At 40.4% G+C, this 116,012-nt stretch overlaps 1 protein-coding gene, 1 non-coding gene and 1 pseudogene across 7 annotated transcripts; all 3 read right to left on the bottom strand.

Annotated features, from left to right (window-relative positions):
• Positions 1-1,018: 1,018 nt before the first annotated feature.
• KDM2A (lysine demethylase 2A) lies at positions 1,019-96,899 on the bottom strand. 6 transcript variants are annotated; one of them, XM_031448524.2, is made up of 22 exons: positions 94,817-94,938; positions 63,325-63,461; positions 62,425-62,782; positions 41,266-41,404; positions 40,454-40,532; positions 39,974-40,020; positions 35,389-35,567; positions 31,382-31,488; positions 30,915-31,008; positions 29,583-29,736; positions 28,607-28,722; positions 24,638-24,764; positions 22,670-23,064; positions 14,348-14,431; positions 12,586-12,855; positions 11,906-12,037; positions 10,530-10,619; positions 7,871-8,583; positions 5,793-5,956; positions 5,055-5,213; positions 4,254-4,469; positions 1,019-3,818 (listed from the first exon to the last, which is right to left on the bottom strand). In XM_031448524.2, the coding sequence occupies exons 3-22, from the start codon at positions 62,431-62,433 to the stop codon at positions 3,637-3,639; spliced, it is 3,456 nt and encodes a 1,151-aa protein (XP_031304384.1). In that variant the 5' UTR covers positions 62,434-62,782; positions 63,325-63,461; positions 94,817-94,938; the 3' UTR covers positions 1,019-3,636. The 6 variants fall into 6 exon arrangements, with proteins under 6 accessions (XP_031304384.1, XP_010996449.1, XP_031304385.1 ...); XM_010998147.3 differs by lacking the exons at positions 62,425-62,782; positions 63,325-63,461 and adding an exon at positions 96,161-96,899 and having other exon boundaries at positions 94,817-94,940; XM_031448525.2 differs by lacking the exon at positions 63,325-63,461 and having other exon boundaries at positions 94,817-94,940.
• Positions 44,474-44,549, bottom strand: TRNAV-AAC (transfer RNA valine (anticodon AAC)). The gene has a single exon. It is a non-coding gene; the product is annotated as a tRNA-Val (tRNA).
• On the bottom strand, positions 52,007-61,401 carry LOC116152106 (large ribosomal subunit protein eL43-like; annotated as a pseudogene).
• Positions 96,900-116,012: the final 19,113 nt, after the last annotated feature.

The following is a 116,012-nucleotide window of genomic DNA, read 5'->3' on the forward strand; positions in this document are numbered from 1 at the left end:
TCAGGACCTCCCAGCTGGGAATTCAGCTCTCCCAAGACGCCGCAGCTGGGGCTGAGGAAGCCGTCTGCAGCCAGCACGTAAGGACACTCCTCTAAAGGCTGGAAGCTTGTCCTCTATAAGCCGAGTGATGAGCAGCAGCAGGGACAAATGCCGAATGGAGCCTTTCTGGTACAGACCTTGCTCGGTGACCTCGAGCAGGCACTGTCCTTGAGGGGCCTGTTCTGCAGCTGTAGTGGATGGAGGCTGGCCTTGGCTGATGGCTCTCCAGGGATGGCAAGCTTAGAACTAACCAGGCCTGAGCTCAGGAGAGCACCACAGGGGTCCTTTCCAGCTGACTCTGCAGGACCACTCCAAGCACTGCTTTGTGCGGAAGGGGCGTGTCAGGTAATTTTATACTTAAAACATTCTATTAAAAATTTCACCTTGATGAAGTAAGATGTTGTACTGATCTTATAAACAAGTGCTGCTTTTTGATGTTAAAAAAAAGAGAGAGACAAGTAGTACAGGCACATGGCAGTTCTGCTACTGAGAAGCTAGCAGCCCTTGGCCTTGGGGACAGGAGCCTGCACGGCCTTCTGACACATTCTCTTTCTCTCATGCGCACACACATATCAAGGCAGAAAAGGTGGTTGTTGTTTTTGTTCTGCTTTTTAAAGCCTTTTTATTTAAAAAAAAAAAAACCGAATCAAAATATTTCCCATTGAGGCTATTTCTTTTTTTGTCTTTTAAAAATTTTATTACACAAATATCTCCCATTCCCACATGTCAGAGGAAAGATGTCCTTGCTCTTTCTAAAACCAATAGTGGAGAACGTTTAGAAAACAAAAGTCCAGCTAGCTTCCCTCCTTCCCTGGCCCCAAATAACCCCAATGTGTCAACTGAGACAGCATGACTTTTCCCGTTAATGCTTACATTTAATTTAATTTTTTTAACACAACATTGGAGATTGACTCTAAATCAGCAACGAAAAATATATATTTACAATATTTCTCCGAAAACAAAAAACACAACCAAACCCTTTAAACATAGTGACTTTAGGAGTTTTATTTATGGAGCAGTTATTTTTTAATCACCAAGTGATTTTATATTATATATATATTTATATATATATATATAAATTTTCTTCCTTTCCTTTGTGGTTTTTCGCCCCGGTGCTTGGAAAGATGGAGGCAGGGCGTCTGGTCCTGCGGTCCGAGGAGGGCAGGCTCTCCTGGCAAGGCCGTGTCTAAGAGCAGATTGCAGGAAATTCGATGGAACTTCCGGGTTCCTCTGTCCCCAAACAGAAGACATTTCTCTCTTCCACATGGACCAACCCTCACCTCTAAAAACGATTTCCCCCTCACAGTCCCAGAGAAAAGGAAAACCCAGTAAGGGCATAGGTCCATCGGCTGCCACTCCAGGGCTCCCTTTTCTGCTGACCAATTTACGTGCACGGTAAAAATGCTTGTTTTTCCAAACCAAAACCAAACAACAAAAATAAAAACCGAAACCCAAAACAAACCATCAGCTTGGAAATTTCTGTAGATGAAATGTCCCAAAGTCAGAGGCACTCTCCCGGCACAATCCCTGCTCTGAAGGGGTCTCTCCACCTCCCCTTTTATAAAAAGACAACAAAACAAAAGTAATCTTCTCAGTATTTTCCACAGGAGCAACCAAAAAAAGGCAGGAAGCTTCCAATTATAGGTCATTAACAATAATATTAATAAGGTTTTTGCTCAATACCCAGGGTTCTTTACAGAGAAGTTCCCCTAACTGAGGCACTCTGGAATAAGTCACTGGCATTTCTTCAAAGTTTCAGCCCCAGGTGGCTGGGGCCCGGAGACCAATGGAAGGGGCAGAGGGTCATGGGAGCAGACAGCTGCTTTTAAGGTGCAGCCAAGAGAATCAGCAGATTGGAAGAAACAGACACAAAGCCACCCCCTACGAAGACCCAGTTTTCTTTTAGGAGGCCAGTCAATGCCAGGGTCAAAGCTGGGCTAGGTGGCAAAGAGGGAGCCCCTCTGCCTCTATTGCTTTGGAAGTGGCAAGGGTGCAGGTGGCATCTCTCCTCGGGGTGGCTCACACTTCAGATCCCTGGTGCCTGGGTTCCTTCCCCTCCCCCGAAGGGCTTCAGGAGGAGGAGAGCCTGAGACTGGGCTGCAGGAAAGGGGCCAGGAAGGGATGGGCAGGAGGACGAGAAGGTTGGGCAAGGTTGTGCTATCGCTATCCTTACAGATGGGGAGCAGAGTGCAAATCCGCGTCTAAATCATTTATAAGCTCTTGCCACAGGCTGCTGCTACTAAGCATCTCCTCACACACTTAAATATTGACCCAAAAGAAATTCCGACCTTTCTTTCCATTTTTTTTTTTTAAAGTGCAAAAAGCTCTCTGCTGCCCTAGAGAGAGGATCTTTGGACAGGCCGTTCAATGCAAAGTAAGAGGGGGCAGCTGATGGGGCTCAACACAGGGCGGTGGAGTGGGAGACATCACGCTCCCCTCCCTCCCTCCACACACACGCTTAATACACTCAGCCACACACACAGAGGCACATGCACACCCCCTTCCACGGCTGCAGGCAGAGAGGGCAGGTGACTGGCTTCTAAGCAGGACTCCCCTCCCCACCCCACAAGGTGCCAGATCAGTGAGCCACTGGGGCTAAACACAGGCCTGGGGCTATATTGCACCCGAGGCCTGGAGCCTGCTGGGAGGCAGGTAGGGACTTGGCCCAGTTCTCAGATCTCCCCAGCTGGGGGAGATAGGCTGCTCCCTCTGAGGACACACATCCTGGGAAAGCCCTACTCAGGCAGGAATAAGGAAGTGTGGAAAAGGGCAGGGAAGTCTGAAGAGGAAAGGGATCAAGGAAATGGTGCCTGTCTCAGAATTTGCCTGGGAAGCAATAAAATGGGGGTGTCCCTGGGGTAGACAGTTCTGGCTCCTCTGAAGAGCCTCAACCCCAATAAGTGCAATAAGGACTTCATAGAGACTAGCAAGAAAGTCTGGGGTGGGTGAACCTCATTATGTGAACTACCACAAGCATCAGACGGGATCAAGCTAAGAGGAGAGGAGGGAGAGCACAGACACGGACAAGAGGTTTTAGACACCTCAACAGCACCAGTGTGATCTGCATGGGGCTGGCATTCCTGGGGCTGCTGGCCCCTCCTGCATAAGCCGGGAGAGTGTGACGGAGGAGAGACACGCACTGGACACCACAAGGAGAACCTCGCCACGGAGACAGGGCCGCTTTCTTCCCTGGGAGTTTGCTCAGAACCAGGCACTGCTGGGGACCATGGATGGGGAGGGCCCAGTGCAGATGATGGTTGCACAGACACCCCAAACTGAGAGCCCGGCCTCCTGGCAGGCGAGCGAGTGAGCGGGCAGGCGAGCAAGCGAGCAGGCACCGTGACAGCACACAGCCTGTGCTTTCCCCTCAGATCAATTTGCTACTCCTTCCTCCTTAGGAGGGAGGGGAGCAGGCAGGTAAGCCTGGTGCCCACCACCCTCTCTGCCCCGCCTGTAAGGGAAGGGCTCAAGGGACAGGAGAGCAGAAAGGGAGTGTGACGCTGGCCTCAGAGCCCGTGCAGGGTCGGGAAGAGAGGCTCTCCTGGCTGGGGAGTCAGGGGAAGATCAGTTTCCTGTTCTGTCTGGGCTGGGTGTGTCTTAGCTGATCTTCTGTATCAGCTTCTCGTCAGACAGGCAGTAGAGACTGTTGATGGACAGGTCTGAGATGAAGTGCTCGCAGGCTTTTCGAGTGATCTGCTTGCATCCTCGAAGGTCAATCAAGGTGACATTGGCGATGCGCCGTAGGTAGATCAGGGTCTGGTCTGTCAATTTATTGCAACCTGTCGGGAGAGTGACCACAAGGACAATGCTATGTACACACAGCCACAGGAGCCTGCTCCTTACATACAATTTCCCAGCTCTTTTCCTCAAAATGCTACTAAACAAAAGTCCCACTTTCCTTATAATTTCCTGGCTCAGAGACAAGAAGTGCCATCAGTACCGTGGCCTCTGAAGGTCCCCTGCCACAGCACTCCCTGCACTGTAAGCTGGGTGGTGGCTGTGCTTAGGCACCTGACAACTGCTCAAGGCCTTGGTCCCCATCAGCAAAAAAGGGACAGAATTCCAAGTCCTTGTTCAGATGTGAAGAAACATGATTAACACGGTTTAGTCAACAGACCCAAGGTCTCTTTGTGCTACTTGGTCAAGCTCTAAGGAGGGCTCAGCTTCGGGGAGGCAGGGGACACCATTTGTCACAAAACATCGCAGTTGCATACCTGCCATGTTGAGCTCTGTGAGGGAGTAACGAGTGGAAGACCCGACAGCAGTGAGCAGATTGGAGGACTGATCTGTCAGGTGACTGCAGTGACTGAGGTCGAGTCGAGACAGGAGGGGCATGTGGCGAATGATGAGGCGAAGCGTGGCATCTGTGATGTCAAGTCCTGCCAGCCGGAAGTCGGTCATGTTCCGGAGCTTGCTGCGATTGTCCTGACCTGCACAAGCAAAAAAAGAGCCTAGATCAAAACTCTTAACTCTAGTCCAGCTCCAAAGCTGCAGGCAGCTTCAGCTACTTGCTGGCCAGGCCCCCTTGCAGAGGTTAATAAGCAGAACTGCCCACACCCAGCCCTGCCTGCAGGGAGTGAGCAGCGTGTGGGGGCAGTTTCTAGGAAACCAGACATGTTTTCTTTCTTCTCAGCTGCTAGATTGTGCCTCACTCACATGGCAAAGGGGTATGTGTGGAATGCTCCTCTCCTTCCCACACTCTCACACTTTTCTAGACAATCATGCAAACAGCTTTCAATGTTCCACTTCAACCATGAAGCCTTCCCAGACTTCCTCAGGCTTATACTCTCTGGGCCCCAAACTCTACTGACCCACGAAATGGACATACTCCTGTGTAGTTATCTGGCTGTAAATGGTTAACCTGTCCTTGTACACTGTCCGTCATTCTGGTTCCAGCTGGCACTCTGTTATCCTTCAGCAGCAGCATTTCTGAGACTACCTTAGCTTCTGGGGACGAAGTCTGTTGAAAGACAAAGTGACCCAAGAGGAGCAGAGAAGTCAGGCCCAAAGCATACCCGGTTTATCAGCTGGTGGAGTCAGCAAGTCCCGAATTTGAGGGTCTTTGATTCCTACTGCCCACCGAAGATCAAGGGTCCTGAGAAGGGGGCAGCTGGAGGTGCTGAGGGCAGAGACTGCAGACCACGAACAGCCTGCTAGGAGGAGATCTTTCAGTCCTGCAATGGAAGGAAACAGACACACAATCATACACTCTTTCAGCCCATCCAAAGCCTCAATTACCAGCTGACCTGACAAAGGTAAATAAACTCCAAGTTTAATGGAGAGAGGGACTGCATCCTAATCTTATTCTAGTAACCCAGCTCAAAGATTCCTATGACCTCCTATATTATATCCAACTCTGGTGGTAAAACTGACTGCTTAGGTCCAGTGTAAGTGACTTCCGCTCTAAGACCTCAAAATGCTTCGGGGAACAAGGCCTTACAAGGGGCTGGTCAAAGTAACACCCCACTCAAATCTCCTCTTCAGCGGCTCTGCTGAGAAGACCTGCAGAACTAGCAGCAGCACCTGCTCCCATTCTTCCTTGTCCAGTGCAGTGAGTAGCCTTGCCAGTCCGGAGTGGCACCTTGGGAACCAGCAGTTAAAGTGCCCTGGGTAAATCTCCTGCTAAGCCAAAAGGCAACCATGGCACAGACTGCTGCTCTAAATGCCCTACAGCAATTTTAAGAAGCACTGGCAACAACGCAGTTTTCCCTGCCTGCCCCTGTCCTCCTGAAGGGCAGTGCAGGGCTGCTCACCTGGCAGCCTATTGACGAGCCACGTCAGTTGTTTTTTGGAGATGTTGGTCCAACTGAGGTCGAGGCTAACTGGCTGCCTCTTGATGATGCCACTGAGAGCCTGGGGTACAATTGCCTTACACCTACTCAAGTCAATTTTTGTCCAAAGTCTCTTGTCGCAGCACCTGTGACAGAAGGAAAGAGAACTAGCTGTCAATACCTGACATCCCTTGTCAGAGGAACTCCCATCACAGGCTTCTCGGGGCTTCTGGGGAAAGCTGAACTCCTGGAGGGTCACCCTCCCTAGACTTTTCTACATGCATACAAGGATCATGCCCTATCATTTTTTTCGCCTCAGAGAATCAGGATTAGTTGACCAGTTCATCCTGATTTACAATGGATGGGCCGAGAACACAGCACAGTTGTTATGGACACACAGCAAATAATATAATATAATCTCCCATTTGCATTAAAATGGTATGGCTCCCGCCAAAATGTATATAAGGGAACATTAAAAAAATTTCTTGACTTCTTACTGCTGGAAGCTACTAGGCTTCCCTCTACTTTTTCCCTTGTCAGTCACTCCCAGCTGCCTGAGACACAGGGTGCTACCTGGCAGGTCCACAGTTCACTGTGCCTTGAGCTCTAGAAAGGAGCCCATTACTGTATCAGGTTGAAAAAAAATCTCTTTATTATCATGCCTGGAGAATCCTCTCCCACCCTGGGGTTTCTGCCTCAGGGCTATCTTTATATTTTCTAACCAGTCCAGACCAGAACTAAAAGGGAGAAGCCTGCCTTTCCACTGCAATCTACAAGTCCACAGGCCACAAATAGTACCGCAACATGCAGGCTTCTGTTTAATATTTTACAGTCCCTGCTCCTCAGCCTGGCTCAGAGTCTGGCTGGCAAGGGAAGGGGAGACAGCACATAATGGGAGTCTTATGTGGCTCGGCCTGGAAACTGAGGGATAGAGCCAGGCAGGCCCACTAGCCCTACAAAGAAAAATATTTGGAGGATTTGGGTAGATCACATATTAATTCAGATTTGGGAAAACTCGTATTTGCAAAGAATGGAGTCTTTATTTAAAGACTGAAAAAGTTTCACCAATGGCACATGAAACTTCAATGGCAGAAACAGAGCAGTGGATCTCAAACTTTAATGTGTACCAGAATCCCCTGAGGCAGAATTTATTAAAAAAAACAGATTGCCCAGTCCAACTGCCAGAGGTTCTGATCCAGCAGGTCTGAGATGGGCCCCGAGAACCTGCATTTCTAACAAGGTTCCACTGTGATGTCACTAGGCATCACATGTTGAGAACTACCATAACAGGGTTTGATCCAGATATAAAGGATAAATCCTAGGGTCCAGGAACTTAAGGAAAAACAATGCTCTATGGAAATCTGTTCATTACCTCTAGAGATCCTCCCCCTGCCCCCCACCCCATGTCTTAATGTTTAACTTGAGAAGAAACGGCAAGTCTCATTAAGAAGGACAACTAAGTCTCAGGAAGTTTCAAAACTGGACCCTGCCTGCTGGAGAAAGAATTTCTGGTCCAGGTAGAGGATGAGAATTAAAACTGTGGAAAACTGTCAGCCTCTGAGCACCTTCAAATTTTCTGGAAAGCCTGTTTACCTCTCTTGTTAGATGGAGACATAACATGAGGCAGGGCCTTAACAGTAGTCATCTGTGTCACCAGGAGACTGACTGGCATATCACAGGCTCTCAACAAATGCATGACGAGTTCAGTTGACTGGCGGGAGGATATTTATGACTCTGAAGTCTTGAAGTTTTAGCACAAACTGTACAATAATCCAGCCCCCAAGCCCCAACATACAAATCCATTCCTAAGCCCAGTAAAGAGAAATGGAATAGTATAGAGCAGGGGGTGGAGGCAAGGGGCCGAAGTTCCCTGATGACACCTGCAGGCACAGCTGGCCACCTCCTCTTTAACAGGACCCACTGTCTGGGGAACAGAATGGGCTGATTTAATCCTTTAGGACCCAACAAGCCTCCAGATGCCAAGACGCATGCTGTTCTCATACGGAAATCCTGCCACCTACTCCCATACCCCTATTCCTGATCCCTGTATCCCTGCTCACCATTTATACCACGTCTTGCACACTCGCATACATTCACAAAGTTCTCTGCGGCTGAGGTAGCGGAAGACAGACATCCAGACCTCCCGCTGCATCCAGCTTTCGTCTCCATCCTGAGCCCAACTGCCCCGGCCATTCAGCCTGGCTGCACCCCCCTCCTCTGCACTGTCATCTTCCTCCTCCTCCTCCTCCTCTTCCTCCTCCTCTCCCCCCAGCCCCTCCTCATCCCCACGCTGGGGGGTTCGGGCTGGGCAGTGCTGCACTAGCACACGGGGGGAATGGCGAAGGTTGGCAGAGGAGGCCGTGATGGCCTGCAGCTTGGGCACAATGGATGTCCCGTGGAGCTCTTTGGTGGGCCTCTGCAGCGTGACAGTGAGGTACGATCCCCGGATCTTGGCTTTCTCAACTTCAGACAGCTCCTTTTTGCCGCTGGGATTGTTCTCCTTTTCCCGTACCATGGTGCGCTCTGTGGCCTGCAGCCGCAGCAACTGCCGCCGTTTGAAGCGCTCATCGCGGCTGGCACTGTGGTGGTCGCTGGGGCCGGCCCCAGGGGATGACCGAGTCACCACGCCCCGGGGGGAGGCCGGGTCATGGATGAGCTGCAGCATGGAGGTGGGCGAGTGAGGCGGGGGCGTGAGGGGCTCATCGCAGCTCCGCAGGGGCCGCAGGACTTTGGCTTGCACGGCTTCTTCATCACTCTCTTCCATTTTCCGCTTCTGCAAAACAGGCCCCCCAATGCCACATCAGTGCCACTCTCCACATTTATAGGGTCAACCTCACTGCTGCTTTCCGGGGCCTAGAGAAGGCAGGTCACTGCTTTTCCATGGGGAAAGGGCTACCCCGCATGCTGCAGGGTGGTCATCTCCTCAGTGTCTGCAATCTAGACTCTGCCATGTTCAGCAACTGAGCTCATGTCTGTGCTGGAGAAAGCTAATTACAGAGCAAAACTGTTAAAAATAGGTCACCTGGGAAATCTACCTGTGACAGAAAGATCTGTGCCCAAGTATAGAGGAGTGGGATCCAAATTTGGGCTGCATGATTCCATAGCCTGCCCTATTCATCTCTTGTCCCAATTTTTTGGTTATAATTCCCTGGGTAGAGAAATTCTTTAAAGAGGCCATAACTCTACCCCTATGCAATCTGACCATTTAAAATTGTCTCTAATTCAGCTTTTCACTCAAGAGATGCTTCTGTCAGAAGAAAAGCAGCCTATATATGTTGTCTGAACTAGGATGAGGATTCTGACAGCAGTGCACACCACTGACACAGTCCTACCAGGGTCTGAGCTTGACTCTACCAGGCTGCTTCTTCCACTCAGCATCCCGCTCTGTCCCCAAAGACATACCACAGGTGAGAGATTAAGCTGAGAATGAGAACATCTCTGAGAAGCGGCAATGCTTCCAGAGGAATCTCTGTAGGAGGAAATGAGGAATTCAAGTTTGGTGAAGCCAACATTCCACAAAAACCCACAACCTCATCCTCTGCCACTCGTGTTCTCCAGTCACTTGTCCCTTCCTGGAGCCCACACTGGCTACGCTGCAATAAAGCCTAATCAACACTAGGTTGTTCAGACTTCCAATAAAGAAGATGTTTTATGTCCCTAAGCAACAATTCTGCTCCCTCTTCTTACATTCTTAGATCACAATGGTTGGAAGAGAACAACCACCTTTTGGATGCTGGCTTTCATAATGCATTAGAAGGTAACAGTCCACATGCTACGTACAGCATCTGCCCATCCATCTGCTACAGCAAGGAAGCAAGCGCCCACCATCACCAGTGAAGACAGCTACCACCAGAACTCGCGCTAGCTTAAGAACTTGGAAAAGGAGAACTTTAGCACTCAACTCCAGAAATTTTTGCCTTCAAAGATATTTAGACTGAAAATTCAAAGACTTCAGTGCCCAAGTGGGAAGAAACAGAAAGGAAACAAGGAAACTTGGCCCTACTCCTGTGCAGGGTACTTGGAGAACACCAGGGCATGGATGACCGACACAACGCCAGTGGCCTCCTCTGTATGTGCTCTTAGCAGGTCTTGTCTTGCTGGCCTGAGTAACCAGAATCTTTCTGGCCCTTTGACATTACTGGTGACCATAGGGCCAGCAACATTAGCAGCTTGGGGCCAAGGTCACAGCATTGGTCCCCTCTGGGGAAGGGACTGCCTCTGTAGGACACAATTGGGCACAATGGCAGGGCTTTCTGCCACAAAGGTGAAGATGACAAAAAATGTGAACCTGCTTAACTGGAAACTCCAGTATACCACTGTATTTACCAGCTGCCTGAGGTCACTGCCTCCCCTCAAGTTTCATTCCTCAGGAACAACCTGGCTCACCACATTTTCCTCCTCAAACAGCCCAGCCGTGGTTCCTCTTTTTCTAGGGCCCCAGAGTATAAAATAACTTCAGGAATTTGCAGACACCCAAGGGGAACAAGGTTCAGTAATATAAAAAAACAAGAAACCCCAAAACAAACTCACAAAATTTAAAACTCAAACACAAGGAAAAAAAAAAAACAAAGGGGAAAAAAGAAAACAAACAAAACAGAATAAAAAATAATCTTCCTGGGTCAGAAAAAATGCAAGTAAAGATGCAATGGCAAATGTTATCTCCAAAGCTTGATGCTTCCTTCCTTTTTACAGTGCCAAGTTTGGAGAAAGTTTGCTTACCTGGGCTTTCTCTGAGTTGTCTTCCTGGTAGCACTTTGGACACTCCCAGCAATTTGGCAATTCCTCGTTAAGCAATCCCTCTCCATCCATCTATAGGCAGATAGAGATGTCAAAAATCTCTCTTAAGCTTCCTTTATCAAACAGTAACACAGCCACATGGATGGGAAGAGCTACCTGCTCCTAAACACACTGGTCCACAGGGAAGAAAAACCAAGAGCCATTTGGCCTCACTCCCAGCCAGTGGGAAACTGGCCACCCTCACTCTAGGTTACTTGATCAAAGTTAGGCTCCATAAGAAGATTCCCAAGAGTCTGGGTCAACCTGGGATCTCCTCCCCTGATGTATACATTCTCTTGAGGGTCTCATGCCATTTTGCCAAAGGAACTGAACACAAAGGAACGGTGTCAGAATTGATCTTGATAGTGGGGCACAGTACTTATGACTTGGGTTCAGAAACTAGTGACCTAGTGTCTGTGACTCAGTGTTCCCAACTGTTAAGTGGGGATAAATAACAACACCCATTTTATAGGGCAGTGGTGAGGATTAAATGAATTACATACTATATAAAATGTTAAGAAAAATGCCTGGGATATAGTAAACACTTTGTATTGTTATCATCATCATAAGCTAATACTCTATTTTATCTAATTTGGGGGGGGGCGGCAGGGGAGGTAATTAGGTTTATTTATTTTTAGAGGAGGTACTAGGGATTGAACCCAGGACCCTGTATATGCTAAGCATGCACTCTATCACTTGAGCTGTATCCTCCCACTTTATCAAATTTAAACAAGGAGGTGCATGTAAAAGAGTGCTTCTCCACCCTGGCTGCACATAAGAATCACTGGAGGAGCTTCTGAACACACCTGGGTCCAGGGTCCATGATAGAGGGGTTGACTCAACTTCTAGGGTTAATGTCTGAACCTCCTTATTACCTATTTTAAAGTTCCCCGGGTGTGCACTGAGCCTGATACTGACTGAGCACACATTAAATGTTAGCTGATAGTATTAGTCCCACCATTTTTTAGGAATTAATATCCAGAGATACAATGAAGTATATTACAGAGGTGCTTAAAGGCATGAGGCGTTCCAAAACAGATCAGGCAGTTTCATGATGGCCTGGGGACTCCAAACATACCCACCAGAGGCCAGATTATAAGATCTGTGAGGGCAGGAGCTGGGACTATTCTGTGTACTGGTTTATCCTCAGTGTCTAGTACAGTGCCTGTCATTAGACCACGATATGACCCACAGCTGATGGCCTACAGCAGGGATGCTTGCAGCGTCTCATGACAGATGTCCGACTCTCCTCTGCTCCACTCAGTACCTTAAGACACTCTATCAGCGGAGACCTCAGGGGACCCTAGGCCTCTCCTTACCTGGAGGCAGCCAGGATGAACAATCTCATTGCAGATACAGCATTCCATGAGTTTCTTCTCAAAGTCCTGTGTCTCCTCATTTTGATCTACCTCTCCACAGAGGGAACACGTGACTGAGTGAGGCAGTCTAGGCTACAAGAGGACAAAGACAGAAACCAAGAAAAGAGCAGGTTGAGATCCTTATAGTTTCAGCTTCCCTTTGACTGAAGATGGGCAATTTGGTTCCTGTAATTCTCTAGGAAACACTTAGGGAGCAAGGAGACCAGGTGGAGAGAAAAGAGGTTTTGGCAGGAAAAATGGCTAAGAAGAAGATGGGGAGAATCAACTAGCTGGGAACTAGAGACCAACAGAGACGAGTTCATTTTCAGTTGGCCTGTCCTTCCTCTCAGGTCCTTCTTTTTTAATCCAGTCAAAGAGGGGACAGATGGCAGTGATTTGCCCTTCAAATGCTGCTCTCATCTGAAAACCAGGTAGGGCCAAAAGATTAAATTAGATTCATTTTAGTACTATATACCTTCCTTCTAAACCCAGGAAGAAAAGGGACAAAATGAGGAAAGCCAGAAAGAGAGCATAACTTTTTCTTTTCAACTCTGAAGCCTCTTAAGTTTATACTGTATGCATTTTGGTCCCCCTGGCACCACCAGCCCACCCCTAAATTCTTTACCCAGCAGATCACTCACTGCCAAGCACTGTCGGAGGACACAGGACTGCTTCATGCGACCAGGCCCCCCGAACTTCTTCATGTCCCTGCAGTAGTGGCAAACACCGCACTCTCCCTGCACACAGGCTTTGCATTTTCGGCATCGCACTCGTCTCCGCCTGGCTCCAGACACTATGGGGGAGGCAGCCGCTGGCCTCACAGGTGTTAGCCGTGGAGCTGGTTTCATAGTGTGAGGCTTTGTGATGGGGATGGTAGGAACCCGCACCTTTGGCCGGGCTGGGAATTTAAGCTGGAAAGAAAAAGCAGTGAGGTCAAATATATCAGGTAGCTTTAAGGACTGGAGATGGCAGAAGGTTACAAAGCTTGGCAAACTATGGCCTGAGGGCAAATCGCCCACTGCCTGTTTTTGTAAATAAAATTCTATTGGAACACAACCATGCTCATTTGTTTATGTATTGTCCATGGATGCTTTTAAGTGCAGTGGCAGAACTGAGAAGCTGCAACAGACTGAATTGGCCTGCAAAATCTAAAACGTTTATTATTATCTTATATTTATTACTTACATATTATCTTTACAGAAGAAGCCTGCCGACCCCTTCAGACTACTCCAACCACATCCCTCGCACTCTGCTGAGCCGCCCCTCCTTGAAGCTTCCTATGTACACAATCACTACGGGGGCCCTCCAGTTATTTCCTTATCCTGAATATTACTACTCAGAATATACTCCTGAAGAAGACAGTAAGCTACTTGAAGGTGAGATGAGTCTTCTTTTTTATTACTCCAAATCCAAGCCTACAACCTGGTCCATAGCAGACACTCCAATAATAGTTAAGTGTGAAATAAATATCTCTGGTATATGTTTAGAATTTTAGCACTCATATTTATCCTGCTGGTGGTGATCTTTTCAGGAACAAGGACTATGTCTTCTACTTCTTTAATTTCCCACTGTGCCTTAAACACTTTTCTGACACAGAACACTCAACAGTCAGGGCTAGAAATGACTAAATTGTTCTGAGGCAGTCCCACGTGGCCAGCAGAAGCCAAGTGGGACAACTCCACCTAGAAAGGAGGAGGTGGTTCTTCAAAGTCATCCTTTAGATACACACCTTTATATTCTGCCTAAACATTCCTGGAGTGTGATGGCTCTGCAAGTTTCAGCTGGGGAACACCCAAGAAGGAGCTAATTTATTTGCCGGGTTCATGGCCAGGATCAGAATACTATCACTTACTTTGACAAAGGACAATATGAGAAATAATTATATAGAACCTGACTGCGAGGCATGAACATTCATAACTGACAATTTATTAACTAATGGGTAACTCTTTTTTTTTCCTCTCTTTTCAATTCAATACTTAAAAGTCCAAATTAAGGGGAATCTTGAGTGTGGTCTCACTCCAATGTAGAAATACTCTAGCCTTTCAAATGTATATGTAATTAGTTTTAACTAGTTTTAAATCAGATCTATGAAAACAACTGAGTTTATGGGCCAGAAGGGTAAGAACTGATTGATTCTGGTGAACAAATGCGCACCTTGGCATCTGAACCTGGAGGTAGGTCTCCTAGTTTGACAGTTCTGTTAAGAGAGTCACCTCCAAAGATAGCCAATTATCCTGACCTAAGAGTCCAAACAGAACTGAGTAATAATTTTCTGTCAGTTTATATTAATGCATCAAAAGCTGTCTGTCTCTAGTTTTTCTTTTTCTTCTTCTTCCTGGAATGGTAATGGTCAGCCAGTAAAGTGTTTCAGCAGCCTGAAGATGAAGAAGAATAGTTTCTTACCTTATCCCTTTTTGGCCACTGTACTATAGGGACTCCAGTGAGGGCTAACTTGGGATCACTGTTGGCAAGCTCCTCGAGCAAAATCTAAGAGTCAGACAGGAGAGAAGAGGGGAAAAATGGACACAGTGAACAAAGAGCCAACTACTCCCAAAGGCATTCAGCTTAGCCTCAGTCCTCCACAAGCACCAAGGGGAAGGGCAGGCTGGCAACTGTCTGCACTCTCCTTTCATATAGAGACTCACTGCAAAACAAGTAAATTGAAGATGAAAGACAACTCAAACTAGTGCAGTGCTGTAAGACCTCAAACTTACCTTCGCTTCCAACCCCATATATGTGTACTCATTGTACTCTAACATTTATGCTGAAGCATTAAGCTACCATCATGACACACACAGTGCTGTCACAAAGTTCTATATATGCCAGTAAAACTTTACACCACCGCTCTACTTTTCTGTACCAGTTAATATTATCATGTATTTAAATATTGCCTTCATTTTGCAGATGTTATTAGTAAAGTGGCAAAAAAAGGGGGCAGAATTGGCTAATTAATAATATGAACAGCAGAGTCGATGTTTTTTTTTTTGTTGTTGTTAAAATCATGAATTAGCTTTTTCTTAAATTCCAAATTGGGACACAGTTTCTGCCTCAAAAAGTATCCTAATGAAGTGAGAATTAGAAAAAGACATAAATAATGTCACCGTGACCAATTATAAAGTCTGTAAAAACAGCAGCAGTAAAAATAAAAATCTGAACTTGGTAGCTCAGAGACACTACTCCCTTCAACAATGTTTGTTACAGCATAGGTATAATTTTATGTTTACTTTCTAATGTGTTTCATGATAAGTTCTTCCTCAGCTGAGGGGTTAATGCCTTGTTTCAATCCAGGGCTCTCTGTTCTTCCAAAGCTGATTACAGAAATCTCAATTTCAACCTACTCCTCCCACCACACACACAGTCAATAGCCTTTATTCCTATAAATGGGGACAGGAACAATCTTAGGGGTAATAGTTCTCATGACTTTAACCAATCTAGTTAGAATAACTTGAGAACAATTCTACAGTAAGAAACTGCCACTCAAGTGAATCACACTGGTTGAGAGTTATTTTGAAACAAATCTTTTATGTTTTTGACAGAAATTTCTGAGTCTCAATCTTTCTAGCAGAATGAAATCCCTCTTTGCCTCTTCCCAGAATCCCTTCTCTGACCTCAAAAGCCCTAAAGTAATGGCAACAGCAAAAGAACACAAATCCAGGAAGACAAGTTATACGATTTCTTTCTGGTTCTTTAGGTGTGTACAGGATATTAACTGTTTCAGAGAAAAACTAAACTTTGATCCTGGAAAGGTCAGCATGCGTGGGCCATTTTTAATAATCATTCTCATAATCCTTTGGGGTCTGCATCTAGAGACCAGGACTTTTTGAAGCATGCCACATTCCTCTACCGCGCATTTTCATCCTTAACCTAAGGATCACGCTCCGCCTCCAGAGCTGGGACTCCAAGACCCTTAACTCAAACTCACAAAGCTCCTCCACGGATGATCCCCTCTGCTAAGTCTCCAGATGCCTCTCACCCTCCCCCAAACTGATTTCATTTGCAGCCGTTTTATTTACTTCGAGTTGCTATGGCATCCTATTCCGGAGCCTCCTGCTAGCACCACACTGCGTGGGGGTGAGGAGGCGGGGTGCAGTGCCACGTGGGATGGGGCTCTGGTATGGGCTCCTAATCTCCCCAGGGTGACAAATTCAGGTCCATTCAAAATGGGTGCAAGGAGTGCACAGCTGCCCTCCCCCACTCCGCAGAGCCGAGGAGTAGGACTCTGCCCATTTCCTCTGCCTGAGAGCACTGAGCTGTCCACAGACAGGGACTTTCCACTTTCAGCAAAACAGACTGCACAGAAAGATCCACGATTGTTCAAGAGTAGAAAAGGAACCTAACTACTCACCAAAAGCAGTCTACCTGCAAGATATTTGTGGGGGACAGGGAAGGGTAGGTGGAGAAACTGTGTCTGCGTTGTGGGGGGTGGGGGGAAGCTGTTCACACATACACGACTCAGTTACTAGGGTCTGTGTGGGTGTGGAGGGAAATGCAGATTTCCTTCCAAGCCCTATTTCACTGGGGCCATACACCCAAGCAGCCCTGCTTCGTCAAAAAAGGCAGATTGCAGCTGAGGCCCTTCAAGAAACCATATAAAGAAGCCACCACCCTTCACCAGACGGGGTTTGGGACGGGGAGCGGGGGTGGAGTGCGGGAAGGCTAACGCCCATCTAGGCTCCTGGCACTCAGGAGAACATTCAAACACAAGCCCACACCCCACACATCCCAAGGAGGGGAAGAGAACGGCGGGCACCTGGGTAGAGAAGGCGGAAAGATTCCCAAAAGCCAAGCGACCCAATTCGAAAGCACATCCCACCAGGAGACGGAACAAGTGCAGTGATAGCTCAACCGACAAGAAGTAACCTAAGCGTTGTCCTGGACTCGCCCGGCAGGCAGTTCCTCTGCTTCTTCGCCGAGACAAAAGTCCCTACAGTTACACACACCCCGAACCAGAAAGGGTTTGCTGCCCGCCTGCCTGACCTTGTGTTTCTCGTCGCTCTGGAGCTGCCGAGGCGCTTGGTTGAAGTTTCCCCAGCGTCTTTGTTTTGCTTTCTGTGTTGGAAGTTGTGCTGAAGGAGTTAGGTTTTCTGCCTCTAGGAAAAATCCCGATTTACTTGAAAATTCTGAAATCTCCCAGAGTGAAAGGCAGGACGGTCCGGCTATAACCCTTCAGGCTACCCAGAGCGGCGTGCAGTGCTCTGAGCTCCTTCTCCAGCCCTTCAGCTCAGCCGCGGCTTCCTGTGCCTGCGAACAATGCTGCTGCGTCACCCACATGCAGCTCCCAGAAATGCTTTGCAACGGAAGATGGCAGGAGGGGAGCCGAGCGCGAGTGAGCGAGCCAGCAGACGGCCCAGCGTCCTGCTGCAGAGTCAGGAGGGGGTGTGCTGGGCAACCGCTCTCTCCTCGGCGATTGGAGGAGAGCCTGCCCGGGGAGGGGACCCGGGCCGTGCTCCCGCCCTCTCCCTCCCACCAGCGCTGCAATAGGAGAACCCAGGGCCGCCCCGAGGGCTCTCGCTGGCCGACTTCTGAAGGCGCCAGCGAAAGGGAAGGCTTTAACCCATTCTGTGTCCGGTCTGCCCTTGTCTCAATCCACACCCTTCCCCTCAGGGTCACCTCTGGTCGTTACAGCCAGGGCTCTCTGGCTGACCGCGCGCGCGCGTGCGCGCGCACGCACCCCCCCCCCCCCACTTCCCACTCTTAGGCAGACCGGTGAGTCGCCCGAAGTTCCGCCTGGGTGGATGAGCCAGGCCCAGAGCTGAGCTCTTCTGGAGTTACCTTCTCTCCCTGCCTCACCTGCCCTCACTGCCCCTCTCTCCCAGCCCAGAAGCTAGAACCAGCACAAGTTTCCAGACAAACCTTCAGGAATGACACAGTTCAACCAATACTGAGATATTCTACACAATATGTCTGTTTAACATTAACTACTTCCACAACACATGACTGCCTTGGGTCCCCACGAGGAGGTCCACCACTAATAGAGACACCGAGGCAGCAATTCTAGCAATTCCATCTAACCAGCTAAGGTGCAACCTCAGGTCAAGGAGCTTTATTCTCCTGCCTCAGAAGCAGGCATAGGGAACTGCTGAAAGTGCATCTGCCAACTCCACATCTGCCAGTCTTCTGGGACCACAATTTGTTATACTGACTCTGCCCCTCGGATTACCCCACCCTCAGGACACTTTTCTAGTGGTTTGTTTGGCCTGCCTCATTTTTGATATTCCCTGAATAAAAGCAGCCAACTCTGCATCCTGTCGGACACCTTGATGCCACCCCAACAGCCACTCAAGTGACATGTCACCCACTCTCCATGCACCAATCCACAGCCAGAGTTAAGCTCCGACTGAACAAGCACTCTCTCAGGCTATAGTATCTCATGTTTTGAATCCAGAATTATGTAATTTTCAGACTCTCACAAATGTAACTTGGCTTTTCTGGAAATTACAGAAGTTGCTTTAAAATAAACATCTCAGGCCACTGAGAATCTAGCGCTTACAATTGGAAACATGCCTATTTTATTCCAGCTTATTCCAGGACAGTTGTTTTGGTGAGTTTCTGGTATAGAGTCAGTGGCCTAAAAAACTCTCTGGGGCCTGGGGCCTGAGGCTTTAGATGCCAGGGGCTGCATATTTTAATTTTTACAGTAGTTTACCAAGGAAAGGAGGGAATTTTGTGTTCTTCTGTGGAGCTCTTCTTGGAAATGTTTATATGGTCATTCTAATCCTAAACCCTTGTTTGCACTTTATCTTAAGACTCAAAGACCCTGTGCAATCAGCCTATTATGTTAGAAAAACTTTCCTTAACAATGTGAGATGTCTTCTGGAAAATGCTTATTTTGGTCTTAGTACTATCTAACCTAGAGGAATGAAAAGTACGCACAAATACTTAAGAGAAACATGTTACTCCAAAACAAAATACAAGTTCAAGATGTAGCCAGCACAAAATCCAGAGGTCACCAAGGACAAAAACTAGACAGGGTACTAGGAAACTCATTCAGAAGTTTCCAAATCACAAGTTAAATAAAGCCTAATTTTTTCTCTATTAATTCAGAATAAAAGGCAACAAAGATGGGAATCAGCAAGAACATGACAATTACATTACATAATACAGGAATATAATGAAAACATTTTTAAAGAATTGTATTTATTCTAACCTAAACTTATATGCCTTGTAGCTGAATTAAATTATTTAAAACCTTTTACTCAGTCAGAATGTGTTAATTACTATAAAATATCTTGTTAGTAAAAACTGCAAGTGAAGTTTTATTTATATATGTTTTTTCCCTCCTAATCTGACTTAATGGATTAAAGTCTAATTAAACTCGGTCCTCTTATCGGTTCTTCTCTTTATTAGTGTCAGAATCACCCTTGAAGTGTCAGATGAAGAAAATTTCTGATTAATGTTTTTGTATTTATTCACAACCAACACTCTCTGCTTTAGACCCATCACACTCCTGAGATGGAGCCTCATGTAAACTTTTAGATCATAGCTACAAAATAAAATGTTAAAATCTTAGATCAGGGCAGCAATAACCTACTGTACCACAAAGAAAAAAATTTCAAATTTCAGTGTTCACACAATGCCTTATGTCATGCCCAGCACCTGTAAATCTAGAATGCACTTTCTTTCTTAGCCCACTTAAAATGCCTGCTCTACCAGTGGACTGTAAGCCCCCTGAGGGTTGGGTCCACAGCATGTTTGCATATTTGTACCAACACTAAGCCTGTTCCTGGCAGAGCATAGGCAGGAACTATTCACAGCAGTGGAATAAGTGAATTTTTCACCGATTTGTAACAGCTATTTTTTTTTCTGTAATAATGATGCTGTTCATTAAGTACTAGTTACTAACATTAACATTAATTTTCATAACACCCCCAAATAAGGTGGATGTTATTTACAGAGGAGAAACTAGGCCTTTATAGATCTAGTACCCTGCCCAAAGTCACATCTTTGCTAAGCTATCAAAATGTTTCAGAGAAAACAGAAAAGTGGAAAAATATTCAGTAACATTGAAATTGTTTCATTAAATGAGCTGGGCAGCCAAATATATCAATATATTAAAAAGGTTCTTTTTATATATGTACATACATTAAGAGCTCCTTTATTACCAAAATAAACACAAACAAAACAATAAAGTCTGATTAAAACTTCAGAGTCTTCGCGGTCCCACTGCCTTGCTGTGACCCACTGGCAGCATCTGCTATGCCCCCTCCAGCCCTACTGCAGTGCACATACACAGAGACTTTCTTACATCAAAGGGATTGCACTGTACATACTGCTCTAGGTTCTACCTCTTTATTCAACATTTCCTAAGGACATGGCTTCTCAATTTTTGATTAGGAGTCAAGGCCACTTGCACCCCTCCCAAATAGAACTTTATACATACAGCACCTTCCCCTGAACTTTACCAATAAATCAGCACTTTTAAATGACCCACTTTTTATCTAATCCCCTTCCAACTCTACACCCTGTGATTCTTTCTTCAACACTCTAGAACAGTTTAGAAGCTTCAAAGCCCTCTTATCACGTCACTAAAATGGACTTTTCTTCCAGGGAATATGGAATTAAGGATATCTCACCTTACCACTTTTCCTCTCATCTCTTTTGCTAGTTATTTGTAAGAGCCATATAGGCTACAACAAGAAAGAATTCCTCCTCTACAGGAAGGGTAAACTCTGGACTTGCCTCTGCCCTGCACTGCAGTGTAGCCTTCTGTGCTACAGACAGCAAGTTCTGGAGCACTGCAGTCTCCAGCTGCGCCGTGATTCGACACCCACCCCATCCTGTGCCTTTTCCCTCTGGTAATGCGCAGACAGATTCTCAAAGTGTTCAAGCCCTAAACTCACTATATCTGAAGCTCAGATTAAACACAACTGGTCAAATGTAGGAATAATTAATCCATCTTGTCTTAAGAGAAACTACCTGCAGAGCTGGGGTCTAAATATTTTGCTTTGCTATCAGCTGCATTTTGATCATGGTACTGAGTAAATGAGCAAAGGGAGAACTTAAACGCGGTCAGTCCACGCACTCCTCCTACTGGGCCGCTCATTTCTCATGCTCTGCTCTCTATGCCACTGTCTTACCAGCAACGGCAGCCATGTTTTTCATGATTCCTGATAAACAGAAGGAAGCTCTCTCTAGACACTTTCCATAAATGCTGAGATCTCTTTAGATGGCTTTTCTTAACTTATTCCCCTTCTTGCTACCTCCTACTCTGCTTAATATTTGACCCAAATCTTTCTACATTTCCCCGCAACAACTATCCTTCCACAAATATCCTTATTTAACTACATTAGTTAAGTTAAGGGAGTTTGTGTATTTCTATTATGACACTTTACCTTGTACAACTGATTAGTGAATTATAATATGACTTCCTACAACTGGATTCAATGAAATCAAATCTATCTAAAGACATCCCTTAGGACTGAAAAGATATTTTTTCTTTCTCATGAATTAGAAATACAGATACCCAGGCCAAAAGAATTTTAGTGAGATATAAACTTACAAATCTTTCTTCTTAGGGTTCCTAAAGGCAATTACACAAGTTAGTAAGTTGCCAAAGTCACAATTTAATGTTTCCCACATATATCCATGGTGAAATAGTTACATTAAAAAAAGAAACTTCTGTAGAAACAAAGAAAGACGCTACACTCAACTCTTAGGAAAATGTAATTATGTATGTCCCACCACAAAGGAAAACAATAAATTTGTGCCCTCTGCTCACTCAGGGGTGGGAAATGAGTCTGGGATCTGGTTTATGAGTCTGGAAAAGTATGGCTAAGTTTGTTTTGCTGCACATTAATCAGTACAGATAGAGGACCACACTCACCGAGAACTTTGTCACTTCCTCTCATAAATACAAGCCACAGTGATACCACCTGCCTTGTCTAGAATAAACTTAATAAAACCAAACTATAAAACCAACTGTCCAGCTTCTGTCACTATGGAGAGGACCAACCTCACTAGGTTACCATCCCTTTTAGTCTCTTAAAAGTTTTCAGCATTTCACTGATGCATAAACAATAAGATACAATTAAAATGTCAATCAAAGAAAGAAAAAATTAAAAAAAATAGGAAGTCCAGGTTCTATCCCAGTCTTTGGAATTCTTTCTTGAGGTAGCTATATCAAGTTTCTTTATGTTATATTATATATTTGTCTTCTTTCTAAAGAAGTCTCCCAGCATTAGTAATCTTCAAAACTAGGATAAGTATGCTTAAAATGACACTTTTCTCAGAAGCTGCCCCAACATATTTAATTCTTAATATTAGATCAATTTGAAGCTAAATATGCTTAACCTGTTCAATATAACCCAACATAGAACAATTTCTTTCCTCTAAATCTGCTTAGGGTGAGACTGGTAGATTGTTACTGGCCACTTTTATTCTGAAAGAGGCCTCTTTATCTGAGGATAATTTAAGATTGAAGTAGCATTTCTTAATACAAACATTTTTTCAGGTTCTCCTTTATTTTTAAGGTCAGCCTGAAATCTGCGTTTTTAAGACTAGATTTAAGTCCTAACTGAACATACAAGTGTTAGTATTTTCATAACAGGGAACTAATTTCATTCTAAGAATTGAAACACTGTATGGTACAAACACACCCATATACATATTAACTTCTTGCTGGTTGAACCAAGTTTATCCAAAATCCCTGTATTTTCTCTTTTAGCACCCAGAAACTGACTGCCCTAGCTAGATCAACAGCTGTCACGCAATATGACCAACCCTTACCTTTACATCAGCAATGAGAGCATCTTCATCTTCTATCCCTGTGGGGACACATTTCTTGTGCAGCGGCAGAGATTCCAATTTATCTACAAGGCAACGAAGGCCTTCAAGCTCAAAGTGGGTCAGATGCACCTGCCTATCCTTTCGGGGGCTACACTGGGGATCCCACACTTGGCCATTGTGGGAACCCCGGCTAGAGTCAGAGGACGAGTCCCCAGACAAAGTTTTCTTCAGACTTGGAAGACTTCGGCAGGTTTTGCCTAGTCCATCATAATCCAGGTTGACCCCATTGGCTACAGGGCTAGTGAGGACAGAACGTCTACTGCTCAAGCGCCGGGGTTCTCGATCCACTGCTTCCTCATCCACATTTCCGGACTCCAACCCATTTAACTCCAAATCTGCCAGCATGAAGGAAAAAAAATGTAGTAAGAACATGCCACTTGGCCATGTGACCAATGAGAGAAATAGGTAGCACGGGAGAGGCCCTGAGGTTATAAATGACAAAGCTGTCACGTTTTAATAATGGTCTTTCTTACCCCAACCCATTTGTCCACTATTGAAAATCACAGTTACAGGTAAAAACAGGATCCTGAGCTGGTAGGACAACTGAGGTAACAGTCAATTGGATTTTTAAAAAGATTGGGAAGAGCGCAGTCCTTAAACTGTGTGCTGTAAATAAGCTACCTATGAAAATGGCTGTAAATTAGTTGCAAGTTCAAACTTGGCATTATGATTTCATTACCTTTTTAAAAAGCAGACAGTATGAAACACATATTTAAAAAATAGTTTTGTTCACATTTTGGTCGTAAAATTAAGCTTTGGAATTGAAATCCTAGCAACATGGCTAACATAACAAAACAAAGTGAATATTTTTTAAAAGAAAGATTTTGACAGTCAAAATAAAGTGAAAATAAAAGTTTTAATGAAAAGAATTTTTAAATGTTAACTGATCTTTTATTATGAAAGTAATACACACTGAGTATTAGTAATTTAGAAAACACAGGAAGGTGCAAATAAGTAAGTCATCCCATAAGCTTCCACCTTTGGAAAACAACTCAACAGCGTGATGTATTTTCTTTCCACCTTTTTCTATACATATGTGTAAGACTATGCTTTGATGTATTTTTAAACGAAATTGGGATTGTGCTGTATATACAATTCTATATCCTGCTTTCACATATTGGTGAGCATGGTTTATTTTCAAATGACAATATAAACTATCTTCACAGGAAAATGCTAAGGCAAAAAGTATCTTGCTTAGACTGAAGATTCCATGAAATATGTGACCCCTCAGGATATTACAGTGTTACCTCCTTTTTTATTTTTAAGGCATGAAGTAGCCTAAAAATGTGTAACTGAAACTATCTTGACATCCAATAAAATATTTCTCTTGATAGAAGCAGGGGAAACATTAAAGCACAGAGATTAAGAAGATACATTTTAGACTTACCAACCTCAGTTAAGCTGTAGTTTTCCCACTAATTAACTCTCAAATCATGGACATGTTTTTTAATTTCCTTGAACCTTAATGTCCCCATTTATAAAATAAGGATAATAATACCTATCTCACAGGTAATAATAAGAACTTCATGTATGTAAACTTCTTAGTTTGGTGCCTGGAATATAGTAAGAGTAATTTTGATGATATATTCCTAGTTTTTATTGTGCCAAAGACCATTCTTTATACAATAAAACATGTTAGACAACTGATCACTTTTTTGAGGAGCTAAGTACTAACAACTCAGACAAAGATGAGATCCAGAATATTTCATTTAGCCTAGTAATTCAGATCAGGGTAAAAGGATCAGCTGTAATCAGTATTCAGCTTTAATGAATGCATTTGGTACTTCTAAGTAAATAAGTAAAAAAGACAAAATAAAAAAACTACTGAGCAACAGTCTACATAATATTCCTGGTCCCACCCTCAGTCCTGCAGGGTGTTTTGAAAGTTTGTGTAGGCAGGACACTTACCCATGCTCAGGGACTCTTTCTGAAATTCCTTAGTTAGGTGGGAGCGGTTGGTTATGCAGTACACGTAGCGCTCCAACACGTACCAACACATCTCATAGTAGAATGGATAGCGGAACTTATTTGGAACCTATACAGGAACAAAATAATGAGAAAATCAAGCTGATAACAATTTTCAAGGAAAGAGATTAACAAACAGGATCACTGGAACCACCAAGAAGCTGTCCTGGTTGGGAAAGCATCGAAAAGAAGTTCTGAGATGGAGAATAGAATGTTAGGAGTAAGACACAATATACTTAAGAAAATTGCTTTAGGTTCTTAGGCTACAAAAGCATACCATCCACTCCTGCCCTTACTATAGTTTTACCCTGAATCAGAAGGCCATGAAACAGAACATACTGAAAAACAGGACATGAGATAAAGTTGTATGTTCTTATTATGTCTTTACATATACAGAAGTATGATTAGAGACTCATTCTCAAGCTATATCCAGTCTAGGACACGAGACTGAGTATTTTCCCCACCATTAATTCTCAGCTTACCTATACCATACTTTGCAGTCTGTCAAGATGGCATGTCTACAAATCAGATTACTATTCTGCCTGACCTAATAGCCACTATCCTTAGTTTTCTTTCCATTCTCCCCCAAAGTAGCATGAAGTTATTCCAACTGAATAATAATAAAAAGAATTGCCTTTTAGATCTATTCATAGTCAACGAAATGGCAAATCAGCAAGGATTAACCAGTGAGGAAGATCAATGATGGGGACTATCCTAAATACAGGCATGCCTCATTTTATTGTGCTTTGCTTTACTGTGTTCCGTAGATACTGTATCTTTTACAGATTGAAGGTCTGTGGCAACCCTGCAGTGTCAGATGGTGCTTAGCATTTTTTTAGCAATAAAGTAATTTAAAAGTAATGTATGTACTTTTCTTTTATACGGCACTCACTGGGAAACCAAAAAATTCCTGACTCAATTTTATCACAATATTCACTTTGTCGAGTGGAATCGAACCTGCAATATCTGAGGGAGGCCTATATAGTTTGCCCATTTTCTTTTAGACAAGCCATCTTTCAAAACAAGAAGGCAAACAATACTTTTAGGACTGTTTTGAATATGTAACTCCTGAGAATGTTCCCATCCCTTTCAAAGCTCCATGTAAGGTAGTCTTCCTGATTCAAGGAGACACAGAAGTCCCTTTTCAAAACCCTTTGCTAGGTCACAGGGCATCATTGTGGCATGAGAAGATCATTTTCTTCATTGCAAGGCAGAGACATACTTTTCATTAGCCTTCCAATGCAGGAGCCAGGCCCTGCATCTGGGTCTCTTATGTGACTATAGCTTTAACAACCAGAAGTTTTCTCATCCCTTATTTGAAAATCAAATTAATTTACTTCTGTTAAAGTAGACAGGAACACAAGAATTAAGAGATACTTGGTCCCCCCAAATTAAATATAATACACTGGGTTTCTCTGCTCGCCTTTCAGGTGTATTACCACTTTTCTGGAAAGGTCTTTATTAGAAAGTTCAGGACAACCCAAACCCTCTGGGACTCTATGGAGAGCTAAGTAATACTGACAGTAAAAGAAAAAAAAAAAAAGAAAAAGAAAGTATTAAAAGGGCATTAAACTTCTGGAAGTCATCAGACAATGTTAGTAACAGCCGAGACATCACGCACCCAACCTGCCCTATTACATTTTACCTATGCTGCCACATCCTGCAGAGCACACAATTTCTAAGACTCGGTTAAAATTTTTTAAAAATTGTATTTAATCCTCATTATAAAATTATTGAGCCTTTAAGCCCCATTAGTAGAATAATTACCAACACTCAAGTTTAAATAGTGTATTTTTTTTTTTTACTGGCATGGCAAAAATAACCAAAACATTGCATGCTTTAAATTTACAATACAATTTATATTTCTTTTGTAAAGCATTCTCTGTACATTCTCTTGTAAGTTAAACTCTAAGTTTATAGAAGTTAGTAACATAATGAGCAGATGTCAGGTTGGTTTTAGAATGTAAAAGGTTGGTGTAGAAAGCAATAAAAAAAAAATCACTCTGTATGTACATATGTAGAGGACTCAATGAAATAAGGGTTCCTTATTGGAATGAAAGAATTAAGCCATACTTAGGGAAAATGGAATACGACAGATGCTGAAATTTGACATTTTCTAATAAAGTGTAAAAAAATTAGATAGGTAAATCAACATCAGTTATTACCAGTTTAACAGTCTGCAGGAAACTTTTCATGCAGAGATAAGGTGCTCATTTTAACTATGCTATTGAATATACATTCTCCCTTTCTTCCCTCAAACTGAGCAAACAATTAAGTTATGGGTATAACAGCAATTTTTAGCCAAAAAAATGGAATGCTTTTTAAAAACTAATTTTCAGATTGAATTTTATAGCAGGGTAGGTGGTATTACTTCTTAGAATGATTTTGAGTTCAATAAGAGTATTTTACCATGAAAATATATAATTTTTCTTTTTTGAAACATTTAGACTATTTTTACTGTTATTGTAACTTCAAACTACTAAACTACATACTATCTTTTGTAGTTTCAGTACTCTTAACAAATGAGCAGAAGTTTTCTCATAAAGTTGATTTAAAAGCATTGCATTCTCTCTTAATTCTAACAGGGCAATCTCTGTTAACTCCAATAATACCAACCTTGTGTATAACAGGCAGCTCCTAACCAAAATAAATGTTTCAAAATAGGCACCAAAATGGCTCACTGACCATTCCTTCTAAAAGTTGTGAATTCTTCCTTAATTGTTACTTAAAAAATTTTTTTTAGTCAAAGTATAGTTGATTTACAATGTGCTGGTTTCAGGTGTACAGCAAAGTGATTCAGATACACACACACACAAGTTCTTTTTCAGGTTCTTTTCCATTATAAGTTATTACAAAATATTGAAGATAGCTCCCTATAGTAGTGTGTATCACTGTTATTTTTTGACATTTAGTTTTGAAAACTTTCCAATTCACCAAAAACCTCAAGAGCAGTACCACTGAGACTGCTACAGCTTCTCCAAGATTCACCAACTGTTAACACTGCCCCACATTTGCTACTCTCTATTCGTTTACACTGTTACTATTTTGCTGAACTACTTGTGAACATCACATCCCCGAAATACTTTGTACTTTAATTTCTGCTTAATGTCAATACCATTTACACTTTAATCATATATGATTCAGCCCTCACCAACTAGGCGTCTTCTAAAGAATTAAGCCCTATTTCCCTAAGGCATGGGTTGGCAAACAGCAGCTAGTAGATTTGGTCTGCTGCCTCTGTTAAGACCTGTGAGCTAAGAAGTTGTTTTTGTTCGCATTTTTAAAAGGCTGAAAAAAAGAGAGAAAAAACCTAGAAGCTCATTTTATGACATGGGAAAATTGTATGAAATACAAATTTCAGTGTCTATAAATAAAATTTTATTTTATTTCAGCCATGCTGAATGGTTTATCAGCTATGTGATACCCTATGGAAGACTGAGAAAATTAGATACAAACTATTTTCTACAGGGCTTAATTCTCTCATGGAACCCCAGCTGAGAAAGGCAGTATACATACACATTTATGGATTGAAGTACAACAGTTTGAGTGTTATGTAGTAAGCTAAGAGAGATACATGAATTTACAGCTGTGAATCTTGAGTTGATAAATCCTGTTACACCAAATTATTCTAAAAGAGAATGAAAAAGAAAAACATGGCTCAAGAAATCACTAAATGTCCCTCTCTAGCCCTATAAAAATCCAAGATATAAAAACCCTCAAAGAATTGGTAGTCCCCAATACCAAACATGTAGATCTTGTTAAAACCCTTTTCTCAGTCTTCCTAAAATGTGAACACTACATTTTAAGTCAAAGAAAAATTAAAGTTTTGAAACAAAGTGTCAGTGAATCTTCTGTAAAATCAGGCTTAAATGGAGTGAACCTTCTCACATCCATTATTGCACAGTTACGTACCCGTGTCCGATCTTCAATGTTGTATATTTTTAACTGCATGGGGATATTGAAGCTATGCAAAAAATTGCCTCCAAACACTAACGTGTCTGTAGGAGTATACACAGCATGAATCCAGCCTAGAAGAAAGGGAACGGAGGGCAGTGGCTGTAAGTACATGTTACAATTCGGCTCTCTCAGAGAATTAGTACAAGACTGTCAGATCACACTTTTTACTCTGATTCTGCCTCTTTGTGGTTGGGCAAGTTATTGAACCTCTTGCAGCCTCAATATCCTCTATAAAACCAGGATAAATTTTATGTAGTTGTTGGTAAGCATTAAATGAGAAAATGCATGTGAAGTGTTCAGCATATAACAAACTTTTAAGAAATGCTGCTTCCATTTATTGGCGTACCTAACATGAACCAGGTCAAGTACAAGAGAATTTACATGCATTGTCATTTACTCCTCACAGTATGAGACAGGGATTCAGATATTTGACCAAATTAGTGTCAGCTGGTAAATGCATACTCAGAATTCTAATACAGGTCTGTGACTCCTAAATCTATGCTTCCTCTAAGTACTTATTTTGGAATTAGTGATTTGATAAAAATTACTACTGATTCAGCACTCTAGCCTTCACACTCACCCCTTAGCAGAGTAGATAGTTCTCAATCAGGGGTGTTTATCATCTGTATAACAGGTCATACCCCTAGACCCTGAATATCTAGGGCTAATGTGGGGCCCAAACTTGTAGATCTGAAAAGCCTCCTGGCAATTCTGATATACACTTTCAGTGGAAAAATCATAGCCTTTAAAAAAAAAAAAGACAAATTCTCAGCATCTATTCCATAAGGATAGGAAGAGAGGCCATTGTTTTCTGCCCACTCCAGCATCATAAGCGTCATAACCATTCTTAGCGGTAATCCATCAATTTCTTTTCCTGCAAGAAAAAAAAAGCGGCTAGAGTAGACACTCCACTTTTTCCCATCTTGCTTACCTGAAGGAATGACGAATGTATAGCCCTGCTTGAGCTCTATGCGCTGGCAATCTGACACCCGGTCACCCAGAAAGATGTCTCCCTGTTTCCCTGACAGCAGCCAATTCTCGTACAGCTCCAGGTTGTGGGCTGTAGGGGGGATGAGCCAGAAGACCTGTGAGTTAAAAAACTTCAGTCCGTTAACAGCCATTGACATGACCCAGTCGGCTCCCTCAACTAATCAACAGGTAACAAAGTTAAGACCAACAGGTAGAAGAGAAGCAGGTAATTCTCCCAGCCTACAGAACTTGACCATTTGGGAAATTCTAGAGGCCATCAAGGAGTAGATATTTTCTGACCTCCACTTGATCAAATGGCATTAGAGCTTCCCTGGGAGTTGACTGTAGAACCCATAACCTACCCAGGACTCAGAGAGAAGGATGGCATTTGGCTTGTCACCTAGATAGCCCCTTATTTGCCCTTGGCCTTCATAGTCCTAAGAAGTACAATTAGTTAGGTACAATACCTTCAAGAGACAGGCCTGGGTTGCTTTGTTCCAAGGTAATAACCAAGACCAAAAAGACAAAATTTAATAACACTTAAATGAATCCGAAGTAAATAAAATGACTTTGGATTTGGAGGTACAGTTGTTCTAGATGAGGTCCTCACACTTTAAAAGCATCATCTGCTTTCAACCCAGTTCTAGTTTTCTCTCATAAATGCATTCACTTCTTAAGCGAGAGAAGGGAAACAATAAGAGTTTAATACTATAAACCTCTGATATTAATTCTACATTTCCATTCTCACATAGCATTCAGAAGCACTCTGACAAGCTAGAATATATGTCTTTATGAATGAGGATAATCTTTCAAAATCTATTTATATCCTCAGACAGGACTTAAAGGCTTCCTTTGGCTACATTTCAGACCAATGTCTCCACATAGGGAAAAGTACTTTGGATCTCAATTTGTTGATTTAATTGGAATCTATCCAAAATTTGTGTTCCCTTGTACTACTTCATTACACTTCCACACAGAGAAATTATCTCGTACTCTTAAAACCACTTCTTTGCCTTCGTTTGGAGAATTCTGCTTTGGAAATCTAGAAACAGGACTGCTGAAGTTTACTAAGTACTGGTGCCAATTATTGGTATAAGGAGAGTGGACTAGATGATTACTAATTCCTACTGGACTCTAGGTAAGAAGGTCAACTTAATCTATGATTCTCTCCAGATTCAAGTAGGAATAATCTCCTAATAGACTCGTTTCCAGAGTATACTTAAGCATGCAGGAACTGCAGCAAAGTCACATAACCCGCTTCAGATTCCAAACCCCATCACAACTATGACCGTACCTTTCCCCCTTGATGGATGTGATACCACACAGAGGTACCACCAAAGTCCACATGGAAGTCGGTATAGCAGCCTCGAACACTCATCAGACAGTACCTGACCCAAGAAAAGCAGCAGCATTAGAGCACTGACAAGAAAAAGAGGACTTTCCCCACCACAATGCCATACTCTCCCCTTATGTACTCTGCTCCCCAGCCCCCATCATCCACCCAATAAACTCTCAGTTGGTGAGAGGAACGCAATCTCAAGTCATCATATTATCAGAAGGATACACTTCTTTTTTCATGTGATCATGGGCTATGGTAATCTTACATACACTCTTCCCTTTGGAACTAGAGTCTACCCTTTAAATAACTCATGTTTTCGATCACTTAGGACATGGAGCAAATTTCCCAAGAAAGGAACCACTCCTTGCTATCACTTTGGTCTCCCACAGCACACTGAAGAAAATGCAAGGTAAGCCACATACTTCTGCACTTTAGGGTACTGCATCTCCAGGATGGCATTTGTTGATTCGGTCTGACTTTCCTTCAAATGCCTTGGCCACATGTTGTCTACCCAGTCAATAAAATCCACCTTTAAAAAGAAGGAGAAAACGTTTAGACTTCAAAGGAAGGGTTGAGATTAAAGAGAATTTTTAAAGAAATTAGAAATACAGAAATAGAAATTAAGAAAAATAGAAATTCTCAAAATACACACTACAATTTAATGATAAGCAAACAATCTGTTGGTGAATCTTAGGGTCAACAGGCAAACATTCTAGAAATAATTATTAAGTGAGAATAAAGACTAATGGTTCCATCAGCATGAGTGTAAAGATAGCACTAATCAAGATGAAATCATTACATGATGCAGCAGTATCCAACCAAACCCTCTCTTCTATGTCAGTACTCCTATGATCAGCTGTTTGTTTTTGTTTTTGTTTGTTCCAGTAAAAGAACTGTCTGGAAGGTACTTGCAAACTTACTTAAAGATATAACACTGTTAGAGGAGCTAAGATATCAAATATTTTAAAAGCGGAGGGGACGGAAGGGGAGAGGAGGAGAAAGGAACCCAGTAGGGATTTGTAGCCTTGCATGAGCAATGTGCTATAGAATTCATTAGGTTAGCAATCAGAAGTTCCAGGTCTATTGTGTTTTCTCAGGATCATATGTGAGCCCCTGGAACTTACCTGTAAAATGAAGAAAATTACCTCAAAGGGATATTGTGAGGATTACATGTAAATATATGTTAAATTTTTTTGAAATAATGTTAACAGAGTTTAGGAATCTGTTTTAAATAGTATATGCTTAAAATAATGAGACATGAAAACAGCATCATTTGAACACTTTACACTGAATTGTAACCTTCCTATACCTTCAAATGTCTGTACCCAACCACTGAACTCCAAGAAATAGTCTTAGGTAGACAAAGTGTGAGTCAAACAACCAAGACTCTAGCACAGCACTGATGTTGCAAGAATCTACCGTACAGCTATAAAAAAACACGTACCTGGTAAGCTTTATAACTTATGTATGTATACATTTGATCATTTATTTCCCTTATAATATATATCTAGATAAATACATACAATCTGTGCATAATGACATGAGGCAGGTGTCCAGTGGACACCTAGATGTGAACTGTGGGAGGAGAGTGGAAGGGATCATCAGTGATATGCAAACTGAAATAAGCAAGATGAGGAGCAACTATGAAGGTTAACTTGCTGCCCCATTTCAAAGAATTTCTGCTCAGGGATCCAACAGTTTTAACTAAGCATCCACTGGGCCTAGGACACTGAGCCCCAGATTCCTTTCTTTCCATCAAACAAAATCTACTTTTTGTTCTCTTAATGTAGTAGCCAGTATCTCCTACTTCCTGGTATTGATTGTCCTTTGGAAAGCCTTTAACAGAATAAAGAATAACTGTGACTTGCTCAAGACACTTACTACAAGTTCTATGTCTGGATAGGGAGGGGAAAGGTAAGGAACACATGAGTTATTTTTTTATCAACTGTTCATGCAGAGAAAGATAAATATCTCCGGCTAGAATTTCTCACTACTGTAGCAATAAGTCACTCTTTTTAGCCTCCCTTTATTTGATATTATTAGGTATCATCTGACTATCAAGAGAATTTTGTGGTGAGGTGTTCATACTTTTTCCTAGGTTAATCTTTAGGCTCTAAAAGGCTTTTTGCTAAATGGCCTCATCCCTATGAGAGCAATTCTCCAGCAGAGAGAATCACCAGTTTCTCCCTGTTCTGCACCAATACAGGGCCAAAGTGACCAGAAGCCCAATACGTAGGACATAATCTGATATTCATACACCATGCAAAAGAGCTCATGGCCTTCCATGAACTAATTTCCCCATCACCAAACACATCTGCACACTGTATCTGTTGCTATTTTTCATTTACCTCTCAGTTATTGCTGGAATGACAGGAGAAATCACCTCCCTCTTCTCACTAGAGAATCCCACCTTATGCTACCATCCACATATTTATTCATTTCTGAAGCACTTACCATACTGTAGTTTCTATAAATGCCAATTCTCTGGTCTTTCTTCCCCATGAGACTCTAAGCATTTTGGGGACAATAATGACCTTGTTTACCACAGTATCTCTAGCACTTAAAAGCACAGTGCTGAGCATGTGGTAGGTGCTTAAACTAATAAACTAACTCTGAAGGTGTGAAGATCATAGTGAACAAGAAATTACGTAGTTTGTGTAACAGATTATTACCGAATTGAATGTATTTGTCAAAATTCATTGAAATGTACACTTAAAATGGATACACTTTATTGTACATCAATTGTACCTCAATACAGTTGGTTTTTTAAAAAGCATTACTGAGATATATTAGAAAAGATCTAGAAAACCACCTCAGAGGAAAACACCCAGTAAGTAAGTAACACCCCCAGGGAATAAGCATGCTGCTGCGGACTTACATAGCAAGGTCAAAAAAGCCCGCCTGCTTTTAGGAGGTGACCTTGGTAATAGAAAAGTCGATCTTTCCAGCCATGTTTTAGGTCTCTGGAAGATACTGGTGCGTTGTTTCCTGCCCTCTAGAGAATTTTCTATTTCTGAGCCCTTCCATGACTTCTACTCCTCCATTTAATGGTACAGTTTTTTTCTAATTTTTATAAAATGATATATCACTTTTATGATTAAAACTAGGGGCAAAATGAATAAATTAAGGATGTTACAAAGATGGCTTCGTGTGTGAATAACACATTTTTAAATTTTAAGAATGGAAAAGTATGATTTAGGTCAAGTTTTTCTTTATAGCTACCATCTTATTACTTTTAAATTGAAATTCTAAAAATATTAAGGAACATATTTATAAAGAATGTTATTGTGATTCTTGTATCCCCTCTCTTATTGAATTCTTTACTTATTAAGTGCACCTTGTTTGGCTAATACAAAGGATAAATTCTAATCACCTGTCTTCCTGTATTTCTACATGACCAAACAAATGATAATTAATATAAAAAGGGTTTTTGTCATTCTAGGGGGGAAAAAGTTTTCTTAATGAGAAATGCTGTATTTGTTGTAGCATCTCCAATAACAAGAAGCAATGACAAAAAAAATTATACTGTCTCTTCACATAACAGTGAAATACTGAGAACATTTTCCCTGTGGTCTATACATATCAACGTGTTAGTGGTGATAACAATGCAGCTTACTAGTGAGCTGAAGGTATACATATGTGTGTATATGTATGTATATAAAATAAAAGCACTATAAACAATTACCATACTTCAACTTTAAAAGTCAAAGGGTACAACTGGGATAATTTAAATGGTGATAGGATAATACGAGACCTTCAATTAAAAAAAAAATGTTTAGTACATTCCAAATTCCACTGTTCTCCAGGTGGAATATCAGACTCAAGCTGAGTTCTGAGTAAGAAATAAAAATGGTCCAAAAATGATCAGGTATATTTTAAATGTGAAATCAATGAGTGTTCTCAACATCCTGCAGACAGCAACCATTTTACTAAGAGATAGGTTAAATCAGTATCTACCTTCAGGAAAGCTAAGCATCAAAAACAAACGAACTTTCCCTTAGGATGGGTTGTTAATTTTTATTGCTACTAGTCATCCAGTAGAATCTACTCAAGAAACCATCTCATAAAAACTATCATCTGATTCTAAATCAGTTTTCTCCCAAGCATCAATGCAACTATAAACCTGTAGGACAGAAATTTATTAGGCAAACTTCTTATTGACAGTTCTTATAAAAGTGAATTTTAAGACTCTTCTCCATTATAGGCAAAGGCCAATGTTCCTAAATTGTTATTGTTGATGTAAATCAGAACAGCTTCTCCCTGCATAAAATTAGGTGATGTTGAAAAATGATGAAACTTCTAAAAAGACAAGTTATTCTTATCAAACTGTCTTCTTCATCTTGGTATGTATAAGAAGTAGTAAGTTCTCCAAATACATAAACAACTTTCTTGGTGACAATGCCAGTGTGGAGAAAATAACTAGACTAACCGTGGAGGGCCTCTGCACCATGTTCTCCAGCCTGGTGTGGCTAAACTCTAGGCTGATGACATTATAGAGTTTTTCTCGCTCCTCCTCTGGGGTCTCATAGTAGCGTGTCCACTGAGCCATGGTCATTTCAATGCCTTTCTGTGTGTTCACATCCATGACATCCACCATACGACGACTCCCTGCCATGAAAGAAGCATTGATCATCTCAACTGAGCCACCAATATCCTTAAATACATTAAGAAGATAAAATGCAGGTAGAAGTAAACAAACCGTCCTTTCTTATTTAGGGTATTCAGTAACAGGAGATAGTTGTCACTTGAAAGAGGTAACCAAGAGAAAATCGAATCACAGAGAATAGGAAATACAATGGTAATATCACAAACAACAATCATTCCCTATGATATGTTTACTATATGGTCAGGTATTCAATCTTATATTCAATATCTCACTCAATCCTAACAGTTTTAAACACTGAAGTACCATTCATAGATGGGAAAATAGGTGTTAGGTAACTTCCAGGACAAAGCAGGACAAGAACCCAGGCAGCCCCACCTTAGAATCAATGCTCTTATCCACTGCTTTGATGCAGGTCTGAAGATTGACCTAACCTATCCTACAATTTGAATAAAGGATCCACAATTTAGTGAGTACTAGATTAAATTTCAATTTGTCTAATCTTCTATTTAAAATGGTTATCTCTCAAACTTGTCAAGTATTTCTAATATAAATACCCCTTTTCATTCATTCCGTAAATATTTACTGAATGATAAAGACACCTTGATGGACACAAAGATCTGTATCAGATTCTCAACCAGCTGTAACCACCACAACGAGAGGCAGAGTGCCACAAGAGGTACATAAAATTATACAGGGAGAAAACAACAGACTCAGAGCCAGAGATACCTAAGTTTAAATCTCAGCTCTAATATTACTTATTAGGTAAGTTATTTAACTTTTCCAAACCTTATTATCTTTTTCTATAACGTGGGGATAACACCACCTTTTATGCCATTGTGAGGACTTAGTCAATGAAATAAAATGTTTGACACAAAACTGGTGCACAATTAAACAGTAGTAAAAAAAAAAAAAAAAAAAAAAGAATATTAAAAACCACTTTTTTTTTTAAACTAGACAGACCAGAGAAGACTTTCAGAAAAAGAGGGGAACGAAGAGACATTTGAGTTGGGCCTGGAGGAACAAACAGAATTTCAGTAAGATACAACAGAGAGAATTCCAAGTAGAGGCAATGGCACAAGAGAAGATATAGAGAGGCAGTACTGCTGAAAGGTTAAGAAGACGGTGGTCAAGGAGGGGAGAGAGAGAATGAAGAGCTGCCATTGGAATATTAAGAATACTGTCTAATTTGTAAGAAACTAACAAATACCCACTATATATACTTGGCCTTGGTGGATATACCAAGTAGTGTTAGGACCTAGTCCCCTGCCTTCAAGGAGTTTACAATCTAGTTAGAGATAAGAGGTAATAAGAGGCAAGAGGACAAGAATATGGCTACAATGAAGTAGATATGGTAGAATACACATAAAAAGATAACTGATAATATAAGACAATGAATTGAACCTACCCTTCATTATCTGGAAGAAAAGGCAGATGCTAAATCAAAACTGTCTTGAAATACCACTTCACACCCACTAGGACAGCCATAATTAAAAAAAAAAAAAGAGAGAGAGAGGAAAATAACAAGTGCTGGCAAGGATGTAGAGAAATTGGAACGCTCAGACTTTGCCAACAGAATGTAAAATGGTACAGCTGCTATGGAAAACAGTTTGGTAGTTTCTCCATAAATTAAACAAAGAATGACCATGTGATCCAGCAATTCCACTCCTAAGTATATATACAAAATAATCAAATTATTCATGTGTTCAAACAAAAATGCATACATGAATGTTCCTAGCAGCTCTAGTCACAACAGCAAAAAGGTGAAAATAATCCAAATGTCCATCAATAGATGAACTGACTTTTATATGTATGTGTGTGTATAACTGAATCACCATGCTGTACACCAGAGACTAATACAACATTGTAACTCTACTATACCTCAATTAAAAAAAAACACAGATGAATTGATTAACAAAATGTAGTACACCCATACAGTGGATTATTCAACCATAAAAAGGAATGAAGTACTTTATGTGCTACAACGTAAACTTCAAAAACACTATGCTAAGTGAAAGAAGCCAGACACAAAAGGCTACATATTTTATCATGCCATTTACATGAAATATTCAGGAGAGGCAAGTCCACTGAGACAGAAAGTTTCTATTTGGGGTGATGAAAAAGGTCTGGAACTAGATATTAGTGATGGTTGCACACTGTCATACTTAATGCCACTGAGTTGGATACTTTAAAATTATTACAATGATAAATTTTAGGCTATCTGTATTTTACCATAATTAAAAAAAATTAAAAACAAAAGTGAATGCCTTCCTTTAAGAATGTAGATCAAAGCAAATACAGTTCCACTCTGCCAGTGTTACCAGAGCACTTAGATAAAATAATGGGGGAAAAAAATGACATAGTAATAGCTAACATTTATTGAACACATCTTATGTGCTAGACACTGTTCTTCAATTTAAGTAATTTGTCCAAGGTTAAACACCTAGTAATTAGTGGAGCTGGGATTGGAAGCCAGCCAGTTTTGAGTCCATACTCTAAATCAATATATCTTATCACATAAAGTTTACACGACAGAATGGTTTTCTTCTTTGCGGGACATGAACTGACACGAGATGTAACACTATACTTTAGGTAGAAAAGAACGGATTAGCCAAAGTACATTTGGTAATAATGGATTACTGTATAGTCATCAGTTATCCCAGAAAAAAACTATCTAGACATCAAACCAGCTGGACACAAAGTTGGGCGTCAGTTGAAATTTCTGTTAGTTTAGATATAATCACTGCTTTATTTTAAATGACAACAGATACCTGTGACCATCTACAGGTCTGTCTGGAAAATATAAGGTTAGGAAGGGCTCTGAAGATCATTATTAGCACTACACATATTGAGGACATGAGGGAGTGGTAAGGAAGTGGGAAGAAATCCCAAAGAAGACTAGTGACAGAATAAGTTCTTATATCTGTATAGCTCAAGAGATTTGGATACTGTAAGTCTATGATATAATCTAGAAGTCTATATTTTTAACAAGCATCACAGATGATTCTGATACAGGTCACTTGTGGACCACACACTCATAAGAATGCCTAACCAACAGAGAAAAGCTGTGGTGGTCTGTTAACTTATAGATCCAATGAATTACTTCCTGGAGGTCCATTAGGAAAAGTCATGTGATGGACTGATAAGTATTCAAGTACTAGACTTTCTGAGGTCCCCTGAGAGCCTTGCCTTATGAAGAGTAGGAAAACATTCTAATTACTCAACAGATTTACTGAGTTTCTACTGTACTCCAGAGACTGTGCTAAGTGCTAGGAAATACATAGTGACAGGCAGACAGCTGGACTCTGACACAGAAACAGGCAGGAGAGTGAAAAATTCAGGGAGTTAGAGAACTTTCCTCTACCTAGGACATTTACCACTTGGATAAACAGAAGTTATCCAGCCGTCTAAAAAGAGCCCTCAAGTGGCCAAGAGATAGTACTGCAATACGTCATTTCAAAGGGAGAGACTGCACTGGAGCATAGAGGACAAGACATAATAGAAGCTATATTGTTAGGAGGAAAGCATCAGAAAATTCCTTTAGTTTCTTGTCCTATTAGAAACATTTCTAAAGGTCTTAATCTACTTTACTGCCTAATCATGTACAGAAAAGAGTGACCATCTCTGAATTCCTAACGATCCTGCCATGTCTCAGGGCCACAATGAACACCAATGATCTGCAGAAAATACACCTGAACTCTTACTGACCTCAGGAAGTTTTTTTCTTTAATTAGATTGTTCTAATTTGCTTTCTTTTCCTAAATTTTGAATACAATAAAATATAAATTTGATTAAGGACTCAAATCAACCAATCGCTGATGAAGAGAAATTTTAATGTATCTACTTCCCAGCTGACAAAATTTCAAACCTAGGCCAAGCTACCTAATGTAGCATTGGTGAAAATTTCCTGGAAATTTTTCTATGGGTTTAGGGAAAGGAAAAGAACCACAGATGTAAATGAAGCTTCATTCCTGGCTAAGGGATATAAAATTTCACTGGAAGGCAGGCTCTTCATGGAGCAAAGGATGGTTGCACAGTGATAAAAATAGCAGGTAGGAAAGAAGTAGAGGTTCAAACGTTCTTTGTCTAAAGAGTACTACTGAATATACGTATGTATATGTATGACTAAAACATGCTGTGCACCAGAAGTTGATACACTGTAAATATAAACTGACTATACATAAAAAAAAATAGTACTAATGAAGCAACTCTTGTAACTCCCTTTGAGAAAATTCTCAGTTGCTAAATAGTAGTGTCTAATTAAGAAACTACTTCAAGTAGTATGTATGTCAATCAAATATATAATTCAATGTTCCTAGGCTTTAAATCTCAGTCAGAGATTTAAGACTTAGTTGTAAATCTTAAATATTTGCCTCAAAGACACTCAAAAGGCCTCCAGTTTAATACTTACCCACACACATTTTGACATCATTCACAGTGAAGTCTGGATCTGGCATCCTATGAAACAAACGCCAATAAGTATAATGGGAAGCACAACTCCTCTAGTCAGGGTGAGTTTTTTCTTAAAGTACTAAGAATTTCCCAGTCAAGACACATCAATCTTCATATTGAGGTTTAAAAATATATTTTAAATATAAATGTTTATATAAGTACATACTTACATAGGGAAAAAGAATATATGAAAAAAGGTTAAAAGTGGTAATTATCTCAGGGTGGTAGATTCTAGGAGATTTAAATTTTATTTTCTTTATAGCTCATCTATATTTTCTCACTACAACCATTTTTTTTTTAACAAAGGAAGAAAAATACGTATTTTTAAAACTAAATGGGAAATTACTACTGCTTTGGGTTATCAATACTGCATTGTCTATAGCCCTGGGTGTAACATGGCCATTTTGCAACCACATCTAATCAAGCAGAGAACACTTACTTTATTCCAAGTCCATCGGAATTCTTGAAAATCAGAGGGTCTCTTAAGCCACCCCGCTGGATATACTCTACATTAAAATCTGTCACCGTGGGAAAAGAATTGTTAGAAACGCAATAGGTATATAGCTGAAAAAAGACAAAAGGATCATAAAAAGGATCCTAAGTAATAAGCTAGAGATTGTGTTTGCTATCTCTGTGTATACAGTTTTGCTGTTGATAACATGTGCTTGTTATTAAGAAGCATCTCTTAAGATATAGGGAGAGCTGAGAATCAGAGTTATTTCCACAATAACTCAGAATTTAACCAACAGGTGATAGTGCTGTTGAGTCATCTCATAAATCCTAAGTAGAAATTATCATCACCAGCCTCTTAATAGCCAAAAAAATGTATTTCTGTCTACTACAATACGTATCATGACATCATTGTTGGTTTGCCAAGGAACAAAGCTGCATGGTACACATGGAATCCCACCTCGGTTTTGGTGGGACAGGTAAGTGCATAAAAGGATCTTCATTCTACTACTCTTAATTAAACCCAAACCAAGGGATGGGAGAAGGAAGAAGCCTTTAGGGAAAAATTCCAACATCATTCCTGCCCTAATAAACGTTTGCTTCCTCTAATATAGCAGAGAATGACTCACAGAGTGGGAAGATTGGGGGGGGGCAGTGCATGAGTGGCACTGTATAATAAGAGAAAATAAAGATAAACAGCATTACAGTATTAACAGGCTGCAGAGATGCTGACCTCCAGTTCCTAAAGTCTACAACTTCCCACATCAAGGGGCTGCAGGTCTGAACCCAAATGATACTGACCTTTTCCTTCCATAAAAGTAACAAAATTTGCATTATATTTGTTGGTGTGGAGTTTCTCTTCCAAGTCAAAAGTTCTTTTCCCTTCAATTTCATCATCTGAAATGCCATCATCTTCATAGCGTCGTCGCATGGTACCACGCTGGGGAAAGAGGGACATAAGGATGAAATCAAGCACTCTTTCATGCCCGTCTGAAAGCGATCAGTTTCCCCGACATGTGTGAAGTGCTACTTTCAACTTCAGCTGCTATGTTAAACATCAATTTTTCTTGCCTTTATAGATCTTTTTCTTAACTAAGGATCAGCCAGTGCTCTCAGAATGCACAAATTAACAAAATTTTAATGAGTCACTGGGTCCCCTACTTGTGAATTTTACCTCTGCTTACCCTTTGAGCCTAGAGATACACATTTACAATAAAAATATGACCCAACAGGGTCTACTGAATATTTTGTCTATCATTGCTTATCAGAGTGGGGACAAACAATCTTTATATACAATTTATGCCAGGATACAAAACACAATTTTTTCATGGGGATGGTCATTGCAAGATTAACTTTCTAAAACAACTTTCAAGAATAGACTAAAACATTTGAATTAATGAAACAAACTCTTTTACAGCAGATAAAGAAAGTTAATCTAAGTAACAGCATTCTAAACAGCAGACCATCACTATTTAGCTAAAGATAATGTCTTCCCAAAGAAGATAGACAAATGGCCAACAAGCACATGAAAAAACGCTCAGTATCATCAGTCACTAGGGGAAATACAACTTAACACCACTTCACATCCACAAGGATGTCTATTAACAAAAAGGTAGACAATAACAACTGTGGACGAGAATGTGGAGAAATTGAAACCCTCGTACGGTGCTGATGGGAATGTAAAATGTTGCAGCTATTTTGGAAAACAGTTTGGTAGTTCCTCAAGAAGTTAAACATAGAGTAAGTCATCATATGACCCAGCAAGTCCACTCTTGGGTGTATATCCAAAAGAATTAAAAACACACGTCCATACAAAAACTTGCATGAAGAGGTTCACAGGCATTATTCATTCATAACAGCCAAAAGGCAGAAACAACCCAAATGTCAATCAAACGATGAATGGATTAACAAAATGTAGTACATTTACACAATGGAATATTATTAGGCCATAAAAAGGAATGAAGTACTGATACGTACTACAACATGGAAGAATCTTGAAAATATTATGCTAAGCAAAAGAAGCCAAACACAAAAGACCATGTATCATATAATTCATTTATATGAGATGTCCAAAATAGGAAAATCCACAGAAATAATAACTAGATTAATGGTTGCCAGGGGCTGGGGAGAGGGAGGAACAGAAAGCAACTGTTAACATGGTATGGCTTTCTTTTGGGAGCAATTAAAAACGTTCTGGAATTAATAGTGATATTTGTACAACTCTGTGAATACACTAAAAACCACTGAGTTGTACACTTTAAACAGGTGAATTTTATGGTATGTGAATTATCTCATAAGCTGCTGTTTTAAAAAAAAAGATAAAGTGCTGCTTATGCTGCAAATTTACCTTTTGGTATATTTTACTTTAGCCAGTGTTAAATTTGCTGAAATTTCTTGAATACATACACATGGGACAAATGGTATGGGAGACAATGGTAAAGTAGCCCTACTCTACTATGTGCTAGGAACAACCAAACCTGGAATTTAAAGTTAGACACTGATGATCTAGACCTGATTACACAGCACCTGAATTTACATAAACATGTAAGAAAATGAGACACTGGGAAAGGTCTCTAAGGGAATGAGGTCGGGTAAAGTGCAGAAATGAGTTATAAGAAGTAAAAATTAGGAGATGGGTATATCTCAGTGGTAGAGCACATGTGTAGGATGCGTGAGGTCCTGGGTTCAATCCCCAGTACCTCCAAAAAAATTTTTTTTAAATAAGTAAAAATTAAAGGAAATAAAATTGTTATACACCAGACGAGAACAAGATTCAACTTACCAGTTTTAGGTAGAAACACTGATGGATACCTGATAACTTTTCCATATTTGGCAAAACGCCTTATAACACTCTTACCTAGCAACTTTGTTACCACAAGTCACAACTCAGAGGGCAAAAGAGCCAATTTTAGTAGACCTCTTATTTACTCTAAAAATGCCATCACTGTTCAAAATATTTTTAGGACCTTGTATTTGAAGGCGGTGGTGGTGGTGCTATTTTCACTGACAATTTCTTACACAAGTTTATTTTTTGAAAGACATCACTCAGTTCCCTTCCTCACTCTAGTTCATATATGTGTCTTTGAAGAGAACTCCAAAAGATGAGTTCCAAGTACATCATAGAACAAAAGCAATACTATCAGAATAAATGTAATTTCCTATAATAATCACTTCTACAAAACATTCATTTGCACCCAGAAATAAACCCACACACCAGGTCAATTAATTTACAACAAAGGAGGCAAGAATATACAACAGGGAAAGGATAGTCTCTTCAATAATGGTGCTGGTAAAACTGGACAGCTACATGCAAAAGAATGAAACTGGACCACTATCTTATATCATACACAAAAATCAACTAAAAATGGATTAAAGACTTAAATGTAAGACCTGAAACCATAAAACTCCTAGAAGAAAACAGGCAATAAGCTCTTTGAGACACTGGCCTTGGCTATTTTGGGGGAGATCTGACTCCAAAGGCAAGAGAAAACAAAGGCAAAGATAAACAAATAGGACTACATCAAACTAAAAAGCTTCTGCACAGCAAAGGAAACCATCAACAAAATGAAAAGGAAACCTACTAAATAGAAGACATTTGCAAATCATATGTCTGATTAACATATAGTTAACATCCAAAATATATAAATAACTCATACAACTCAATAACAACAAAAAACCCAATTTAAAAATGGGCAAAGGATCTGAATTAACATTTTTCCAAAGAAGACATATAGATGGCCAAGAGGCACATGAAAAGATGGTCAACATCACTAGTCATCAGAGAAATGCAAACCAAAACCACAGTAAGATAATCTTACACCTGTCAGAATGACTATTTTTGTTTGTTTGTTTGGTGGGGGGAGGTATTTAGGTTTATTCATTGATTTATTCTTAGAGGAGGTACTAGGGATTGAACCCAGGACCTCATGCATGCTAAGCATGCACTCTACCACTTGAGCTATACCCTCCCTCCCTCTTTTTTTTAATCTTTTTTTTTTTTTTGAAGTAATGGAGGTACTGGGGATTGAACCCAGGACCTCAAGCATGTTAAGCATGTGCTCTACCACTGAGCTATACCCAACTCCCAGAATGACTATTATAAAAAGACAACAAATAAGTAGTGTTGGCAAGGATGTAGAGAAAAGGGAACCATGGTGCACTGTTGGTAGGAATGTAAACTGCGGCTGCCACTTGGGAAAACAGTATGAAGTCTCCTCAAAAAATTAACAATAGAGTTACCATATGATCCAGCAATTTTACCACTGGGTATCTATCAAGGGAAAATGACAACATGTATTCAAAAAGATATATGCATCTCTATGCTTACTGCAGCATTATTTATAATAACCAAGACAGGGAAGCAATCTAAGTGTCCATCAATGGATGAATGAATAAAGTTGTGGTGTACACACACACACACACACACACACACAGAGAATACTACTCAGCCATAAAAAGGAATGAAATCTTGCCATTTGCGACAACACTGATGGACCCTGAGGGTATTATGGTAAGTGAAGCAAGTCAGACAAAGAAAGACAAATACCACATGATTTCAATTATATGTGGAATTTAAAAAACAAACAAAACAAAATTCAGACTCATAGATAAAGAGAACCAATTGGTGGCGGCCAGAGGGGAGTGAGGTGGTGAAATGGGTGAAAGGGATTAAGTACAAACTTCCAGTTAGTTATAAAGTCAGTCAGTCACAGGGATGTAATGTACAGCACGGGGGAATATAGCTAATAATATCATATTAACTTTATAAGGTGACAGATGGTAACTAGACTTATTGTCACTATACAGATGACCACTCTGCAAAGAATACAAATGCTCAATGTTGTGCACCTGAAACTAATATAATATTGCATGTCAATTATACTTATTTAAAAGCAAAAAGCATTCACTGGCACTGTAGTTCTAATATGCTTGTCCAAAAAAATCCCAGTCAAATTTCAAAACTTTGACATTTCCAAGGTCAACCATTAGGGATTCTTCTTCAGTCAGGATATAATCACCCGGATTATTCCAACATTTCTAACATAATAGCCAGAAGTTCTCCGTCCTTTCTTTCTTTTTACATGTTTTTATCCTTCTTATATTCAAGAATTCTTGGGGGGAGGCTATAGCTCAAGTGGTAGAGTGCATGCTTAGTACGCATGAGGTTCTGGGTTCAATCCCCAGTACCTCCCCTAAAAATAAGTTAAAACCTAATTACCTCCCCCACCCCTGCCAAAGTAAAATAAAATAATATATTTAAAAAAAAAAGAATTCTTCTTCCACTTGAGTGGAGCAGGAGGAGGGAGGGCATGGGCAGTAAGTGCCGGAGGTAAGTAGGAGCGCGCCCAGTGGCCCAGCAAAGCTGGTGTGGGTCTGTGACTGCACTCATGCCGGGCAGGGCGAGGAGGTGGTCGCTCTGCATCTGCGCAGTGACTTTGGGCACCCAGTACTCGGCCCCACCGTGCTTTTTGTCACCGGGCACTCCAAGAGCTTAGGGTAACCCCTGGACACATAAAGACAGCCTGCCAGGAGCCCCAGGCTCTTTGGGTGGACACAGCCCTAGGCCTCTAGAGTCCGTGCTGTGCCTTCTCCCTCCCACGGGCCCTCTTGCTGGGAATCTAGGGTCTTCTTTGATAATACAGGACATCTTGAAGCAAGACGTGGATTGTTTACTTAGGAGAGCAGAGAACAGTGACGTCCTCCCTCTCATTTGCCCTTTTTGCCACGGGGCCATCACCCAGGCTGGTCTTTGTGACTGACGTCCCTTCACTACCTCCTGTCCCTGTCTCCGTCTTTGCAGATGTCCCCCAGCATGGCTAACATTTCTCAATATGTCTGATTCCTCTCAGTCTCTTGCTGCAGTATTTCATCCCTGAAGCCTCCCACCCTGACCTCCCTGCTCTGTGCTCCCACTGACCCAATGCTGCCCTTGTCACAGAGCCTGCTGTCTTTTCACCCCATCAGAATGTAAGTTCCCCGAGAGCTGGGACTCTGCAATGCAGCAAGTTCAAAGTGATAGCTAACAACTGAACAAAAATGTTTTCAGACACACAGAGTAAAAAATTCAGAGTGTAAAAGACTGTTGGGTGAAAACTCAGTGTTCTTCCCACTCCTGACCTCCATGGCCTAGTTCCCCTGGGGAAGAGATAAAACAGTTTTTCATGTGGTAACAAAGAAACTATGCATGTGTGTGTGTGTATCTAATGAGTTTATATGAAAGTGTGATCCTCTTACTCAACCTGGCTTGGAGAGTGTTTACCTTCTGACACACAGATTGATTTAGTCCTCCTAATGGCTGTACCAAATTTTATTACCATTATAATTTATTTATCCTGTTTCTTGTTGGTTGAAATTTAGGTTTATTCCAGTCTTCAATATCCTTGTACAAATGTCTTCCTATCCAAGTATGAGTATTTCCGTAGGCTGAATTCCTTAGTGCAGAAGGGCTAGGTCAAAGGGCTTTCCATAGACTCCCTAAATGGGTATGTGATCTCTTAAAATAATAAATAATATTTCCTTGTAGTTTTGTTTCCTAAAAGTATAATCAAACATTTCAATGCTTCTGTCAAATTTATTTTTATGTTGATCATCTCTACCACTAATAGAATCATTCTGAAGCTAGAAAAATCTGTATTGTAAACATGTACATATTTTGAAGTCATTTGTATTTCATTCTTCTGTCCATATTCAACCCACTTTTCCATTAGGTTGATGGTGTTACTGTTTTCTATGGACACTTTACATATTAAAAAATTAACCCATTGTTTAAAAAAAGTGTTTTTTCCCAAAAAAGAATTCTTCCAGTCTCAATATGGAGTGTAAGGATATAAGAAAGGCTCCTGCTTCAGCCAAGCTGCACCCAATTCTTAAAGACAACAGAAAAGTGAATTTGAATTCTTGTTTTCTTTTTGATTACTGCATTTGGAAGGTCAACAATAATGTGATTATCTGTGTCAGTTTTAACACTATCAAGGATAAGGGTTTTTCCCATTCCCCTAAGCGTAAACATCTACAGCAAATCTCTAAGTGCTTTAAAAACATATTCAATCCTCACAATAACCCTGGAAAGCAACCACCAATCTCCTCCAGCCTACCAATGTTACCAAATAATTCGAAATGGTTTACTAGCATGCCACGCTTTTTTATTCTAGGTGTTTTTCGGCAACCTAAAGGATGTTTTTTTGCCTCCCACAGACACCAGCCCTCGCTGAACCCAATGTCACAGTAACAGCAGGCACAAACTGAACACTGAAATCTATTGCAACTACCCTTCACTCAAAAGCAATTTGTACTTTCTAGGGTTAACAGTGAGTTATACTCTTGAATAACCAATCAGTTTATTTTATTCAGATGACCAAACTATATAGCAAACTCATGTTTTCCAGAATCCCAAATAATAAAAAGAATTTCAAAACTGCCTTAAAAAATTTACCACTCCTGATCAAGTGATATAGTTAATTATCACTTTTAAATGGTAAAAAAGTGGCCACACAAATGGAATCTCAGATTAACTCAAGTTCTGACAGCTACGTCAAGCTGAAGGGATACAGGTATTAGTTACACCACCACTCTCCCAGATGGCTAGCTGTAGAAAAGACAATGGTGCAAGAGTAGATGCAAACAGGTATTCAATCATTACATAGAAACTTCTGGCATTCTCTTTTCTAAACATGTGGTAAAAAAGAATGATGGAAAGGGCATTTTCTCAAAATGTCTTCATGTAAGACACCTAAAAAGTAAAAAAACAGATAAGAGTCAGGAAGTCAGGAATTTTGAGCAGAGAATATTCACTGATGCTAGCAGCCATCTGTTTCTCTTAGATATTTGGGGGAGTGGAATGGGGTGAGAAAGAGAGAAATCATTTTTTAAAGGTCAGATAAAAGAAGACTTGCTATAGAAAAATGGCTAAGACATCCAAAGTTAACATATACTCTAGAAACATCATGTGGCAATTAACATGTTTATTACAACAAATAACATTGTAAACTGCTTATGAAATTATGCCTATAATATAGCAACATTGTTTTTTTAAAAATACACGCATAGGAAAGAAACACTGGAAGACAACAGTTCATGTCTGTTAGCTTTCAGTGATAAGGTAGGTAGTGGGTCTTCAGGTTCCCCATACTGTCTTTCAATACTTAACTTTCCTTTAATGTTTTTATTATAAAATAACATAATAAAGGACAAAAACCACATGATCATCTCCATAGGTGCAGAAACAGTATCTGACAAAATTCAGCACCCTTTCACAATAAAAGACATTCCACAAATTTGAAACAGAAGGGAACCTCTTCCAGCTGATAAAGGGCATGTACCAAAACCCACAGCTAATATCATGCTTAATGGTAAAGACTGCAAGCTTTTCCCTGAGATCAGGAACAAGATAAAGATGTCTACTCTCATCACTTCTATTCAACACTGTATCGGAGGTTCTAGCCAGGGCAATTAGGTGAGAAAAAGAAATAGAAGTTTGAAAAGTTTTGAAAAAGTAAAACAATCTCTATTCACAAATGACAAATAAAAGCTTTTAGAACTAATAAAATCTGTTCTATTTCTATATACTAGCAAAAAAAAATCTAAAAATGAACGTAAGAAAACAATTCCATTTATAATCACATGAAAAAAAAAATACTAAGGAATAAACTTAACAAAAGAAGCCCAAGACTTGTGTACTAGGAAAAAAAAAGTATTGAAATAAATTAAAGATCTAAATAAATGGAAAGACGTCCTGTGTTCATGGACTGGAAGATTTATTATTAAGATTGCAATATTCCCCAAATGGATCTTCAGATTCAACACAGAGCCTAACAAAATCCCATCTGCCTTTTTTCTTAAGTAACTAACAAGATCATCTTAAAATTCACACGGAAATGCAAGGGAACCAGAATAACCAAAATAATCTTGAAAAAGAACAAAGTTGGAGGACTCACTTCCTGATTTCAAAACTTACTCTAAGGCTATAGTAATCAAGACTGTATGGTGTTGGCATGAACAGACATACAGAACTGAAAATCCAGAAATAAACCTTTACATTTACAGTCAGTTGATTTTCAACAAGGATACCAAACAATGCAATGGGAAAAGAGTTCAAGAAATGGTGCTGGAATAACTGTAAAAGAATGAAGCTAGACCTATACATCATATCTTGTATTAAAAAAAAAAAACCTAACAAAATGGATCAGATTTTTTTTTTTAATTTAAGTACAGTCAATTATGTGTCAATTTCTGGTCCTACAGCACAATGTCCCAGTCATATATATACGTACATATATTCATTTTCATAGTTTTTCTTCATTAAAGGTTATTACAAGATATTGAACAGCCTCCTGTGCTATACAGAAGAAACTTTCTTTTAATCTATTTTTATATATAATGGCTAACATTTGTAAATCTCCAACTCCCAAATTTATTCCTTCTCATTCCCTTTCCCTGATAACCATAAGATTGTTTACTATGTCTGCGAGTCTGTTTCTGTTTTGTAGATGAGTTCATAGTCTTTTTTTTTTTTTAGATTCCACATGGGTGATACATGGTATTTTTCTTTCTCTTTCTGGCTTACTTCACTTAGAATGATGATCTCTAGGTCCATCCATGTTGCTGCAAATGGCATTATTTTATTCTTTTTAATGGCTGAGTAGTATTCCACTGTATAAATATACTGCAACTTCTTTATCCAGTCATCTGTTGGTGGACATTTAGGTTGCTTCCATGTCCTGGCTATTATATATAGTGCTACTATGAACATTGGGGTGCACGTTATCTTTTTGAATTAGAGTTCCCTTTGGATATATACCCAAAAGTGGGATTGTTGAATCATCTGGTAAGTCTATTTTCAGTCTGTTGAGGAATCTTCCATACTGTTTTCCATAATGGTTGCACCAAACTACATTCCCACCAGCAGTGTAGGAGGGTTCCCTTTTCTCCATACTCCCTCCAGCATTTATCGTTCGTGACTTCTGAATGATGGCCATTCTGACTAGTATGAGGTGATACCTCATTGTAGTTTTGATTTGCATAAAATGGATCAGATCAGATTTTAAACTAACTTAAATGTAAGGATTAAAACTACACAATTGTTATAAGAAAACGTGATATAAATAATGACTTTGGATTAGGCAATAGTCTCTTAGATAAGATACAAAAGTACAAGTAACAACAACAAAATAGATTAACTGGATTTCCTCAAAATTAAAACTTTTTGTGCTTCAAAAACACTATCAAGGAAGGTAAAAGGCAAACTACAGAATGAAAGAAAATATTTGCAAATTACTTACCTCATAAGGGTCTAATGTCTAGGATATATAAAGAACTCTTAAAACTTAAAAATGAAAAGACAAAATAAAAATGGGCAAAGGTTTAAATGAGTATTTTTCAAAGATATACAACTGGCTAGCTCAGTAAAATGCACCTAAATTGGAAACTAAGAAGTAAATCTGTCTCTTTTTTTTTGCAGATAACCTAATTGGTTATATAAAAATCCTGTAGAATGTACAAAAATTCTACTAGATCTTAAAAATGAGTTTAGCAGTGTTGTAGAATATAAAATCAATACACACAAAAACAATTTTATTTTTATATACTAGCAACAATTATAAATAAAATCATAAAATATATCACTTTCCATAGCCTCAAAATTATTAAATGCTTACATATAAATATAACAAAGTTGTATAAATTATGTACAAAATAATTTTAATTGAGACCCTTTACATATTATAGGAATATTTTCTTCCCTTAGTACTTTTCCTATGCATTAAAAAAACACTTTAACTGAACATATAATTAAAGTAAGATAAATTATTATTTAAAAAATACACAACTGGCCAATAAGCACATGAAACATCATTAGTCATTAACGAAATGCAAATCAAAACCACAAGATACACCACTTCACACCTACCAGTCAGATAATAATTGTTGGTGAGGATGTGAAAGAAGCAAAACCCTCACACACAGCTGGTGGGAACACAGATCAGTACCTCTTTGGAAAACAGTCCGGCAGCTCTTCAAATTGGTCAAGGAGAATTACCATATGACCCAGCAATTCCATTCCTAGCTATCTATCTACTTAAGAGAATGAAAACATTTGTCCACACAAAAATGTGTACACAAATGTTCATAGCAACATTATTCATTATAGCCAGAGTAGAAACACCCCAAGGGTCCATCAACTGGGGAAGGATAAATAAAATACAGTACATATCCATACAATGGAATATGGTTTAGCAATAAAAGGGAGTGAAGTACTGATAAATGCTACAACACAGATGAACAATATGCTAAGTGAAAAAAGCTAATCACAAAAGACATTCTATGTCTTTTATGATTACATTTATCTGAAATGTCCAGAATAGGCAAATCTATATAGACAAAATAGATTAGTGATTGCCGGGGCTAGAGTGAAGAGAGATGGGGAATAACTGCTAATGTTTACTGGATTTCTTTGGGGTAATGAAAATGTTCTAGAATTTGATACTGGTAATGTTTGCACAACTTTGTGGATTTACTAAAAATCACTAAATTGTACACTCTAAAAGGGTGAATTGTATGGCATATGAATTTTATTTCAGTACAAAATAATGACTGGCAATCTATAAAAGAAAAAAGGTAGTACAATGTATATTTTTAAGTAAAGCAGTGTATTTCTATAATACGAATAAAGTTTGATGTAGACCAACAGAAGGCACACTGCCTAATAACATTTTTTGAGAAAGCAGAATCTTTTTCTAGACAATTTCCATTTTAATTTTATATGAAAGGAAGCACAGACAAGTGACTAAAAAAAGTTATTAAGTATTTAATGAACTACCAAGTTGTGCCAGAAAGGCAAAAGCAGTTTGTTAGTTCAGAGAATTTCCACTCCATCTATTGATGTTATTCAGACACTAACAGATTAAAGGAGAAAAATTACATGATTTGCTAGATCTGTGCTGTCCAAAATGTTAGCCACTAGCCACATGTGGCTATAAGACATTAAGATTAAATACATTTTCAACAAATAACACAGGGAAAATTTGATATCTGCATGTAAGACAATGAAGATATCTTACCTTACATCATATAGTACAAAAATTAACTCAAAATAGATCAAAGACCTAAATATAACAGCTAAAATTATAAAAAGCTTAGAAGAAAACATGGGAAAATCACATACTGGCTTTAGTGAGGATTTCTCTTAAACATGACACCAAAAGCAAAAGCAAAAGCAAAAGCAAAAAAAAAAAAAAAAAAAGCCACAACCCAAATTGCACTTCATCAAAATTAAAAACTTTTGTGCAAAGGGCACTATCAACAAAGTGAAAAGGCAAACCACAGGATTGTTCAGGAGAAAATATTTGCAAATCATATGTCAGATACGTGATTAATTTCTAGAATGGATGAAGAACTCTTACAAATCAACAACAAAATAAGCAATCCAACTCAAAAATGGGCAAAGGAGGACTTAAATAGAAATTTCTCCAAAGAAGATATACACATGAAAAGATGCTCAACATCAGTAGTCATCAGGGAAATGCAAATTAAACCCACAATGATATACCACTTCACATCCATTAGGACTCCTATCATTCAAAAAAAACCAAAAACCAAAAAACAAAAACCCCTCAAAATAACAAGTATTAGTGAGGAAGTGGGGAACCCTCATGCACTGCTGGTGGCAACATAAAATGGTGACAGCCTGTGTGGAAAACAGTATAGCAATTCCTCAAAAAATTTAACATAGAACTGCCATATGATCCAGTAATTCCACTTCTAGGTATATACCCTAAAGAACTGAAAGCAGGGACTCAAACAAACACTTTTATACCAATGTTCATAACAGCATTATCCACAGCAGTCAAAAAAGGTGGAAATAGTTCCAAATTTCCATCGACAGATAAATGACAGATAAATGGTGTTTATATACACAATGAAATATCATTCAGCTATTATAAGGAATGCAGTTCTGACACATGCTGCAACATGGAGGAACCTTGAAGACATTATGTTAAGTGAAATAAGTCAGATATAAAAGGATAAATATCGTATGATTCCACTTACGAGGTACAAAGAATAGACAAATTCATAGACAGAAAATAGATTAGAGGTTACCAGGTAAGAATGGAGACTTCTTTATGGTTAAGAGTTCCTATTTGGAGTAATGAAAAAAGTTTTGTAAATAGTAATGATGGTTACACAACATTGTGAATTAATGCCACTGAATTATCCTCTTAAAAATGGTTAAAATGGCAAATTTTATGTTATATATACATTCAGCACAATTTTAAAAAAATTAAAATGTAATAGATAAAAAAATTACCCTTTAAAAATCACTGGACAAGTCTTATCAGTTTATATCAAACAGTTTTTCTTACTAAGATAATCACCCTGTGCGAATCAGGAATTTGTATTATTTTACAAAGGAAGAAGAAAGATAAAACTGACCTAAGTTAAACTTTTTAGATAATAGCAGAAAAACAAGAAAGCAAAAGTGTCTAAAGAAAGAACTTATCCAGTGTCAATTCTACTACTCTACTTTGCTGGGTCATCATAGGCAGTTAAGTAAACCCTAACCTCTCTAGATCCTAATTTTCCCTTGGAAGTAAATAACTGAAGGTCCCTTTGTGTTTTAAAATAAAGTCCTCTACAATCTGATTCCAGCTAAAATCTCAGCCTCCCCACTTCTTTTTTTTAAACATTATATACCATGTTGTAATTTTGCTACATACCAATGCCCCAGGTCTGTCTGCCTTTATTCAAAGAATATTTAAATTCCAGACCCAGCCCTACTCTGTCCTAACCAGGGACTCTGAGAGAGACCTGGTGGTGGGTTGGCAGGGTAGCCAAGCCCTCCTAGGGACTTCCACCTCTTCCTCCTGTTCTCCCACCCCCCATCTCTTTATATTAAACAAACTTCCATGTATCTCAGTCAACCATATGTTAGAGGTAGTTCTTTCTGGAGACCTTAGGCAATTCTCATTCCCCAAGGGATACAAAGGAGACAGAGAATGAAGAAATTGTTTTTTTATTAATGACACCCGGAAGGGCTACTGCTCTGAAGGTGAACTATGATGCCAAGGCAAAATAACAGTAGTAACAGCAGCTAACATTTGAGTGCTTACCACATACCAAGTACTATAATAAGCACTCTGCATGTATTAACACATTTAAACACAACATCCCCTGTAAGAATATTATTCTCTCAACTTTACAAACAAGGAAAACGAAAAGATAGAAGTAACCTGCCCAAGTTACAAAGGTAGTAACTGATGCAGCTGGGATTAGAATCCAGGCCCCTTGGTTCTAGAACCAATGGTTAACCACTACTCTATACTACTGAAATCATTTTGGAATGAAACTTCACCCAGACCAGTAACTTGAGCTGGAAGTAACTGTCAAAGGAAGGAGACCCCAGACAGCTGAAATGGCTCTGGCAGAGACAGGAGGTAAAGTGGTGGGATCTGTTGGCAACAAAGGAGACTATCAATCAGAAAACCATGCTTGGTACAAAGAAGATTAGAAAAGGATCTTCCCCAAGAGCAGGGGGTTTCTGGTATCTGCTAAGGGACATTACATTTCTAGCTATACCACTGTTAACTTAACATTCCACCATTCCTGATTTCTGATTCTAGCTTTTACTTGACAAATTATTTTACTGGACAGCCAGCTATTCTGGCTGAAATAAAAATACTGCTGTTCCTAATCAGAGACCATTTTATAACACAGAGTGCTTTGAAGTTAGAACATTTATTGTATATACTACTAAAAAGTTTGTGCTCATTCTCTGCATTTATAGTTCATGACATTTATTACACACCCTCTGTAAAGATGAAATTGCCAATATTTTTTACCAAGACTAATTTCTACATCTCCTATTTTCTCTAAGATTCTGACTATTTTACTCTACTACCTGAGAGAAAAGTTTTAATTACAGAGCCTCTTTGCTGGTTATGGTGTAAGATGGCAAGTAACAAGTAGATTTTCATGTCCCACATTATAATACTGCTTTTAAAAAAGTTTGAGGCATCTTTTTATAAACTTATAAAGCTATATGAATTAAATCTGAATCTTTCTAACATACACCAAATCCCTACTTGGTTAAGTGCTTAATAAGCTCTTATATATACTTTAAATGAAGAAGCAAGCTTAGGGTTCTCACCTGGCCCCCTTCATAAAAGTATGAACATATATATATCCCAAAAATCAACTGAACTACAAAGTGCTGTTCTCATTTTCTTTCTTTCCATATTTTTGAAAATCTTAACAATTACCACAAGGTCACACATTGTGGGGGATACGTATGTAGACAGATCACTGTCTACCCCTTCCCTGTGTGTGTGTGTGTGTGTGTGTGTGTTTATATGGGTGTTTGTGCTACAAAAATTACTATTTGAACACTTACTCAAAAAACAGAACACACTGAATATGGAGTAACAGCCAAAAATGCTCTGCATACAAAGATAAAAGGCAGTCCTAGGAGACCGCTGGCCAGTAGGGGGAGACAGACACGTAAATAAATTGTAATTACAATTCAATGTGATACGTATTAATACAGGTATACAAATCTTATTAAAGTCCAGGAGGAAGAACAGCCAACAGAGTGGTTGGTGAAGGCTCCCCATAAGATGTGACTTAAGAGGAAATGTTTCTTTATTCAATATAACTACTAAGTTCCAAGGACTATGAATACAGACTATTTGTTGCTACTCTGTAGCAGTGACCTCTTCAAATTTTTTGGGGCTTCCCTCTTACCCTACTGGATCACTCAGTACCTCCTTAATGACAGATAGACAGACAGACAGACAGACAGACAGACAGACAGATAGACAAATAAAAGGTTGTAATTTTTTAGAAAATTTGTTAATTTCATTACACCTCATGAGGGACTTTAATGGAAACACCGTAAGGTAATACAAAAACAGTGGGAATCACTGCCTTGCAATGACTGAAATCTGGGCCCAAGTTTTTATCTTTTGATGTAACATTTACTGCCTTTAAAACAATAAACAGCCTGAGCACAAGGATAAAGGAAGACACATCATTTTAGTTTTTTAACGTAACTGCCTTAATATATTACAAAGAATGTATACTGATCAACTGACATGGTTGAAAAGCTTGCATTTCTTTTGTTGGAAGTTCAGCTAGGTCAGTCTTCAAATATTTTCTGGGCTAATTTAAGATCAACTTCTGCAGAGATGAACAGTACACAGAACACTTTCTATATATGAAAAACATTAGCAAATCACAGCAATTCCAACTAGACAGAGCAATCCATAAAAGGAAGGAATCATCTATAGAATTTGGCAAGAAGCTTATACACACCTAAGTCTCTTTTGATTTAAAAAAAAAAAGCTGGGAATGCTCAAAAGAAAAGGGATATATACAACACAAAGTGAACTTTTCACTAAAGTTCCCTCAGAACTAATGTCAAATACCTACTATATACAGAATGACCCTGAAATTCTTTGAGTCAGGATACACTTACTCGACCACAAATATGCCCTCCAAAAAACCAATTGGCTGAGAAGTGAGTTAAAGTGCTGGATCTCTTCCACCAACATTCTCTGCTTTTCTACATACTACTTGGTATAATCAACTGTTTAGTATGTTTGCTACAAATTTAATCATGATATTGTCACATTTCTGTAAAGGAAAAAAACTGGCTACAAGCAGCAAAATCATTCTCTGAAACTCAGGATGAAGATAGGCATCTCAACACCAACTTGAAGAGAAATAATTTTGACTTCAGACATTATACCAAAAGCACATTTTTGTTTCCCTAAAGCTTTTTAATAGAATATACATATAGTCTCCTCTGTGGATACTGGTAAAAGCAGTACTCAGTAATATGACCCTTTCTATCAACTGCAAGAAGTTTGATGAGTTTATCCTCCAAAAGTAGCCTAGTCAAACCATCAGAGAAACTGGAAATAAGCAAGCAACAGCATCTATCATTGTCAAAGTCATCTTGGTGGTTTTATTTCTTAAGTAACTGGGAAATAAAGATGTGTAATTCCTCACTCTACCTTCTGTCCTACTCTTTCAAATCTTCATCTCCTTTTTGTAACCACAGAATGATTTTCTAAACTTGGTACTCTATCTGACATTCAAAAATTAATCGGAGTTAAGTGAAATCATAACACAAAAGAAACATTAAATATTTGCTTTTTCTAACTGTTCATTTCTTAGAGCAGAAAAGGGAATTTCAGAGCGCCTAATCACTAGGAAATAAACTTCAAATTACCTGCACACAGTCAAAAGTGGAAAAAATAATGAATTCAGAAATATTCAGTTTCCTCCTCAACTCAAAAAATTTAGCCAGTGAACATCCACTGATATTCAAATACTCCCTGAACACTCCTGTTTACTGCCTGGTTTGTTTCTATAGCAACAGACATCCAGAACACAAAAAATGAAGATAATGCCTAGTTTTTTCACCATCTTCTGTAACTGATGCAACTCTAAGTCACTATTTTGATACATGGTGCAAGCCAGCCATTTCAGTTCCTAGAAGGTAAAGACTGGTATACTTGTCAGGGAAAACAATTTATAGAAAAAAATAAAAGGCCCCTAGACGTTTACCTTAAATCTAAAGGGGAAGTAAGAGCGACTTTTCTGCCAGTCACTGAGAAACCTAAAGGATACCTTTAGTGAACCTAAAGGATAGCCTGTTCTAGAAAACATGGGCTCTAGACATTTATTTAGTAAATGATATAAACCATTAACTGTTTCACACATGCTGCTTCTCCTGTTTTAGGTGAGTTGGGGGAGATAGTAAGCAGCCACTTGTAACCAAAAGATATTATATAAATGTACCTATTTCCAGCCCTACTATATGCTGATCAGGATGCTTTCCCCTATGGCACTTCTCTCTGGAGCTATGATTAATGTTTTGATTCATACACCAAAGTCAAGCTCTTAACTAACATATGACCTCCTTCAAACTGTCAAACTTGAGATTTAGAGGAATCATGGAATTTCACGTCTGAGTCAAAGTTCTGGGAGGAACTGGCAAAAGATCAAGAGCTGGTATTTTAAATTGTCCCCCCAAAATACATATATTCCTCCCCTCCCCCACTACCATGACATTATAATCCTGGCAAGACCTATTTCCTTAGTTTTCAGTCACCCATTTGTGCCAACTAAAGTTAAGGCACAGAAAACTGTCTTCACTTCTGAATTCACCTAGGAGTGTTACTGTAAGAGTGGTAAACTGACTCACATCATTAAAAAGTCCAATAGTAAAAGGAATACTTAATAAAGCAGTTGTACTCTAGCTACCAGAGAAACCAATAATGCAAGTTAATGATTACATTTGCTAAATTTCTCCAGACATCTAAAACATTACCAGTCACCTTCAACTAAGTGAAAATTCTTAGAAAATTCATTTTCAGGTGTGACTCTATTTATTATCTATTGTATTTAGCAAAACTATATAACGAGAACAAAGGAACTGGAGTCAAAAGTAGGTATGGGTCTGTGTTTAGGTACCACTACTTTGCACTTCAAATTCCCTAAGCTTCAATCTTCTTGTGTGAAGATGTCAAGAACTTCACCTAACACACAGGATTGTGGTGAGGTTTAAAAGAGAATATACGTATGAGAACTCTGCCAACTGTCAAGTGCCCTATAAACTAAGAGAGAGACTATATGGAGTAGTGGCAGCATCTAGGTAAGCTACTTAACTAACAATTAGAATAGAAGCCACTGCACAGGGCTGCATAAGGATTAAATGAGGCAAAAGATGCACAGTAGCCAATATGTGCTCAAGAAATATTAGCAATTGTTTTGAACATGAATCAGTATTGGCCTCAGAAACCAACTATCTTTCACACAAAAAAAGTGGTCTACATGGCTAGAGACAAGTCATCTTCACATGCCTTTTCTCAAACAACACTAAACATTAGATAAAACTTGCTCCTTCTTTATCATCCCCAGTGGCAGGTTCCTAATAAGTTTTCTAAGTCTATCCCTTTCAGGAGCTCTTTTAAGTTCCACCATCTCTAAATCTCCTCATACCAAATGTCTAATTCTAGGGATGAAATTTTATGAAATCCAACAACTGTATTCACTCCACCCCCAAACTGCCAGTAATTAAATATGAAGAAGTCATTTCCAGAAGATGTTATCTGGAAGAAGCCTCTGTTCTAAGTGGTAGAGTTGGTTCTCCTGTTGCTGATTTCTAGGCTGGAGCTTAAAGGAACCAACATATGTGAACAGGGGAAGTGTAGAGCCACAAGACAGAGCAGCAACCTGCTTACACAAGAACAAGTTTCTGGACATCAAGATAGTTAGATCAGAACAGAAGGCTGAAGACAGGCTCAAGGAGAAAAAAAGAGTGACCAACCAAAGTAGAAGGCTTAGAACACAGTTCAAATCTTGATGTAAAAAAATTTTCACGCCTGCTTGCCTGTGTGGCTCTAAATTTCAGAAGGTGCTACCGAAGTAATCATTACATACATTTACAGAGAATTAAACTGTCCTAATCTGAATTATTTGGCATCTATTGCTATGATTCTCTTGCATTGTTGGGATGTAATAAAAGAAACTCTGGTGAAAAGCATGCCAATTATGTTGGAATTTTATATTGCCAACCGAAAAATGGGGAATAACCAAAGAAATTGAAGTGATTTAATAAATTATAATTCATTCTTTACTATACTTGCTTAGGAAGCTTGCTTAGTAGTGGAAGAAAGTTCCTAAGAGAGAGTGAAGAATCAGAACAGAGACCTAAAAAGCTCTTTTCCCACCAACATACTCATAGGGATTCTAAGCCTGTGTTCCAACGCCTTTGTACTAGGACTTACATGTCTTGAGTGCTTACTATAGGCTGAGTTCTAAGACACAATAGAAATAAATAGCATAGAGTTGCTATTTCAAGAAGATCACAATTTGTTTGGAAAACAAAACCCACTTAACTAAGAAAAGTCTAAAGGCATAGGAAAGAGCAGAATGAGAACAAGTACTCAGAGTAGACTTGGACAGTCCAGTTTCATACAGGTGAGTGTTGCTAAGAAATGCTACAGCTAAATATCAGTGTGACTAGATGTTACCACATCTTCTATCATAATAACAGTGAACATATGAATGCTTCCTACGTGCTAAGGACTTTCAAGTCCATTTTTCTAGCTCATTTAATCCTTGCCAACAACCCTATGAAGTAAGATAGTAAAATGTCAATTTTAGTTACGAGGAAAGAAAGAACCAAAAAGGTTAGGTAATGAGCCAGGATTACTTAACAAGTAGCCAAGCCAGGACTCAAACAGAAGTCTAACTATTATTTAAAAAGCCTATATTCTAGTCAAACTCACAGCAGCAGAAAGTGAAATAGCAGTTGCCAGGGACTGAGGGGAAGGGGCAAGTGGGGAGTTGCTGTTCAGTGTGTATAGTTTCAGTCATGCAAAATGAAAAAGTTCTAGAGATCTGTTGTACGTTGTTCTTATAGTTAATAGTACTGTACAAAAAACTTGAGTATAGGATCTCATGTTATATATATTTTTTAAACCACAAAAAAGTGTGCAAAAAACAGACAAAAAAATAACATAAAACAAAAAAACAAGCCTACCTTCTTAACCCCTACACGAGAAGTTCTCAAATGTTCTGGTCTCAGGAACCCCTTACACTTTCCAAAAAAAATTTTGTTACATAACATAAATTAACCCATCTGTTACAGGCTAGGAATGTTTCAAATGGTGGCACTTCTACTGGTCCTTCAATTCCTTCAGTTTTCTGATGGCAGACTTTGATGGCAGAAGAGGTGTTGTAGGTCCACCAGCTACTGCTTTCATGCAGGAACCAGTGCGAGATGCCTGCAGCTCATCTCTTCATCTTGGTTTTGTCACAGAAGGAGCAAGTGTACTTGGCACGCTGGCTGATTTCAATCCTCTTCACCATTTTCTGGAGGGAGGCACCATAACGGGTCCCGCATTTACTGACGATTCTGACCTTCTTGGTGGGTTAGCCATGTCAGCACAAACTAAGTCTAATTAAGCCCAGAGAGCAGGAACCCCTCACACTCTTAAAAATTACTGCAGACCCCAAACAGCTTTTGTATATGTGGGTTATATATGTCAGTCTTATGATTACAAATTAAAGCTGAGGAATTTTCTAAACATTTAACTGTCAAACAAGACAATGTCTTGTATTTACACAAAGGCTCGAGGAAAACTTCAGGATTTCAAAGTAATGATTCACTGGACCACAATGAGGGTACAGAGATTATAGCAGGTATAATCAGAAGTAGCTAGTAAGAGCACATTATGAATACTAAAAACTGAGTTAATCTCTGGAAAAAAAAAGAAAAACACATTTACATCCTACTACCTTACAAAATTTTAGAAAACAAAAGAATACACAAATATACATTCCATTAACCCTGACAGCAATGTCAGCACATCAAGTAATTCTGGAAAATGCCACTGTATTTCTGGAAAAATTTCTACTTATTAAAGAATGAGACAGAAAAGGGCAAATAACATTTTAGTATTACTGTGAAAATAGTTTTGACTTCATAAACCCCTATACATAAAAGAATCCTGGGTATATAACATACTGTGGGAATCACTCTTCCACACCAATCTTCTTTAAACCATGGGTCATAAAAATCAACTCAGGTCATATATGCATGTTTTTAAATGAAAGAATAGAATTAAATGAAATGGAGAGTATCAGAAAACAGTATGGGTAAGTATCATTTCCTGAAACTTTCATTACAGTTATATACACCCATGTGTATGAGAGTACTAGTTCCTAACAGAAAACGTATTTCCTACTGCAGCTCAGTCAAAACTGTGAAAAAACTGTACAACATACTAATTTCCCTATTCTACTGTCAAAGCAAAGGCTATATACATATAACCTATAATCTGTATACTGAAAAATGAGAATGTGATAAGCTAGATATTCTCCAACATGAAGGCAATTCAAAGTCTCAGATGCATAAAATGTCTACAAATTGAAGAAAGTCACAGTTCACCTTACCATGATCATGCTGTTGCCATAGCCATCACTAAAGCTTTTCCTACCACCTTCTCTTCCACAGTCAATTCAGGCAAATAGGTGGGCAAGAGAGGTTATCCAAGCTCCATCAGCCACAAATAATGGTGCTCCTTCCTTCCCTCTAAACAGAGCTCTTGCTCATAATCACAGGGTTTACTTCCTAAATGAAGGGCCTGCCTTCACAGCAACCTGGTCAACAATCACTTTGCTGCTTGCTTTATGGTTACTGCTCTCATTATGAATCTATAGATTTCTTGGGTCAAACGGCAGCATTCAGACAATGGTTTAAGTTGTAGATCTTTCTCCATATCCTGGCAAAGGCAGGCCTGCATCTGGCGAACTGCAACAAACGGAAACAGCACATAGTGAAAGGCAGAGCCTGTCTGCACCAACAGTTGAAGCTCCACCCACAGCCTGGGCACAATCCAGGACACCCAGAGATCTCAACAACGGTCTTCCTGAGAGGCCACAAAGACAGGCTCTACTGGAGGCAGTGGATGAAACATAGCATCACTGCCTCTTCCTCTTTACCAGAACTGAACTACAGAATTTTATCTCAGAAAGAGTTTCTCTGTCAGTCCAAACAGACCAACAAGAAGCCTGGTGAAAATTATCAGAGAAAAGGCAGTGACACATGGCTAAGTTCAGTGATGCATTATAATGACATATACTTTTAAAAACTTGTACTAACGTACAAATAACGTAAGATTTATCATTTTAACCATTTTTTAAATGTACAGGTTCAGTGGCATGAAGTACATTCACATTGTTATGCAACCAATACCCCATCCATCTCCAGAAGTTTTACATTATCCCATGTGAAATTCTGTACTTATGGCATGTACTTTTTCAATGATCCTATTTTTTCTGATATCAACATACCGTAAATTGCAAATGCAACCCTCTCCAAGGATAGACGCAATCCTACTACTATCTTCAAAGTTAGAGGGGAAAAGGCAAATTCTGTGAGAGCAGAAATCTTTCTTTTTACTGCTGTCTCCCAAGAATCTAGCACATGCCTGAAAAATATAGATTCAAATATTCATTTGTTACATGACCAAAGTATTACACCCAGAGTACTTACTAATTACAAAGGGAGAAACAGACCTCTACAATGGAAAGATCTGCTGGTTACCACTTTAACCAGTCTTAGGATAACCTAGGACTGTGCACCTTCTGACTTGATAAAATCAATCACCCAGGAAGCATTATTGCCAAAATTTTTAACATTAATCTAATCCTCTAGACCCAATTTCTAGTTTATGAGGAATACAGTTTAGGAAAACAAATACAATGAGGACACAGACAAATCCAGAATGTAGGAGATTTTAAAAGACAATGTCACTCACATGAGTAGAGTCAACTGATCTCTGACAAAGGACAAAGGGCAATTAAATATTTCCATGTGGAATGGACAGTCTTTTCAACAATTTCAGTGTGCTGAAACAATTACACATTCATATACCAAAATATATATATATCTAAACACTGACCTTATACCTTTCACAAAAATTAATTCAAAATGGATCAAAGATCTAAATGTAAAACACAAAACTATAAAACTTCCAGAAGGTAACAGGAGAAAACTGAGGTGACCCTGGATTTGGCAATGAATTTATAGATACGATACTAAAAACACAATCCATGAAAGGAAAATTTGGTATGCTGGGCTTCATTAAAACTAAAAACTTGTTCTGCAAAAGACACTCTTAAGAGAATGAAAAGACAATCAACAGACTAGGAGAAAATTTTCAAAAAAAAAGAGCTGAAAACTTATGTCCACAGAAAAATCTGCACAGTGTTTACAGCAGTTTTTTTTCTTTATTTTTTTTAATAGACTTTATTTTTTTAGGGCAGTTTCGGGTTCACAGGATTGAGCAGAAAATAGAGTTCACACATAGCACTTCCCACCCACACATATATACTCCCCTACCCTCAACATCCCTCACTAGTGTGCCATATTTGGTACAATTGATGAACCAACATGGACATGTTACTATCAACCAAAGTCCACAGTTTACATTAGGGTTCACCCTTGATGTTACACATTCTATAGATTTTGACAAATGTATAATGATATGTAGCCACCACTATAGTATCACACAGAATAATTTCATTCCCCTAAAAATCCCTTGTGCTCCATCTACTCAATTCCTCCCTCCCGCTCTCTCCCCAAACCCCTGGAAACCATGATCTTTTTATTGTTTCTGTAGATGTGCCTTTTCTAGAATGTCATTTGGTTGGAATCGTACAGTCTGTAGCCCTTTCAGACTGGCTTCTTTCATTTAGTAATACGTCTTTTAAGTTTCTTCCACGTCTTTCATGGCTTGATAGCTCATTTCCTTTTTTTTTTTTAACTGCATATACATTTTTTAATTTACATATACGTACTGTTCATTATATCTAAGAACGTTCAGAGCCTTAGCTTTTTAAACTTTCATAGTTATCGAACGAATAAGCCAACCACAAAATAAGAATTAATTCAAAAAGATACATACACCCTGCTATTAACAGCAACATTATTTATAATTGCCAAGATATGGAAGCATCCTAAGTGCACATCAACAGCTGAAGAGATAATGAAGTCGCAGCATATATACTTATATATGTAATGGAATACAACTCATCCATAAGAAAGAAGGATATTTTGCCATTTGAGGCCCTTCATTCACTTTTTTTTTCACTTCAAAAACCAGAATTTTATAACTGGCATAAACATTTCCATTACATCAAAAACATCAAAATACCCAGAAATAAACTTAACCAAGGAGGTTATCTATACTCCAAAAACTGAAATGACACAAATGGAAAGATTTCTTGTGCTCTTGGATTGGAAGAATCAAAACCATCAAAATGGCCACACTACCCAAAGCAATCCACAGATTAAATGCAACCCCCGTCAAAATACTCACAGCATTCCTCACAGAACTAGAACAAACCAACCCAAAATTTATTCATAATTTTGTTTTATTCATAATTGCCAAAACTTGGAAGAAACCAAGATGTCCTTCAATAGTTGAATGGATAAACAAATGACGATACAGTCATTCAATGGAATATGATTCAGCAATAAAAAGAACTATCAAGAGGGGGAAGGTATAGCTCAAGTGACAGACTGCATACTTAGCATGCATGAAATCCTCGGTTTAATCCCCAGTACCTCCAAGAATAAATACATAAACCTAATTACCTCCCCCCACCCCAAAAAAAAATAAAAAAAAAAAAAGAACTATCAAGACACAGAGACATGGAAGAAACGTGAATGCATATTACTAAGTGAAAGAAGCCAGCCTGAAAAGGTTATAACACGATATTTGGATTCCAACTATATGACATTCTAGAAAAGGCAAAACTATAGACAATAAAAATATCAGCAGCTCTGGTGTGAGAGGGAGGAGGAGGGGGATAAATAAGTGAAGCACAGTAGATTTTAGGGCAGTGAAACTATTCTGCATGATACTGTAATGGCAGACACATGATATTATACATCTGTAAAAACCCACAGAACTATAAACACAGAGAGTGAACCCTAATATAAACTATGTTGTGTCTGTGTAGGTTCATCAACTTAAACAAATGTATCACACTAATGCAAAATGTTAGTAACAGAGGAACTAGCAGGGAGAGAGGGGTTACATGGGAACTCTCTGTACTTTCTGCTCAGTTCTTCTGCAAATCTAAAACTGCTTTAAAAATAAACTCTTATTAGTTAAAAAAAAAAAATTCTATGTCACACACACACACAAAAGGATAGGGGGATTGTAACTTTTACTGTAAAGGGCCAGAGAGTAAATATTTTAGGCTTTGTGGGACATAAGGTCTCTATCACAACTATTCAACTCCACCACTATAGCGTGAAAACAGCCATGAACAACACAAATGCATAAGCATGGCTTTGTTTACAGACACTGAAATTTGAATTTCATACAGTTTTTGTGTATCATAAAAAACTATTCTTCTTTTGATTTTTTTCAATCTTTAAAAATGTAAAAACCAAATGACTGGAAAACAAGTATTTAAACAAATACTTACACACAAAGGCTCATCAAAACAGCCAAAAGGTGGAAACAATCCAGATGTACATCAGTGGGTAAAACAAAATGTGGTGTATAACCATATCAATGAGATTATTCAGCAATAAAAAAGAATGGAGGGGAGGGTATAGCTTAGTGGTAGAGTGTGGGCTTAGCATGCAGGAGGTCCTAGGTTCAATTCCCAGTACCTCCATTAAAAATGAATGAATGAATGAATGAATGAATAAACCTGATAACCTCCCCCCCAAAATAAAAGGTAGCAAAAAATAAAAAATTAAAATTAAAAAAACATTTTTAAAAGGATGAAATATTGAAACAGGCTATAATGTGAATGAACCTCAAAAACACACTAAGTGGAAGGAGTCTGGCACAAAAGGTCACATATTATATGATTTCTTCTATATGAAACATCCAGAATAGGTTAATCTAAAGAAAAAGGAAATCAACTAGTGCTTACCAGGAGCTGAAAGAAGGAGCTAACAGGGAGACTTTAATGGTAGGGTTTCCTTTTTGGGTGTTAAAATGTCCTGGAACTAGTACACAACATATTGAATGTACTAAATGTCAATGCACTGTAAACTTATTAAAATGGTTAATTTTATGTTATGTGAATTTTACCTTACTTTAAAAACATGTAAAAACTATTCTTATCTAGCGGTCTGCACAAAAACAGGCGGCTAGCCAAATCTGACACATGAGTTGTAGTACATGAACTTTTATTCTAGACTAAAAGAGACTAAAGAGTCATAATTAAATGCAATGCATGAACCTGAATTGAATCCCGGATTTTAAAAAGAAAAGCTATTGAGTCCATATGGGGAAATGTGATTACTAGATATCACGGAATTACTGTAACTGTCTTAGGTATGACAAAAGATTTGTAATAAGGTCATGTTCTTATTCTTAAGAAGGACATGCTAAAATTTTTTAGGGGTACTATGTCATGATGTGCAAATTACTTTCAAATAATTCAGCCTCAAAAAAATATATACAAAAATAACATGACCATTTTTTAAAAACTGAGGACTCTAGGTGAAGGATATACAGATGTTCATTATACTACTCTCAACTTTTCTGTATTAGTTTTTTCAAAATAAAAGTTTGGGGGTAAGTGTATTTTGTGAAGGAAGAAAACTGCATCTAGACAGCTGAATATAAAGGTTGACAACATCTTAAGCCTAATGTCCTGAATTACTTGGGAGTAAGGACTTCTGAGAACTGGGTTGAGGCCTATACTGGTTCCAGGATCCTCTTCTGGGACAGAAAAGTATTGCGTTTTCAACAACAGGCTTAATTAGGTAGGAAGATTGGTAGGACTCATTCCTTGTGGACACGGGTATAAGAGGCACCATGAGCACTTCAAGAGGAATTCCTGTGAAATAACACACCATACACACAGGCATGCACATAATACACACTCACACAATTTGGCATCACAATTCTGACTGACTTATACAATTACATTTTAAATGTTTTTCCCCACAAAGGGAGAAAAATTTGATTATAAAAGTTAAATGATGCACCCCAATGTTCACAGCAGCACTATCTACAATAGCCAAGACATGGAAACCACCTAAATGTTCATGGACAGATGACTGGATAAAGAAGATGTGGTATATACATACAATAGAATATTACTCAGTCATAAAAAAGAATGAAACAATGCCATTTGCAGCAACATGCATGGACCTATAGATTATCATATTGAATGAAGTCAGAGAAAGACAAATATCGTATGATATCACTTATATGTGGAATCTGAAAAAAAAAATGGCACAAATTCGATTTACAAACCAGAAACAGACTCACAGACGCAGAAAACAAACTACAGTTATCAAAGGGGAAAGGGTGGGGAGGGATAAATTAGGAGTTGGGGATTAACAAGACACATATGACTATATATAAAATCGATAAACAACAAGGACCTACTGCATAGCACCAAGGACTATATTCAATTTCTTATAAAAACATATAATGGAAAAGAATTTGAAAAGAAAAAAAATGTATGTATGTATATGTATAACTGAATCGCTCTGCTGTATACCTGAAACTAACACTGTAAATCGACTACACTTCAATAAAAAAAATTTTTTTCTAAGTTAAATGATGGCTTAAATATTCTTACTGAACTAAAACTGCTCAATGTCTATGGAATGACCTATATGAAATTCTATAGCAAGGAAAAAAAAGTACTTAACCTTGGTGTAGGTTGTTTTAGATCAGCGAAGTCCAAAAGAAAGATAATGTGAGCCACATATGTAATTTTTTTCCTAATGGCCATATTTTAAGGTGAAATCAATTTTAATATTTTATCTAATCCAATAAATAATTTCATATGTAATCAATAATAGCATTACAGTATGTTATCATTATAAAAACATACATTTTACATTTTTTCATATTAACTCTTCAAGATTCAGTCTGTATTTTACACTCAGATCTCAAATTATACTAGCCACATTTCATGTGCTCAATAGCCACACGTGGATAGTGGCTTACTATACTGAACAGAACAATCTAGTTCTTGGAAGAAGCAACAGAAGCAAAGCTTAGAAAATGAGCTACCAAGAAAGGGGTTTAATTTAAAGGAATCTCCCAAGTCAACATATGCTGGAATTGTTCTATGTTTTCATATGATAATCAGTCAAACAACCATTTACCAAGGTACAATTTACAAACTAAACTAAATCCTGCTCTGGTAGCCTCCATGATATCCTCTAAGCAAAGGAGGTGATTTTCACATCTTTATTCTCAGCAAGGGAGGCTTAACTATACACCCTCCAAACACACATTGGGTTTAGGAGTTCTGCTCTTTGGCTTTCATCACTAGGTTAGGTCTGAAGACTAGGATGGAAAAAGCAGAGTTGAATCTTTTGCTCTACTCTCCCACAATGGTTAGAATTAGTACCATTTTACCTTGGCATTTGTCTTTGTCTACTAACCCCCTCCCCATAGTTTCATCCAACTGACCCCTAATTTCCCATGGAAGAGAGATTACGTCAAATCCATGTTCTCTGTTAGATTCCTGCTCCCAAAGTAATTGGCCTCTTCCTCTTGACATTCCCTTAAAAAGAAAATTCTATCAGAAAAAAGTGGTTTTAGGAGAACAACTAACATCCCTTCAAGATCAACCTCCTTCCATAAGTGGCCTGGAGTTCATTTCCTGATGTGTATATATTACAGAAAACAAACAAAAAAACACATCACAGGTAGCTATAAAAATAATTGAAATATATTTGAGGATCAATGATATGCAAATAGTAGTTTCAATTACTGTTTCTTACTATCCTCCCCCAAATGCCTCCCTTGCCCCGTAAGGATAGTAGCAAAATTTTCACATTTTTGAGAAAAGGAAACCATTTTTTAACTTGTCAGACTAACAAACAGTATCTTTGACCTCCCATTGTAGAAATTTAAGTAAATTGAGACAGTGAATTAGGTTCTGATATTTTATTGGCCAAAAAAGCAAATGTATATTTTTGAGCCAAATGGCTAAATTTCTTATTTCTTTCAGCTTCTTCCCTTTGAATAAACCTTTCTAGAGTTATAAAGAATTCTATGATTTGGCCCAAGATCTGACACTACATTAAAAAATTGTTGAATTTTGCTATCCTTTGGTTACTGAGCCTATAAAATACAGATTCTAATAACCAGTAACTGTAATATTTACAAAGTTACTGAATCATTATCTTTTTATACTTGATCTGTGAAGTAAAAAGTGTGTGTGTGTGTGTAAAGGCAAAGAAGAAGACATGGAAGGATATATAAAGTGATAAAATAGTTACTTTTGGGGAAGGGAGCAAGATTGGAGCGGTTAAGGGGCTCTTTAGCCTTACCTGTATTTTAATTTTATACAATAATGCATTCCTATTGTATCTGTATAATTAAAAACCAGTCAGATTTGAAATATGTAGAACTGGTTGGTTATACATTTTACTAAGTTCTGAAAATTATAACAGATACCACTTATCGAAAGCAAAGCAGTCTATATTCATTATCCCATTAAATCCTGAAACAAGGCAGGTATCATCACCACCCCCAATTTAGAAATGAATAAAATTAGATTCAGAGAGGTTTAAAAGTGCCTTGTTTATTAAGGTCATAAAAATGCTGGGACCTAGAAGGGACTCCAAAATCATACTAAAGCAAACCCACAGGGAATTTGACAGATTGGTTACAGCCCTGCTGCTAAAGGAATATTCAGTTAATTCTGGAGAAAAAGAGAAAAACTTTTTAACTTTTACCATTGTTAAAGAGCTCCAGAAAAAAAATTTTATTTACCTTATTTACCTGCCAGCCTCAGTAAAGGAAGCAGTAAGAACATTTTGGGGCTATTTCTTGACCGGCTTATTAACTACGCTGAACATGGTTGTGGCGTCCCAAACCCACTGAAAGCTTAGAGATTGAAGCAGAATTGTAGTGCCAAGTCATGTACCACCAGCCCATACCTCGGCTCTTTTGGTTAATTCTAAGCAAAGTACAGTCAATAATTTCAGCTGGATTGTACTTTAGGGTGTGGATTATTTGTTTGTGATAAAGGAAAACCCTATGATTTGAGTTTTACCTACCAAAAATCCCCATATTTTTCTTGAAAGATAGTGACAGTAACAAGTACTTGTACCAACTGTAAGTGATCTAGTAAAAACTATGTTAATTAATTGATACGTGTGTACTGAGTCGATCTACATTACCACTAGAAGATTAGCTGTAAGTCTTGCTACAAGAATCTCTAATGTAAGGGAACTTTGCAGTCTCTCTGAGGCCCTTGATTCTTGAACTTCTCTTTCCTTCTCACTCTAGTAAGGTTTAGCTAGGTTCACCAACTCTTGAAATCCAGTGAAAGGCATCCCTTTCAACCTGACTTTTCCCAGGACAGCATAAGAGATGCGGTTAAGCCTAGATGAAACACAAACAAGACTTATTTCTACTCTCATCTTCCAAATCTTCCATAACAGTATTGTTTTTAAGTTGATTATACTCTGGACTTATATGGCAGACACTTTCATAAACCTTAGTTCTGTTTCAACTTCCAACTTGCATGGGTTATTTATATCTAGTTCAGAAAATCTTTACTGCTAGTGCTACAAATTAACTTTAGTCCTGGGCCAGGTTCTGAGGGAGTTTCAAACATATTAACATAATCCCAGACAAAATCAGAAAGCCATTTACCTTTGAAAACTTTTATGAAACACTTTTATACTGCAATTAAGGAACGAAAAGATAAAACTCACTAAAATGGGAGGGGGGGAGCATGGCATTATAGTTTATAACCAATATTTTAAAATTTATTTTATTTATTTATTTTATTGAGTTATAGTCAGTTTACAATGTTGTGTCAATTTCTGGTGTACAGCACAATTTTTCAGCCATACATGAATACACATACATTCATTTCCTTATTTTTTCACCGTGAGCTACTACAAGATCTTGAATATATTTCCCTGTGCTATACAGTATAAACTTGTTTATTCTATATATAACCAATATTAAACTAAAAAGTTTTCTACAGCAAAAAATGAGAATAAATGGCTGTTTTCCATCCATCATTTCAACACTGCTCATTCTGTATTCACTGGCTTTGGTTTATATTACACATGCTGTTTCAAGTTCCTTTCCTAAACTCTATTTCCAGTTCTATCACCTTTCCTTACAAACGATGACCTCATGACTTTATAAAGAACACCAAAACCTTTTTAAAAGCTAGCAATTATAGTTTTTCTTCCCCACAATGTTGGGCCAACCCCTGCCTCTTTCATCCTACCTCCCGTTATCAAGGTACCTTCTCACCCTCTCACTGGGCCTCAGTAAATTCACTCAGATTTCAAGACAACTAAGTTCTAAAACATGCCTTTCACCCTTTACTTTGTAAAATTACTTCTCTGGCTCCCTGCCCTCACCAGTTTAAGATCCACCATTTCCAGAGAAGCCATTATTTAATCCTGATAAATACCTGTCATCACAATCCACCCAATTCTAACTACTTACAACCATAAAATAACTCTTCTCTTTTCTTTGCCACTACATCTAGATAAACCAAGCAGATCTTAATTTTCTCTTCTGAAAGTTTCTGCAACTGAGTGCTGTATCTGCTTACTGATGTCAATTTAAAAAGAAAACTCAGAAAGGTTTAACAGGCCAAAAGTGTGTTGTGCTATGTTCCACTAGATTACAACAATTAGAACAATGACTTTGACATACCTTCACAGAGTATACAGCTCTAAAATAATTTAGGAATTACGAAGTTATAAAAGAATAAAAGCTCAATGGTGCCTTTGGACTTTTCTTTTGAGATCAACTATTATCTTATACAATTAAAAAATACATTATTTTCTGAATTTTTAGTAATAAATTTTTAAAGACAAAAGTATATCACAGCAAGGACAATAAATGGGTGATTAGTGAAAAGTTGTTGGGAGAATCGCAAAGGACCACCCCAAGAATTATTCTCTAATTACAAAGGAAAAAAATACATTTTTTCAGGAAAGATCTGACAGTCACACCTGTAACAAAGTCAGCATCACCAACAGTGAGACAACCTGAACTGTCTCCTGGTATGATGCAATAAATTACTGGCAGTGACCAATGTAGTATTTTTGCCAAGGAGTTTAACCTGAACCTAATCACCTGAAGTTCTATAAACTTAAAATATATCTAAAATGCTTTCTGAAGTTTTAGTCTCAGTTTACCTACTATCAAAGGGCCTCTGGACAGACCCCACCACCAACCACACTGAGAAATGGGGTAGTAGAATGAGTATGGATTTGGGGCCAGACAGACCTAAGTTTAAACCCTAGATCTGCTACTTACTAAACTTACATAAGCCCTAAGTCTCAGTTTCCTCATCTATAAAATAAGGTTGTATCAAATACTACCAATTTCGGAGATTATTATAAGGATCAAATGACATATCTAATACTTGTAAAATATCTATCACCTGGTATGTTAGAGCTATTTAATATGGCTGCCCTATTATACCACATATTTGTTCTCTATAATGTGTAATGATTAACAAAGAACTTTTATATACATATAGTGTCTCATCAGTTGATCCTATTAATCATAGCTATAAGGCACTAAAAATGAATAAAATGACATAAATCTTCCTGCAAGGAGTCAATTTTTTAATGTTACAAAAATTAAAGAATTTGTACTCATTCACACATACTTTTTACCAGTAGTACTTGTGTATGGTCCCCTATGCACAAATTTCAGTAACCACAGTTTAGTTAAACAATATCAGTCCTCCAACAACATAGTTCAAGTATCAGTTACCATGGTATATGAACTGAACTGTGAGTAGCTGCATAAAGTACGAACTTTACTGCTAGTTCTTCAGTCCAGAAATCACTAAATGATAGATGAACATCCTGACCAGGACCAATCACATTACTTCTTTCAAAGTCTGTTGGTGATGAGTCACTGGGCATGTTACTCAGTTCATACACAAACAGCACAATGTGTAGCTGTGTTGCCTCCTAGTCTCAAGTAATAAACCCACATGACATTTTACAAAAATGTATGATCAAAAGAGGGATCTGGCCTGCAGAGATGAAAATGAAGCAGAGATAAAAAGTGGTAATACTGGAAGTAAAATCTGAACAGAAAATAGAGTTACATGCATCAGAGGAACTCAGTACAGCCAAATCTATCAACATACATAAGGAGCGTGATGATGAAAAGGATGAGGATGTATGTCCCAGAGGAAGTGACACCAGCAAAAAACTTAAACGAACTCTCAACGATATTTCATGACACTGAGAACTCTCAATGTTATTTTATAACGTTGAAAGTGCAAAAGATAAAATATGCCAGAAGCCAAGGCATCCAAAAGACATTTGCTCTTTAAGTTATATGACAAGATGCAGGCAAACACTGCCCAAACTACTCTTGATAGGTTTTTAAGAAAGAAATAAAACACTTTAATATTCAGTGCTTCTAATGCTTTAAATTGTAAGTGTACCAAATAAATATCAGTTTTACTATTTTTTCATTTCCTCATACACTTACAACCAATGAAATAGTTTTCAGTATTCTGACAGAAATTTTAAATGTCACATCATAATCTGTCCCAATGATCAATCATCTTTCATAGTTTCAATATGCATGATCATTTTTACACTCCCACACTACCATGCAAAGTGGGGATTACCTGTGTGCATATGCAATATATGAGTGTGTGTGTGTGTGTGTGTACAGGTATGCATTTTTTTCCCCACTTACTTTCAAGCCATCTGAGAGTAAGCTGCACATTTGATGGCTCTTTACTCCTAAATACTTAAGTGTGTGGGGAGGGGATAGCTCAGTGGTAGAATGCATGTCTAACATGCGCAAGGTTCTGGGTTCAATCCTCAGTACCATCATTAAAACAAACAAACCTAATTACCTACCTCCCCCCAAAAAACCCCAAAACAAATATTTAAGTGTGTATTTCCTAAGAATAAGGATTTTTTTTTCACCTAACTACAGAACAGTTGTCTGTAAATTCTATCAGTAAGTTCTGTAAGTTACTTTTTAATAACCTATCTATTCTTCAGGAATGAAGGATGGACTCGGTGCCTGCTGTTCAAAGTCAAAGGCAGCAGCTATGAAATGTATATATGTTTGCTTTTCAGATGTAATATTTTTCAAGCAATTATATAGTTTAACTCTGAAGTTTAAGACTATCAATAGTAAAAGTAAATGGATAAAGAAAACTTTCTAAAGCCAGTCAAATATTTAGTTCAATAATTTTTAATACTCCCTAGGTATATATGGAATAAAAACAAATAAATTTTTATAATCCTCACTTTAAAATGTTATAATCCTTTCAGGAATTCAGCAATCACAAGTGGAATATCATGATGCTACACAAAAATGCTAAATTAAATACACTATAGGGTTCAAGCATAAAGTATTAAAACAATCTGTCACAAGTAGATAGGGAGAAAATTATATTCAACCAAATTCATTATGTTTTTTATCATCTACCATGTGCCAGACATTGTCAATATTCTGGTAAGACTATAATGGTTCCTGCTCTCAGAGTCCAGAGAGAGTAAGTAGAAAGACAATCAGGGCATCATTTGTTATGACAGCAGGAAAACCTAATGTTAAAGAAATAGGGAGAAGAGGCACCTTATCTAGCTGGAAAGGAAGGAGAGGACACAGAACTTCAGCTGAGTACAGTATCATATTCAGGTAACAGGAAAAGAGAAAGGGAAAATGTGGTGTAATGGAAAGAAATTCAACCTGAAGTAAAAAGACCTGGTTTCCAAGCTTTGTTCTACCACTTATTAGTTGTATAACTTTAGGACAAGTCATTTTACCTCTCTGGGTCTCTATTTCATCATGAGCAAAATGGAAACACAATCATATTCCCCCTCAAAGGGTTATCTCAAATGTAAAATTTTTAAAAGCATATAACAGACCATGAAAGAAAAAACAATTTTAAAAATTCTGCTCATCAAAATATACCATTAAGAAAATAAAGTGACAAGTCACAGACTGAAAAAATGTATTTGCAGCATGTAAGTCTAATAAGGAATTTGTATCCAAATATATAAAGAACTATAAATCAACAATTAAATGATGAACAAACCAACAAAAAAGGCAAAAGACTTGAACAGGCACTTCATCAAAGAAGATATACAAATGGTCAATAAGCACATGCAAAGCTGCTCAACATTATTAGTTATCAGAAAACTATGGATTATAATCATGAGATACTATTTCACACTCACTAGAATGGCTAATGTCAAAAACCAAATATTGAGAGCAAGTGCAGCTCTCAAACATCGCTGGTAGGAGTATAAAATGGAATAACATTTTAAAGTTTGGCAATCTTTTTATAAAGTTGCACATACATTTACCATATGACCCAGCAACTATTCCTCTGTATTTTCTCAAGAAAAATGAAAACATGTCCATATCAAGACTTGTACAAGGGGGGAGGATGTAGCTCAGTAGCAGAGTGCGTGCTTAGCATGCACAAGGTCCTGGGTTCAATTCCTCAGTATCTCCTTTAAAATAAATAAATAAAAACCTGGGAGGGAGGGAGGGTATAACGCAAGTGCATGCTTAGCATGTACAAGGTCCTAGGTTCAACCTCCAGTACCTCCTCTAAAAATAAATGAACCTAACTCCCTTCCCTGCCAAAATAAAAAATAATAAATAAAATATTTTTAAAAACCTACTTTCCCCACAAAAATTTTAAAAATAAATAAATAAAATAAATGTTTAAAAAAGATTTGTACAAGAATATTTATCACAGCCTTATTTTTAATAGCCAAAAACTGAAAAGCACCTAAGTGTCTGTCAAAAGGAGAATAAACAAAATATGGCATATAAAATGGAATATATTCAGCAATAAAAAGGAACGAACTACAGAAACTCATCGACAAATCTCAAAAACACAATGTTAAGTGAAAGAAGCCCCTTACAGAACAGCACATGCTGTGATTCCATATTTATGAGAACAGGGAAACTTAGTCTATGGTGGTAGAAGTCAGATACAGGAATGGAAGATGACACTAAATGCAAAGGGGTACAAGGGTACCTCCCATGACTTCGGATCCATATCAACCATACACAACATGTGGATGAACCTTGCCTGACTCGTGACTCGAACAAACCAATCATTAAAAAAAAAATGAAAACAAAAAAACCTGATTAGGGAAATGTGAACAATGATGATATTAAGAAACTGTTCATTTACTGTGATACTAGTAATGCCATTTACGCTTTTAAAAAGTCTCTATAGTACAGAGCAACATGATAAATTGCAAAATGTTGGGTAAAACAAGCCAGACACAAAATATACACTGTATTATTTCACTTTTAAAAGTTTCAAAATCAACTAAAACTAAATTATAGCATGAAAAGTCTCCATTAAGGAAGAAAACCAGAACTAGTTATCGGAAGGGTGAGGAGCTACTGATGTGGCAATTCCAAACCTTGATTAAGTGGTGGTTATAAGGGTATTCATCTTGTTAACATTCAATGAACTATAAATTTTTGTTTTATGTTCTTTTCTGTGTATGCTTTGTACTTCACAAATACTCAGTTTTACTAAAAACTTAGATATACATGATTGAAGTATGTACAGATGAAATAAAGAATCTGGGATTTAATCAAAAATAACCGAGAAGGACTAGAGGACACAGATGAAAGAGTTCCACGTGTTGATAATCGTTCCAGCTGGTGATGAGTACAGGTGAATTCATTACACTACTGTTCATTCTGTGTATGTTTAAAATTTTCCAGTTAAGTTTTTTAATGTGCATAATCTTAATTACTGTACTTCTAGGAATGATAAGGATATACTCAGAAACATAGAAAAAATAGATAACTGAGTTCACTGCATTTTTATTTTTAATATCCCCCACAAAAGCAGATACAACCTAATGTTCAGTAACAAAGAAATAGGCAAATCAACTATAGGAAATCACAGCACTTTTTACAAGAGTTTTTAGTGACTGGAAAATGACTGTGATAAATTTAGAAAGCAAGATATAAAATGATATCAAGCATTATATATCAGGATATATAATATTATTATCAGCTACATAAAAATACTTTCATGCATGGGGGAAAAAACTGGAAGGAGATATGCTAAAATGGTAATGATGGTTAAATTTGGGATTATGAGTGATTTTCTTGTATTTTTCACAATTGGCATGTGTAACTTTTGTCACTAGAAAGGGTAAAATCCTTTAAACTTCTTCCTCATTCACTCACCCAAAATATCGATTATATCAAAGTTGAGTGAAGAAAGCAGAAACACTAATAAATTGTGGAAGAGACATCAGTATTACATTCCAAAAGACTGATCAGTATGGGAAAACGTAAACAAAATTTTACCCATGGGAAAATCCTATTTGAACTTTTCTCAAGTCCTTTGTATTATCCCTGTATTTAATTACAAATTCAATAGGAGTCTTTTTAATATCAAATTATTACCATAATACAACTAACCAATAAGCTATTTTTAGGATTTAATAGCATATAAAAAAGCATTATACCCAAAAGAACTTCTTTTCAGAAACCCAACAGGGCCTATTTCACATGTAAACCAGTGTGCCTAGTTTAAAGTCCTATGGCAATGAACCTGTCAGGTGCTTGTGAAATGAACAGACAGGGTTTTTGTTTTTTTCAGACAGGTTTGAATTCAAGTGGGTATGTGTCAGCTTGCCATTCTATTCTCATTAGAGTTTTAGCAGAAGCTAATGAATTTAATTAACAAAGGTGGTCATACATAAGTCATTCAAATGATTATTACAACAGAGTAAGATTGAGAAATTTTAACGAATAGTTTTCTGATAGGTTTTAAAACTAATTCTCTTATCAAATTATGGAGATGTAGCCAGGTGACTGGAAAACTCTCAATCCATAAAACATGAGAGAGAAGACTGTTCTTACACAGGAAAGGCTGAGAGGACAACAGATGTAAGGCTGAGAGGCCAAGAGATGTGATGCCTTCCCACATTAAAACTACAACCACCACCCACTTGACACTTGGCCATGGCACTAGAAATTTCTATTAAAGTAGAATACCTTGGCTCATGGCTGGTAGCTGAGAGTTCCTCACAGTTCCAACTTGACTTAGGATAGCAAAGTATCAACAGGGGCTTTCTCAAATGTGCTGTTAGAATGGCTACATGGATTTCATGAAGGGAGAAACTCAAGAAACATATTTATTAGAACTATAAAAGCTTTTAACAAGGTTTCTCTACAGAATTTTTAAAATACAGAATCCAAAAGGATTTTGTATCACACAAGAACTGGTAAAAAAAAAATTTGTTGTAAATAAGGAAAAGAAGTAAATGGATGTTTCCAGATGTTTATGTCTCCTACAACATAAGGAACAGTTCCTAATATTTTCATAACTAAAGAAGACAACATGGAGTAACATTCCCAACAGGGAGGAAAGAATGGAAAAAGAGCTTAGAAACTCAATGAATATTATACTATTAGCCTCTGACTTGGGCAAGCATGAAGTAAAAGGCCTAGAGAAAAACTAAGCAATCCTTGTAAGTAATTAAAATACAATGGTTTCTGAACTAGTTTTACCTAATAAAAAGTCGTCCAAATCTATACTGATACATGACATTAGCCCAGAATCTCTGGTAGGGTTCTTCATAAAGTAGACTCAATAAATAATTGCCAACTTAAATACATTACTATATGCATAAGATTAATACAAATAAATCAAAATTATATTCTTACCTTTGTGTAAAACCATGGTATTCTCTCAACTAGTGACATCACCCATCAACTAGGAAGGCAAGCCAAGAACTCAAGAGACATCTTCCTCTCTAAGAGCATCTAACAGGATTACCAAGTCCCATAGACTCTGTTCCAGAATACCTTGATTCAGTCTCTTCTCCATCTCCATTCTTGGTACCAAGGCTTTAGTTATTATTTTGTTCTAAACTATTATAATAAATTCTTATTTCTTTACCTCTGCAATTCTTCCTTCTAATCTATCCTCCACAACACCCGCCTAGGGCAGTCTTTCTAAAACAGATACTATCAAATCTCCCTCATGTTAATAGTTCCTATAATGTCTCCTCACTACATATTGCATAAGGTACAAACAACTTGACACAATTCAGACCCTTCAAATCTCAGATCCCCTCCTGTTCATACATTCTAGCAACACTGAACTACTAGCAATGCTGTTTTGAGCCTGTAGTGCTATTTCATATTTCTTTGCCTTTAGGCAAGCTGGTTCCTCTGCTTGGAACTTCCTTCCTTGCCCTCTGGCCCCTTAGACAATGCTCCAATATCCAACTTAGTAAGTCGTTACCTCCTCTCTGAAGACTGACTTTTCTTCAGTTATACCCTCCTTTCTCTTGCCTCTGCCCTTTTACTTCCTAAATGTCATTTATCACAAAATAGCAATAATTACCCATTTATATGGCTCTTACCAGACTATGAGGACAGAGTACACGATTTTCATTTCTGTATACCCAGCATGTGTATTAAACATCAATGGTACACCAATGTTTGTTGAATAAATTAATAAAAGAGCAAAAGAACAAAACTTCTGAACCTACAATAATTCTTACAGTTTTTGGTAACCACACTAAGAAATAGTTAATAGGTAGAAAAGATTTGGAAAAAAGCAATAACAGTAATTAAAGGGAAAAAAAGGAACTTCCATGTAAGGAAAGATGCAAGAAAATAATAGCCTTCTTCAATTTAGAAAGTATAAAATGAGTGATAACCAAAGGTACAAGAGGTAAGTGGAACAAACATGATACCGTTTATTAAATCCTGGAGGCAATCAACCAAGTATCTTAAAAGGAATTCTTTTTATGAACTCTTCCAAAAGGTTCCTTTTATTTAACAGAGAATAAATTTAAATCCGAGGTAGTAAGCCCAAACAACAATGGTGGTTGTGCGCCACATAAAAAAACACTTAATACACGGTCAAGCACAAAATATGTATCTGAGATATACTATTATGGTTTCCAACAGTAAAGTGTGCAACTCCCTCTACAGGAAGTAAATGAATACCAACAATAATCAGCATTTTCAGTCCACAACAAACACTCACTTCAGGTAACACGGAAGCAAACATCCACTGCTAAGAAAGCTCTCCGGTATAAGAGGTTAATATAGTTGTCACTTAGCATCCACAAGGGATTCGTTCCTGGAACCTCATCCTTAACCTTACCCCAGCAGATACCAAAATCCACAGATGCCCAAGTCCCTCACACAGAATGCTGTAGTATTCATATATAACCTATACACATCCTCCTGTATACTTTAAACCATCACTAGATTACTTACAATATCTAATACAATGTAAATGCTATATAAATTATCATGAATACAAAGTAAATACTATGTAAATACTTGCCAGCATGGCAAACTCAAGTTTTGCTTTTTGGAACTTTCTGGAATTTCCCCCCCAATATTTTCAATCCACATTTGGCTTAATACATAGATACAGAATCAGCGGGGACACAGCAAGCTGACTGTACACATATCTGCTACTGCAAAAAAAAAAAAAAAAAGGCAACCTCCACGTTTTGATACTTCTTATACTGCCACACCACTCACTCAAGTCTGTCTAATAAAGGCCTATACTGTATCTTTCCCTTCCCTTCACCATTCATCATGGAGAAGTTTCCACTGATAGAGAGAAAAGCATATATGCTAGATGCATGTATACAGATATAAGTATAAGCGTGCACACACACACTGCTTGTGCAAACAGCAGTCTTCAAATACTTCTGAATCTACTGCCTCTGATTCAAAGATACCTTGTTATTTAGCTACAATTAGTTTAGAAAATGTCCTCAAATTCAACTGATAGGAAACATATGAAGAAAAGTTTTAAAAATAACTAAGCTATGAAGTTTAAATTAAGGTAGCTAACTAAGTTTTTTGAATACACAGAGAAACTGCCAAAATAATTCCAGTGGTTCCCTTTACCATTATCAGAATCACTTGGCAGACTTGTTGAAACAAGTCTACACCCCACTCCCAGAGTTTCTGATTCAGTAAGTTTGGGGCAGGACCTAAGAATATGCATTTCTAACAAGTTCCCAGATGACGTGGTCTGGGTCACCCTTTGAAAACAATTGGTTTAAACTATGAGAACTGAGAAGGACCTTGTAGGTGAATAAAATAAAGCTGAGATAACTAATACAGGCTTCCTGATTACCAATCTAAGGGTTTTTTCCATTGTTAGGGTTCAGTTATTATGTTACATATATTTTATGTATTTTTAAGGAAGTGCACAACACATTTTCATTCATTTCAATAGACATACAGGCATACCTCAGAGATACTGCTAGTTTGGTTCCAGACTATTACTAGAAAGTGAATATCTCAATAAAGCAAGTTGCATTAATTTTTTGATTTCCCAGTGCATATAAAAGTTATGTTTATACTATACAATAGTCTATTAGTGTGTGACAGCATTATCTAAAAAAAAAATATATCTTAATTTAAAAATACCTTATTGCTAAAAATGCTAACCATCATCTGACAATGCAGAGTCACCACAAACCTTCAATTTGTAAAGACTGCAATATTTGCAAAGTGCAATAAAGTGAAGCATAGTAAAATGACGTACGTATTTCTGACCACTTGAAAGAGATATGGATGGTCCCTGCCTTAAGGAAGTCTATTCTAGTGCTTACTAAAGTGGGGTGGAAAGGGTGGGGATACAGCTCAGTTGGTAGAACACATGATGAGCATGCACGAGGTGCTTGATTCAATTCCCAGTACCTCCATTTGAAAAAAAAAGAGAAAGAGAGAAACCAAAGGGGGGTGGAGGGAGGGGAAACTGGAGGAAGATGGCCAAAAGGTAGAAACTTCCAGTTAGAAGATAAATTAAGTACTAGGGATGTAATGTACAACACAATGACGAGAGCTAACACTGCTGTATGATACATAAGAAAGTTGAGAGAAATTCCTATGAGAAAAAATGTTCTTTTCTTCTTTTCTTTTTATTGTATCTATATGAGATGGATATTGGATGAACCTACTGTGATAATCATTTCACAATATATGTAAATCAAACCATCATGCTGTATGCTTTAAACCTACACAGTAATATATGTTAATTATTTCTCAATAAAACTGGAAAGAAGAGTCTACTCTATCTGGGTGAAGAGAGGCTCATGGTCAAATAATTACAACACAAAAGAACTAGTCCTACAGCAGAAATGCATATAAAGTGTCTTGGGAATGTAACTGAGGAGAACTCAAGAGAACAACATCCAGGCTTTGGAGGAAAACTAAGAGCTTACCCAAGAAGACAGAATGGGGTGGGAGGGAAAGTATTTTAGATATGCACAATCACAGAAAAAAAGTCCATCAACAACTGACTGTGGACCAGGCCCTATACCAAGAATGGGAATAAAATGGTGAGAAAAGGCACTGTAGCAGCCTTTAATGATGTTTATGCTCTAAGAGGGAAACAATCAAATAATGACCCAAGTAAATATAAAGTGGCAATTTTGATAAGTGCATAAGAGGTATTCTATACTAGGAGAACTTAAAACTGGAAGATCTGACCTAGTCAAAGAAATGCTCCCCTGAGAAAATGGTCTGAGCTAAGGCATAAAGTATGGTACCTTAGCATTCTACAAACCATGTTCAAACCTTCGCACATAAGAGTGCAGATACTATTATTGTTAAATGGACATTTCTTTCTCCTTTAAGGTTCAGAGAAGGGATCTTGGTAGGCTAGTACTCAACTCTGCAAGACAAAAGGACTATCAATTAACTCCGTCACAATGCCTAGCCTTGACTGTGAACACTCATGTCCATCATCCAAGGAACCCATTTTCCAGTATCAGGAAACAGGGGAACCAAACTAATTATGAAAGTAGCCTGGTGAGCACAGTATGAGACAGAGTAACTGGATGGTCTCAGGGAATAAGAACTGCCTGTTCCTCCTTTCTCTCATGACCAGAACAAGTAGGGCAATCACATATGGCAAATTCTTGTTCCTTGGCTCCCCTTTTCACCACCCTCCTGGTAATTATAGTATGATCAACAGTTAATAAGATAATGGAGTAAATTAATTTTATTACATTCACTTTGTCTTCAGAACAAAGTTAACCAACCCGTAATGTTAGAGTCTTAGTGATATAAACAGTACTGTGCTATCTGTGTGCCAGGGAAGTTATGCTGTATCCTCAAGGAGCATATAATCTAGACATAATTAAACTTTCTATCTTGTATGCACTCAGATATATAATAAGGTAGGGAGAAAAAAGTATGAGGATTCAGAAAAGAGGTTTCCTTCAATATTTAGGATTAGGAAAACAATATTGCAAATTGGCTTTAGAGGATGAGAACTAGGGCAGGACAAGGGACAGGATATCACAAATGTGTGGGAAAGCCTCAGTACCAGGCTAAGGAGTTTGTGTTTACAATGGCAAACCTTTAGCCAAGCACTAATAAGCTACTTCTAAAATGTAGGTTTTATTTTTACTATTCCACACATGAAAAATTAAAGTTCATCAAGGTTAAGTAACTTGCCCAAGATTACACAGTTTAGGGGGGAGGGTATAGCTCAGTGGGTAGAGCACATGCTTAGTGTGCACGAGGTCCTCGGTTCAATTCCCAGTACCTCCTCCAAAAATAAATAAATAAACCTAATTATCCCCCCAAAAAAGCAAAACAAATTTAAAACAAACAAAAAAAGATTACACAGTTTATAAACTGAAATTCAAAGCCAAGAACCAAAGTCTGTCCCACATCATCAGTGACTTTATAGAATGGAAATGTCACAGAGAATTGGAACAACATTATCAGAATCTTGGAAGTGCAAAATATGAAATAATGGAAAAGATACCTTAAAAAAATTCCGAAAAGGAGACTACTACAAAAGGCTAGGTTAAGAGTAAGAACTAGAAGTAGCAGTGGGAGATACAAGGAGATGAATATCAGAAACCCAAATAGCAACTGATTAAATACGAAGAATAACAGAGGAAGGAGTAACAGCTGATAATTCCATTAGCAAAAATATGCAATAGTTTCTTCTTCCAACTTAAAACAAAACATAATAAACAAAAATCCAAGAGAAACTTCTCTGGATCCTGCACTTGTAGCTAACTTGCTCTCCTTCTCTCTTTACAGCCAAATTTCTCTAAATTGCTCTTTATTTGCTGTCTCTATTTGATCTCACATTTATTTTGAAGAATGTATTCTGCCTCCAAGTGCCACTGAAACTCCTGTTTAAAGTCACCAATAACCTCCATTTGCCAAATCCAACGGAAATCTCATATTCAGCCTCTGAGCAGCATCCACCTCAGTTGACCACTCTCTCCTCTTTGAAACACCATCAGTATAGAATACAAACTGGAGCCAGAAAATCTGGGTTCGAAAACCAACTTTTCCAACTACTACTTGGTAGTTTTGAGCAAATTATATAGTCCTTTCTTTGTGTCATTTTCCTGATCTATAAAATAGAGATAATAAAAGCACCTACATCATAGAGTTACAAGCATTAAGTGAGTAAAAATACATTAATGCTTAAAACAGTCTGATAAAACAGTTAACTACCATAGTCCCTCGGCTTCTAAGATATCACCACTCTTGATTTTCCTTGTATCTCTCCCGCCCTTCCTTCCCACTACCTTTTTAAGTCACTCCATGTCTACCTAACTTCAACCACCATATGCTGATAAAACCCAGATGTATACCTATAAGCCCTTCCTGAAGCCCAGAATCACAGCCAGTTACCAGTTCTACCAGGACGTCTCACAGGCACTTCACACTCAACCTGTCCAAACTTACACAAAACTGAACTTAAGCTCTTCCCTTCAATCTCCAAATCTGCTCTTCCTTCAGCATGCCCTGTATCTCAAAAAAAGGACTGTACCACAAGTCATTCACATGAGAAAAACCTGAGAGTCATGCTTATCTGTACCCCTTAACCTCACCCTCCACACAACCAATGAACAAAAGTCCTTTGATCCCATTTCTGAAATATTTCTCAAAAGCTCTCTAATTCTACTGTCAGCACTCTCAACTATACTACCATCTTATCTTACCTGAGCCACTGTGGTTGCCTAACTGGTCTCACCAAATCCACTCTTGCTCTCTTCCTGATCCTTTCTCTACACAACAGCTGTTGGTACTAGTCCAAGCACACTACTCCTCAGCTGAACTCTTTCTGCATTCCCACTACCTCCAATATAAAGCCCCACTTGACCTGACCCGTGACTACCTTGTCAAGATTTTCACTGTCTCCACCACTCACTTCTCTCCAGTTACACTGTCCTTTTTGGTTTTGTTTGGTTGGTAGACTCCTCAAACATGTCAGATTCCTTTCAACCTCAGGGTTTCTGCAGATGATAATCACTTCTCCTTTCTGCCTGGTTACCACTTACTCACCCTTCAGGTCTCAGCTTTAAAGGCTTTCTCAAGAAAAGTGTTCTCTGATGCCTCCTCACACTCCTGAAGTTTAGGTCACCCTATTATACACTCTCATTGCATTCAGTATTTATCTTTGTAGTCCTCTGCATAACTATAATATTACTAATAAAAGTATTTGTTTAATGTCTGACTTCCTCAACAGACTACAATCTTGATGACACAGGGACTGTGCCTATCCTGCTCATCACTGTATCCATATTCCAAGTGCCCTGCATGGTGTCTGACATACGGTTAAATGCTTGTAATATTTTCTCATTCCTACCACAGGGCTTTATATTAGCTGGTCCCTCTACCTAGAGCTCTGCTGATCCACATCTGGTCCCCTAATCCCTTGAACTTTGCAAGATTGGCTCCTGATCACTCAGGTCTCAGTTACAAAACATCTTCTCAGGAAGTCTTTACCAATGACCCGAGCTCAAGGAGTAATTCCCCACACTACAAGTATTTCAGCAACCTCTTAATTTCTTCAAAGTATTCAGCGCTATCTGAAACCATGGGATTTGGAAGTTCTAAAAAAGCAAGATCCAAGGAAAGTGCCTGGCACAGTGTAACCGTTCAGCAAACATTTAAGTAAATGAATTTCCTGAATGAGAAAAGATGACTTGGGGAACACCCTAAATTCATCAGCAAAGCATTTACAAACTGTGTTCCAACAAAGTAGAAAGAGGCAGTGCAGGTGAGTAGGCCTGGAAGCCAGACTGCATACTATGAATCCTGGTTCTTTCCCTACTTAACTGGAAAACCTAAGACAAGTTACTTAACTGCACTATGCTTCAGTTTCCAAACCAGAAAATGGGAATCATAGACTCTACCTCAAAGGGTTGGTGAGAATTAAATTAGTAAAATATGTAAAGCACCAATACCAAGCACATAGTATACACTCAATTAATGTGTACTATCATCCATCCGACTGGTTAGTATACACTCAATTAATGTGTACTATCATCCATCCGACTGGTTTTTCTCTCTTTGTTTCAAATATATGGAGTGGCTTTCCCTTTACCTTATCCACCTAAAAAGGGTCACCATTTTTTTCCCTTCACACTCCCGAACTCTTTCACATAGGACGTCTTTCACATAGATTAAGAAATGTGAATGGCACCCTCTGTAATTGTGTAACATGGTAGCACAATCCCCACGTCCTAACAACTCCCAAAACTGTGATGATCAAAAGAATAAAATGATCAAAAGACACAAAAACTCGGAAATACTTTGCAAATGATTAAAGTACTATAAAATGATGACTATATTTACAAATCTACATTCTCTTCAAGTCACTGTCAGAAACAAGAGATAGCTGGCTAGATTATTGCCCTGACACAAAAGAGTTTCTAACTTTTGTGATCCAGGGATAATAAAGAGATAAATTAAGGTTGGGGCCACCTTGAATTCACACTGAGGGCCACAAACAGATCATGAGGTTGTTTCTCAGGAATGGTCATAGGTTATTTAGCCACAGGGCAATCAACAATATTTAAATATTTGTCCACTCCAACACCACAGCTTTTATCTCATTTTTTTCTATCTGAGAATATCAAAAGAAAGGTTCTTGTTATATCTTAATTATTGATCTCAAGACAGTGAATACTTACTTTGATTACCAAAATTAGTTGATCTTAGCAAAAGTTAAAAGGAGCAACAAAATCTACAACTAGGTTGAGGATTTGCCATGACCATGTTTGTGAAAAATCAATCAAAAGCACAAAAAAACAAAAAACTGCTTCATGCTTATTTATGCTTCATGCTTATTTGGGCAAAGCCTTGGGGAATACAATCTTGAGAGTGCTTTCGAGATGTTCTGTGTTAAACCTAAAACTCTAAGATTAACAGCAGATGATCAGGATGGAAACCTAAAACCCATCTACTGGTTATCTCTCTTTAGATCAGAGTTTTCAACCTTACACTATTAACACTGGGTAATTCTTTCTTGTGGGGGATGTTTTAACAGCATCCCTAGCCTCTACTTACTAAAATACCAGTAGTATCCTCTAGTCTTACAATCAAAAACGTCTCCACATATTGCCAAATATCCCCTGGGGAGGAAATCATCCCCAGCTGAGAATCTCTGCTTTGAACTAATTTATTCCAACTAAGACACCCACTCACATTCTCTCCTCCCTTTTTCAAAAATTCCTCCCTCTGATCTTCCTGGTAACCCAGACTTAATCCTAGAGTCCAACTTAATTCTTCATTTGTCTCTGCCTCCAAAGTCCTCAGAAATCATTTAGTACAATTCCCTCAATAGTAGGTCAGTTCTCTTGTTCAAAACTAGTTGGTGATAGATTTGACTAGGATTTAGAGCTCATGATCCCCAATGAAGTACTGTTTCCATCATAACATGCTGCTATCCATCAGTCACCAAGTTTTTTCAGTCCTTTACTGTCAGCATGTCTTGCTTCTATCCCTTCCTTTTCATTTCTACTACCTATACCCCAGAGCAGTGGTTCTCAAACTTCTGAATGCTTCAGAATCACCTGGCTTGTTAAAACACAGATTGCTAGACCCCATCCCCAGAGTTTCTGATCCAGCAAGTAGGGGTAGGGCCCAAGACAAATCTTGCACTTCAGTCCTACTAATCTAATGGCTATAGGCTTTCCACTTGATAGTAAAGCTTATGCTGTCTTTACCTGCAAGGCCACCCTCTTCCCTCTTCTTCTCTACCTACCTGAAGGAAGCCTTCACCACTGTATTTGCCAAAACCACTCGTTTGGTCACTATCTGTTGCCTTTTATCTTTATGGTTTAAGTTTTTACCAAGTACTCACAGATAGAGAAAACCCCCAAGAACCTAAAATTTAAAACAGAAAACAATGATATGAGTGACATGCATAAACAAAAGGCTTGACATATACAGAAACTGCACAAATACTTCTATTTTAATAGATCAAGTGCAGTAAATTCAAAGTCCACAAAAAGAAAGGTGCCAAAATTTTTTAAACATGATCAAACATTGTCAAATATTTGTAGCTATCTCATTTAGGATGTTAAGTCAGGTCTGTGTTAGGGAAGAAACTTTAAAGGTATTCTCAAAAAAAAGATAAAGTACTCAGTCCACAACTTCCTACAACAGGAATGTGTATCATTTGTTTTCTGTATGAAACACACTGCAAGAGAGATGATACAGTGTGAAAGAAGAAACATGTGGCTCAAGGTCTGATTTCAACCCTTACCCCTTACCAAGCGTATAATCTTGGTCAAGTCAAGGCAGCTCTCTAAGCCTTTATTTACATAATAAAAAAAAATTAAGGTTTGTTTCAAAATTTGTAGATACTGATAGGCATATGCAGAATAATCAAACAAGATTATACTGTATAGCACAGGGAAATATATACAATATCTTGTGGTAGCTCACAGCAAAAAAAAAAATCTGACAATGAATACATGTATATTCATGTATAAATGAAAAATTGTGCTCTACACTGGAATTTGACACAACACTGTAAAATGACTATAACTCAATTAAAAAAAGTTAAAAAAATTAAGGTTTAAAACTATACCATTACACAGTTGTTTTGAGGATTAAATAAGGTAATGTTATTTGAAAGAACCTAACCTAGTACTTGGTACATGATAAGTGTTTACTGAATTTTAACCTTTGTTGATATGAAAGCACAATGCAAAAATACAGTATTATTCCAAAAATGAGATAAAGAGAGCAAATTAATGAAACCTGATTAAGGATGTCCATTTCCCTAGAAGAAAAAGAAAGATATAAAATAATGTTACATCCCTCTGCATGGTATACAGTTAAATGTATCCATTCCCTGACTTAATGGTCAAAACCTAGACTTGACAGTAACACAAACACCAACACTTGCAACTTCACAACTTTAAGGCTATCTTAAAGTCAGCAAAAATCTTGACACAGAGAGTTTAGGACAGGGTTGAGGTAAGATTTAAAATTTAGGCTGAGCTTCTACAGTTAACTAGACACTTTACTTGTTTTAATGGCCCAAATATTATAAATGTGTTCATCTGGCATGTGGGCTAAGTATAAGTTTTTACTTGTTATACCTTAGACCTTCTGGTTCTTATGCATACTACAGAACCCAATATCCAGATATTTTGATCATCCTTGAACAGCAAACTCTCCTCCATTCTAGTGGTTTATTTCTAGCACGCAAGAAAACTCATAGCAAATAAATGTACTTATGGCAATTTTATTAAATATCTTGTAGTAATCTACAATGAAAAAGAATTTGAAAAGGAATATATGTGTGTATGTATGACTAAAACATTATGCTGTACACCAGAAATTGACACAACATTGTAGACCGAATATACTTCAATTAAAAAGAACAAAAAGAGAAGTATTTATGGGAGTATGAGAGCTTTCACCAGTATCAAAAAATACTGAGTTTTTTCTATATGGTAGACTGAGTACTTTCTTTTTGAGGCTACTTATTGAGCACTTTCTATGTGTCAGACACTATTCGAAGCATCCAATAGACACCAGAAACAAAAACAAAGTCCCAATTGTCAAGGAGCTTATACTCTAATGGACAGATACATGGTAGTGATTAGTGCTCAGCAAAATAAAACAAGAGAAAGTGATAGAGCTTAAATACAGTCCTCATTCAGGGTCCCCAAGATACATCTTACTGTGGAAGACTGACACGTAAGAATAAAGAATTAGCTCCCTCATCATCTGCACTCTGAATAACCAAAAAATGGACAACAAGTTTTTCCTACATCATCAGGAAGAAGGCTACAACACTCAGTACAACATACTCCTCCACCAACAGATTGATGGTTAAGTCTAATGAAACAATCACAAATAAGTAAATTCAACAAGTTATGCCATCTATAATTTGTTTCAGTTGTTAATGATATGATACTTTCAGGCTAAGGGGAAAAAGGCTTAAAATTAGGTTTTTATTTTGTCTAGTCCATTCCTGGCCAGAAAACCCTTAGACTGGGGACATTCTGAGTGGAGCTATTTATAAAAGTGATAATCTGGTAATTGTTGCTGAATCTGGGGAGACAATTTCAAGGGTAACCCAAAGAAAGGTGAGAATATCATCAGGTTCAGTGCTCCCAGCTCCTTGCAACAAATGAATGATTTAGCTATTTCAGAGAGAATCATATATAAGGCACATTAACAGGTCGGAATGCCCAATAGCATAACATCTTTTAGAAAATCTCTTAATCTCATCATCAAGATGGACGAGCAAGCTGAATTCTCAAGTAAATCAGCATCTCCCCATTCAGATAACACTACTAGGCTTAAGTGAAGTAAAGAGAAAAAAATATTCAGGTTTTATAATTTCTTTTACCCTGAAGTATATGGTCTCCACTTTCTTTTACATTGATTTAGGTGTTCATTTGTTTCTACAAATTGCCTTTAGCAGGGGCTAGTGAATTTTTTCCATACTAAATAACTATACCTTAAACATTTACTTTAGGTGCATATTATTTTGCTCTTGATTTTCTATGCAATAATAAGGATTACTCAGAATTAGTGTGATTTCGAAAACCTAAAAGATAATCAACTACAATTGCTAAGGATTTAACTAACATTCTAGACTAAGAAACTGTAAGATACTATTCTGAACACTCCCTACAAATGAACACTTAATACACATGGCTGTGACAAACATCCAAAACTACTCCAACACTCTAGCTCTAGAAATCAAAAGGAAAAAAAAAAAAAAAAAAGTCCCATAATTAGCTGTCAATGTTTCACAAAAAGGTCCTACATCTAAATTTACTAGGAATACAGAAATAAATCATTGTTACCTCAAGATAGCCAAATATTCAACCATCACGAAAACTGAAGCTTCTCACGACAATATTTCCTCAGATATATCAACTTGCCATGGAGATCTATCTAGCTTTGTTCTAGGAATCTATACACAAAACCAAACCATGTCTTAAGAAAAGCCAAAATATTATTTTCCCTCCCTTATATTTCCTATACTGCAAAATAAGTACATATTCTAGTTCCAGAAAGTAGAGCTTATGCCCCGAATATACCCATACATACCATCTTCAAAGGTAAAATTCTCTTCCACATGTAACAGACAATAATAGTTTGGCAGAAGACAAGTCAATTTTTTAAAACTAGTTATTCTGATTTTTTTTTAAAATGACTTGTCACAAAGATGATATAAACATCAAATTTTATTTTACCAAATCCAGTCTGTGTACTTCAAATAACTATGTCGGCTAAAAGTATTAAAAGGATCTATTCAATCATGAATAATACATATTCTTATTGGTAACAACTTTATTTTTTTTTTAAAGATAGGTAAAGGGTCCTGAATACAAAAAGTCACTCTTTTTCCAAAATGAGTTTGGACTGAGACTGTTAATACTGGTACTACATCTTCTCTCCCAAGAGGCTGTTCTGAAGGTACATCACAGAGGAATGACCATTTAGGTTTTGTCCTCTAAAACAATACGGAAGTAATACTCAATAACACTATAATTAATGTACTAGGTGATTCAATTCAATTTGACAAACATATGAGACCACACAAACTTTAATCACTAAGCCAAATTAGTAAACTTGTTGTTTTGTCTCTATTTCTAACTTTATGTTCCATGGCCAGGAACTGCAAAAAAAAAAAAACAACAACAACTAAGTTTTATACTTTGACATACTTGATAGAGGCACAGCATTATAACTACAGTAAAAGTAGGACTTTATGCCTTTGTCTTAAAATTGCTCAAATGTCTAACTTAATCAGTAGAGAATTCTGTAATATGAGCACTAGCCACAGATATATTAAAAGTTTGGCAGGCAGACTGCTACTCAAATAAGCCACCAATATGCTCTCATATCAAAAGTTATCTCATGAAAAGGATTTACACTTCAGATATAATTCTGTCATGTAATTTGAGAAAGGAAAAGACATCAGTCACTCTAAACTCCAAGGTTATTACACAAAATTCTAGGAAAGATTTCCCCAAATATATGATATACCTTCTTATATACAACACTGCCACAAAAGCACATAAACCAAAAGAAAAATATGCTAGATAAGGAAAAGGTTAATGTGTGCAACAGGTAGCAATCATTTTACAATTAAATAAAAAAAACTTAACAGGACAAAAGTCACAGATTCCTTGGATTTCCTTACCACTACACCTTCCTTCCTTGTTAAAAAATCAGAAAACTTGCTTTGAAAGACTGGATCCCTCGATCTCTCAGATATTTACATAACAGCTCAACAATTCTACCCATCTGACATGATAAAAATGAATTCCATATAGCAGTAACTAACTGGGAAGAGAGTTTTGCAGCATCCTCTTTATCATCTTTTCTCAAAGAAAAGTTGAATTCAATGTCAAAACAAAAATAAATCCTAAACATAAAAAATTCAACCAATGATATACTTTACTTCTAAAAGTTAGAGATAAAGAATTATAATTTCAACACATAGATTGGGATACAAGAAGTCAATCTCTGAAATAAAGATTGCCAGAACATACTGCCTATTGGATATACTTCCAATACACTCCACAACTTTTTAAGTCACATTAAGGGGAGAAAAAATAATAGCCATTACTCAAAGAGTGGAGATCATTAGAAAATGGATTAGAGAATCACTCTTTTTTCCTCCAAATTCAGTCTAAAATGCAGAGCCAAATAAAACTACCATAAATTTCTTTAGTAATCTTCTAGATCTTCCAGTTCACCAAATTTCATATAATACAATTCTGCAGCTTTCCTCATATCCCACTCTACAAAAACAAATTCAAATTTCTGAAATGAATATATGATGAGAATATTAATAAAGATCTCTTTGACTAGGGAAAACAAAAATCAAATTCTTAAACTCCAATAGGGAAATCTTGAGAGGAAAACAGCACCCAAAGGACAAAGTATTCATGTGGACATATAAGCTAATTCCTTCCAAATCATAACTAAGTAAAAATTCTTTCAACAAGATATATCTCATACACCCCTCCCAAGATACAAAATACAGAACTGTATCAGTATCCAGTATTCCACCTTTTCTCAATTCCCTTCAACCCTATCAGTGTTAACTTGTGTTAAAAAAAAAAAAATCCATAGTTCTACTCCCCATCTCAAAGCGAGGAATCTTGGCACACCATAATCTAAAAAAAATTATATAAAATTAACCTTCCTCGTTTTGCCCCTAAAATTTATATTCTAATCTAACTTAATCAGATTTATTACAATGTCATTATTGCAAAATTACGAATCCTTGTCACGTTGTAATCCACAAAATCCTTTGATTTACAATGGTTTCTGTAGAAGTCAAAGGCTACACATAAATCCATTTCCAAACAGAATAAATATTAAGGCTCTAACTACTTGGCCTAAAAACCAAATGACATATTAATACACCTTCCCTCCTCCTCTGGTGCAGAGAAAAGCTACCTGAAAAGTTTTAATCACAGCATGTTCACAAATGGAAACAAAATAGTTATTCTGCTTCAAAACTAGGGGAAAAAAAAAAAAAAGACAAGAATACTAACCAATCTCTGGCTGTAACGAATCCTTTCTTCTTCGGGTTCCATCTCTCACTCTTCTGTTGAAATTACAGAAAGAAACCACTCCAGGTCTGCCTTCCTCTTCCTCCTTAGGAACCAGATTGCAACACTAAAGAATAATGAATGATATGAGCAGAGATGAGAACTCATCCTGGAACTCAAGCTTTCTTTCCACCGAAAGGAGTATTTAAGATATGTGTAAGTTAAAGGCTCCCTGAGAAATCTGGTTCCTCATCAGTTTGGGACCTCTCTGTTCTAGGGCTAGTGGTTCCATGTCATGATCTACATTAATCACATTAGAACTGCCTGAGGCCTATAGGCAAAAGATGTTGGTTTCAGTTCCTTATGGACGGGTTACACCACTTGCTTGTCCCTACTGGATTACAATAAGGCTACCCTTCATGGCACCATTAGGCCCCCCCCCCCAAAAAAGGCAGGGGGGAGAGGGGGCAGGACTTTTATTTCAAGAGTGCTAACCAGGTGAAGCAGACACTGAACTAATAATCCAGATCTTAACCAAATTAGTTCTCTCCCACCGGTAATTAGAAACTAAAGGAAAGGACAGAGTAACTACATAAACAGAGAACAAGAAATTAGGATTTAAATAAAGACTTCACAAAACAATTTCCCATACACCTCTAGTAAATCCGTATGCAACGTCGCCTTCCTTCCTAGACTCCCCGGATTTTTTCATTCCCAAACCAACCCTCCCTCCACCCCGACACAAAATGTGTACAACTCTGAAACAAATTCAAGAGAGTTGCAAATGAGAAACAAAAATCATTCAGATCTTTCTGGACAAAGTAATAAAATAAACGATTTTACCTATAGATATAAGTAAAATACATCTCCCCCCAAAATTAAAGAATGGTTTGCGCGACGGTCGATCCCCAATACCAAGAAAGGTTTTTCTTGTTCCTAAATATTCTCACGGATAATGGCTTCCAGAGGGAATGCAGTTTTTTTTCTTTTTTGTCAACTACATTATGGCCACGTTAATAGCATCCTTTCAAAACTGCTACGAGACCAGAGGACCCGATGACATAGTTTGCAAGAGCAGTTCGTGGCAGAGCCCTCCTGGAGGAAGCCCTCGCCCCAAGTCGGGAGGGAAACCGTGCTTGCACCCCCTGGGAGAGGACCGCCCGGGCTTGGGAGCAGCCAGGGCCCGGAGAGGAAAAATGGCAAATCTCGCCGGGTTCCTCCAGGGAAAGGCCTTTCAACGGTTCGTTCACCCATTGGAAAAAGAAATAGAAACTTTACATTAAGTCTTTAGATAACACAGTGAACCAAAACTTCAAGGGGGGGGGCGGGTAGGAGGGGGAATCTCACCGGGGATTTTGCTCGTGAGTTCTTGTCCAAGTGAGAAGTAAAAGATTCCAAAAACTGAGAGGAAAAATTAAATCCCAAACGTCGTCTTCGGTTTTTTCCGTGGATCAACCCAATATCCAGAGGGTCAGAGCGACCCGGAAAAGAGAGGAAACAGTTGCTGAATCAAACGTCCTCTTCTGGCTTTGGAGACCGGGAGTCGGAGGCGTCAGGAGAGGGGAGCGCGACCCCTCGGCGCCGAGCCCGGGGCGCCCCCGCCTCCCCCAGGCCAGCGGTCAGCAGCCCGAGCCCGAGCTCCGGGCCAGCCCCAGCCGCGGGGAGCGCCCTCTTCGCCGTGCCCTCGGCGAGCAGCCGCTCGGTCGCCTCCGGAGCCCGGGAGCGGGGGCCGATCAGCTGAGACCGGCCGACTCGAGGCTGCCCGCACCGCCCCGGCCCCCCGGAACGCGGGCCCCGGCCCCGGGGGGCGGAGAGGGCGGGAGCGGCGCGGCGCGCCGGACTGGGGGCCCGGGCTCCCCTCGCGTCTCCCCCTCAGCCCGGGCTCCGCGCTGCGGGACGAGCCCCCGGCTACTCCCCAGTCGCAGAGGAGGGATTCCGGGGGATGGGCCCCCTGGCGTTGCCCCTCCTCCCGGAGTGCCCCCTGCCCAGGATAGACGGAGCGGCGACAGGCCCAGCCGCTGGGAGGGTGCTCTGGGAGCCGCCGCCGCCGCCGCCGCCGCCGCCGCCGCCGCCGCCGGGGAGGGGTGTTGTTTCCCTCACACAGGAGGAGCCGCTGAAGCAGCCGCCGCCATTTTGAACCCGTCAGACTCTCACATACACACAGCTCCTCGGCGGTGGACTGCGCAGGCGCCGCCTCCCCACCCCTCCTCCTGCTCACCTCTCCACCCCCCCCACCCCTTTTCAAGCCTCTCTTCGCTTCTTACCGCTCTCCCGGGTGCACGTGAACGCGCACGCGTCACTCCCCCCTAACGCGGCCAGTCGGCCGGCGCGCGCACGCGCGGAAGCGTCGGCCTCGAATCGCCCGCGCCCGGCGACGCCGACGCGGCTCCCCGCCCCCCCTCGCGTCAGCCTCCCGCCCTCCTGCCAGCCCACCGCCCCCGCTCCCCGTCGGCCTTCTTCCAGGGCTCGGGCCCGGCCCGCTGCTCACGCCTGCGCACAGGCCACGGATCCTCCTCCGCGAGCGCCCTGCCCCCCACACGCCCTCGCTCGAACACACACTTTGCCTCTGTGACCCCGCCCCTCGCCGGCCAGCTGCGCCCGCGGCCCTCCCCCACCTCTCCTGGGAGGATCGTGACCCCCCCCCCGACCCCCTACAAAGCACAACCACCCCCCCAAGCAGTGGGGAGAAGCACCCCCGTTCCTCTTCAACCGCCCTCTGCCCTAGTCAAGCCCGTCACAGTCACACAACCTGAGGGCCGGACGGCCTGGGCAAGGGCAGCTGTTGCCGGCCTCAAAGCAGGGTCTCCCGGGGTCAGGCCTCTGGGCCCAGCCGGCCAGACTGCCCAGGGCGAGGGGGCACAGGGAAGGGACGCCTTCCCGCCGGCTGCCCTCCCCTCGCGCGCCGGCCGATGGGCCGAGGCCGGCCTGCCCGCCATCCCCGGGCAGGCCCTGGCGCCCCCGCCGCGGGGCCCGTCCGCCCTCGGCACGGGGGGCTCCTCGGTGCAGCAGCCCGGCCCCGCCTCACCCACTCCTCGCCGCTCCGAAGGGGCAGGAAACGGGAGTAGCATGTCTGTCCTGGGCTCGGCTCCCCCGGGGGGAGCTCCGGGCGCTTGACAAGGGCGTCCACGGGTACCAGGCGCGGGAGTGGTCTCCGCGACGGCCCGGGGGCGGTGGCAGCTCGCGCGCCCACCGCGGGCCAGAGGCGCCCGGGGAGATGGCCCTGGAAGCCCCTGCGCCCCGGCCACGCTCAGGTTTCCGCAGCGCCCGTGCCCCCGGCGGCCTGGGTGGGACGTGACCCCGCCCCCGGCGAGTCGGGGCGCCCCCCACGGAGGGGTGCGCGAGCAGTCCCAGGCCCCCGGGCCCACCCCGCCGCCTCGGGCCGCCGCGGGCGCGGGAGGCCTGGCCGGGAAGATGTCTTCTCTCGGTGTGCGCAGCTTCGCGCGAGGGTCAGCGACGGGGCATCGGCCGCCCGAGCCGCGCCGGCCCTGCCCATGAACGGGCTCCCGCGCGCGGCTCGACAGCTGCCCGACGGGCTAGCAGGCTGGGGACGTCGACAGAGCCTGGCCAGAGGTATCTGAGCAACGCCATGCGAGCAGCCCAACCGCGATCAGGGCATTTCCCCAGCCAATCTCGTGCTGTTGGGCCCGTTTAAATTATAAACCCCATAAAGGACCATGGCTTGGGCGTTAAGCAGCCGGGTCGGCACTCTTGACTCCACTACACTAGCTGAGAGGTGTCACACAGATCTTTTTTTTCTCCCTGCCTTGGTTTCCCACTCTTTAAACTTTTGATTCCTGGGATCCTGGGATCCTGGGATGGAGGAGAGAGGAAAGGCATGGAGTGAATCATAACTTCCATAAACAATCTTCAGCTCTTTTAGGAAGACGCTAGAGAAGGACAATTGAAATAATGATACCTTCTATTTCTATCAAGTTTTGAACTCTAGGGTAAAGGTACTGTGTAAACCCAAGGTATTATTATTTATCACCACATGAGGTTTTTCTACATGCAAACTTAGGGAGTTTTACAGACATTTTCTACTTTGTCTCACAACATCTTTAGGAGACAAGCTAAAGTGCCCGTAGCATTATACTCATTTCAAGGAGAGACACTTGAAGTACAGAAAGGTTAAACAGCCTGCATAACTACTCTAACAAGGAGGAGTTTAGCGCTCTGCAATACCAGACTGCATCTTACAACCGACAACAACAAAAAGATTTGTTATTACGGTATGACCCTCTCACATACCAGTCATTGGGAAATATTCTTTATTCTAATACCAGTTTTGTTCAGACTTCTTAACTTTTCAGAGCAAATGAAGATCTTTACCCAAATTTTATCAGATTTTAAAGCCTTTTTAAATCTTTCAGACTATAGTAAAATATATTTAAAAGGCAGCAGTCTTTAATACTGGTTCTACCAGATGTAATCCCATAGACATCTGGCTCTCTGCAGGTATAGAAAACGGCAGCATCTTGTCTGTTTTTAAGAAGGCGAGAAAGACTTTAGTCATTGTCAGATTAAGTAAGTGTTGGGCCTCATTACTATTTGAAAATAAATGGCTTTATTTCCTTCCCATTCATCCCTGTAAACCCATGAGATACTTGGGGGCAAAGAGAGAGAAAAGGCGGTCTCTAGCAGAAGCTGAATTTGGTCTTGCCCTTTTTCTTAAAACCCAGGGCCCCTTAAAGTAATTAACCCTCAGCGAACTGAGTTGCTCACTTTCAGGGGACAAATGCCTCCTACAGGTTTAACTCAGGTGGGTATGCTGGGAAGCAACCCAAGCCGACTCCAGGAACACTAGTAGTAGTACTTACTTGAACAGGACTGCAAGTAAAGGTTTGTCACATTGCAGCCAGCTCTCTTCCAGTTGAAAACCATTTGTTAACTAGTCTGCACTGGGGGAAATGACTTTTAAACAGAGATACACAATGGTTTCTCCACAGGCAAGCTATGTTAATATTCCAAAGCAGATGTGCAGAGTGAGATAAGAGATAGGCAGATGGCTAGTGATACCCCCCCATCACAATGGCTCTGGTTGGCAAGGGCATGTCATGAGGCTCACTGCTTTGCCCTAAAAGAGCTGATTTCAATGAAAATAGAACTTGGGGGTTCCCCCAAGAAGGCCACTAGAAATATGAATAACTATATGGCTTCAACTGCAGCTGCAGGGAGAGGAGGAGAGTAGTGGGTGGAAAGAAGGAAAGAAAAATTCCCTCTAGAAGCATTGAGAAGAGGATCTCTGACTGGAATAAGCTGGTGCCTTAACAAGATATTAACGAATCTCTGTTTTCTTGAGCAAAGCTAAAACCCAACAAATGTGGAGAGTCAAAATTGCAGATCACCCATTTCTTTGGGGAGACTTCAGTGAGTGAAAAGAGAACTCTGTAGTCTTGTTAACTAAATTAAACTATTTCCAGTTTCTCTGCACTCCCTAAATGTTAAAGAGGAAGTATGGATGTCCCAGTGTAGGTCTAAACCAAAATAGAAAAGTTGGTCTTGAAGAGCCCCTGTGAGGTAGCATAGCCAGTAATTTAAAAGCTTTAGCATCAGAGACTGAAGGTCTACTCTGCTACCTACCAGCTAGTCAATCCTAACGATCTCTTCAAAACCTGGGATTTTTATCTGCAAAGTGGGAAGAAAACCTAACTCTCAGGATGAAATGAATAAAATGAATAATGTCCTAAAACTCAGCGTCTGGCGTGTAATAGCCATGGGTTATGAGCATTTACTGTGTTTCTGACCTCCAGTTTTAAGGAAAGTTTTAATTATAGATACTTTAATATTTAAGCAAATTTACATAGAGTGTAAGCAGTGTCTTATTTATAGCTTTTCTTCTTTCCTTTCCTAGCCCCTAGTCTCTCCTCACCAACCCCTGGTGTCTCTGATCTCCATTTTTCTCTCCTCCCTGACTGTCTGCCTCTCCCTGATCATCACCTGATCATCGTGAGGTCTCTTTCTTTTCACTCTTCTCTCCATCACTCTGCTGCTCCCACCTGCTGTGTGCGTTCCTCTCTCCCAGCCCCATGCATGTCATCTACTCGGTCATCAGCAGAGTAGACCTTGCTTGCCCACTTCCCTTTACCCATGTTTGGTGTACTCTAATCACATGCTCTCTAGTTTTGTAACTTAATCATCTCCTGAACATCTCCCTCCACCCACCTCCACTGGACTGTAAGTTCCTTGAAGGCAGGAGTCAGATCACATCTGTATCCCTCAAAAGATCTTCCATAATCGGTATCACATACTTACTGTGTCAACTCTAAGCAGGGATAAAAACTAGGTGTTGGGTGATTATGAGTTTTAAGGGATAGAAAGTTTTCTTTTGAGTCTGAAAGTAAAATCTGAATTGATCAGGAAAAAAAGGAAGTCAGAAATGCCCTGCAGATTCTCATATCATTGAACATGGATGGCTCGTGAGATTCTTGGAAGTGTCATAGAACATGACTGACCCTTTCCTTGGGACTACAGGACCAAAGGCCCTCCCTGGCCCAGTGTCTCCTTACTGCCATTTTTTCTAGCCATTTGGCCTGTGTTTGTGCAAACCCGCCTTTCCTGAGTCATGGGGTTGATTTCGGCTATGGGGCAGCAGGAGCAGCATCTGGAATCCACCTGCTCTATTAGCAGCCGTAGCTTTGCCTCGGGGCCAGGCCACTCTCACTCCCACTTCTAAAAGGGAGAAACTTCCTGTCCTTCCTGAGAGGAGAGTGGGTCTGGAAGATGCTGAGCCCTGTCTCACTATACCTGTGTTTAGTTATTGGCACCCGAGGGTTTCAGGATCTGTTTGCAAACTTGTGCTTGTTTGCTGTCTCGGCTGTTGATGTGGGGCACCCCAGCCACATCCCCAAAGGGCTAGTTGCCTAAACTCTTAGGTGTGTTTCTAGATCCTCCCAAAGTGTCTGATCTTTGCCCGTCTTGTTCAAGGGCATTGAGCCTTTTGTCAGCTTCGGCTATGTCTGGTACTATTTCAGCTGCTTTGTGAGGGCCTTTACCAGCTGTGTGTTATTAGCCCAGTCCCTTAGTCTATCAGGAACTTCTTTAATAAAGCAAAGATCAAAAACTCCACCCTGTTTCCTCCTAGGATTTTTGAGGAGTCAAATGGACCAATGGACAGCTTCCTATGGAAGCTGGAAGATAATATATTTAGAAAGGATTGCTGGTTCTCCTATTTCTTTGTATTTCTTTTTTTTTTTTCCTACAATAAAGATTTGTTTTGTTACTGAGAATCTCATGCTTAACCCTAAATTAAGTGCTTGGATGGAGAAGGGAGATTTGCAAAATTAGAAAGCTTGGCTTTTACCGTTGAAGACTGCATCATAGCAGAGATGCTGTGAAGCTATGACATGCTAAGAGAACAACCATCACGACAGCGAATCACTGGAAGACAGTGTAGACAATAAGAATTGGATATAGAATTCCACTTGGCTGTAGACCCCATGGGGCAGGAAGTTTTGTTCATTTTGTTCATGTTCACTGACACATGGCCGGTGCCTAGAACAGTGCCAGGCAGATTTGGCACTCACTCGTAGGTGTTTAATGAATCAATGAAGAAAGCAGTGATGCTATTGAAGCACAGAGGAGTGTGAAGGCTGGAGGGCTTTGAACGCTTGCAGAGAAGTTTGATTTTGACAGAGTAAGAGAGGCACATACGTCCTGGAGCAGAGGGTTGATGTAACAACAGTTATTCCAGGTAAACTGTACCTACAGCTGTCACTTCAGCTAGAACAAGATGATAGAAAGTAAAGCCCGTACTACAGCAAATCGAGCCAGGAGGGAAGTATGTGAATCTTAGACCAAGTTCTTCATTTTTTTTATTCCAGCTTCTTTTGAAGCTATAGAGTCCAAATCGGAGCACAACTTTCTTTTTTTTTTTTCCAGAGCACAACTTTTGATGTGATATTATAAACTTAATATCTCCACCCAATTGTTTTCAAAATGCATCTTTGACTATACTACTGTTCATTATATTTAAAGTATGTAATTTTAAAATAACAATCTCCTTTTGTTCCAAAATGCTTACTCAATATGTAAACTCTGAAATGTGTCCAGTATTCTTTTTCTTTCTGGCTAAATCTATTTTTGCTCTCCCTGGGGAATTGCAAGAAAATATTGACTTCATTTAAGGTGAGATTCCCATGTTACATTTTTTGCAATTATACTTGATTTGCCACAGCTCGGAGTTCATATTTTGATTTGATCATAATTACTAGACCCGCTTCTGCTGTTGATCTAACTGTCTTCTTATTGGTGAGCCACTTATCTTTAGTTAATTGTCTATTCTTGTATAATTTTATTGGTGTAAGGAATGTGGGAGATACTACATCTATATCTTAATGCTTTATTATCAAACTGATTAGAAAGTTTACCCATCTATATTTTGAATGCATAAGTTTATACTGGTAAAGGTTTATGTTTTGTATAAGTGTTAATATTTTTACAATAAATTTTAGCATTTTCTATTTTACTTCCGTATTTTGTACTCATTTACTGTTGCCTATATTTTATGCATTTTTATAGTCACCAAATTCAGAAAAGTGGGCAAATTGAATTCTCAATTCCGGCTTGCTGAAAGATCAAATATACAATTGGCAGAGGCTTCCCTTTTCTGAACTCACATTATTCCTCTTGAAGGGACCATATTTCTTTTTATACGCATTTAAGTTGCTCCTTAATACACAGGCATGTAATTTGAATGCTGTTGATATTGAACAATGCCACTAATTTCCAACACTTTCTCTTCATTCTCTGGTGTGTTTCTGATTAAACCAGCCACCACTGTCTCACAATTGATTGGATCTCTGTATGACCATTATCATCAACCACAAAATACATGTCAATTTCTAACTACCTTCTGGGTCTTCAAGATTTAAAATATAAGAGCTGGACCCTGCCCTCAAGGAGCTTACAGCTTAGAGAAGAAGTAACAAATGATTACTTTGAAAATGCCAAACTGTATAGACAGCCAGCAGCGGCCAAATTGGAAAGGGGAGAAGTAAAGCCGGCTCCGGCACTGTGGCAGTACTCCCCCTCCTCCAGGACCGCATGGTGTGTTTCCTTGGGGCTGCCCTAGCTTTTCCCCTAGAGTGCCTGCTAGGTCCTCCTCTATTTAAAGGGGATATTAGCACTGAATTACAGAATCTTAGAATTGACATGGAGCTTGGAGGTCATTTAATCCAACTTGCTCATTTTAAAAACTGGCAGTCTGAGGCCCAAAGATGTTAAGCAGCTTGGCCAAGGTCATGCAGCTAGTTTAGTAATGAAATTGGAACCGTAAACCATGTCTTCTGATAGCTGCTTTTCCTGCTACTCCTCAGACTGATGGCATTTTTCACCATCAGATCAACTGTATGTTCATTAATTCCTTCCGCCGAAAGAGCACTCGCCTGTTTGAGACACTGTATTGGCACTGGGGTTGCAAGGTGAGTGTGAATGATACCATGTTGCAGGGGGAAGGGTGCAGGTGATGGGGGGGTCAAGTGACCATATAAATTAGACTCCAAACTGAGACCCTTTGAAACAGTGAAAAGGTCTAATAATATTATTAGGTGAAAACCAAGACACATGCCACGATGGACACCAGGTCTACGCAGGATAGATACAGGATCTCTACAGGATACTGTGAGGGCACAAAGGTGGGAGGGGCCGATTCTGCTATGGGGGAGGGGTGTCCAGGCAGGGAAATCTTCATGAAGGAAGTGATGCTTGAAAGTTACTAAGGTTTCGATGTTCACCAAGAAGACAATGAAGGAAGGGTGTTTCCCACCCCTGGTGTGCTCCAGACACAGCAGGACAGCCGACAAGAACTGAGTCTACAGAGGGAATCCTAGCCTAGTGGACCTCTCCCACCATATTCAGCAAGTGAATGGGGCTTTGTCCTTTGTAGGTGATGAGTAATTTGTTATCCAGGCAGCAGATATTTACTGAGTATCTAGTAGGTAGCAGGCACTGTTGTAGGCACTGGGAATACCGTGGATGAGGCAGATACTTGCTCTGAGAGGCAACATGGCATAGTGGTCCAGCAGGGACCCTGGCAATGAACACATCACCTCTCTTGAGCCACACAGCTCCAGGGTTTCGGTTTCCTCATTTGTAAAATAGAGTTGAGTCCCTCCTCTTAGGTCATTGTTACAATATCTGAGTGAGTTAACATTCACAGTGTTAGAACAGCACCTGGAACATAGTAGATGCTTATAAACAAGTTGGTAGGGGAGGATATAGCTCAAGTGGTAGAGTGCATGCTTAGCATGCACAAGGTCTTTGGTTCAATCCCCAGTACTGCCTCTAAAAATAAAATAAACCTAATTATCCCCCGCTAAAATGAAGAAAAAGAAAAAATTTTAAAAACCAAGTTTGTGAAATAAAAGTTACAGTTAGTTGGCAGAACCACAGCAAATTATTTATTAAAGTCTATGAAGGAAATAGGAATGCTTCTCTGAGGAGGTGACATTGGAGTTGAGATTGTATGATAAAAGGGAACGTTCCTGGGAGAGGGACAACTTTAGCAAAGGCCCTGGGTGGGAAGGGGCATTGATGTACTCAGAAGACAGCAGGCCAGAGTGGCTGAGGCGAAGCCATGTGAGATGAAATCACAGAATGGCGAGATGGGTCACAGAGCCTGCTGCGAGCTGAGCGTGTACTCCCAGGGCAGGGGCAACCCATGGTGGTTGTGGAAGCAGGGGAATGACAAGGTCAAACTTATGTTTTGGGCTAGCACTCTGAGGTGGTAAATCCAGGCAAGCAGGGAGCGGGGCCAAAAGGATGGGGTCACATTAGCACTCTTGAGGCTGAGAGACTCTGTAAGGACAGCCGTGGTGAGCAGTCTGCACCTAAGTTGGAGATCCAAGAATCAGCAGTATCAGGTTACAACCAGGGGAGGAACAAGAATGGCCCTTGGAAAGTGTAGCAGGAAGCCGGAATCCCAGGGATGGAGCCCCATCAGGGAGGCTCATGCCTGGCCCATTGTAGGTGCTCAGTTACTGCTTGAACAATGAATGGATGTAGGAAGTGGCCTACAGAGGAAGAGGAGCTCAAAGAGGTAGGACACCAAGAATGAAAGCAGCGTGGAGGAGAGTGTCAAGCAGGAGGGAGGGGTTGAGATGCGAGATGAAGCTGGAAGACAGCCCCTGGATGGGGAACCACTGTGACATCACTGACCTCTGACAGCAGGGTCGGTGCAGTTGGGGGTGGGTGCGGAATGCCGTCAGCCGAGAACAACTGGGAAGTAAGAAGAGATGGGGAGCGTACACTCTTCTTCCAAGGAACACGGCGGTGAAGGGAAGAGCAGAAGGAAGGAAACAAGCTTGCGTGTGGTCCTCAAGAACGTGTCAGGAGACAGAAAGGGCTTGAAAATGGAACCCGGAAATAAGGAATAAGGGTTAAAGCAGGAGATGCTCAATGCGGAACAGCCCAGGGGGTGGGGGACAGCTCTGGCCCCGGGATTAGCTCTGGCTGGAGGACAACATGTCTGCCTCGGAAACCAGAGAGAGGTTGGGAGGGAGGTCATCTCAGGGGCACGGGGGCTAGAGGCTGAGGGAGTTCACACTTGGAATAGAAGCTTGGGCGTGGGGAAAGCAGTGTCACTGAAGCAGGCTTTGAATTCCAACCCCTTTCTCTCTGCCAGAAGCCGTATCTTATTGCCCTTAACTTCCTTGAAGGGAGAAACAGCACCAGTGACAGCAGGAAGCCCCCTTCCTATGACCACTGGTCATGCCAGAGGTCAACGGGGACCCAGGCAGGTGCTCCACACAGAAAGGTGAGCTTGGAGTCCAGAGCAGGGCACTGTGGCCCCAGCTGACAGATAAACAGGAGTCTCCGCCCTGACTCTCCGGCACCAGCTGGCCAGCAACTTCACTGCTGGAGCGTCTCCTGGATTCTTCTGTGAGGGATGAGGTCTCCTACATGACCCTCCCCTCCACTCCCCGTGCCCTCCTCTGCCTCCAAACCCCCAGTGCACAAGGCCTTCCCTGCTGCCCCCGTCCCCAATTCCCACAGATCCCACCCAATCTGGTCTGACATATACCGTGTGCCCTCTTGCGGTTAAAAATCTCCAGAATGTCTTATTCTCACTTGAGAGGAGGAAGCCACCTGAAAGTCCGTGTTCCCTCCACTGTGTCCGGAATGAGGCTTTGAAAATAGTCATTTTTTCTCCCCCACTATATGCTTGTGAGGATAGTGTGAGCAGCCGCTAGGATACAGCAAACTAGAGGGCTTGCCAGGAAAGAGGTGGACTCTGTAAAGTAACTGTCAGCTATCAAAAGTAACTCAAATGGGGTGAAAGGATGGGAGGAAGGGGATGTTGAATCACTTTGCCAGGCAGACCCAGCCAGTGGGAGGTGGATTTAGAGGAGGGGGCCTGGGGAGAACGAGCTGGTGGTGACTTTGGCCCAGGATAGGAATGGGTTAGTCACTGACAGCCACAGAAGTTTCCAGAGAGAAGTGTATTGTATGTTCAAGGCAAGAGCTGTGAAAAGCAGCTTTGGCACTGTACTAGGCACCCGGCGGGCCGTTGCTGGAGACCTGATGCCGGGGGTAGGAGATGGTAATGTGCAGGGTGGACAGTCAGAGACTGGAGTGAGACAGTGACCGAGGAACGAGGAGAGGAGTCAAAATGCCTCAGAGAAAGACCAGTGCTTGGCGGAAGGCATGGAGGGAGGAGGTGTTGTAACTCACATAGTCTAAGCTTTGCCCTGGAAAAAGGGCAAAGGAAAAAGGAAAGTGAATGAACATTGCACTGGTGGTCCCCATCCAACCCTATTCAAAGGGTGGTTCCTATAGGTACCCGGTGTCTTTCTTGGAGATCCCCCACCCCGGTGGTCCTGGGGGAGAGTACTGGCATCTTCCCTCTGTGGAAGCTGAAGGGGCCAGCCCCTCCTCTCCTCACCTGGTGCAGCTGGAGGTGTTTTGTGATGTATGTGTGACCCAGCAGACCCTTTCTTGCAGGATGCTGACACCCAAGCAGGAGACCTTAGGAAGTGAGGGGATCATTCCTACCTGGCAGCCGGTTCCTACTAAGCCACTGGCAGTGGGGCCACAGAGCCCCTTAGCTTCCCACCAACCCAAACCTGGTCCTCCCACCCCCATCAATTCTGGGAGCCACCTCTGCCACCACCTCCACCACTACACACAGATGTGCTTTCCTTAAATTCCTCTCTGCTTAGCTGGAGTCAGTTTCTGTTGTTTGCAACTAAGAACTCTAACAATCTGAGAGTTCAATCCTGTTAGTTCCAGGCTGTCAGATTCCTCTGCAGATGTGCAGTTTGCACAAGAATTCAGAACTGCAGTTTGGTTCACCTCCTTAGTCTCCTAAGTGCCAGAGGCTGTATACCGAGTTCTGAGGACGGAAAGATGAACACAGGCCCTGGTCTCCATGTAACAAGTGAGTGTGTCTTAGTTTGAGTTCATCGGGAAGCAAACCCTGAGACAAAGATTCAAGTGTAAGTAGTCTGGGAAGTGGTCCTGGGGAGCACAGCCCAGGGAACAGGGAACTAGACAAGGAGGGGAGGGAAGGCCAGCGGAGGGGACATGGTCAGGAAAGCGGTGGGCCACTGAGCTCAGCTTGGCTGGGGTCTGGGGGAGACAGTGTAGCAGAGTCCTCAAAGTGTCATTTATCCACCAGCTGCCATCTGTCATTGGTGGAGGGCTGCCTCCAGAGGCCATGGGCTCCCTGGCCCTTTGACTGCCTGTGTCAGAGTTAGTCGCCCTTGGGCAGAGCCACTGGGCAGGGACTGCCGAGGGGCCATGGGCAGGGCACCACGTCCAGGGCTGCAGAAGGTAGGGGAGAGAAAGTCCTATGGATTCTTTGAGAGAACTAAGACAGGGACGCTGGGCACCAGAAGAGAGCAGTCAGTTCCAGAAAGAAAATGTCTTCAGACTTGAGCTACATCCTTCACTAAGGCTTTGTAGGCATGATGGGTTTTGAGTTCAAATTTGCAGATGTGGCAAAGGAAGGCCATCTGGAAAGAAAACCTCCTGTGCCAAGGTTTCACCTCAAGAGGTGCCAGCCCAGCCGGAGGCAGCCTTCTGGGTTCTAAGGGAGAGGCATTAGGAAGGTGAGAGGAAGCCCGAGGGCAGCAGCATCTCACTGGAACCTCTGCTCCCAGGGGGCCCCGCTGCCACCAGCTGGTTCTCCACCAGCTGCCAGAGACACCCTTTGAACCACTTACTTTTACTGGGGGCCCAACCCTGTGCCAGCTTTACACACTAATCCTACACTCTCTGTGAGGAGGTATAATGATTACCCCACTTCAGAGACTGAGGGAAGAGTGCTAGGAGTTCAGGGTCTTACCCAAGGTCATGCAGCTTGAATAGGCAGAACTAGGGTTTGAACCCAGATAGCATGATTCCCAGCCCTGGGCTCCCAACCTCCCCAGAAGGATTATTTAAACATACAAGTGAGGTCGTGTTCCTGCTCCGTTAACACACAGATGGCTATGTGTGTTAAATGACAAGTGACATAAAATGAAGTTCTTGGAGGGCAGGTGGCTGCTCAGGCGGCTGCAGAGGCCTTCCCTCAAGAAGGTGAACTTGAAGGATGGGCAGGCATGGGTGGTCAGGAGTGCAGGGACGTGGTGAGGCAGACGTTTCCCTGGGGTGCCAGGCACCGCTGCAGGCTGGGGGATGGGATGAGTCACGTGACACGGTTGAGGAACCCAACGTGGGAGTCTCTGTCAGGCACTGGCAAGCACTAGGTTTGCAAAGGGCGAGGAAGCCTCTGCTCTTTCTCTCAAACAGAACCACAGTGCAGTGGAGGAGACCAAAAAGGCCACAACAAGTGGCAGAGGGAGGTGACAGCTGCCAGGCAGGGCGTGACAGCAGCCTGGGAGTGGAGGAGGACCTGGAAAGTAGGAAAAGCAGTGTGTTCAGAATCCTTCTTTGGAAAAGCAGGTCCAGCCTCCCACATCCTCACCACCCCTCCCTCCCTGCCTGCTGGCTCCCATCCACCCAGAGCCCAGGCTACAGGTACCTGGCACCCTCCAGGCCCAACAGTCACACCTGCCCACCCCCCAGGTCCCCTCCTCTCTCCTTGAGAGTTTCAGCAGGTTGCAGTTAACACATGTGGGCTACAGTTATCAACTGGAAAATGCTCCCATGCCCCACCACCCAGATGTCCACTGTCCTCTTTGATCAATGTTGTGCATGAGGACATCGAGTTTCAGGCAACTGGCAGGCAACAGTGTGCTCTCAGGGGACCCAGCCAAGGCCTGGGCGCTCACAGTCTTGTAACAAGTCTGAGGACACCAATCCCTGGGAGGAAGCCCTGAGCCTCCGCAGCTTAGCTGAGCCTGGGGTGACGTGGTGGGTCTTAGGGTCCTGAGGTGATACACAGATAGAACGAGCTGATTCTCACGGGGTGCTGTGCTGGAGATACTTTGAACTGCACGGTGCAAGCTTAGCTTCATCTTCAGATTCTCCAAGGTAGGCACGAGGCAAGTTTGTTGACCTGAAGTTCTGTTTCCTCGTGAGGAAGAGAGTGAGAGCCCAGCCGGGGGCTAAGGTGCCTTTCTTTTCTTTAACCCCTGCAGCGATGGTGCACGGATGGACTGAGGTTTGCAGGGGCTACAGCCAAGGAGCAGGCAGCAGAGGGTGGCCCCGCTGTGAGGAAGCTGCCCTGTACCCAAGCACACATTGCCCCCAGTTTCCCTTGGGTCCTAGCAGCACCCCCCCTGCAGTTCAGGGAAGCTGCTTTCAGGGAGGAGAGGAAGGTGGGGCGGGCAAGGAGGCTTGTCTGCAGGGCTCGGGCGGTTTATGCGACTGGAGCAGAAGCCTCTTGTAAAAAGTGGGATTCATGGCTATGGGGGTAGGGTTCCCTCCAAAAGAGAGATCTGGCTTGGGTCTTGCTCCACAGCTGTGGGTGATCTTGACGTCCTGGGTGTCAGGTGTGTACTTGGCAGGAGCTGACGGAGCAGCTGTGGGGGGAAGGGGGCTGAGGTAGGGGAACAAATTGGGCCTTTGCCCTTAGGTGAAGGGTCTCTGCCCTGGCCCTGACTAGCTTTCAACCTGAACGCATGCTTGAGTATTTCCATCTAGGCGGGTCTGCAGGCCCATCCCACCTGTGGTCCTCGCAGCTGCAAAAATTATCCAGGGTTTCTCCAGCCTGGCTTAGCCTGAAAATTTTTCCTCACTTCTACCACTATCCCCCATTCTGGGCCCAGCCTCAGGTACAGGTACAGGTGACCACAAACCACTGCCCTGTGAGACTGAACTAGATACAGTTTTGGCCAGAGGCACAAAGAGGCTTGGACTGGGTGAGTGCAGGGGATCGGGCTCCTTCTGGCCAGTGAACAGCTGTGCCTTGTGCCCCAGCAGGTTCCCTGGCCTCCCTAGTCCTCCCTCTGCCCCACCCTGACAGGCTTTTAATACCTGCATAATCCTTTCTGCTGACGAGGCTGGCCAGGGGGTGGGAAGAGGGGCCGATGAGCTAGGAGAGGCCCTGGGAGCAGCTTTGCCAAAGCCTGGAGACCCTGGAAGGGGTGGGCTGGTGTCCTGAGCCCTCAGAAACAGGATCACTCAGGTTGTCAGCCCAGGGGGCGGGACTGTGCTCTGGGGCTCCGAATTGAGCTCATTAGGACAAAGTGCTTAGATGTGATTTGAAACTGTGTTTGGGTAATTGACTGATGTTAACTGACTTCCCTGGATTCCTGGGCTAAGGGAACTCGGGCTTTGGCAGACGGACTGAGAGCGAGAACGTGTGAGCAAACCCATCAGGGGCTGTTTACATCTCTATTGTCAGCGGCCAGCCTCTGTTTGTTTAAACCTCAGGAGGTCTCACTGGTTCACTTGGGTCTCTGCTCCAGTTCCAAACTCAAATTTCACAAGTAGGTGTGAATTGCACTCACCTTATCTGTCTAGCCTGGAGGTGGACCAGTTCAAGCCTTAGATGGCCCACGTGCATTTAATGAATATTGTCTGCACTGAGGGAGACCCAGAGGGGGTGTCACTAAGTCTCTGGGACCTGCCCTGAGCCATTTTGCCATTTAGGTACCGGAGGGGACTCAGGCCCTGCCGATTAGGGTCTGTAGAGGCTCTCAGCTGAGGATATGGGGTCCCACCCTGGCACAGATCATAGGACATCCAACCAACTGGCAGATTTCTCCAGGTGACTAGTTGGATTAATTTTTTTTCATCCACACAATGTTTTTATTTTTATTCAGCTATAAGCAAATAGCAGAGTTAACACAACATTCAGCAACTCCAAGCTGGCTTTTTTTACACCAAAGGAGAATGATCAATTTAACAGGCATAGACTTTCGGATTTCTGATAAACCTCTCACCCAGTCTTGCAGCTCTAGGTGGCCGGGCTCCAACAGCAAAGAAAGCTCTATTGCTTTTTCCAGTACTGCTCTTTAAAGCAGCCAGCGCAGGACACTGACGCCCAGTAACCAGCCTGAGATGTACCACATCGCGGGTTAGTGAACATGCCAGCCCCTGGTTGTCTTGGTGAGAGACAGGGCTGTGAAAACACGCCAGAAGATGCCACCATGCACAATCCTGGGCTCTGGCTACCACAAATCTTCTTTCCACCTCCCTTGAAGATTCTCTGATGCTCTTACTCTATTGGTGTAGACCTGGTCTTTCTACCAGAATTTTCTTCTTTAAATTCTGTGTTGCTACTCTTACATTAACATTTTGATGAGCCCATCATAGAACGAAAATATCCCCTCAAATGGAGTTCAGATTTGATCTAAACATAAATCAGAGTGTGTGGCCCTCTAGAATTACAGAAGACGGGTAGAAGGAAAAGTCACCCTAAGCCTAGATCTGACTGTTCAGAGCTCGGGAACAGGGAAGGGGAGAAACCTACATGCATCACTAAACTTGAAACCCTGCTTGGCAGCTCTGGGGATGGTTCCCATTTCCTAGCCCTCCTCTGCTTCCCAGACAGCTGCTCATAGAGTTTGGGCACATTATCGTCGCATTTCGCCTGGTAACACGTGCCGGCCACCGGGGCCCCGAGCTCGTACTTTTTGCGGAAAGACGCCACCTTGAATTTGCCGTGGTGGTCTCCAGACCGGTTGCTGAGGATGGGCTCGTCACACTCCAGCGGCCTGTTCTGCTCGTAAACCAGCCAGACGTAGCGGTGAAGACCTGTGCCCTTCGGAGGCCCAGAGCCCACATAATCAGAGAAGACTGTGCCATTGCTGATGTCGTTGCCCTTCATGCTGACCACCAGGAAATGGTGCCACTCCCTGTATTTGGGGTCCTTCCTGCTGGGGGCATCCAGGTCTGTCAAGACCAAGGTGTAGAGTTTATCTGGATCAAGGCCATCCCATGCAATGCTGGTGGGCCGGTTCTTAACCTAGGTGGGTGTCAGCACTTTGCCCAGCTCATCGACCTCCGTCCGTCCCGCCGTATTTGACCAGCAGCGGGTGCTGGGGCCGCTCACCCACCTCCTGCAGGCTCAAGGTCCTGGACCACTTGCTGAGATCCACTGGCACTGTGGGGCTGAGCAGCGCGGAGAGCAGGGAAAGCCAAGGGAGGGCAGGGCAGGAGCAAACCAGCAGCCAGATTAATTTTTAAATAACCTTTTTATTTTATAAGTTTTAGATTTTAAAAGAAAGTGTGAAGAGGGGAGGATATATAGCTCAGTGGTAGAGCACATGCTTAGCATGCATGAGGTCCTGGGCTCAATCCCCAATACCTCCCCTAAGGATAAATAAATAAACCTAATTATCTCCCCACCAAAAAATTAAAAAAAAATGTGAGTATAGTACAGAGAATTTCACATACCCCTGCACCCAGCTTTCCCTATTACCACCTTAGATTTGTCTGGTTACCTTTGTTACAAGTAATGAACCAATATTAACACATTAGTTATCAGCTGATTTTCTTAGTTTTTACTTAATGTCCTTTTCTGTCCCAGGGTCCCACCCAGAACACTACACACTTGGTTGTCATATCTTCTTAGGTTCCTCTGTGCTACAGTTTCTCAGATTTTCCTTGGTTTTGATGACCTTGACAGTTTTGAGGAGGACTTGTCAGGTAGATAACAGAATATCTGTCAACTGGGGTTGTCTGATGTTTTTCTTTTAATTTTTATTTTTTTAACTTTTTGGGGAGGGAGAATTAGGTTTATTTGTTTATTTTTTAATGGAGGTACAGGGGATTGAACCCAGGATCTTGTACATACTAAGCACGCTCTCTACCACTGAGCTAACCCCTCCCCCACTGTCTGATGTTTTTCTCATGATTAGATGGGTGTAATGGGTTTTGGGAAGGAAGATAATAGAGGTAACGTGCATTGATTCATGTTCAATATAAAAATCAAATTATTTCCAAAACTTAATTTTCTCTCCTCTCTCTCCCTCCCTTCTCTCTCTCCTTCCTTCCCTCTCTCTTTTTCTTCCGTAGTACATCTGCTTCCCTGGCCCCAACCACCTCCTCCATTTCTCTGTTGGGTATGGGACCACTTGGCCTGGCCATGGGAGCTAAGAGGTTGAGAGGGGCACTCAGTGGGACCCAGAGCCCCAGGAATGCTGCGGGGGCGGGGAAGGGGTAAGTGTGGTACAGCAGTAAAGATCATGGACTTCCAGGGTCTGAATCACAGGAAGCCTTGCACTTCCCACGTCTCTGTTAAGAGCACCCTTAGGTGCTTGTTAGAGTTGTTGGGAGCACTAGGGAGCTGGCAGAGAATGGCCCCACCAAAGGGGGTGCTTGATGTGAGCCCCAAACAGTCCTGCATGGCTGGAGTGAACAGAGATGAGGAATGACACCCCCCAGTCCCAAAGGCCCTTCAGTAGCTACTGTAAGCTCTATGGAACTGTCCTCTGGGCTGGCTCTTGGGCTGTGGGGACATCACCAATGACAGAGAGGCCTCCCTAGAACACCCACTAGGCTCCCATCTGCTAGGGTCTTATGTTAAGTCTTCCCATACATGACCCCTTCTAACCTGTGAGGGAGGCACATCGCACATAAATGGTGTTATCACCAATGAACAGAAGAGGAAGTCAGGCACCACCCACTGAGTTAGCCATGTTTGCCCAGTCTCTATCTGACAATAAATCACCACCTCTGAAACCAAGAGTGTCATGGAAAACTCCAGGAGTTTTTCCTTCTCTAAAACCATTCTCTCTAGTTTGCTGGTAACTGGACTCCCTTCCACAATTCTGAGTAAAAGCCTCTGCTAGTGTTTGGATGGGACGGGACAATTTGAGGACAGTCACTCCAGTCAGGATTTAGGAGCAGGAAGACTGAGCCTGTGTCCTGCTAGCAACGTGTGACCTTGGGTGGGTCTCCTAACCTCTGTTTCCTCATTGGCACACACGGGTGTGTGGGGAGTGATCCGGGGTCTCTGAGTTATTAATGGATGCTGCTGATCAGCAGGGCTACTGTTTAAATAGCATTTGTTGTTTTGAATAAGCTTTCTGAATTGCAGAAAAACTAGAAACAATGCAAATAAATGTACAACAGCCAGAAGGTTTGTAAAAACTTTAGAATATTTACTAGATAAGATAATATGCAGCTGCTGAGAGTGATATTCACCTAAATGCCCATGGCATCCCGGATTGGATCTTGTAACAGAAAAAAAAATTCATGAAAAAACTGCTGAAACTTGAATAAAGTCTGGAGTTTAATTAATAGCATTAAAGTTAATTTCCTAGTTTTGATAAATGAATGTTAACAGTAGAAGAAGCCAGGTGAAAAGTATATAGGGACTCTATGTACTATTTTTGTAATTCTTGTTTAAATCTGAAATTATTTTAAAAATGTAATGACATGCACAAGTTTTTTGGAATATAGGAATCACTTAGGCTAAAATGCTCAATGGAAAAAGCAGAATTCAAAATTGTATGACAGGAGAGGGTATAGCTCAGTGGTACAGCACATGCTTAGCATGCATGAGACCCTGGGATGGATTCCCCGGTACCTCCATTAAAAAAAAATAAACCTAATTGCCTCCCCCTGCAAAAATTGTTTTTTAAATTACTGAATTCATGAACAGGCAACCAAAACAAATGCCACAGCTACAGCAAACAGCAGAGGCCATGTGGGAAGAGGTGCCAGGAAGCAGGCCGAAAGAGTGGCAAACGTGAGACCAGAGGCCACCACTGGAGTGCTGGGGTATTTTCATCTGTCCCTACACCCTGTGGTCAGGGTTGTCCTGGGCCCGGGGGTGGGGCCGGAATGTGGGCCAGGGGAAGGGATCCTGGCAGTGCTGAGGGACCTGGGGCACATGACCGATAAGGACTAAGCGCTCTATCAG

This window comes from Camelus dromedarius, chromosome 12 (genome assembly GCF_036321535.1).
Source record: "Camelus dromedarius isolate mCamDro1 chromosome 12, mCamDro1.pat, whole genome shotgun sequence".
NCBI classification, from domain to species: Eukaryota; Metazoa; Chordata; class Mammalia; order Artiodactyla; family Camelidae; genus Camelus; species Camelus dromedarius.

Excerpts from the sequence above, each read along its gene's own strand:
- KDM2A (XM_010998147.3), bottom strand. The coding sequence starts at position 94,858 with ATGGAACCCGAAGAAGAAAGGATTCGTTACAGCCAGAGATTG. Across the intron at positions 29,737-30,914 it reads ACATCCATCAAGGGGGAAAG|GTCTTCTGGCTCATCCCCCC; the intron begins GTACGGTCATAG and ends TTTAACTCACAG. Across the intron at positions 14,432-22,669 it reads CTCTCATTGCTGATGTAAAG|ATTTTGCTCGAGGAGCTTGC; the intron begins GTAAGGGTTGGT and ends TCTGACTCTTAG.